The following is a 122,877-nucleotide window of genomic DNA, read 5'->3' on the forward strand; positions in this document are numbered from 1 at the left end:
TGTATTGTTGCTGCAGGTTGACGTAACCTTTGGACTTGAATGGCACAACACACAAAACTGCTGTTTGTTCAGCATAATAAGCACTGTTGTCCTCCAAATCACACTAAAATTACACTATTCATTTATTTCGCACTGCTTATTATAGCAAGGCTAACTTTAGGCAAGAATTGGTTGCCAGGTGTGTCGAAGTTGCAGTATAACATAACACTTTTTTTTGTGTGTGTAATACTTACATTAGACATTTGTATTAATATACTGTTAAATTGTTCACAAACTTGAGATAGTGAATTTATTTGCTAAATGTTCCTTTTTTTCCCTTCAAGGAGTTTAATATTTTAAGTAAAAAAAATTATCGGCAATGGCTTTTTTTATTTATTTAATTATGCTATCGCCGTAGTTGTCATTTTTATGTTGAATTACTATTATTTGGAAGTTAAAGGACTCTAAAAATCAGAAAACAAGACGTTTCACTTCACGCTTAAAGCTTCTGCTGAGTAAACATTGAATAAACTGAATAGTAAACACAACGCCGTGATGGCGGAAGTGGGAAGCAAGTTTACTTGTTCAACCTCGCCTTCAAAACAAAAGCACAATGTTTTTACTATGGAAAGTGAACAGGCTAATAATAGAGTATATAAGGCGTAAACTCCCACGGCAAGACTCGATTTAATTATCAGGCAGTTCCAGTGTTATTTACTTTGGTCGCCCACTTACTTTGAAATATGAAACTTGACTGATTATCTTTCTGTCTATCCCAGTGATTGTCAAACTGGTATGCCAAATAATCAATGACATTTTCAAATACACATGTTACTGTTTAAACGGTGTAATGTTACAGTGGCCAAAATTATTAAAAACTTGGAAAGCCAATTGTTTTCTTGGTGAAAAAAGTTTGAGAACCACTGGTCTGTTATCCCTTTTAGACCAGAAAGGGGTTGTGAATTTACGTATTACAGCAGTGTTTCTTAACCGTAGGGCCGCAAGCGTCCCCTAATCCAATCCAATCCACTTTATTTCTATAGCACATTTAAACAACAGAAATGTTTCCAAAGTGCTGCACAACAATATTCAAATGTTATCCTTAGCTCCACCATTGACTGAATAAAAACAAAACATAAATAAATGTAAAAAAAAATATGATTAAAAACGATTTTAAAGGGTAAAACCAATTAAAACAATAAATAGAAATCAAAATTTTAAAAACACAGAGGACCCTAAGGGGCCATCAAAAATATATTTCTCAGCTTTAGTCTGTATTGGCCTCAGCGGCACTCGGTTGTAATACACTTTTCCACCACTTGTGGCAGTAATGACGATCTCAATCAAACAGAAGAAGTGTGGAGCTAAAGTCATAGTTCAAGTGCAAAAAATAGGACTAAAGTGGTGAAGCTGTATTTTCCTTTGCACTTGAATTGTATTGACACCTTATTTAATATTTTTAAAAATGTTTTATTATTAATCTAGTTACAATTTATTTATTTTAGTAATTATATGTACATGTATTTTTTTTTCTATCAGTTTTTATGAATCCCTTCTTTTGCAGCATATTTGATTACTATTTATTTTTGTAATTAGCCTGACTTAAGCCTTGATAATATTTGTGGTTAACACATGCTTTCATTTAATTGGACAAGGTGTATCCTGTTAATATATAATTATTGAAGATTATTAAAATCAAGTGTAACATTACATATTTGAGTGTGCCCGGAGGTCAAAAATATAAAGAACCCCTGTATAAAAGGGTTTCATTTAGCCCCTTCATTATTTTATTTTGAAAGGCTCAACAAAGCCTTCAAGTAACGGGGTGGGCGATACTGCTATTTTTGGTATCGATCGGATACGACTTTTTGTGACTTTGCCTTTTAATTTGTTGATTGTGATTAAACAATATTAAGCAATGAACAATACCAAGACAATAATACAAATATTCCTTTAAATTACATACAATCCTAAGAAAAATTAAATATCCAATATATTTTTTCTTTGGTAAATAATATACAAATATAATACTTATACAGTGGTGTGCCGTCAGGGCCAGCAATCCCTTCTTTTGCAGCATATTTGATTACTATTTATTTTTGTAATCAGCCTGACCTAAGCCTTGATGATAATATTTTTGATTAACACATGATTTCATTTAATTGGACAAGCTGTATCCTGTTAAATATATAATTATTGAATATAATTATTATCAAGTGTAACATTACTAATTAGAAATATTAAGAAACCCCGTATAAAGGATTTCAATTAGCCCTTGAGTGTTTTATTTTGAAAGGTTCAACAAAGCCTTCAAGTAACGGGGTGGGCGATACTGCTATTTTTGGTATCGATCGGATACGACTTTTTGTGACTTTGCCTTTTAATTTGTTGATTGTGATTAAACAATATTAAGCAATGAACAATATCAAGACAATAATACAAATATTCCTTTAAATGACATACAATCCTAAGAAAAATTTAATATCCAATATATTTTTTATTTGGTAAATAATATACAAATATAACATTTATACAGTGGTGTGCCGTCAGGGCCAGCAATCCCTTCTTTTGCAGCATATTTGGTTACTATTTAATTTTGTAATCAGCCTGACCTAAGCCTTGATAATAATTGTGATTAACACATGATTTCATTTAATTGGACAAGGTGTATCCTGTTAAATATATAATTATTGAAGATAATTATTATCAAGTGTAACATTACTAATTAAAAAGATTAAGAACCCCCGTATAAAGGATTTCAATTAGCCCTTGAGTGTTTTATTTTGAAAGGTTCAACAAAGCCTTCAAGTAACGGGGTGGGCGATACTGCTAATTTTGGTATCGATCGGATACGACTTTTTGTGACTGCCTTTTAATTTGTTGATCGTGATTATACAATAATAAGCAATGAACAATATCAAGAAAATAATGCAAATATTCCTTTAAATTACATACAATCCTAAGAAAAATAAAACCTAATATGTTTTTTCTTTGGTAATTAATATACAAATATAACATTTATACAGTGGTGTGCCGTCAGGGCCAGCAATCCCTTCTTTTGCAGCATATTTGGTTACTATTTATTTTTGTAATCAGCTTGACTTAAGCCTTGATAATATTAGTGATTAACACATGATTTCACTTAATTGGACAAGGTGTATCTTGTTAATATATAATTATTGAAGATTATTAAAATAAAGTGTAACATTACTAATTCAGCGTTAATATTTGAGTGTGCCCCGAGGTAAAAATATTAAGAACCCCCCGTATAAAGGATTTCAATTAGCCCCTTGAGTATTTTATTTTGAAAGGTTCAACAAAGCCTTCCAAGTAACGGGGTGGGCGATACTGCTATTTTTGGTATCGATCGGATACGACTTTTTGTAAGGTTACCTTTAATTTGTTAACCATGATTACACAATATTAAACAATGAACAATATCGAGAAAATAATAAAAATATTCCTTTAAATTACATCCAATCCGAGGAAAAATGAAATATCCAATATATTGTTCAACAAAGCCTTCCAAGTAACGGGGTGGGCAATACTGCTATTTTTGGTATCGATCGGATACGACTTTTTGTGACTTTGCCTTTTACTTTGTTGATCGTGATTATACAATATCAAGAAAATAATACAAATATTCCTTTAAATTACATAAAATCCTAAGCAAAATAAAACCTCTAACATGTTTTTTCTTTGGTAAATAATATACAAATATAACATTTATATGAATAACAAAAATGTCGTCAGTATCGAACCCATACTGATTATCCACACTGCAGACATCTGGATCGACCCTCATGTCCGTGCCCAAGCCGTGTTTGTTCCGGGGGGAAAGAGAAGGGTTAACCGGGGGAAAAGGAACCCACCGGCACGCTTCTAAAGCCCACTTTTAACAAGCTGCCCGACACGCGTGTAACAAGCCGAAACCCTTCACTCGGTCCAGGGCTCGGGAGTGGAGCTTCTTCTCCCCCGCCGTCGCGTCTTCCTCGTCGGACATGCGAGGATGTCCTGGCCGCTAAGGAGCACCAGAGGTCAGCGAGACGGATCGATGCGGTTACCCGGGATAAAGTAGAGCAAAAACGGCCACACTCGCCTCGCCTACTCGGTCTCTCCAACCCCGAAGACTCAGGATGTGGAGAGCCAAAATCACTCGGATGGTTTTTGCTTTAAGTCTGGGATGCTTCGTCGTGGTCATCTTGTACTGTAACAGCAATATCAGAACAGGTGAGCAAAATATCTCAAATATTATCGAATGTGATTTATTTACTCGCTCCCACTTCCATTCACTTTACACCAGGGGTGTCCAAAGTGCGGCCCGGGGGCCATTTGCGGCCCGCAGCTAATTGTTTACCGGCCCGCCACACATTCTGCAAAAATTGCAAAATTGATAGTATTGCAAAAATAAAAAATAAAACATTTAAAAAATTGGAATGAGGTGAAATCTAACGAGAAAAAGTTGCAATGTTGACACAAAGCTGCCATGCAGGCTGTTTTTTTTTCTTTTGTTTTTCTTTATTTTTCTTTTTTTTTTGCTATCGCTCCAAAAAAAAAAAATACACAAAAAAATCTATGTTAAAATGAATTACTGACCTATTCAAGGCTCCGATTACTTCAAAAATGTCACTTTAAAATGTTTTATGTGTGAAAAAAATATTGCATATATTGTGTGGTTGCCATAAAAACTAAGATTTCTTTGACAAAAGAGCATAAAAACAAACAAAATAATAGTTCATACGTAAAATCGACAGATATACCTGAAGTTGATCTCGTAACTTAAGTGTTGAAAGTAAAAAAAACCTAATACATATGTATCACTTTATGAGTGGGGGACCTTTTGGATCCCAAACATATTTAGTGGGATTTTATTAATATTTTCACTGATTTCTCAAAAATATTAAAGAACTAAAATCAATGGTGTCCTGCATTATTGATCTTTTAGAGCTCTAATTACTAAATACTGCATATTTCCAGTTTTGCTATAAAAACAAAGTTGTCTTTAACAGAAAAGGCATAACACCTTTTTTAATTTTTTTTTTTAACTTTTTATCAACCTGAAGTTGATATAGAGATTTACTGTAAGCGTTAAATAAAAAATAATAATAATAATTTGACTTATTTTTAACGTTGTAATGACTGAGACCCTTTATGGTCCCCGAGAGCCATAAAGGTTAAACAAAAAAAATCCATATATTTTGTTATGGTTTGAAAATGAAAAATATCAAAATGGCCTCCGCATGCTTAAATTTTTCCGTGTGCGGCCCTCAGTGGAAAAAGTTTGGACACCCCTGCTTTACATGAAATGTAAACATATTTTTTAATACTAAATCATTTCCTAATCGTTAGTAAGAAAAAGCTACGCTATTAATGTCTTTTGTCACATAAAGTAGTACCTCGGTTTTTGTTGGGCATCCATTCAAACGATGACCGAATCGTACGAAAACCGAAGCAATTTTGACTATTAACACATTTTATACATTGCAAAAAAAAGAAGCTGAGAAAATATTAGGTAAAAATGGTAGATTTTCGTAAAAGAAATACCAAAAACTACGGAAATTATCCGTCCATACAGCTAGTTAATTACAATTAATAATGCATCCTAAATTAAGTTAGTTAAAGTACCACTGATAGTCAATTACCCTCTGCATTTGACCCATGCCCATGTTCCACCACCTGGGAGGTGAGGGGAGCAGTGAGCAGCAGCGGTGGCCGCGCTCGGGAATCATTTTGGGGATTTAACCGCCAATTCCAACCTTTTGATGCTGAGTGCCAAGCAGGAGGGTAATGGGTCCCATCTGTCAACTTAAAGGACTATACGTTGCACCTCACCTCCTGTTATTACTGTACCAAAGCACCAGTGGTGTGCCATCAGGGCCAGCAAGGCCTTCCCTGCTGGCCTTACATCACCAGAAAATCAGGATCATAATTGAAAATACAATTATTTTTTAATTTACTTTCCCTAAATCAGTGTTTTTCAACCACTGTGCCGCGTGAGATACAGTCTGGTGTGCCGTGGGAGATGATCTAATTTCACCTATTTGGGTTAAAAATATGTTTTGCAAACCAGTGATTATAGTCTGCAAATGATGTGTTGTTGTTGAGTGTCTGTGCTGTCTAGAGCTCGGCAAGTAACCATGTAATACTCTTCCATATCAGTAGGTGGCAGCTGGTAGCTAATTGTGTTGTTTATGTGGGAAACAGCGGGAGGCAGTGTGCAGGTAAAAAAAGTGTCTAATGCTTGAACCAAAAATAAACAATAGGTGAGTGCCCCTAAGAAAAGGCATTGAAGCTTAGGGAAGGCTATGCAGAACCAAACTAAAACTGAACTGGCTACAAAGTAAACAAAAACAGAATGCTGGACGACAGCAAAGACTTACTGTGGAGCAAAGACGGCGTCCACAAAGTACATGCGAACGTGACATGACCATCAACAAAGAAGGATAAAAACAACTGAAATATCCTTGATTGCTTAAACAAAGTAGATGCGGGAAACATCGCTCAAAGGAAGACATGAAACTGCTACAGAAAATACAAAAAAAAGAGAAAAAGCCACCAAAATAGGAGCGCAAGACAAGAACTAAAACACTACACACAGGAAAAGAGCTATAGTGATGCGTGCTTGGTTATGCTTTCAAGTCATATCCAACAATTGCGACAACAACTTTTTACTGTCAACTGAGTTGCGTTTTTTAATGATTTCTGCTGGTGGTGTGCCTCTGCATTTTTTCAACGCAAAAAATGTGCCTCGGCTCAAAAAAGGTTGAAAAACACTGCCCTAAATATCTAAGAGTATTCATATTCTCTTCATGTCCTATTATGCTCCTTCCAGTGATGTTGGTATTAGTTTTAGTTTGTATCCAATCAGAATTCAGCTGGCTTATGTTGCCATGCTGTACCAAATCTGCCAGACGCCTTCAGATGCAGCAATGCGGGAGTCATACAGTTGATAGACAGTTGGCATAGCCAATCAGATCCCGAGTTGTTGTCAGTAAAGCCTTCTAGATGGCCTAACGTTGAATTTTTACGCGTACTGTGAGTGGATACTCACCGGGATCGTTAGCGGATGAATTTGAGAACACATACAGTTGATAGACAGTTGCGACAGCCAATCAGATCGCAAGTTGTTGACAGTAGCTTGTTCTGTTACAACTAAAAGTTGTAAAGTCTTGTTGTTAAAGTGTGTCATGCTTGTCATTTAATTAACAATGTTACATGTGTATTTGTCGCCATCATGTGGTCAGGGCCGTTAAAGGCCTACTGAAACCCACTACTACCGACCACGCAGTCTGATAGTTTATATATCAATGATGAAATCTTAACATTGCAACACATGCCAATACGGCCGGGTTAACTTATAAAGTGCAATTTTAAATTTCCAGCTAAACTTCCGGTTGAAAACGTCTACGTATGATGACGTATGCGCGTGACGTCAATCGTTGAAACGCAAGTATGCGGACACATTGAATCCAATACAAAAAGCTCTGTTTTCATCTCAAAGTTCCACAGTATTCTGGACATCTGTGTTGGTGAATCTTTTGCAATTTGTTTAGTGAACAATGAAGACTGCAAAGAAGAAAGTTGTAGGTGGGATCGGTGTATTAGCGGCTGGCTGTAGCAACACAACCAGGAGGACTTTGACTCGAATAGCAGACGCGCTATCCGACGCTAGCCGCCGACCGCACTGATGATCGGGTGAAGTACTTTGTCGCGCCGTTGATCGCTGGAACGCAGGTGAGCACGGGTGTTGATGAGCAGATGAGGGCTGGCTGGCGTAGGTGGATAGCTAATGTTTTTAGCATAGCTCTGTGAGGTCCGGTTGCCAAGTTAGCTTCAATGGCGTCGTTAGCAACAGCATTGTTAAGCTTCGCCAAGCTGGAAAGCATTAACCGTGTATTTACATGTACATGGTTTAATAGTATTGTTGATTTTCTATCTATCCTTCCAGTCAGGGGTTTATTTCTTTTGTTTCTATATGCAGTTAAGCACGATGCTATCACGTTAGCTCTGTAGCTAAAGTGCTTCGCCGATGTATTGTCGTGGAGATAAAAGTCACTGTGAATGTCCATTTCGCGTTCTCGACTCTCATTTTCAAGAGGATATAGTATCCGAGGTGGTTTAAAATACAAATCCGTGATCCACAATAGAAAAAGGAGAGCGTGTGGAATCCAATGAGTCAGCTTGTACCTAAGTTACGGTCAGAGCGAAAAAAGATACGTCCTGCACTGCACTGTAGTCCTTCACTCTCACGTTCCTCATCCACGATCTTTCATCCTGGCTCAAATTAATGGGGTAATCGTCGCTTTCTTGGTCCGAATCGCTCTCGCTGCTGGTGTAAACAATGGGGAAATGTGAGGAGCCTTTCAACCTGTGACGTCACGCTACTTCCTGTACAGGCAAGGCTTTTTTATCAGCGACCAAAAGTTGCCAACTTTATCGTCGATGTTCTCTACTAAATCCTTTCAGCAAAAATATGGCAATATCGCGAAATGATCAAGTATGACACATAGAATGGATCTGCTGTCCCCGTTTAAATAAAAAAAATTCATTTCAGTAGGCCTTTAATATATCTTTGAGAAGTGTGTACTTTGAATCAAAAACTTTATTGACCGGAAGTTGCATAAGCCAAGCAGAGAAATTTACGGTATATGTTTTAATTGCTGATGTGTTTTAATTGATTTTTAAACGCGCCAGAAAATAACCCGTTTTGTACACTGTTAATGTGATTAAATGCTCAGTAGGGTGTATTTCTCCAGGAATGATCATGTGGTGACATCAATTATGGTATTTTGAGAGGTAATCCTTGAAGTTGGAGATCTCTATGCTTTCTGTAACTACACGCATTATGAACACAGCAGCTAAAATCATCGGCCTACCCACACCCAACATCTCAGATCTAAACCACAGGTCCATCATTCGACTGGCAAACACAATAGTCCAAGATATCACTCACCCGCTACACCAATATATCATCCCACTACCATCAGGGTTGCAGGTACAGAACCATCAAATTCCAGGTGGCCCGCCTAGGGAAAAGCCTTATCCCTGCAGCTATAGCCGCCCTAAACAGCAGGCCTGTAAATGTGTTGGTGCTGTCACTTTGATTGATTGATTGAGACTTGTATTAGTAGATTGCACAGTACAGTACATATTCTGTACAATTGACCACTAAATGGTAACACCCGAATAAGTTTTTTAACTTGTTTAAGTCCACGTTAATCAATTCATGGTACACTGTCATGTGTGTCTTTTTGCTATTTTTGTCCGTGATGTGTAATGTTTATTGTCTAAATGTACAATTAGTGAAAATTAATTTCCACACAAGGATCAATAAATCTAAATCTAATCAAATTATTATAGTCTTTGGTATGACTCGGCCGGGGTTTGAACTCACAATCTACAGATCTCAGGGCGGACACTCTAACCACAAGGCCACTGATTTGTATATTTAGAAATTAACATATTAACATTTTAACCTGCTCAGTGGCCTTGTGGTTAGAGCAGGGGTCACCAACGCGATGCCCGCGGGCACCAGGTAGCCCGTAAGGACCAGATGAGTAGCCCGCTGGCCTGTTCTGAAAATAGCACAAATAGCAGCACTTACCAGTGAGCTGCCTCTATTTTTAAAATTTTATTTATTTACTAGCAAGCTGGTCTCGCTTTGCTCGACATTTTTAATTCTGAGAGAGACAAAACTCAAATAGAATTTGAAAATCCAAGAAAATATTTTAAAGACTTGGTCTTCACTAACTGACAAACATATAACAGATTTGGTGTCCAGTTCAAAGTGTGACATGATTTATTTAAAAATTTGAGAGTTGACTTTTGTATTTTACATGAGTTATTATTTGTACAAACATGGTGCAAAGTAATTCATGATTTGTTAAAAAATGTTAGTGGCTAGCTAGTTAAAATGGGATATTGTGATTTCACAAGACTGTCTTAGAAGTGATCATTTGAAAATGTTCAATTTGAAAAATGTGCACTTAGAGAAAATATAAAAATAAAGTGTTGCATATTGATATTTATCTGTTTCTATATATATTTATTGTGAGAAATCATTAAGATGATCAGTGTTTCCACAAAGATAAATATCATTAATTATTAATAATAACATAGAGTTAAAGGTAAATTGAGCAAATTGGCTACTTCTGGCAATTTATTTAAGTGTGTATCAAACTGATAGCCCTTCGCATTAATCAGTACCCAAGAAGTAGCTCTTGGTTTCAAAAAGGTTGGTGACCCCTGGGTTAGAGTGTCCACCCCTGAGATCGGTAGGTCGTGAGTTCAAACCCCCCGGCCGAGTCATTCCAAAGACTATAAAAATGGCACCCATTACCTCCCTGCTTGGCACTCAGCATCAAGGGTTGGAATTGGGGGTTAAATCACCAAAAATGATTCCCGAGCGCGACCACCGCCGCTGCTCACTGCTCCCCTCACCTCCCAGGGGGTGAACAAGGAGATGGGTCAAATGCAGAGGTTACATTCACCACACCTAGTGTGTGTGTGACTATCAATGGTACTTTAACTTTGGCTTTAATTGCCAGCGCGCTAATTCCTCGCTGACGACTACAGTGCCAATCGATAGCTGGCAACTGCTGTGCTAATCGCGAGCTGACAACCAGCACGCCAATTGCTCGTTTGCACTGTTAATTGCCCGCTGGCAACCGGTGCGGGACCTCTGCGGACCCCCTGGGGGTTCACGACGCCCTGTTGAAGACCTCTGACCTCATGAAGTCTAACTTTTTTTCTGCATTGAGTGGTGAGAGAACATGTAGTTTAGTGGAGGAAACATGGGCCAAGATCAATGGATGAATACAATTAGCTCAGACTCTGAGAGCGTAGTGGTCCACACAGATGACTATTGAGTATTTAGGGTGGGATTCCTTGACTGGAAGTGTCCCCATGTTCCCAATGACTGACTGGCCACCATTCCATGAGTGTAGTCCACCATCAGATGGGATGGTCCTCCAGCCTGAATAGAGTAAGTCATATGCGATGGATCGACAAATTGATTGATTGATTGAAACTTTTATTAGTAGATTGCACAGTACAGTGCATATTCCGTACAATTGACCACTAAATGGTAACACCCGAATAAGTTTTTCAACTTGTTTAAGTCGGGGTCCACGTAAATCAATTCATGGTACAAATATATACTATCAGCATAATACAGTCATCACATAAATTAATCATCAGAGTATATACATTGAATTATTTACATTATGGCGATGCAAAGGCCATCTTTAAATGTTCTGACAGGCTGAGACGATGGATGACGTGACTGTGGAGTCTTTGACACCATGTTGACGCTGTCCAACAAGTGATTATTGTTACAATAAATTGATGTTTGGATTTGCTCATCTGAACTGTCGGTTTTGTGCAGTAAGATGGCTGAGATGTTTATTATACAATTTAGTGTGTGCCAATAGTCCAACTGCCAGTTTCTCTTTTGTGAAACTGCAAGAAGGACGTTTCTGAGGAGCTAGGAAATGGAAACAAAAATGATAGAATAGAATAGAAAGTACTTTATTGATTCCTGGGGTAAATTCAGCACCATAGTTCGCTCACAATAAACAATAAACACTTGGGTATTTTTTACATGTGAATTAATATACATACAGTCTATTATACAGCATTATTCACATGTGAATAATATAAATACAATCTATTATACAGCATTATTCACATGTGAATAATATAAATACAGTCTATTATACAGCATTATTCACATGTGAATAATATAAATACGGTCTATTATACAGCATTTTTCACATGTGAATAATATAAATACAGTCTATTATACAGCATTATTCACGTGTGAATAATATAAATACAGTCTATTATACAGCATTATTCACGTGTGAATAGTATAAATACAGTCTATTATACAGCATTATTCACATGTGAATAATATAAATACAGTCTATTATACAGCATTATTCAAGTGTGAATAATATAAATAGAGTCTATTATACAGCATTATTCACATGTGAATAATATAAATACAGTTTATTACACAGCATTATTCACATGTGAATTATATAAATACAGTCTATTATACAGCATTATTCACATATGAATAATATAAATACAGTCTATTATAAAGCATTGTTCACATGTGAAAATATAAATACAGTCTATTATACAGCATTTAACACTTGTGAATAATATAAATACAGTCTATTATACAGCATTATTCACATGTGAATGATATAAATACAGTCTATTATACAGCATTATTCACATGTGAATAATATAAATACAGTCTATTATAAAGCATTGTTCACATGTGAAAATATAAATACAGTCTATTATACAGCATTATTCACGTGTGAATAATATAAATACAGTCTATTATACAGCATTATTCGCATGTGAATGATATAAATACAGTCTATTATACAGCATTATTCACATGTCAATGATATAAATACAGTCTATTATATAGCATTATTCACATGTGAATAATATAAATACAGTCTATTATACAGCATTATTCACCTGTGAATAATATAAATACAGTCTATTATACAGCATTATTCACATGTGAATAATATAAATACAGTCTATTATACAGCATTATTCACATGTGAATAATATAAATACAGTCTATTATACAGCATTATTCACATGTGAATAATATAAATACGGTCTATTATACAGCATTTTTCACATGTGAATAATATAAATACAGTCTATTATACAGCGTTATTAACGTGTGAATAATATAAATACAGTCTATTATACAGCATTATTCACGTGTGAATAGTATAAATACAGTCTATTATACAGCATTATTCACATGTGAATAATATAAATACAGTCTATTATACAACATTATTCAAGTGTGAATAATATAAATACAGTCTATTATACAGCATTATTCACATGTGAATAATATAAATACAGTTTATTACACAGCATTATTCACATGTGAATTATATAAATACAGTCTATTATACAGCATTATTCACATGTGAATAATATAAATACAGTCTATTATAAAGCATTGTTCACATGTGAAAATATAAATACAGTCTATTATACAGCATTTTTCACGTGTGAATAATATAAATACAGTCTATTATACAGCATTATTCACATGTGAATGATATAAATACAGTCTACTATACAGCATTATTCACATGTGAATAATATAAATACAGTCTATTATACAGCATTATTCACCTGTGAATAATATAAATACAGTCTATTATACAGCATTATTCACATGTGAATAATATAAATACAGTCTATTATACAGCATTATTCACATGTGAATAATATAAATACAGTCTATTGTACAGCATTATTCACATGTGAATAATATAAATAGTCTATTATACAGCATTATTCACGTGTGAATAATATAAATACAGTCTATTATACAGAATTATTCACATGTGAATAATATAAATACAGTCTATTATACAGCATTATTCGCATGTGAATTATATAAATACAGTCTATTATACAGCATTATTCACATGTGAATTATATCAATCAATCAATCAATCAATGTTTATTTATATAGCCCTAAATCACAAGTGTCTCAAAGGGCTGTACAAGCCACAACGACATCCTCGGTACAGAGCCCACATACGGGCAAGGAAAACTCACCCCAGTGGGACGTCAATGTGAATGACTATGAGAAACCTTGGAGAGGACCGCATATGTGGGTAACGCTCCCTCTAGGGGAGACCGAAAGCAATGGATGTCGAGTGGGTCCGACATAATATTGTGAAAGTCCAACACATCAGCGAAAGTCCAGTCCATAGTGGGGCCAGCAGGAACCATCCCGAGTGGAGACGGGTCAGCAGCGTAGAGATGTCCCCATCTGATGGACAGGCTAGCGGTCCACCCCGGGTTGGGAGCAGAGTAGAAAAGAAAAGAAACGGCAGATCAACTGGTCTAAAAAGGGAGTCTATTTAAAGGCTAGAGCAGGGGTCGGCAACCCGCGGCTCCGGAGCCGCATGCGGCTCCTTGACCACTCTGATGCGGCTCAGCTACATGCATGCCGACCCCCTCGATTTTCCCAGGAGACTTATGGATGTCAGTGTCTCTCATAGATTACTCCCAGGGAAAAATAATCATATTAACACTCTAATTACTATATAAAGGGCGTGCCCTAATTGCACTGCAGTAATTGTCCTCTATTGCATTTACTTACAGTGTGTCAGTCCAGCCACATGTTGCATGTTGTTATTACTTGCTCACACAAGAGACAGCAAAGCATACTTACTCATCAGCCACACAGCTTACACTGACGGTAGCCGTATCAAACAACTTCAACATTGTTACGTTACAAATATGCGCCACACTGTGAACCCACACCAAAAAAGAATGAAAAACACATTTCTGGAGAACATCCCACTGTAACACAACATAAACACAACACAACCATTACCCAGAATCCCATGCAGTCCTAACTCTTCCGGTCTACATTATACACCCCGCTACCACCAAATCCCCCCACACATCAACCCCCCCCCCCTCTTCGTGGTTGGTTGAGCGGAAGAGTTAGGGCTGCATGGGATTCTGGGTATTGGTACCGTCAGTGTAAGATGTGTGGCAGCTGAGTTACTTGCGTGAGCAAGCTAAAGCTGCATTCCACTTGTGGCCGAGCAGGAACACTGCTTGGGCAGACTGTAGAGGGCGCCAAATGCAGGGCCATCACACTCTGATATACGGGAGTCTCCCGGGAAAAATGAGAGGGTTGGCAAGTGTGACGCAAGCGACATTCATCCAAAACTCGCGGGCTGCACTAACATCCAATTCCCACATTAAAGTACGTGCCGGTGCGTGTGTCTGAGACCCCTGGTTAACATAGCACAAAGCATGTAAGCTTTGTATGCGGTGTTTTTCATTTTAAAAACATTTTTGTGGCTCCCATTACTTTCTTTAATGTGTGAAACTTGCCAAAATGGCTCTTTGAGTGGTAAAGGTTGCCGACCCCTGGGCTAGAGTATACAAATGAGTTTTAAGATGAGACTTAAATGCTTCTACTGAGGCAGCATCTCTAACTTTTACCGGGAGGGCATTCCATAATATTGGAGCCCGAATAGAAAACGCTCTATAGCCCGCAGACTTTTTTTGGGCTCTGGGAATCACTAATAAGCCGGAGTTCTTTGAACGCAGATTTCTTGCCGGGACATATGGTACAATACAATCGGCAAGATAGGCAGGAGCTTGACCGTGTAGTATTTTATACGTAAGTAGTAAAACCTTAAAGTCGCATCTTAGGTGCACAGGAAGCCAGTGCAAGTGAGCCAGTATAGGCGTAATATGATCAAACTTTCTTGTTTTTGTCAAAAGTCTAGCAGCCGCATTTTGTACCATCTGTAATCTTTTAATGCTAGACATAGGGAGGCCCGAAAATAAAACGTTACAGTAATCGAGACGAGACGTAACGAACGCATGAATAATGATCTCAGCATCGCTTGTGGACAAAATGGGATGAATTTTAGCGATATTACGGAGATGAAAGAAGGCCGTTTTAGTAACACTCTTAATGTGCGACTCAAACGAGAGAGTTGGGACGAAGATAATACCCACATTCTTTACCGAGTCGCCTTGTTTAATTGTTTGGTTGTCAAATGTTATGGTGGTATTATTAAATAGATGTCGGTGTTGAGCAGGACCGATAATCAGCATTTCCGTTTTCTTAGCGTTGAGTTGCAAAAAGTTAGCGGACATCCATTGTTTAATTTCATTAAGACACGCCTCCAGCTGACTACAATCCGGCCTGTTGGTCAGCTTTAGGGGCATGTAGAGTTGGGTGTCATCCGCATAACAGTGAAAGCTAACACCGTATTTGCGTATGATGTCACCTAGCGGCAGCATGTAAATACTAAAGAGTGCAGGGCCAAGAACCGAACCCTGGGGAACTCCGCACGTTACCTTAACATAGTCCGAGGTCACATTGTTATGGGAGACACACTGCATCCTGTCAGTAAGATAAGAGTTAAACCAAGACAAGGCTAAGTCTGTCATCCCAATACGCGTTTTGATACGCTCTAATAAAATATTATGATCAACAGTATCGAAAGCGGCGCTAAGATCAAGAAGCAGCAACATAGATGAAGCATCAGAATCCATCGTTAGCAATAGATCATTAGTCATTTTTGCGAGGGCTGTCTCTGTAGAGTGATTTGCCCTGAAACCGGACTGAAAAGGTTCACAGAGATTGTTAGACGCTAAGTGTTCATTTAGCTGCTGTGCTACAATTTTTTCGAGGATTTTCGAGATAAACGGAAGGTGGGACACCGGCCGATAGTTTACCAGGAGATCAGGATCGAGGTTAGGTCTTTTGAGTAGAGGATGAATAACCGCTTTTTTGAATGCTAGGGGAACAGTGCCAGAGGAAAGTGATAAGTTTATAATATTTAACACTGATGGACCTAGTAATACAAAAAGCTCCTTGATAAGTTTCCCAGGAATTGGGTCAAGTAAACATGTTGTTTGTTTTGTCCCATTTACACATTTTGACAATTCGTCCAATGTTATTTCATCAAAGAGAGAGAAACTATTTTGGAGGGCGGTATCCGTCGTATATACAGTCGTATCTGTGTTAATATAACCCAGTTGTAGCTGGGATGCATTGTCTTTAATCTCTTTTCTAATGACTTCAATTTTCTTGTTAAAGAAATTCATAAAGTCATCTGCTGAGTGGGTGGAGCTACTGGGAGGAGTCCCTTGTTGGGTTAGCGATGCTACTGTACTAAACAGAAATTTAAGATCATTTTTGTTGAGGTGGATGAGATTTGAGTAATATTTAGCTTTAGCTGAGGTAAGCATGCGTTTATAAGTTATTAAACTATCACACCATGCTTGATGGAAAACTTCAAGTTTAGTCGCACGCCATTTGCGTTCCAGCTTTCTACATGATAATTTCTGGGCTTTAGTTTCTTCTGTAAACCATTGCCTTTTAGGGGCCCTTTTTAGCTTTAGCGGTGCTACAATATCAATGGTGTCGCACAGGGCGTCATTAAAGTTGTTAGTGAGGTTATCAATAGAGCCCACATAATTTGGGAATGGTGCCATTACCGAAGGCAGTAGGTCAGTAAGAGTCGTCGTTGTGGTAGCATTAATGTTGCGGCTGCTATAGTAGTTATTATTATTATTATTAGTTTGTTGACAATGAGTCAGAACTTCGAATTTTATAAGGTAATGATCGGACATTACTTTAGTGTACGGGAGTATCATAACTTTAGAGGTGGTGACACCCCTGACAAGCACTAGATCTATCGTATTACCGTTGCGATGCGTGGGTTCATTTATTATTTGTGTAAGACCACAGCTATCAATTATAGTCTGGAGCGCCACGCATGGAGGGTCCGGTGGGGTATTCATATGGATATTAAAGTCCCCCATTATGATTATATTGTCGGCGTGCGTCACTAGATCAGCAACAAACTCTGAGAATTCACTGATGAAGTCCGAATAGGGCCCAGGGGGGCGGTAGATAACAGCCAGGTGGAGAGGCAGCGGTGTGACAAACCTCAAAGTGAGCACCTCAAACGAGTTATATTTATTATTTAGGTTAGGTGTAAGATTATAGTTTTCATTGTATATTAGTGCGACACCCACTCCCCTTTTAAGAGGTCGGGCAACATGTGTATTGGTATAGCCAGGAGGAGATGCCTCATTTAGCGCAAAAAAATCGTCTGGTTTGAGCCAGGTCTCGGCGAGACCAACGACGTCAAGTTTGTTGTCTCTAATGACTTCATTAACTAATAACGTTTTGGAAGATAATGATCTTATGTTTAAAAAGCCCATATTATAGGTAGTGGGCTGTTTTGAGGATTGTTTGTTGAAATTATCCGAAGTAGCAATATTAATAATGTTGCGTTCATTATGCGTATTGCACTTTAAATAGTTTCGACCATATCTAGGAATTGATACGACGGGGGTATTCAGATTGTTTGCTTGATGTTGCATAGTTAGCTACCTCAGTACAATGTATGTCTGCCTCTGACACGGTCACAAAAGAAAAAACATTATGTGAGTTGTGTTTTATTCTAAGAGAATTGCTATGTGTGCAGGGATTATCCAGCCTGACGCCGGCTAGTTCTAGTTTAAATGGCTTCTTACCCGGAGACTCCACGCTTCTTTGGTTAGCTTTTCTCTTTGTTGTTAGCCCAGCTCGGCATCCCCGCTTCTGCTTCCGCTCGCACCGCTTATGTCGTCTCCATTGGCGGTCACCGCTAGCACTTGACTCCGCTGCTACAAAGGCCGCTCGATGTAGCCCACGAAGTATTCCCATGCTAGCGAGGAGGTCCACCGTACATGCATCTTTCAGTCTATAACGACCCGATCCATCCACATCCAGAATTGTCTGTCGGTCGTATGTGATCACAGAGTGTTCACGCTTTGAGCCAGCCATGAAATTGACAGAAATGACGGGTGTTTTTTGCCAAATCGCTCTACACTCCCAAGAGCGTTAGCATAGCCGCAGCATACCCATGCGCCGCCATCTTGCCAATAAATACAGTCTATTATACAGCATTATTCACGTGTGAATAGTATAAATACAGTCTATTATACAGCATTATTCACATGTGAATAATATAAATACAGTCTATTATACAGCATTATTCAAGTGTGAATAATATAAATACAGTCTATTATACAGCATTATTCACATGTGAATAATATAAATACAGTTTATTACACAGCATTATTTACATGTGAATTATATAAATACAGTCTATTATACAGCATTATTCACATGTGAATAATATGAATACAGTCTATTACAAAGCATTGTTCACATGTGAAAATATAAATACAGTCTATTATACAGCATTATTCACGTGTGAATAATATAAATACAGTCTATTATACAGCATTATTCGCATGTGAATGATATAAATACAGTCTATTATACAGCATTATTCACATGTGAATAATATAAATACAGTCTATTATACAGCATTATTCACCTGTGAATAATATAAATACAGTCTATTATACAGCATTATTCACCTGTGAATAATATAATACAGTCTATTATACAGCATTGTTCGCATGTGAATGATATACATACAGTCTATTATACAGCATTATTCACATGTGAATGATATAAATACAGTCTATTATACAGCATTATTCACATGTGAATAATATAAATACAGTCTATTATACAGCATTATTCACGTGTGAATAATATAAATACAGTCTATTATACAGCATTATTCACATGAAAAAAATAAGAGTTGTAGAAATTATTGGAAACTCAAGACAGCCATGACATTATGTCCTTCACAATGAGATTTCTTAAAAATGAAAGTACATGGCCCTGAAAAAAATCATCCTAGAGAATCTCAATTTCAATGATTTTATTAACTCGGCTGGTAACCCGTCTTTGTCAGTCCAGTGACCCAAAATAAATCACGTTTTCAATACAATTCAATTCATTTGGGATAGCACCTTGAGATGCAGCATATCGTTTTCAAGGGGGTCCCTACGGTCAAAGAATTAGTCAGAGGGGAGGGGCTTAGAAAGGCATGACGGTTAAAAATAATCTGATACTAATCGGTGGCCGATTGATCGGCACGTCCCTACGAAATAGTTACGATAATATCATTTTCCAACAGAAAAGCACACCAAGGGGTTTCTCATTAATTACCAAACTGGTTAGTGGATGATAAGTGCAAGAGAGGTTGCAGCTGGTGGGTCAAAGTGTTGGCACAAAGTCCAGGTCCTCTTGGCCACACACAATGCCCTCATTCAGACATACCTTGCAATATCATGCGCCAAAATAAGCGTATATCTCCCATGCTGGGTAGAGGGTAGATGGAGGTGAGTTAGTTCTGGAGATGTGCAACATGGGGTGAGGGTTATGTGTATGTAGATTTATCCTTGAGAGACCAGTCCATCTGCCAATGAAAAGCATTCCACGCTATCAGACTCACTTTTGTACATTTAAAGTACATTTTTTGTGTCTATTGGAAGCTCCTATAATAAACTTAAGATTTGTATCTTGTTCCAAAAGTCAATATCTCCCAAAGGTAAGAGGCTAAAGAAATGTTGCTGCTAAATGAGAAGTACAGGCAAGAATATTGTTATCAATAGCTACGTGCACATGGACACATTTATTCGGATTAAAAACCTAACCAAAATAACGATGCTTCGTATAAAAAAAACACTTCTTCCTATATTAGGGTTGAAATTGTTTTTACTGTGCATGTTTTTGACGTCCGCTATACTCTATAAATGTAATGGTCTCGGAATGAAGCGATTGTCTTGTTGCTCTCTCCCCTCATTCGACACGTACAGAAGTAACATTACTGTTAAGTTTGTTGCTTTAAAATGAGACTAGCAAAAACGAAAGCACTGTCTGGAGTGTCATGTGTCGATGTAACACTAAAAGAAGGGATTAAGTTGTGGTCTTAACGGGCTGTTTTATTTACGACCTTACAGCTACTCCAAGTGTTAAGTGCTAGCCTCAGACACATACGCAGAATGTCAAAACATGAAGACATGCGGCAACCCATACATTTCACAACATAAAAGGCACATAACAGCCACATTTCAAAAAGAGCGGTAAAACAAAAGTAGTGAACAGAAGGAAAATGTATAAATAAATAAAGTGTAACGTCTGAAAAGCAGAAATGCACAAAGCACTCTCCAAAAGCCGTAGATGTTATAACGCTGTTTATATGAAGGAAAAGCGGACGTGACGACAGGCTGTCCTCACTCAGGTCCGCACGGACCTGGAGGGGGCGTGCCTTAAGTCCGGCTGGAAATCGGGAAAAATTCGGGAGAATGGTTGTCCCAGGAGATTTTCGGGAGAGACACTGAAATTCGGGAGTCTCACGGAAAATTCGGGAGGTTTGGCAAGTATGCGTGTACGTCGACTTTCAAATCAAAACTCAGTGTGGCGCTTGGAATTTTTTTCAAAATGGGGTCCCGTTTTTTGTAACCGTTTTGAAAACAAATGATAAATGTATGCATTATCCTGCTATATCAATCAATCATCAATCAATCAAAGTTTATTTATATAGCCCTAAATCACAAGTGTCTCAAAGGGCTGCACAAGCCACAACGACATATATACATATACATATCTCACATTCTTTATTGTGTTTTGGAAAAAGGTTGTCATAAATGGTACTTTAATTCATAAAAATAAAATATACAAAAGAAAACACATTTTTATGCATATGTAAATGTATTCAGTTATAAACATTCATTCACATTTTTCTTTCCTTAATGAACCTAAACTTTACCGCTGCCGCCCCAAAATCAAAGTTCTCTGGCTGACGTGGACCGCTGACACATCTCATCTCTGCATATTTTACTAGAATACCCTTATGAGCATTACATATATCAAAATCAAGTACCTACTGTACTGTTTACTTGTTGAAATCCCTTTTTAGAGCAAATATCTACCCAAACGACCACTTTGCTACTGCCAAAAATGGATTTGAAGGGTATTTCAACAAGTAAACAGAACAGTAGGTACTTGATTTTGATATATGTAATGCTCACAAGGGTATTCTAGTAAAATATGCAGAGATAAGATGTGTCACCATCAAAATATTACTTGAAATCAATTTTTGGCAGCAGCAAAGTGGTCGTTTGGGTCAAATTTAGCTTTCTAAAGCAGTGGTCCCCAACCTTTTTGTAGCTGGGGACCGGTCAACGCTTGAAAATTTTTGTCATAAAGAAATACAATCATGTGTGCTTACGGACTGTATCCCTGCAGACTGTATTGATTTATATTGATATATAATGTATATATTGTGTTTTTTATGTTGATTTAATAAAAAATAAAAAAATAAAAAAAAATTTTTTTTTTAATTTCTTGGCTGCACAAGAAATAAAAAAAATAAAAAATAAATAAAAAAGTTTTTGTATTGTTTTGTTTGGGGACCACTGTTCTAAAGGGTATGTCAACAAGTAAACAGTACAGTAGGTACTTGATTTTGATATATGTAATGCTCATAAGGGTATTCTGGTAAAATATGCGTGTGTGAATATGCGATGTGTAAATATCAAAATATTACGTCGAATCACTTTTTGTCAGGCAATATTACATTTAATGAACATTTTACATAAATGAATACATCCAAGCACTTTATAAATATTTATTATGTGCACAAAGAAATAACAGTTACAATCTTCCAAACAAGAAAAAAAGGTTTTATTACATCAACATCGGACTAACATGTCAGACCACAGAACACTTTTCCACTTTGCATCAGTCCATCTTAGATGAGCTCGGGCCCAGCGAAGCCGGCGACGTTTCTGGGTGTTGTTGATAAATGGCTTTCGTTTTGCATAGTAGAGATTCAACTTGCCCTTACAGATGTAGCGAGGAATTGTAGTTACTGACAGTGGTTTTCTGAAGTGTTCCTGAGCCCATGTGGTGATATCCCTTACACACTGATGTCGCTTTTTGATGCTGTACCGCCTGAGGGATCGAAGGTCCGTAATATCATCACTTACGTGCAGTGATTTCTCCAGATTCTCTGAACCTTTTGATGAGATTACGGACCATAGATGGTGAAATTACTAAATTCCTTGAAATAGCTGGTTGAGAAATGTTGTTCTTAAACCGTTCGACAATTTGCTCACGCATTTGTTCACAAAGTGGTGACCCTCGCCCCATCCTTGTTTGTGAATGACTGAGCATTTCATGGAAGATGCTTTTATACCCCATCATGGCACCCACCTGTTCCCAATTAGCCTGTTCACCTGTGGGATGTTCCAAATAAGTGTTTGATGAGCATTCCTCAACTTTCTCAGTCTTTTTTGCCACTTGTGCCAGCTTTTTTGAAACATGTTGCAGGCATCAAATTCCAAATGAGCTAATATTTGCAAAAAATAACAGTTTTCCAGTTCGAACGTTAAGTATCTTGTCTTTGCAGTCTATTCTATTGAATTAAGGATTTGCAAATCATTGAATTCTGTTTTTACTTACGAATTACACAACGTGCCAACTTCACTGGTTTTGGGTTTTGTAAATCAACAACTAAAGAAATACTAAATTTAAACAAAACATGATCTGGGCAACGGATCATGACCCAAAGAACATTCCTGGAAAAGTCGATCTTAAAGCTGCCAAAGAATAGTCGTGTATTGATTTGATTAATTCTTGATTTGATTAAATGCATTAAGAACCGCAAAATCTGGGGTCCAAAAAAAGCCTTCGGCGGCTCTTTGGACACACCTGCTGTCTGTGCGGCGTTTTTAGAATGGTGTCCTTGTGTCTTCTTCCCCTCGTAAAAGCAAGAAGGCAAATATATAAGTCTGCAGTAACCTTGATAGGTACAGACGGTTGAAGGTTGCCAATTCCGGCCAAGTAATTGCAGCTCTTGAGGAAAAAGTCGTTTGGATTTGGGGTCAGCCGCGCGTGTGGTTGGACCTTGCCTGGAGGCCGTGGAAGTTTAGAAATATGAACAGCTCAGCACTTCAGCATAATTGGAACACCAGCAGTGCATTGAGCACATTTGCTTAAGGTCTTTTTTTTTGGTTGTGAGTCAGACATGGAATTGGCTGAAAATAGATGTTCATCAGTTTACAAATCCCGTTTCCATATGAGTTGGGAAATTGTGTTAGATGTAAATATAAACGGAATACAATGATTTGCAAATCATTTTCAACCCATATTCAGTTGAATATGCTACAAAGACAACATATTTGATGTTCAAACTGATAACAATTTTTTGCAAATAATCATTAACTTTAGAATTTGATGCCAGCAACACGTGACAAAGAAGTTGGGAAAGGTGGCAATAAATACTGATAAAGTTGAGGAATGCTCATCAAACACTTATTTGGAACATCCCACAGGTGAGCAGGCAAATTGGGAACAGGTGGGTGCCATGATTGGGTATAAAAGTAGATTCCATGAAATGCTCAGTCATTCACAAACAAGGATGGGGCGAGGGTCACCACTTTGTCAACAAATGCCTGAGCAAATTGTTAAGAAAAACCTTTCTCAACCAGCTATTGCAAGGAATTTAGGGATTTCACCATCTACGCTCCGTAATATCATCAAAGGGTTCAGAGAATCTGGAGAAATCACTGCACGTAAGCAGCTAAGCCCGTGACCTTCGATCCCTCAGGATGTACTGCATAAACAAGCGACATCCGTGTGTAAAGGATATCACCACATGGGCTCAGGAACACTTCAGAAACCCACTGTCAGTAACTACAGTTGGTCGCTACATCTGTAAGTGCAAGTTAAAACTCTCCTATGCAAGGCGAAAACCGTTTATCAACAACACCCAGAAACGCCGTCGGCTTCGCTGGGCCTGAGCTCATCTAAGAAGGACTGATACAAAGTGGAAAAGTGTTCTGTGGTCTGACGAGTCCACATTTCAAATTGTTTTCGGACACTGTGGACGTCGTGTCCTCCGGACCAAAGAGGAAAAGAACCATCCGGATTGTTATAGGCGCAAAGTTGAAAAGCCAGCATCTGTGATGGTATGGGGGTGGATTAGTGCCCAAGACATGGGTAACTTACACATCTGTGAAGGCGCCATTAAGGCTGAAAGGTACATACAGGTTTTGGAGCAACATATGTTGCCATCCAAGCAACGTTACCATGGACGCCCCTGCTTATTTCAGCAAGACAATGCCAAGCCACGTGTTACATCAACGTGGCTTCATAGTAAAAGAGTGCGGGTACTAGACTGGCCTGCCTGTAGTCCAGACCTGTCTCCCATTAAAAATGTGTGGCACATTATGAAGCCTAAAATACCACAACGGAGACCCCCGGACTGTTGAACAACTTAAGCTGTACATCAAGCAAGAATGGGAAAGAATTCCACCTGAAAAGCTTAAAAAATGTGTCTCCTCGGTCCCCAAACGTTTACTGAGTGTTGTTAAAAGGAAAGGCCATGTAACACAGTGGTGAACATTCCCTTTCCCAACTACTTTGGCACGTGTTGCAGCCATGAAATTCTAAGTTAATTATTATTTGCAAAAAAAAAATAAAGTTTATGAGTTTGAACATCAAATATCTTGTCTTTGTAGTGCATTCAACTGAATATGGGGTGAAAAGGATTTGCAAATCATTGTATTCCGTTTATATTTACATCTAACACAATTTCCCAACTCATATGGAAACGGGGTTTGTAGTACTAAAATGCGTTCAATCAATATGCTTGTAGGAAGAAAAAAAAAAGAACTCCATTCAAGCAACTTAAAGATGACATATTACAAATGCATATTGGACTGTGAGCCTAGATCTATACATTCTTCAAAGAGTCAATAAACGGACGGTACACCACCCACATGCCCTGCCTTTGCACTAACACCCTTTAAACACACATTAGTGGGCGAAAAGGATCAAGCTTGCCCTTGTACAGTGTGTCTCTCAGTTAAGCTCTTTGGCAGGAAAGGCCAAAGGAGGGGCTGGGGGGGCGGCCCTCTTTTTCGCAGTGGGACGTAAACACAGAGGTCCGTTTATGACCCGCACACACGTCGGCTTCTCTATATTTGTGCGTCGCCGAATTCTGAACAGGAATGAAGAGGAAAGGGCTTTGCCGGTTTGGGTCTAGCCGGGGTCAAAGCAATAGGAATATTCCTTCCTTCAAACGCTCTCTGGGTGGATCTCTGTGGCAAATATGCTGTGATGTTCAAGTTAAAGTACCAATGATTGTCACACACACACTAGGTGTGGCGAAATTATTCTCTGCATTTGACCCATCACCTTTGATCACCCCCTGGGAGGTGAGGGGAGCAGTGAGCAGCAGTGGTGGCCGCGCCCGGGAATCATTTTTGGTGATTTAACCCCCAATTCCAACCCTTGACGCTGAGTGCCAAGCAGGGAGGTAATGGGTCCCATTTTTATTGTCTTTGGTATGACTCGGCCGGGGTTTGAACTCACAACCTACTGATCTCAGGGCGGACACTCTAACCACTAGGCCACTGAGTAGGTCAAATGATATCATTTTATGTGATTTTTGTATGAGCCCCTCCTTTTGCAGTATATTTGATTGGTATTTATTTTTGTAATCAGCCTGACCTAAACCTTAAAAAATAATCCTCGTGATTAACACATGTTTTCATATCATTTGACAAGGTTTATCTTGTTAAATTGTAAGTAGGTTGGATATAAATACTGAATATGATTCAAACCAAGAGTAAGATTACTAATTCACTTAACCTTTTTGACCTAGGGGCCCAACTTTTCCACTAGAGGCCCACTAAAATAATAACACTGAATTAGTAATCTTACTCTTGGTTTGAATCATATTCAGTATTTATATCCAACCTACTTACAGTTTAACAAGATAAACCTTGTCAAATGATATGAAAACATGTGTTAATCACGAGGATTATTTTTTAAGGCTTAGGTCAGGCTGATTACGAAAATAAATACCAATCAAATATACTGCAAAAGGAGGGGCTCATAAAAAAATTACATAAATTATATATATACATATATATTAGAGATGTCCGATAATGGCTTTTTTGACGATATTCCGATATTGTCCAACTCTTAATTACTGATTCCGATATCAACCGATACCGATATATACAGCCGTGGAATTAACACATTATTATGCCTAATTTTGTTGTGATGCCCCGCTGGATGCATTAAACCAGTGGTCCCCAACCTTTTTGTAGCTGGGGACCGGTCAACGCTTGAAAATTTGTCCCACGGACCGGGGGGAGGGGAGGGGTGGATTTTTTTTTTTCTTTTCATAAAGAAATACAATCATGTGTGCTTACGGACTGTATCCCTGCAGACTGTATTGATCTATATTGATATATAATGTATATATTGTGTTTTTTATGTTGATTTAAAGGCCTACTGAAATGATTTTTTTTTATTTAAACGGGAATAGCAGTTTCATTCTATGTGTCATACTTGATCATTTCGCGATATTGCCATATTTTTGCTGAAAGGATTTAGTAGAGAAAATCGACGATAAAGTTCGCAACTTTTGCTCGCTGATAAAAAAAAGCCTTGCCTGTACCGGAAGTAGCGTGACGTCACAGGAGCTAGGATTCCTCACAATTCCCCATTGTTTACAATGGAGCGAGAGAGATTCGGACCGAGAAAGTGACGATTACCCCATTAATTTGAGCGAGGATGAAAGATTCGTAGATGAGGAACGTTACAGTGAAGGATTTGAGAGGCAGTGATGGACGTATCTTTTTTCGCTCTGACCGTAACTTAGGTACAAGCTGGCTCATTGGATTCCACACTCTCTCCTTTTTCTATTGTGGATCACGGATTTGTATTTTAAACCACCTCGGATACTATATCCTCTTGAAAATGAGAGTCGAGAACGCGAAATGGACATTCAGTGCCTTTTATCTCCACGACAATACATCGGCGAAATGCTTTAGCTACGAGCTAACGTGATAGCATCGTGCTTTAACTGCATATAGAAACAAAAAAAATAAACCCCTGACTGGAAGGATAGATAGAAAATCAACAATACTATTAAACCGTGGACATGTAAATACGGTTAATGCTTTCCAGGCTGGCGAAGCTTAACAATGCTGTGCTAACGACGCCATTGAAGCTAACTTAGCAACCGGACCGCACAGAGCTATGCTAAAAACATTAGCTCTCCACCTACGCCAGCCAGCCCTCATTTGTTCATCAACACCCGTGCTCACCTGCGTTCCAGCGTTCGGCAGAAGGACGAAGGACTTCATCCGATGCGTTTGGCGGCCCGGAGACGTAGGAAGTCAAGGTGAGGTATGCGGCTAGCGCGGCTAGCGCGGCTAGCGCGGCTAGCGCTCCAACAAAGTCCTCCTGGTTGTGTTGCTGTAGTCCGCTGCTAATACACCGATCCCACCTACAACTGTCTTCTTTGCAGCCTTCATTGTTCATTAAACAAATTGCAAAAGATGTCCAGAATACTGTGGAATTATGAAATGACAACAGAGCTTTTTGTATAGGATTCTACGGGGTACCATAACTTCCGTTTTACTGACTTCGTCACGCGCATACGTCATCATACCGCGACGTTTCAGCCGGATATTTCGCGGGAAATTTTAAATGTCACTTTATAAGTTAACCCGGCCGTATTGGCATGTGTTGCAATGTTAAGATTTCATCATTGATATATAAACTATCAGACTGCATGGTCGGTAGTGGTGGGTTTCAGTAGGCCTTTAATTAAAAAAAAAACAAAAAAAAAACTTTATTTTTTATTTTTTTTAAATTTCTTGCGCGTCCCGGTACCAATCGGTCCGCGGACCGGTACAGGGCCGCGGCCCGGGGGTTGGAGACCACTGCATTAAACAATGTAACAAGGTTTTCCAAAATAAATCAACTCAAGTTATGAAAAAAAATGCCAACATGGCACTGCCATATTTATTATTGAAGTCACAAAGTGCATTTTATTTTTTTTTAACATGCCTCAAAACAGCAGCTTGGAATTTGGGACATGCTCTCCCTGAGAGAGCATGAGGAGGTTGAGGTGGGCGGGGTTGGGGGAGGTGGGGTAGGGGGTAGCGGGGCGTGTATATTGTAGCGTCCCGGAAGAGTTAGTGCTGCAAGGGGTTCTGGGTATTTGTTCTGTTGTGTTTATGTTGTGTTACGGTGCGGATGTTCTTCCGAAATGTGTTTGTCATTCTTGTTTGGTGTGGGTTCACAGTGTGGCACATAATTGTAACAGTGTTGAAGTTGTTTATACGGCCACCCTTAGTGTGACCTGTATGGCTGTTGACCAAGTATGCGTTGCATTCACTTGTGTGTGTGAAAAGCCGTAGATATCATGTGACTGGGCCGGCACGCAAAGGCAGTGCCTTTAATGTTTATTGCCGCTCTGTACTTCTCCCTACGTCCGTGTACCGCTCCGTACAGCGGCATGTTAAAAAGTCATAAATTAAACTTTTTGAAAAACCGATACCGATAATTTCCGATATTACATTTTAAAGCATTTATCGGCCGATAATATCGGCAGTCCGATATTATCGGACATCTCTAGTATTTATGTCTAACCTACTTACAGTTTAACAAGATAAACCTTGTCAAATGATATGAAAACATGTGTTAATCACGGGGGTTATTTTTTTAAGGCTTAGGTCAGGCTGATTACAAAAATAAATACCAATCAAATATACTGCAAAAGGAGGGGCTCATAAAAAAATTACATAAAATTATATATATATACATATATATATACATATATATATGTATACATATTAGGGCTGCAACTAACGATTAATTTGATAATCGATTAATCTGTCGATTATTACTTCGATTAATCGATTAATAATCGGATAAAAGAGACAAACTAAATTTCTATCCTATCCAGTATTTTATTGAAAAAAAAACAGCATACTGGCACCATACTTATTTTGATTATTGTTTCTCAGCTGTTTGTAAATGTTGCAGTTTATAAATAAAGGTTTATTTAAAAAAAACAAAAAACAAAAAATTTAAAAAAAAAAAACAACCTCTGCGCATGCGCATAGCATAGATCCCACGAATCGATGACTAAAGTAATCGGCAACTATTTTAATAATCGATTTTAATTGATTTAATCGATTAGTTGTTGCAGCCCTAATACATATACAGTACAGGCCAAAAGTTTGGACACACCTTCTCATTTCAATGTGTTTTCTTTATTTTCATGACTATTTACATTGTAGATTGTCACTGAAGGCATCAAAACTATGAATGAACACATGTGGAGTTATGTACTTAACAAAAAAAGGTGAAAAATGTGAATGATAAATGACACAATATGTTACTGCATACGTCGGCAGACTAATTAGGAGCCTTTGTTTGTTTACTTACTACTAAAAGCCAAGTTGTCTTGTATGTTCACTATTTTATTTAAGGACAAAATTGTTCTTTGATTGCAATAAGAAACACATGTTTAATGTACCGTAATATTTTATTGTTAAAATAAATCCCTTTATTTAGAAAAGTACCGAAAAGTATCAGAATACATTTTGGTACAGGTACCAAAATATTGGTATCGGGACAACCCTACTCTTGTTATCTCCTCGGAGTTTACACACAGCGTCTTCTTCTCTGGTATGATTTATAGCGCCAAATAATTTACTCCTTCGTTTTGAGTGGCGTGGACATGAATATTTCTTTTTACAATCCAGTCGGGAGCTTGTTGGCTTTACCACGACCGTGTCAAGCTGCTTGGCACCATTAACCGGCCCAATCTCAACACAGTGTGAAAAAACCCAGTATCAGCACCTCATAAACTGACATGTTCCAGTCCAGTTGTCACAATCCTGCTGCGTTCTTAAGTACGCCGTGTTGAATACAAACAATAAACCTTACGGTCTGTTGTAAGAATGACTTTATCCCATTGAAACAAATAAGTATATTTATAAAATGGTATTTTCCAAGTGTTCTGCAGTACAACCGCATGAATGGATGGTGAAACAAGGTATAATAAGACAAAGCATGCAGTTGAAACAGATGTTTAAGACTTGGAAATAGACCCATTGCCCTGCAGCTTGTGGCACCTGGACTGAATCCTGTCCTGCAGGAAGTGCTTCATCTCTTTTTATTGAGGAAGAGTATGAATAATTTCATGAGGCAACTTCTTTTTTTTTTTTTTTTGCAGGATTATCCGTCTGAAACGGATTTGAATAAGTAGGCTGTCATCAAGAATCTCCTTTTTAGATGTGGAAATAATTGGTCACAAAATTGCTCCGAGCTGCCAGGAGATTTTTGTGTAATCTGGGCCATCTGTGTGATAATGCCTTTGCATTTTGATCAGGCAAGAAGGGAAATGGCGGTAGCTCCCTTCGTTTTAAAACTTTGCATTTGTGCATCTTCATTCAGGTGGCGTGTCTTTCTGTCAAGTCTTCTTCAAATATTAATATTCAACATTGCACAGCTGGAAATTGTTTTGTATTTAGCTGGAAGCTATCTTTGCAGATGTTGTGTGTCCTTGCCCAGGAGCAGGTGTTGTTTATAATTGCTTCTGCACTTACAATGCATCTTAAGGAATCTGTTTTTTTACTTTAAATCAGTGTTGTTTTCCCACAATACAAAATGTAATATCACAATTTCAGGCATGTACATGCACAACACGCCATACCGCCGATATCAGGTCTTTATGCTCTAATATAGATCCTCAAATCAAAATATTGATACTTCAGTTCAGGATGTCCAAACTTTTTCCACCAAGGGCCATATACTGAAAAGTCAAAGTATGCCGGGGCCAAATTGATATTTTTTTTATTTAAAAAAATGCAAAAATGTTGTGTCAGGTACGTATTATAGGTGACTAAGTATATTTTCATTAATTATTCATTAGTACATTTCAGCTTTTTCCCAATAGATACCAATATTTTTGGTCTTTTTTTCTTACATTTGACAAATTCTGCCTGTATGAAAATAATGTTCAGTTACACATTTAACAGTGTTTATTATGGTTGTTTTAATTTTTCAAATGAATTCATAAGTTAATATTATAAATTTTTTTGATTAACTAACTAAACTTTTTTTTATATATTAAGTATGTTTTATTTTTATTTTGAGAATATCTAATATTTTAAATCAGGGGTCTCTAAACTTTTTCCACCATGGGCCGCATAGTGAAAAGTCAAACTATGCGGGGGCCACATTGATATTTTTTTATTTAAGAAAATGCTAAAAACAGTTAATGCGTCAGCTTTGTAGAATAGGTGACTAAGTATATTATTATTAATTATTAGTTTAAACGTTTTTCTTTTTTTTCATACATTTTTGGATTTTTTTTTCTCATGTAAGAATAGAATAAAAACAATAATAATTACATTTTTTGTCAAATTCTACCTGTATAAAAATGTTTAATTAATAATTTATTTATTTTTTGTTTATATTTAAATATAACTCAACTTTTCTTATATTTCAAATATGTTTTATTTTTATTTTTATTTTCTAACATTTTAAATCAGGGGTCTCTAAACCTTTTCCACCATGGGCCACATACTGAAAAGTAAAGTATTGGCGGTTTATTTTGATATTTAAATTATTTTTTTAATTGCTAAAAACATACACATACAACACATACAAAAGAGGCCTAGGTCGTATATGAAAAATTCAAAATTGCACTGTTCACAATGACAAAATCAGATATAGGTCGCATACGGGCAGAAAAATCGGAATTGTCCTGCAGTGTGAAAGAGGCCTTAGTCTCATATTAATAATATAATTATTAATGCATTTATTTATTACTTTTTCTATATTTATTATTTTGTAGTGTTAATATAATGTTATTATTTGATCACTGTTATTTCCACCTTCTGTAAGGCATGTCTGTGATTTTTTAGATTTTTTTGTTGTGAAATTAATCAATGCATGATAATCGTGATTATCGTAAAACCGGGATTATTACTCAGACTATAATCATACAGCCAAAATCTATTGTTGTTGTTTCCCATGGACTGAGAGGCTGGTAGACATCCACCGAGATGGCAAAAAAGTCGTAGTTGTGAGGATTGCGATTGAATCCTCATCTAAACGAAATTATGTGGGCGTCATCGGTCGGCATCCCAGCGAGAGTGGAAATTGTACGTTGTTTGTTTTATTATGTTTTATTATGGTTAGTTTGTATGTTTAGCACCTAGCAATGCTACTGATACTATAGTGTTTCAATAAAGCTACATCTGTTTAGCACACGGCTTCTAAAACTTATTGCTCATCCTCTTTGTGTTCGGGCTCAAACATATAGGATTCTGGATCACAATTTTCCCCAAAGTAATCGTTGTTGGCTCTCACCAAGTCTGCTTGATTCGCACTGTTGTTGATGGGGAAGGGATCTGTGGTTGTTAACGCCACGTCACGGATTACGTGACTGGCTTCCTCATTAACTCTCGGTCTGTCTCGGTAATTGCCGTAAGGTTGATACTATTTTGATCGTATCTATTTACTCGCAAACCTTGTAAGTCTTTTGGTGTCATAAATCAGATATATATGATAATAGCTTCAATATAGAGGCGACTTGTTTTTCCCCTCTACTGCTACTTTTAAGCGCATACATTTTGCACAGTTATGGCAAAACTGCATAATTGTGATCAGAATTCTGGTGTCTGTGAATGTGTTGCTGGTGTGAAGGCTAAAACGTGTGTGTGAGTTTGTGGAATTGAGCCCTGCTGTTAGCGCATTAATGAGGGTAATAAAGTTGAAAAAGTCAGATGAGCGTTCAGTGACTTCAATCATCGGCAGTCACTCGAACGAGTATGACGATCCTCCTGGTAGGGGTGTATCCCTTTATGGAGGATGCCTGTGCGTGACCTTGTTTAACGTGGGGAGACTGGTGCACAGACAGTCACCACACGATCCTTGACAGAGTCGGGTCAGGGTCCAGTGGCATGGAGTCCAAGACGACTGGGGACCCTTTTCTGCTGCAGCCTTCTTCCGCCATCGCGGCCGTTGTGGTAGTTCTTAAATCTACCGTCTTCCGCCTGCTCCGCCGTTGAGGTCTTCACCGTATCCCTGGCTAGGGGGCAATCAGGTACTAGGCCTTTGCCAAGGGCCACCTGGGGTAACCATATCTAAAGGGGTTAACCTCCTAGTGCCCCAAGACCCCATAGAGGAGCCTCCACTGCCGGATGCACTTTAACGTCATGCCCAGGACAAAGTGACTTCAAAGGGGGAGCACAGGGTGTGTTGTTCCACTGCGGCCCAACTAGACAGTCATTGGATCAATGGTCAACTTTGTCTCTTCCCTCGCATGCTGAGCGTCTCTGGTAGTGTATGGCCTGGACGCTGAGTTTCAGCTTGACGATTGAATGATCTGTCTGAGGCTCAATCGCTTTTTGATTGACAGCAAAATGAGCGAATCTGTGATCTTGAAATATAAACCACTGCCAGAGCATTTTCAAGTTTCATTCAGTTGTCCTAAGTTAATATGGAGAATATTACAATCTTCTCAGTGAAATTTCCTTTTTAAAATCTACCATCTTGATATCTTTTTATCTGTTATTGGGGGATGGCGTAGCCCGGTTGCCAGCAGGGTTCCTGGTTCGATCCCCGGCTTCATCCATCCTAGTCACGTCCGTCGTGTCCTTGGGCAAGACACTTCACCGTTGATCCTGACGGGTCGTGGTTAGGGCAGCTCCCGTCAGTGTGTGAATGTGTGTGTGAATGTGGAAATAGTGTCAGAGCGCTTTGAGTACCTTTTAAAGGTAGAAAAGTGCGATACAAGGATAACCCATTTACTGTACTCGTGTTTGTTGAGTTGCTGAAAATAAGCTTCCCCTCCTTGAAAGACCAGCTGTCCTAAACTGGTCGGGATGCTGCATGACTTATAAGACATTACCTGCACAATAGGCCCTTTTGAACCAAAAGTTCCAGGAACTTTAAGTTACTTGAACGATAGGTGGAAATCTTTTGATTAGGATTACAATTCAGGGGCTACGATTCATTTATAAATCAATTGTTTATACATTTATTATATTGTTTATTGTTGATATATCATATATTATTATATATTCTAAATTTATTACTTGTAATTGTTTATTTACTTTTAATCATTAATATTATTAATAATATAAGTAGTATGCCTACAAGGCTCCTCCTTATGGCCCCAGTTCCGTTTTTTGGATTAGTGCACACAGCATAGATATATATATATACAGTATATATATATGAAAGACAAGATACATGAGAAATGTAGTAACCTGCTAAGTGAAAAAAATAAATAAAAGACCCTACTTGTTATTGTTTTTGTGCCTTCCAAAAGACACTCTGGCCCTAGTTGCCATAAACTTGCAGCTCAAAGTATATCTATGGCTGGCTGGCTGACGTGTTGTTGTACTGCATGGATATTATTGTCTCCTGACTATGTTTTGTTTTAGTTAAAGACTCCCTTAATTCTGTTTCAGCACCCCTGGGTTTGTGTGTTATTATTTGTATTATTATTTTCACCTGCCTCTGATTAGGGTTCGGGACGCTCACCTGCTCCAGGGCACTAATCAGAGAGCTATTTATTCCTGCTTTTCGCCACACTCTGTCTGTCTTGTTTGCTCAATGCAACAAGTTACATGTGTTTACCTTTGGATTCTTGGGCTAAGCTTTGCCTTTTGTTTGCTTGTTTGCCATGCTAAGCTTTTCCTTTAGCTGACCATAGCTTCTCGTGCTATCGGCACGCTTCCTATGTTTTCGTATTCCTGCCTGACTGATTTATGGTAAATAAATCATTGTCTTACCTGCACCCTGCCTCCGGAGTTCCGTCTGCATCCTGGAGACTTGTGAGGTTTGCATTTCCACCGCATTACCCACGTCAGGGGAATTCGTTTCTGGTAAAACTTTGTATACCCGGGTAGTTTTTGGTGGGACTGCAGGGGGGAATTTCTATGACCAGGGTAAATTGGATTTCCTATAAAAGTACCTGAAGTAGAAAAGGGCCTCATGTCACCTTTAGGCACTTATTACAGGTGCCTAAGGATGCATTACTTTATCACTGAAATGAGGCACCATTTTCTACTTAGTTTTTCCGTCTGGGTACTGCCTTTTACGTCAACACTGGCACTATTATGGAACAGAGTTTCGGTACCCATCCTTGACTTTAAATAAGGCCCGATAAAATCAGTTTTTTTTCTCCAAAATTCAGTTTTTTACATTTTAATCTCTTTAGATTCCTTTTTTTTTTAAACTTCTACACTTATTGTGCTACAAATATGACCTAATAACGTTTTCGTTAAAGGCCTACTGAAATGAGATTTTCTTATTTAAACGGGGATAGCAGATCCATTCTATGTGTCATACTTGATCATTTCGCGATATTGCCATATTTTTGCTGAAAGGATATAGTAGAGAACATCGACGATAAAGTTCGCAGCTTTTGGTCGCTGATAAAAAAGCCTTGCCTGTACCGGAAGTAGCGTGACGTCACAGGTTGTGGAGCGCCTCACATCTGCACATTGTTTACAATCATGGCCACAAGCAGCGACAGCGATTCAGACCGAGAAAGCGACAATTTCCCCATTAATTTGAGCAAGGATGAAAGATTCGTGGATGAGGAAAGTGAGAGTGAAGGATTAGAGGGCAGTGGAAGCGATTCAGATAGGGAAGATGCTGTTAGAGGCGGGTGGGACCAGATATTCAGCTGGGATTGACTAAAACAGTAAATAAACACAAGACATATACAGTATATACTCTATAAGCCACAACACAACCAGGCTTATATTTAATATGCCACAAATTAATCCCACATAACAAACACCTCCCCCCTCCCGTCCATATAACCCGCCAATACAAATCAAACACTCGCACAACACACTCAATCCCACAGCCCAAAGTACCGTTCACCTCCCCAAAGTTCATACAGCACATATATTTCCCCAAAGTTACGTATGTGACATGCACATAGCGGCACGCACGTATGGGCAAGCGATTAAATGTTTGGAAGCCGCAGCTGCGTACTCACGGTAGTGCGTATCCAACTCCAAGTCCTCCTGGTAAGAGTCTCTGTTGTCCCATCTCCACAAGCATGCGTATCCAACTCAAAGTCCTCCTGGTAAGAGTCTATGTTGTCCCAGTTCTCCAAAGGCCAATGGTAAAGCTGGACTGTCATCGTTCGGGAATGTAAACAATGAAACAACGGCTACGACGTAGCCGCTACGTGTTTGTGTTGCTGCAGCCGGCCGCTAATACACCGCTTCCCACCTACAGCTTTCTTCTTTGCTATCTCCAGTGTTCATTAAACAAATTGCAAAAGATTCACCAACACAGATGTCCAGAATACTGTGGAATTTTGCGATGAAAACAGACGACTTAATAGCTGGCCACAATGGTGTCCCAAAATGTCCGCTACAATCCGTGACGTCACGTGCAAACGTCATCATACCGAGAAGTTTTCAGCAGGATATTTCACGGGAAATTTAAAATTGCACTTTGCTAATTTAACCCGGCCGTATTGGCATGTGTTGCAATGTTAAGATTTCATCATTGATATATAAACTATCAGACTGCGTGGTCGGTAGTAGTGGGTTTCAGTAGGCCTTTAAATTAATGCAACAATCGTTGTGCAATACATCATTGGCCAATTTTTACCTGTATTGTAGCACATCATACATTTAGCGTGAGTACTTTACTGTACCGCATTTTTCAGACTATAAGGCGCACTTAAAATCCTTTCATTTTCTCAAAAATCGACAGTGCGCCTCATAACCCGGTGCGGCATGATTTTTATGTTTAAGTTTCAAGTTTATTCACAATACCATATTATGATTACAACAGTAGTGAATATCCATTTAAGGATGGTGGTAAGTGAAAGGGTCCCCCAGATAGAAGAAGCTAGAAGAAGCTTTTGGCAGGGGGTCCATAGGTCGGTATATGCATGGAATGCTGAAACATTGTGGCAAGCACAAAAACGCGATATGATAAACACAAAATAGGAGCACAAAAGCAAGCATACACATACATACATACATTCATTCACGCACAACCCAACAGTAGTCTACCCCGAAGCCACATGTGACAATGCTAATCCTCTAAATGAGCACTAGCCATTCACATGAGGCATTAGAGATAGGTGGTTAATAGGTATAATTTCAGTTTCTTTTTGAAGTTGGAGAATGAATTCAGCATCCTGAGGCTCTCATCAAGCCGGTTCCAGATCTTTGGTCCCCTGCATACAACACTTCGAGCAGTACAAGCCAGTAGACGATGTTTACCTGATATCAGGTCAAAGTTACGAGTGTTGTGGGCATGCTGGGGACGATAGATAGGAACCAAGCTACAGAGCCTGAGATTCAGCCTGTGGATGACTTGATAGGTTAGACAAGCATTGTCATAAATATTGAACTCTGTCAGTCTTAAGAGTAGGGATGACGTTTGATAAGAAATTATCGAGTTCGAGCCCATTATCGAATCCTCTTATCGAATCCTCTTATCGAATCCTCTTATCGAATCCTCTTATCGAATCCTCTTATCGAACCGATTCCTTATCGATTCTCTTATCGAATCCAGATAGGTTGTTGTATATGGAAAAAACACAATATTTGGTTTAACAAAAGCTCACTTTTATTTTATAAGAAAAAAATAAAATAAAATAAATAAATAAATATTCACTGTTACCCCCCTAAAAAAAAATATTGACTGTTGTTACCCAAAGTATATTAAGTGGGATTTTTCAGAAAAACAAATATATACAGTAACACAAAAACAACCTGTCTCTGTGATCACTATAGGTGAATAGCCATGCCTTGAGGCGTTTTTTCCGGTCCATTATTTTTGCTGCTTGTGAGCTACGTCATTTCCTGTGATGTTCCACAGGGCATTTCTTGTGGGACGGGATTCGTTCCCAGGGATTCGAATAAAGAACCAACTCTTTTCCTTTACTATAGTGGCCTCAATAACGGGAACCGGTTCTCAAAAAAGGGATTCGAGTGCATGGAATCGGTTCTTTTCTTATCGAATGGTTCTTTTCTTATCGAACACCTGGGAGAACCGGTTTCGAACATCATCCCTACTTAAGAGATGATAATTATGGAATAGATGTCGAATGGGGGCATTAAACTTGGACCATGACAGGGCCCGTATGATTTTCTTTTGCATGGATTCTAATTTGTGAAGGTAGCTAGGGAAGGTGTTACACCAGATGACATTACAGTAGTTTAGATGTGGTTCAAAGAGAGTTTTGTATAGAGTAAGTAGAGCATAAAGAGGAAGATGACGAAAGTGAAAGAACAGGCCAACATATTTGGATAATTTGTTGATGATGATTCTGGTTGTGCTTACCAACCTCAAAGCTTTTTTATTTGGTACATGGCGAAATGACAAGTGTGACCAGTGGATGGCAGTCACACATAAGAGATACGTGTAAACTGCAAGATGACGCCAGTAAACGACACCAACACTTTAAATGTTCCATTGAGAATATAGAACGTTACACACGGCGCTCAAAAATCTGTCAAAATGTTTTTAGTACGACTTCGGTAAGCTATGAAACCGCACCGTTTGATGGAGTTTCGGCGCAATAAACATACGAGTGGTGTGTGTATAAGGACCGCAAAATGAATAGAATTGAATAGAATATGTCTTTATTGTCATTGAACATTGTACAACAAAGTTGCAAGCAAACTAATTTAGTGTAAATTCATAATAACACATAAAAAGCGTAAGAACATGGTACTCAGATAAATAGATAAAAATACATAAAATACATAAAAATACCAGGCACACAGCTCACATGCACAGTCATTCTTTTTTATGCCTTGTGTTCAGCGACACTATTGCTCTCGGGTAAAAAGTGTTCTTAAATCTGTTTGTCTGGCATTTTATTATGCTGCATCTCCTGCCCGAGGGCAGCAGTTCAAAAAGTTTATGTCCGGGGTGAGATGGGTCCCTAATGATGTTTTGGGCCTTTTTGAGGCATCCGGCACTGTACAGTTCATCTAGGGAGGGAGAGATGGCATCTATTAGCAGACATTATCTGGCATTTGTTTGATAATATTATGCAGAACCAACTTTTCTTGCTTCTCCTTGTGGTATCTGCTGATGTGTATTTGGGATCTGCGTAAGTACTGAAAATTGAGCGCATCCGCCATTGTAGTCTGTGGTGACACCGTAGTCGATAAGTTTCTTCTTTTTCTCTAGACTAGACTTATATTCCGCTGTTGCCATTTGTAATATAAAATAGCGTAAGTTCTTACTTATATCTGTCAGTAGACTAGCTATCAAAGCGCTGAAAACTGTAGTGAGTTTACATTATTCACCCACGGAACTTTAGTTATTAGAGAGTTCCGGTCGGATGTTTTTTCACGGAACACGTTGATGTTGCATTATTGAGCCACGGATGAGGGGATGCTGCTCCGTTATTGATTGAAGTAAAGTCTGAATGTCATTAAAACAGTTAGCTTCATCATTTGACACTTCTTCCACACCCATCCTTGCATGCTACACTGCTACAACAAAGCAGCAGTCGACCTCCAGGGCCCCAACTCCCCCCCTCTGTTGCGAGTTGTCGTGATTCAATGTAACATGTTTATGTGTGCATGGCATGGAGGTTTTTTCCCACTCCAGACTAGGCCCCCTTAGGAGCCCAGTCTAGATTGTATTTTTTTACTCATCTTCTTCCCCAGCTTTTTACCTTTTTCCCACCTTTTACGGAGCGCCTCGTGGCGACCCATCAGCGTTCCTGTTCTGTAACCCTGTACACTGGTTGTATGTCTAATCTTGAACGGGTTTGTGCTGAAAACATAGTTTTGCTGTACTTGTTGCAATGACAATAAAGACCTATAAAGACCTATAAAGATAAAGACCTATATAAAGATGACGGGGAGAAGATGCTGTCGAAGGTGTGCCACGTAAATAAGACCGCCCACAAACGGCGCATCCTGAAGAGACGCTCAGAAAGCTACTTGAAGATGATCTGTAAAACTTAATCTATGCACATTTTGACCAAAGAACCACCATTACATGTTATGTAGACCACAATGAAGTGTTTTAAATTCAGAAAAAAATCACAATGTAACCCCTTTAATGCGCCTTATAATCCGGTGCGCCTTTTGTATGGAAATAGACCTGAATAGACCCCGCTCATCGGCCGTGCGCCTTTTAATCCGGTGCGCCCTATGGTCCGAAAAATACGGTAAGTGTTCCAGGGACGAATGAGTTGTACTGGGAAAAATGTTCCTTCTCATGATGACAGCATCTCAGTCACATTTATGCCAATTTCTGTGATGGATTCCGTTTTTATTGACCAATTTCGTGATTAAAGAGTAAACCGAACAGACTCCAAAACCTCAGTTGCTTGTTAAATATTTTGTCCTAAAAACCAGCGTCCTGTAATGCTCCTATAATCCGTCCTTCCATTGCAAGACTCTGGTTCTCAGAGTGTCTGCCAACATATTTTCAGACATCATTACAACAACCCGACATTAAAACACAAGTACATTGAAACAGCACATCTGCATTTTTACTATCCAATTGTTTCAAATATTTTGACATATAGTGTAGATTATATCCCATGGATTTGATTGGACGGTAAGTGTCTTGTCAGCCTGAAATCATCTCAGTTGACTTTCTGTGTAACATTTTTGGGTTGCCTCCATAGGCTGTCAGTGTTCCAGAAAAAACATGTCACGCACTTATTATACATATTTTCCCTCACGTGGACCTCAACTGATGCTTTAACTAAACACATTTTCCATCTTTACTCTTGGATCAGAACTCCTTCCGTAAGGTTTTAAATGACTGGTACTTATGTGTCTTCAGCTTCGGAGCAAACCGGGGAAGGAGGCATGAGGCAGAAGCCCAGGAGGAGTCCTCTGCAGACACTTTATGATGGTGACCAGGTCAGTGTCATTCCATGTAGTCCGATTGAAGCCTTGCAGTATTACAGTATAAAGGTATTCCAAAAACAGATACAAATAAGATATAAAATAATTATACATGTATTGAGCCTCGGTGCATTAATAACCACGTTGTGCTACCTTGACAGACCTGGACTTTGAACTTTTGGCTGTCATCTCACTCAACCAAATAGATACTGTTCACCTTGTCTGCTTAGCATACGTAGCTCAGGCCGATTACATCAAATCCGTGAGGACTGATGGCGGGCTGTAACGATAAAGCTAATAACGATAACCGTGGCATAGGGGTGTAACGGTACACAAAAATTTCGGCTCGGTACACACCTCGGTTTAGAGGTCACGGTTCGGTTCATTTTCGGTACAGTAAGAAAACAACAAAATATACATTTTTTGGTTATTTATTTACCAAATTTGTAAACAATGGCATAACATACATATACACACAGGGTCCATTGCCATGGTTAATGTGGTCGGGGGTGGGGCGGGGGTGTGGTTGGGGGCGTGGTTAAGAGGGGAATATATTTAAGATAGAATTCACCAACTCAAGTATTTCATATATATATATATATATATATATATATGTATATATATATATATATATATATATATATATATATATATATATATATATATATATATATATATATATATATATGTATATGTTATATGTATGAAATACTTGACTTTCAGTGAATTCTAGCTATATATATATATATATATATTTATTTTATTATACATATAAATAAAATAAATACTTGAATTTCGGTGTTCTGGATGCTATCCAGTAGATGGCAGTATTGTCCTGTTTAAGAGTGTCACAACATTGCTGTTTATGGCAGAAGAACTGCTTTACGGTAGACTAAACGTGACTGCTGTTGTTGTGTGTTGTTACCGCGCTGGGAGGACGTTAATGAAACTGCCTAACAATAAACCCACATAAGCAACCAAGAACTCGCCCTCGATCATTCTACAGTTATAACGTCATTGGGCAGGCAAGCTGTTTATATTGTGGGAAAGCGGACGTGAGAACAGGCTGTCCCCACTCAGGTCCGCATTGAGCTGGAGGGGGCGTGGCCTCCAGCTCCGGCTGAATACCGGGAGTTTGTCGGGAGAAAATTTCTGCCGGGAGGTTATCGGGAGAGGCGCTGAATACCGGGAGTCTCCCGCTAAAAACGGGAGGGTTGGCAAGTATGTGCTATAAAAACATTTGTTATTGCTTTAGCCCTGCCTGACTCGCCGAGGAGAGGCTGCTTGAATGCGGTGGTGACGCTTCAAATGGGTTAGCATGTTTGACGTGTTGTCAGAAGCAGCTGCTGAACAATGTCGGCAAACCCTGCGTCCTCCATTGTTGTATCGCGCAGCCGAAGTGTTCCCAAACGGGAGATCTTAACGAGGCAGGAGGGTCTTCCAGCTCTGGCTTTTACATGTTGTCCTAGCCCGTTAGTTGCTAGCATGCCGTGTGTTGTGCCTCGGTGTGCATTGTTTACACAACGTGCGGTACGCTACTTAATATGTCCGTGTGGAAACTCGTTCGGTACACCTCCGAACCGAACTGAAACCCACCTACCGAAACGGTTCAATACAAATACAAATGTAATGAATCTAGCGTTGTTAGCATTATCTAATATGCAAACTTGTTTACCAGTGTCTGTTAGTATTATTAACTTACAACGACATTCTTTTTGTATTGTTTCAGTTTCACAAATTCCTCTTTAAATTCACCAAAACGTCATTGGGGAGTTATTGAGTCTGTTTAGCTGATTGAAGAACTTAATTCCGCAGTTAGCGGGTCCATGACAATGGTTTCTGTTTTGTTTGATCATTCATTTTACTGCCGTGTTACAGACACCGTTTGGAAACAATTTGGTATGTAAATAAACATTTACAGAATCTTTCTGTGTAAATAACTTATTTCGCGATGTACATATCTGCGGGTGCGGCTAATATATGGAAAATTGTTTTTTCTTCTAAAAATTTGGTGGGTGCGGCTTATATTGTGTCACATGCTCTATAGTAGGGAAAATAAGGTATTAAAAAAAATAAAAAACTTGGTCAAAAGATTTCAGTGTGTGTATCAGTACTTTTTGAGCACATTGAATAACACCGTGATAATATAGATAACTGTCATTTTGGTCACAATAACTGTTATAAAATGTTCATATACAAAACCCAAAACCAGTGAAGTTGGCACGTTGTGTAAATGGTAAATAAAAACAGAATGCAATGATTAGCAAATCCTTTTCAACTTATATTCAATAGAATAGACTGCAAAGACAAGATACTTAACGTTCGAACTGGTAAACTTTGTTATTTTTTGCAAATATTAGCTCATTTGGAATTTGATGCCCGCAACATGTTTCAAAAAAGCTTGCAAAAGTGGCAAAAAAGACTAAGAAAGTTGAGGAATGCTCATCAAACACTTATTTGGAACATCCCACAGGTGAACAGGCTAATTGGGAACGGGTGGGTGCCATGATTGGGTATAAAAGCAGCTTCCATGAAATGCTCAGTCATTCACAAACAAGGATGGGGCGAGGGTCAACACTTTGTGAACAAATTTGTGAGAAAATTGTCGAACAGTTTAAGAACAACATTTCTCAACCAGCTATTGCAAGGAATTTAGGGATTTCACCATCTATGGTCCGTAATATCATCAAAAGGTTCAGAGAATCTGGAGAAATCACTGCACGTAAGCAGCAATGCCCATGACCTTCGATACCTCACACGGTACTGCATCAAAAAGCGACATCAGTGTGTAAGAGATATCACCACATGTGCTCAGGAACACTTCAGAAAATCACTGTCAGTAACTACAGTTCGTCGCTACATTTATAAGTGCAAGTTAAAACTCTACTATGCAAAGCGAAAGCCATTTATCAACAACACCCAGAAACGCCGCCGGCTTCGCTGGGCCCGAGCTCACCTAAGATGGACTGTTGCAAAGTGGAAAAGTGTTCTGTGGTGTGAAGAGTCCACATTTCAAATTGTTTTTGGAAACTGTGGACTTCGTGTCCTCCGGACCAAATAAGGAAAAGAACCATCCGGATTGTTATAGGCGCAAAGTTGAAAAGCCAGCATCTGTGATGGTATGGGGGTGTATTAGTGCCCAAAGCATGGGTAACTTGCACATCTGTGAAAGCATTATTAATTCTGAAAGGTACATACAGGTTTTGGAGCAACATATGTTGCCATCCAAGCAATGTTATCATGGATGCAAAAAGAGTGCGGGTACTAGACTGGCCTGCCTGTAGTCCAGACCTGTCTCCCATTGAAAATGTGTGGCGCATTATGAAGCCTAAAATACCACAACGGAGACCCCCGGACTGTTGAACAACTTAAGCTGTACATCAAGCAAGAATGGGAAAGAATTCCACCTGAAAAGCTCCAAAAAATGTGTCTCCTCAGTTCCCAAACGTTTACTGAGTGTTGTTAAAAGGAAAGGCCAATGAACACAGTGGTGAACATGCCCCTGTGCCAACTTTTTTGCAATGTGTTGCTGCCATTAAATTCTAAGTTAATGATTTTTTGCAGAAATAAAAAAAAAAGTTTCTCAGTTCGAACATTAAATGTCTTGTCTTTGCAGTCTATTCAATTGAATATAAGTTGAAAAGGATTCGCAAATCATTGTATTCTGTTTTTATTTACGAATTAGACAACGGGCCAACTTCACTGGTTTGGGGTTTTGTACATTGTCTCTAAATGTGCAATGTGTGGTCTTTCTTCAGGGCTCTGTAAATCTTTGTCCTGCTGTTTACTCCAAGGTGTTTGTTTCAGAACATGCAGATCTTTGGGGGGATTTGGCTTCTTCCTCTTATTGGAACCGTTTCCCACGCAGAACATTGAGTGCGCAGAGGTTCCAGTTACTCGATGTCCCAATGGGTGCAATAAATTAACGTTACTGGTGCTGACTTTGGCAGCTTGAATGCGGAATAAGTCATGATCAATATAATGTAAAGAGCCATATCGTGTTTAAAGTGTCCAAACCCAGCCTTTTTCTTCAAGTCTCAAAAGAGTTGCCTAGCCAGTATGACAGTATGACCTTCATTCGATTCAAAATTAGGTGTGGCTCCTTATTTCTGGTCGGTAACCATTGTCATGTGGTATGGCAGCTGTTGTTTGTGCCGCTTTCCCTTGTGCAACCTTGTACTGGGATGTTTTGAAAATGATTAAAACAAAAAAACATTTCCAAATGTCAAACGAACGCACTTTAACATCAGGATCTGCATAACCTATAACGCCAGCCGAGGCACGCTAACTTGTTCTGCATGAGTTGTGTAAAGGTGTGCTGCAAAAAGTCAGTGTTCAAAAACAAGAAAAAAAATATACAAAAATTAGGGGTATTTTTTTTAAACTAAGCAAAATTATCTGCCAATAGAACAAGAAAATTTGGCTTGTCAGGACTTTCCAAAACAAGTAAAATTAGCTAACTTCAATGAACCCAAAAATACCATAAAGGCCTACTGAAATGAAATGTTTTTATTTAAACGGGGATAGCAGATCCATTGTATGTGTCATACTTGATCATTTCGCGATATTGCCATATTTTTGCTGAAAGGATTTAGTATAGAACAACGACGATAAAGTTCGCAACTTTTGGTCACTGATAAAAAAAAGCCTTGCCTATACCGGAAGTATAGCGTGACGTCACAGGAGGAAGGATTCCTCACAATTTCCCCTTGTTTACAATGGAGCGAGAGAGATTCGGACCGAGAAAGCGACGATTACCCTATTAATTTGAGCGAGGATGAAAGATTTGTGGATGAGGAACGTTAGAGGCAGTGCAGGGTGTATCTTTTTTCGCTCTGACCGTAACTTAGGTACAAGGTCTCATTGGATTCCACACACTCTTCTTTTTCTATTGTGGATCACGGATTTGTATTTTAAACCACCTCGGATACTATATCCTCTTGAAAATGAGAGTCGAGAACGCGAAATGGACATTCACAGCGACTTTTATCTCCACGACAATACATCAGCGAAGCTCTTTAGCTACTGAGCTAACGTGATAGCATCTGGCTCCAATGCAGATAGAAACAAAATAAATAAATCCCTGACTGGAAGGATAGACAGAAGATCAACAATACTATTAAACTATGTACATGTAACTACACGATTAATAATTCTCAGCCTGGCAAAGCTTAACAATGCTGTTGCTAACGACGCTGAAGCTAACTTAGCAACTTAGCAACCGGACCTCACAGAGCTATGATAAAAACATTAGCGCTCCACCTACGCCAGCCAGCCCTCATCTGCTCATCAACACCCGTGCTCACCTGCGTTCCAGCGATCGACGGCGCGACGAAGGACTTCACCCGATCACAGATGCGTTGGCGGCTAGCATCGGCTAGCGCGTCTGCTATCCAAGTAAGTACTCCTTGTTGTGTTGCTACAGCCAGCCGCTAATACACCGATCCCACCTACAACTTTCTTCTTTGCAGTCTCCATTGTTCATTAAAGAAATTGCAAAAGATTCACCAACGCAGATGTCCAGAATACCGTGGAATTGTTCCATGAAAACAGAGCAGTTTGTATGGTGACACATTGGGTACGAATACTTCCGTTGCCGTCGTGACGTCACGCACATACGAATCATCCAAAGACGTTTCCAACCAGAAGTTTAGCGGGAAATTTTAAATTGCACTTTATAAGTTAACCCGGCCGTATTGGCATGTGTTGCAATGTTAAGATTTCATCATTGATATATAAACTATCAGACTGCGTAGTGGGTTTCAGTAGGCCTTTAAAATAAGTATATTTTCTCACTAATAACAAGTGCACTTTTCTTGGTAGAAAAAAAAAAAAGACCTTTTTGTTCAATATGTTGAAAAATATTCTTAAATGAAGTAAATGCTAGTGCCATTATCTTGACATAATGATATGCGCTCCGCATTACATTTCTTGAAACCAGCAAACTTATACTAAAAACTAGTTTATTGTTCTTAATGGAAAGGCAACAAGGCAAGCGCTTGCTACTCTCGGAGTCTACTAGCCACTCAGGCAAATCATATGGTCTAAAAATGCATTTTTCCATCGATAACATGACATCATCGCGCCAAGTGCGTGCTCTTTCAGTCAATTAGTGCGCATATATACAGCCCGGCCCCCGGCCAAAATCTTTTTAATTGTAATTTTGAGGAATTTATCTGAATGTGCATGAACTATTTCTGTTCAAAATTGTTTGAAATGTTAAATGTTTAAATATTAACTGTCAGTTTACTGTACTGTGCCAACTGTACTACAGTAAGAGTACGTATTTTGTATTGTTTCATTGAAAATAAAACAGCAAAGTCCATTTGGTCCATCTGTTTTAATTATGAGACACAATTGTGTCAAAATCATGATTTTTTTTTTTCATGCTTGAAATAAGAAATTATTACTTTAAAAAAGTAGTTTTATACTTGTGAGTGTCGATGACACAGCTTTGCAACAGTTGATATTCTAGTTTCAAGCATGTTTTACTCAATATAGGTCTTAAAATCTCAGCAACAAGCTGTGATATCTTACTGAGATCATTTAGGACCAAAACCCTTAAAAACAAGTAAAACACTCTAACATAAAATCTGCTTAGTGAGAAGAATTATCTTATCAGACATAAAATAAGGAAATATCACCCTTATTTGAGATATTTAATCTTACTTAGATTTCAGTTTTTGCAGTGTGTGTGCAGGTGCTGCATATGTAGAAATATCTGTGGTGTTAACTATGTTCCAAAAGGTCTTAAGAAGACTGAATTGCGCAAAAACTGAGGGCGCTTTTCCCATAAGAATGAATGTAAATCCAAAAAATCCATTCTAAAAGGTGTACAGTAACTAATTAAATACCGCGGTAGTAATGAATTAAAATAAGTACTGTACTGCCTCTAAGATATACTGTCAAAAAAATGTTTTACGGACAAGACAGTGCGCCGTCTTCACGTCATGATATTGCAGGTGAAACGAGCAGAGGCGCATGTTAGTCAACGCACAAAACACTTACAAGCAGACACAATGTTGGGACAGAAGAGGGAAAATGGTTGTATTTTGGCTTAAAAACTAACGATAAAGTTGGAGCTGTAAACACTAAAGACTTTAAAAGCAGCTAACGTCCGTCCACACAGTGTTTTAGCTACTTCTAAATCACTAATCCTCATCTCCATGGCGACAAATAAAGTAAGTTTCTTACAAGTATGATCCCTGCAGGACGAGGAATAGCTCAACATGTTTCACTACACACCGTAGGAGGATACGATAGCAGTGTTTCCCATAAATTGCCAAGATACCTGTGGCGGTGGGGGCGTGGCTATGGGCGTGGTCACCATGACATCATCGAGTAATTTGCATAATTTACTACAATGATATGATTTTCTCTAAAAAGGCTCAAAAAATGTATACTTACTAATTAATAATAACAGTTTTGTTTTAAACGTCCATCCATTCATCCATTTTACAATATAATTACAACACTTTATGTACATATTTATATACAGATTTGAACAATAAGTTATTCACTGAAATATATTTATTAATTGTGGTTCTTACAAAAAATATATCTTATAAAATATAAAAGCTAAAATGTCTCTTAAAGCTCTGCCCCTTTATTTAGTGCATACTAAATAATTTAACTTTAGCCTACTACTACAACCATATTATTTACCAGCAACATAAAGTGAAACAGAGGCAGAGGTGTCCTGCCACAGTCAGTAACAAATAAACAGAAAACAGTAGTGGTCAAATACAAATAAGGCAACAAGAGAAGTATCCTGCACTTCTCTTTTGTAAAGTAAATCTGAACAGCCTATATGGGCATCTACATCAACTATATGATTTGCCTGAAAAGCTGAACAGGAAAAAAAAAAAAAAAAAAAAAAAATTAAAAAAATCTATTTGTGGCGGACGTAATTCTTTCGTGGCGGGCCGCCCCAAATAAATGAATGTGTGGGAAACACTGGATAGCTCACCTCTAACAGCGCTCCTGAATGTAAACAAATGGGTGGATCGATACAGATATCGATTGTAACGAGTATAAGAGCCGTATATAGTCGATACTACAATGATTACATCAATATTTTTTACTATCACAACATTTTTTGTCTTTATTTTGTTTATAAATTCAGGAAATACGTCCCTGGACACTTGAGGACTTTGAATATGACCAATGTATGATCCTGTAACTACTTGGTATTGGATCAATACCTACATTTGTGGCATCATCCAAAACTAATGTAAAGTATCAAACAACAAATGAATAAGTGATTATTACATTTTAGCAGAAGTGTAGATAGAACATGTTAAAACAGAAAGCAAGCAGATATTAACAGTAAATGAACAAGTAGATTAATAATTGGTTTTGTACCGCTTGTCCCTCATAATTTTGAGAAAATAACATAATGATAAATGACACAATATGTTACTGCATATGTCAGCAGACAAATTTGGAGACTTCGTTTGCTTACTTACTACTAAAGAGAAGTTGTTTAGGATGCTCGAGGGTTGTACCGATACCAATATTTTAGTACTGTCACGGCGGGGGGTCGCAACTTACTGCGGGGTCGTTCCTCCCAGATTGCAGACGGACAACTCCGGACGAAAGCGTGAAGGTAGGAATATGATTTATTGTCATAAATCCTACACATTACAAAAAGACAGGAACCAAACAAAAGGAAAGCATGCCGTTCGCGCGAGAAGCTAAAGAACCGAAACTTAGCACAGGAATAATTAGCCAGAAAACAGGAATACCAACGTGACTGTTGCATGCAGCAAACAATGAAGCCAGACCGAGTGTGGCGAGAAAGATGAATAAATAGCTCTCTGATTAGTGGTCGACTGCAGGTGAGCGTGCCGACCATTAACCAGAGACAGGTGAACCCAATTAATCCCCATAGAACAGTGGTTCTTAACCTGGGTTCGATCGAACCCTTGGGGTTCGGCGGAGGTCAAAACCCACCCGACATATCGCGTAAATACAAACTTCTCCCTATCGGCATGTTAGGGATACGGCAACACCTGACTGATTTGCAGGTGTGTAATTTATTGTGAGTTTATGCACTGTTGGTTTTGTTGTTTAAACAAGGTGATGTTCATGCACGGTTCATTTTATGCACCAGTGAAAAAAACATGGTAACACTTTAGTAGGGAGAACATATTCACCATTAATTAGTTTCTTATTAACATGCAAATTAGTAACATATTGGCTCTTAACCAGTCATTATTAAGTACTTATTAATGCCTTATTCGGCATGGCCTTATTATAACCCTAACCCTCTAACCCTAACCCTAACCAAATAACTCTAAATTAAGTCTTTATTACTAAGAATATGTTCTCCAAGTGTCCAAATAACTCAAAATTAAGTCTTTGTTACTTAGAATATGTTCCCCATACTAAAGTGTTACCAAAAACATATAACTTTGTCTTGAATTTGAAAAAAAAAAAAAAAAAAAATTTTTCACTAAAGAAGGGTTCGGTGAATGCGCATATGAAACTGGTGGAGTTCGGTACCTCCAACAAGGTTAAGAACCACTGCCATAGAAACCAAAACAAACCCAGAGGTGCACAAAACAGGAACTGAGGGAGTCCAAAACTAACAGAACATAACTAAACAAAACATGATCCGGCCACGGATCATGACAAGTACTGGTACCAAAATGTATTTCGATACTTTGCAAAATAAAGGGGACCACAAAAAAAAACTAGTATTGGCTTTTATTTTAACAGAAAATCTAATGATACATTGAATATATGTTATTGCAATCAAGGAAGAATTTTGTCATAAAATAAGAGTGAACAATCGAGACAACTACTCCTTTTAGTAGTAATTTGTCTGCTGACGTGTGCAGTAACATATTGTGACTTTTTTCAACGTTTTCTAGTTGGAATGTTAAAGGCCTACTGAAACCCACTACTACCGACCACGCAGTCTGATAGTTTATATATCAATGATGAAATCTTAACATTGCAACACATGCCAATACGGCCGGGTTAACTTATAAAGTGCAATTTTAAATTTCCCGCCACACTTCCGGTTGAAAACGTCTAGATATGATGACGTATGCGCGTGACATAAACGGTTGATAGAAGTATTGGTACCCCATTGAATACAATACAAAAAAGCTCTGTTTTCATTTCAAAATTCCACAGTATTCTAGACATCTGTGTTGGTGAATCTTTGCAATTTGTTTAATGAACAATGAAGACTGCAAAGAAGAAAGTTGTAGGTGGGATCGGTGTATTAGCGGCGGACTACAGCAACACAGCCAGGAGGACAGAGATGGATAGCAGACGCGCTAGCCGCCGAACTCACCTTAACTTCCTCCGTCTCGCAGACCGCATCTGTGATCGGATGAAGTCCTTCGTCGCACCGTCGATCGCTGGAACGCAGGTGAGCACGGGTGTTGATGAGCAGATGAGGGCTGGCTGGCGTAGGTGGATAGCTAATGTTTTTAGCATAGCTCTGTGAGGTCCCGTTGCTAAGTTGGCTTCAATGGCGTCGTTAGCAACAGCATTGTTAACCTTCGCCAGGCTGGAAAGCATTAACCGTGTAGTTACATGTCCACGGTTTAATAGTATTGTTGATCTTCTGTCTATCCTTCCAGTCAGGGATTTATTTATTTTGTTTCTATCTGCAGTTAAGCACGATGCTATCACGTTAGCTCCGTAGCTAAAGTGTTTCGTCGATGTATTGTCGTGGAGATAAAAGTCACTGTGAATGTCCATTTCGCGTTCTCGACTCTCATTTTCAAGAGGATATAGTATCCGAGGTGGTTTAAAATACAAATCCGTGATCCACAATAGAAAAAGGAGAGAGTGTGGATCCCAATGAGCCAGCTTGTACCTAAGTTACGGTCAGAGCGAAAACATATATGTGTTGCACTGCATTCTAGTCCTTCACTCTAACGTTCCTCATCCACGAATCTTTCATCCTGGCTCAAATTAATCGTCGCTTTCTCGGTCCAAATCGCTCTAGCTGCATTGAAAACAATAGGAAAATGTGAGGAGCCTTTCAACTGACTACGTCACGCTACTTCCGGTAGGGGCAAGGCTTTTTTTTATCAGATACCAAAAGTTGCGATCTTTATCGTAGTTGTTCTCTACTAAATCCTTTCAGCAAAAATATGGCAATATCGCGAAATGATCAAGTATGACACATAGAATGGATCTGCTATCCCTGTTTAAATTAAACAATTTCATTTCAGTAGGCCTTTAAGTATCTTGTCTTTGCAGTCCATTCAATTGAATATAGGCTGAACAGGATTTGCAAATCATTGAATTCTGGTTTTATTTACAATTTACGCAACATGCCAACTTCACTGGTTTTGTACATTTTAGTACAAGGACAACCCTAATCCATTCAAGACCCCTAAAAACAAATACAGAGAATAATTATAGTTTTACTTGCCAAAAAACAATACAAAAATACGTTGAATGTCATTTGCAACATTCTTTGGCCTTATGGTGGCTTATATTTTGCAACACCATATTTTTCTTATTAATATTTTTCACCTCACTGATTTATCTACCTGGCTGGTATACAAATCCCCCACAAGTCTCCCTGACGTCGTTCTCTTTGTCGGAATTTTCATGCCAATCCAATGCTTCTATAATTTTGTTGTGAAGGATGGAAAAAAAGATGCCAGACCGCTTTGTTGAATTACTTCAGTTGCAATTTGCAATGTGTTTATCTTGGCCCTGCTAAGACTATGAATAGCTCAGGAGATCTGCTTGCTTTTTTTTACTTGGACAAAATTAAGACTGGCTAGCGTCAGTTTAACTAAAAACTATTGCTGACACTCTGTTTTCATTTGAAAGCTTAAAGATGGAGTCCAAATCTTTGACTGAGTCATTTGTGTTCATGGTCTACGAGTTTGGAGGGTTGTCTGGATACTGTTTCACTCTCGACGCAATACCGATATTGGAGCTTTGAGTATCGGCTGGTACTGATACTGGTACTGGTACTCAGTGCTGAGCTCTGTAGAACTTGCACCTGGCTCGCTGACAACAAGCTATCCATACACTTGGGTAAAACGGAATCCATCCTGTTTGGGTCCCACATCAACCTTAACAAAGTCAATGACTTCACTATAAAAGTGGGTGACATTGTTATCACCAGGAAAGATGAGGTCACCTACCTAGGTTCCATTCTAGAGGCTAACCTTTCCTGTGATAAAATGGCAACCAAGGTAATCAAAAAGGTTAACCAACGAACGAGATTTCTCTACAGAATCTCCTCTCTGGTCAACAAAAGCACCATGAGGATTCTGGCGAGAACTCTCATTCAACCCTTTTTCGATTACGCATGCACCTCCTGGTACCCCAGCACCTCCAAAACCCTCAAATCTAAACTCCAAACATCCCAGAACAAGCTAGTCAGGTTACTTCTAGACCTTCACCCCAGATCCCACCTCACTCCAACCCACTTCTCCAAAGTGGGCTGGCTCAAGGTGGAGGACAGAGTTAAACAACTTGCACTGAGCCTAGTCTATAAAATCCGCTACACCTCCCTGATACCAAAGTACATGTCAAACTACTTCCTTAACGTAAATGACCGCCATAACCACAACACCAGGGGGAGCTCCACTAACCACGTTAAACCCAGATTCCGAACTAACAAAGGTCTTAACTCATTCTCTTTCTATGCCACATCAATGTGGAATGCGCTCCCAACAGGTATAAAAGAAAGGGCATCTCTATCCTCCTTCAAAACCGCAATAAAAGTTCACCTCCAGGCAGCTACAACCCTAAACTAACACCCTCCCCGGATTGCTAATAATCAAATGTAAACAATCAAATGCAGATACTTTTTCTTATGCCTTCTGATCTCTCTCTCTCTCTCTCTCTCTCTCTCTCTCTCTCTCTCTCTCTCTCTCTCTCTCTCTCTCTCTCTCTATGTCCACTACTTGCTGTCCATATCCTACCCCCCCCCACCCCCCCTCCACACCCCTGATTGTAAATAATGTAAATAATTCAATGTGATTATCTTGTGTGATGACTGTATTATGATGATAGTATATATCTGATAGTATATATCTGTATCATGAATCAATTTAAGTGGACCCCGACTTAAACAAGTTGAAAAACTTATTCGGGTGTTACCATATAGTGGTCAATTGTACGGAATATGTACTTCACTGTGCAACCTACTAATAAAAGTCTCAATCAATCAATGATATTGATAGAATATCGGCATGTCATCAGCATCATACCTCCAAGCAGGGAGGTAATGGGTCCCATTTTTATAGTCTTTTGTATGACTCGGCCGGGGTTTGAACTCACAACCTACCGATCTCAGGGCGGACACTCTAACCACTAAGCCACTGAGTAGCATGTTATCTTTTGTAAACGACTTGACTAAAATACAAGAAAAGACCAACCTTGTGTGCTCATTGGAGAACATTTAAATGTAAATATGTTGCACAACTGCTTGTATTAGACATTTTGGATGCACGCCGATGTCATGGGCTGTGTTACATCCGATATCAATATCAAACTAGGGACAACCCAACCACTTTTTAATTTTTATTTCTCTCTTTTTTTGGGGGCCGGCATAGCTCGATTGGTAGAGTGGCCGTGCCAGCAACTTGAGGGTTGATTCCGCCATCTTAGTCACTGCTGTTTAGAGATGTCCGATATTATCGGCCGATAAATGCTTTAAAATGTGATATTGGAAATTATCGGTATCTGTTTCAAAAAGTAAAATGTATGACTTTTTACAACGCCGCTGTGTACGCAGACGTAGGGAGAAGTACAGAGCGCCAATAAACCTTAAAGGCACTGCCTTTGCGTGATGGCCCAATCACATAATACCTACGGCTTTTCACACACACAAGTAAATGCAAGGCATACTTGGTCAACAGCCATACAGGTCACACTGAGGGTGGCCGTACAAACAACTTTAACGCTGTTACAAATATGCGCCACACTGTGAACCCACACCAAACAAGAATGACAAACACATTTTGGGAGAACATCTGCACCGTAACACAACATAAACACAACAGAACAAATACCCAGAACCCCTTGCAGCACTTGCATATAAATATAATTCACCTTACTTTACAGCAGTTGGCATTAAATTCATCTTTTAAATTGTATTTATTAAATGTGTTATCGGATCAATGTGAAAGACATTTTGTTTAATAAAATTGATATTTTTTTATGGCTCAGTGGGATGGAACATCGTAAAAACTTGATTTAAGACCCAACCTTACTGGGGAGTATAGACGAACTGAGGACAATCTGTAAGTAATAAATGCATATAGAGCTTGGCATTAAAAAGGAACATGGCTGCAATCCAGCGATGACTTATTTACATGGCAATTCCCCCCGCCTGAAATATTTCAACCCTCCTCTCTCCTTGTCTTTATTTTTTTTCCCTCTACATAAGTCACTTTTGTTGCGTTTGATCCCGAGTTCACAGCTGGCTCGCCACAGAATTATAACTTGTGCTCCGAATATAAATTACGTCCCATAGGGCAGGTCCATCATTAGGGCGAGCGTCGCCGCTCTGAAGAAAGTCCCGGAAAGCTGTTTGTAGTTAGAGACACGTTGGTGTACTGCACGTGCTCAGTAACCATCCCAGCCCCAACAAATGTCATTAACTTTAATAGTCCTGCTTTTTTGTGCCATCTCAGCATGAAACCATGTACAATGTAGCAACACTTGCACAATATAATGGAAGCGCTGAATCAGCAACTGCTCTGTTAGATTAGAGTATGAAATATATAAATAAAAAATATGCTTAAAAAAACTGCTGCGGGTTAAAAAAAAAAGGAGATTTCTTATCGGCCATCTACAAAACCCAAAACCAGTGAAGTTGGCACGTTGTGTAATTTGTAAATAAAAACAGAATACAATGATTTGCAAATCCTTTTCAACTTATATTCAATTGAATAGACTGCAAAGACAAGATATTTAATGTTTGAACTGAGAAACTTTGTTTTTTTTGTTGCAAATAATCATTAACTTAGAATTTAATGACAGCAACACATTGCAAAAAAGTTGGCACAGGGGCATTTTTACCACTGTGTTACATGGCCTTTCCTTTTAACAACACTCAGTAAACGTTTGGGAACTGAGGAGACCAATTTTTGAAGCTTTTTATGTGGAATTCTTTCCCATTCTTGCTTGATGTACAGCTTAAGTTGTTCAACAGTCTGGTGGTCTCTGTTGTGTTGTTTTTTTTTCAAAATTCACATTATGTTTATAAACTTAGAAAATATGTCCCTGGACACATGAGGACTTAAATTATGACCAATGTATGACCCTGTAACTACTTGGTATCGGATCGATACCTAAATGTGTGGTATCATCCAAAACTAATGTAAAGTATCAAACAACAGAAGAATAAGTGATTATTACATTTTAACAGAGGTGTACCGTATTTTTCGGAGTATAAGTCGCTCCGGCCGAAAATGCATAATAAAGAAGGAAAAAAACGTATAAGTCGCACTGGAGTATAAGTCGCATTTTTTGGGGAAATTTATTTGATAAAACCCAACACCAAGAATAGTTCAAGTTCAAGTTTATTATTTGAAAGGCAATTTAAAATAAATAAAGAATAGTGAACAACAGGCTGAATAAGTGTACGTTATATGAGGCATAAATAACCAACTGAGAACGTGCCTGGTATGTTAACGTAACATATTATGGTAAGAGTCATTCAAATAACTATAACATATAGCACATGCTATACGTTTACCAAACAATCTGTCACTCCTAATCGCTAAATCCCGTGAAATCTTATACGTCTAGTCTCTTACGTGAATGAGCTAAATAATATTATTTGATATTTTACGGTAATGTGTTAATAATTTCACACATAAGTCGCTCCTGAGTATAAAAAACTGCGACTTATAGTCCGAAAAATACGGTAAATAGAACATGTTAAAACAGAAAATAATCAGATATTAACAGTAAATGAACAAGTAGATTAATCAGTGTTTCCCACACATTCATTTATTTGTGGCGGCCTGCCACGAAAGAATTAAGGACACCACAAAAAAAAAAAATAATAATAATTTTAATTTTTTTAATTTTAAATTTTTTTAATTTTTTAAAATGTTTTATTTTTTTGTGTCCTGTCAAGCTTGTCAGGCAAATCATATAGTTGATGTAGATGCCCATATCGGCTGTTCAGATTTACTTTACAAAAGAGAAGTGTAGGATCAAGATTTTTGGAGCTCTTTGTTCAGTGGATCAGATGTTTGATGAAGCTCTGTGTCTATCTACCACCACTACTGTTTTCTGTTTATTTGTTACTGACTGTGGCAGGACACCTCTGCCTCTGTTTCACTTTATGTTGCTGGTAAATAATATGGTTGTAGTAGTAGGCCAAAGTTAAATTATTTAGTATGCACTAATTAAAGGGGCATAGCTTTAAGAGACATTTTAGCTTTTATATTTTTATAAGATATATTTTTTGTAAGAACCACAATTAATAAATATATTTCAGTGAATACCTTATTGTTCAAATCTGTATATAAATATGTACATAAAGTGTTGTAATTATATTGTAAAATGGATGGATGGATGGATGGATGGACGTTTAAAACAAAACTGTTATTATTAATTAGTAAGTATACATTTTTTGAGCCTTTTTAGAGAAAATCATATCATTGTAGTAAATGTCCCAACCCACACAACCATCTGATTGGTTACATACAGAGCGGTAACAGCCAATCAGCAGTGCGTATTCAGAGCGCATGTAGTCAGTGCTTAGCGTTTAGCAGGTAAGCATCAGGTAGCGGACTCTCCCCAAATGATAATAAACACCTCCCAGTCAACTACTAGTAACATCACTATGAGCCCGTTGACCTTCTAGAAATATAAACTGCAGTTCAGCTCGCTCGCAGTCCTGGCTTGAGGTGAAGGCTAATTCGCTTTTAGCGTAACGTTAGCTCATTTTGCGGTGTGTGTGTGCGTGTATGTGTGTGTGTGCGTGTGTTACGGACAGCAAAGCCCCGTCTGTCTGTTATTTCACTTTACCTTTTTCTGTGTTGATTGAGCTGTGTTGAAGCAGCAAAAAAGGACATTATGTTAAATGAAGAGTTTCTGTCTCTGATAGTTGATATACAAACCCCGTTTCCATATGAGTTGGGAAATTGTGTTAGTAAACGGAATACAATGATTTGCAAATCATTTTCAACCCATATTCAGTTGAATATGCTACAAAGACAACATATTTGATGTTCAAACTGATAAACTTTTTTTTTTTTTTGAAAATAATCATTAACTTTAGAATTTGATGCCAGCAACACGTGACAAAGAAGTTGGGAAAGGTGGCAATAAATACTGAGAAAGTTGAGGAATGTTCATCAAACACTTATTTGGAACATCCCACAGGTGAGCAGGCACATTGGGAACAGGTGGGTGTCATGATTGGGTATAAAAGTAGATTCCATGAAATGCTCAGTCATTCACAAACAAGGATGGGGCGAGGGTCACCACTTTGGCAACAAATGCGTGAGCAAATTGTTGAACAGTTTAAGAAAAACCTTTCTCAACCAGCTATTGCAAGGAATTTAGGGATTTCACCATCTACGGTCCGTAATATCATCAAAGGGTTCAGAGAATCTGGAGAAATCACTGCACGTAAGCAGCTAAGCCCGTGACCTTCGATCCCTCAGGCTGTACTGCATCAACAAGCGACATCAGTGTGTAAAGGATATCACCACATGGACTCAGGAACACTTCAGAAACCCACTGTCAGTAACTACAGTTGGTCGCTACATCTGTAAGTGCAAGTTAAAACTCTCCTATGCAAGGCGAAAACCGTTTATCAACAACACTCAGAAATGCCGTCGACTTCGCTGGGCCTGAGCTCATCTAAGATGGACTGATACAAAGTGGAAAAGTGTTCTGTGGTCTGACGAGTCCACATTTCAAATTGTTTTTGGAAACTGTGGACGTCGTGTCCTCCGGACCAAAGAGGAAAATAACCATCCGGATTGTTATAGGCGCAAAGTTGAAAAGCCAGCATCTGTGATGGTATGGGGGTGTATTAGTGCCCAAGACATGGGTAACTTACACATCTGTGAAGGTGCCATTAATGTTGAAAGGTACATACAGGTTTTGGAGCAACATATGTTGCCATCCAAGCAACGTTACCATGGACGCCCCTGCTTATTTCAGCAAGACAATGCCAAGCCACGTGTTACATCAACGTGGCTTCATAATAAAAGAGTGCGGGTACTAGACTGGCCTGCCTGTAGTCCAGACCTGTCTCCCATTGAAAATGTGTGGCGCATTATGAAGCCTAAAATACCACAACGGAGACCCCCGGACTGTTGAACAACTTAAGCTGTACATCAAGCAAGAATGGGAAAGAATTCCACCTGAGAAGCTTCAAAAATGTGTCTCCTCAGTCCCCAAATGTTTACTGAGTGTTGTTAAAAGGAAAGGCCATGTAACACAGTGGTGAACATGCCCTTTCCCAACTACTTTGGCACATGTTGCAGCCATGAAATTCTAACTTAATTATTATTTGCAAAAAAAAAAAAAAGTTTGAGTTTAAACATCAAATATCTTGTCTTTGTAGAGCATTCAATTGAATATGGGTTGAAAAGGATTTGCAAATCATTGTATTCCGTTTATATTTACATCTAACACAATTTCCCAACTCATATGGAAACGGGGTTTGTAATAATGTAACTGCATCATTAAGCCTACATGAACTCCATGGTGTTCAGGGATGAATAGTCTCTCCTATTGCTATTGTACTATTTTTTTTCAGCTACACTTACATTAATCATTAGTAATGGAGCAGCCTAGTTTTGAATGGCAGGGTCCCTGCTATCACAGGTTGATAAAAATATAACATTTACATAATAAATCAACTACAGGCTTCCCAAATGCTGTAATAAATTAAGCATGATGAGTTGACTTGAAACTGTTTAATGTTGCACTTTTTATATGTAGAAGAAAAGTTTTGTCATTTTATTTGATCTGAGCAACAACTTGAGGCAGTTTAATGTTGATTAACGTGGGCAGAATTATTATAGTGTTCCCAATGTTAAAAGGATCAAGCCATTGTTTACAAATTTGGTAGATAAATAACCAAAAAATGTATATTTTGTTGTTTTCCTACTGTACCGAAAATGAACTGAACTGTAACCTCTAAACCGAGGTACGTACCGAACCGAAATTTTTGTGTACCGTTACACCCCTACCATCCATCCATCCATTTTCTACCGCTTGTCCCTTTTTGGTTCGCGGGGGTTGCTGGAGCCTATCTCAGCTGCATTCGGCCGGAAGGCGGGGTTTCACCCTGGACAACTCGCCACCTCGTCACAGATAGACAGACAACATTCACACTCACATTCACACACTAGGGACCATTTAGTGTTGCCAATCAACCTATCCCCAGGTGCATGTCTTTGGCGGTGGGAGGAAGCCCGAGTACCCGGAGGGAACCCACGCAGTCACGGGGAAAACATGCCAACTCCACACAGAAAGATCCCTCCAGTATTAAATTGAGGATGGACACGTACGCTTTCCAAATCCTCCATTCCAGTAAAAAAAAAAAACACATTTCTTTTTACCGCCAAGTTTCTCATATTATGTGGGATTTCATATCGTGTGCTTGAGAAAAGTACGGACTTCCCACCCGGTGCTTACATGCGTTGTGCGCGTTGAGCACACACACGTGAAGCTGCGATATCCTTGATGTTCCCGTATCAGCCAGCATAAGACAGAGAGAGACACACACAGTGTCAGACCCAGGCTCTGACCGCTGCCTGAGAGCCAAAGTGAGCAAATGCAAGAAGTAAATAAGAGGTTTGTGCCACGCGGAGGCCAGGATGAACTCCATGAACTTCAATGTGATGCACTTTTATTGCACTGGAAGTTTACCATTTTGAACCGTTTTTTTTCCCCCTCCTTCCTTGCAGGCTGAGTCAGCAGTCCAGGCCATCCATCAGGGCAGGCGGGAGCTGCTGGAAGAGGCCTGTCGCTCCTACACCAGAAAACGTCGAGTCCTGATCCAGGAGGACCTGAAGCACGTCCTCGTGGACGACAAGCACGGCCTGCTGTACTGCTACGTGCCCAAGGTGGCGTGCACCAACTGGAAGCGGGTACTCATGGTCCTGACGGGCGCCGGCGGATCTCACCGGGACCCGTTGGCGATACCGGCGAACGAGGCGCACGTCTCGGGGAACCTCCGCACCCTGTCCGAGTACTCCGCCTCCCAGATCAACCAGCGGCTGCGCTCCTACTTGAAGTTTGTGTTCGTGCGCGAGCCCTTCGAGCGGCTGGTGTCGGCGTACCGCAACAAGTTCACGCGGAGCTACAACACCGCCTTCCATAAACGCTACGGCACCAAGATAGTGCGGCGACACCGGGCCCACCCGCAGCCGGAAGCTCTGGCGAAAGGCGACGACGTCTCCTTCGCCGAGTTCGTGTACTACCTGGTGGACGAGGCCACCCAGAAGGAGGAGCCCTTCAACGAGCACTGGGAGCGAGTGCACTCGCTGTGCCACCCCTGCTTCATCCACTACGACGTGGTGGGCAAGTACGAGACGCTGGAGCAGGACTCGGACTACGTGCTGCGGCTGGCCGGGGTGGAGGACGAGGTCCGCTTCCCGGCCTCGTCCAAAAGCACCAGGACTACGGGAGACATGGCGGCGCAGTTCTTCCACAACATCAGCCCTTTCTACCAGAAGAAGCTGTTCAACCTCTTCCGCATGGACTTCCTGTTATTTAACTACTCTGTGCCGGCATACCTCAAGTTTTGAGACTTGAAGTTGTTCTTCCACGGGATAAGACTACAAACGTCACGGTATGTATGATCAGGGTTGGCCCTAAGCTTTTTAGTAGGGATGTCCGATAGTATCGGACTGCCAATATTATCGGCCGATAAATGCTTTAAAATGTAATATCGGAAATTATCGGTATCGATTTCAAAATTATCGGTATCGGTTTCTAAAAGTAAAATGTATGACTTTTTAAAACGCCGCTGTGTACACGGACGAAGGGAGAAGTACAGAGCGCATACTTGCCAACCCTCCCGGTTTTACCGGGAGACTCCCGGTATTCAGCGCCTCTCCTGATAACCTCCCGGCAGAAATTTTCTCCCGACAAACTCACGGTATTCAGCCGGAGCTGGAGGCCACGCCCCCTCCAGCTCAATGCGGACCTGAGTGGGGACAGCCTGTTCTCACGTCCGCTTTCCCACAATATAAACAGCTTGCCTGCCCAATGACGTCATAACATCTACGGCTTTTAGAGAGTAGAGTGCACAACTGCGCACACAACAAGGAGACGAAGCAGAAGAACGAGGAAGTTACAGACATGGCGACGCCGTCGACGAGCAAGATGAAGAAATACGCTTGCAGGTTCCAAAACGAATGGAAACAAGAATTTCAGTTCATCCAGGACAGTTCGAAGGGGAAGGTGTATGTTGCCTGTACATTTTGTAGAACAGACTTCTCCAATGAACACGGTGGCCGAAATGATATACTCAGTCATGAACGGAGAAGTTAAACAGGACAATACTGCCATCTACTGGATAGCCTCCGGAACACTGAAATTCAAGTATTTATTTTATTTATATGTATAATAAAATAGATATATATATAGCTAGAATTCACTGAAAGTCAAGTATTTCATACATATATATATATGAAATACTTGAGTTGGTGAATTCTAGCTGTAAATATACTCCCCTATTAACCACGCCCTTAACCACGCCCCCAACCACCGCCACCCCCCCCCCCCCCCTCCCCCCACCTCCCGGTATCAGAGGTCTCAAGGTTGGCAAGTATGACAGAGCGCCAATAAACCTTAAAGCAGGGGTGTCCAAAGTGCGGCCCGCAGGTCATTTTTTAACGGCCCCACGGCACATGCTAAAAATACGATTAAAAAAAAATTAAAAACATAAAAAGTGGTATAAAAGAGCAAACAGGTGAAATGTAACAAGAAAATGTTGCAATGTTGACTCTAATAAAACAAAGCTGCCATGCATGCTGTTTCTTTCTTTAAAAAATAATAATGATTCAAAATCAATGTCAAAGGCTCCAATTATGTCACATTAAATATTCCACTTTGAGATATTCTTTGGGAAAAATGTTGCACATTTTGTGTTTGCCATATAAAAAAACTAAGCTGTTTTTTTTTTAAAAGAAGGGCCTAAAACGAACAAACAAAAAACATAAACAACAATAAACTTATAATTGACGGATAGATCTGAAGAAGATCTCGAGATTATTGTGTTAAAAGTAAACAGTAGAAAAAATGTATAATGTATTTTTTAACACTTGAATGAGTAGGACCCTTTTGGATCCCCAATCATTTTAATGTGATTTTTTTTTTAAGTGTCATTGCTCAAAAAATAATAATGAATTAAAATCAATGTTGTTAGAAATTGTCCTTTTTAAGGCTCCAATTATTATATAATCTCAAATATTCCACTTAAAAATTTTATGGGGTGAAAATATTGCATATTTTATGTTTTTTCCATAAAAAACTGGGTTTTCTTTGACAAAAAGAGCATACAACTTAAATCTTTAAAACATTTATATTGACAGATAGACCTAATGTTGATTTAAAGATTTAAACCTTGAATAATAATACAAATAATACTACTGAATAATGACACATTTTTAATATTTTTTTTGACCAAAACCCTTTGGGGTTCCCGGGATCAAGCCTGAGTGGAGGCCTAAAGTTATATTTTTTATACATATATTGTATTGGTTTTTTAAATAAAAAATATAAAAATGGCCCCCGCTTGCTTTGATTTTTCAGTGTGCGGCCCTCAGTGGAAAAAGTTTGGACACCCCTGCCTTAAAGGCACTGCCTTCGCGTGCCGGCCCAATCACATAATATCTACGCTTTTAACATACACACAAGTGAATGCAATGCATACTTGGTCAACAGCCATACAGGTCACACCGAGGGTGACCGTGTAAACAACTTTAACATTGTTACAAATATGCGCCACACTATGAACCCACACCAAACAAGAATGACAAACACATTTCGGGAGAACATCCACACCGTGACACAACATAAACACAACAGAACAAATACCCAGAACCCCTTGCAGCAGTAACTCTTCCGGGACGCTACAATATACACCCCCTGCTACCCCCTTCGACGGCGTCTTCTCCCCGTCATCTTTGTTGTAGCGGTGTAGCGTGCGAGGACGGGAGTGGAAGAAGTGTCAAAAGATGGCGCTAACTGTTTTAATGACATTCAGACTTTACTTCAATCAATAACAGAGCAGCATCTCCTCATCCGGAAACAAAAACACCGGAAATGTGTCTAATAACTAATGTTCCTTGGGTGAATAATGTAAACTCACTACACCGGTATGTTTTAACGCTTTAATGGGGAGTTTACTAACAGATATAAGTAAGAACTTTACAATACTTTATATTAGAAATGGCAACAGCGGGGTATGAATGTCCCATAACAAGAAAATAGAGAAAAAGAAGAAGCTTATGGACACGGAATTTATCAGGACTTATGCAGATCCCAAATACAGATCAGCAGGTACCAGAAGGTAAGAAAAGTTGCTTTTGCGTAATATTGCGAAACAAAACGCCAGATAATGTCTTACCTTATACACACACCATACTAATACTCGTATGTTGAAGCACATCAAACGGTGCAGCCTACACGTATCTCTTATGTGTGACTGCCATCTACTGGTCACACTTAGCATTACACCATGTACCAAATAAAATAGCTTAGAGGTGGGTAAGCTCAACCAAACCTATTACGTAAATTAGGTGCACCGGGTTATAAGGCGCACTGTCGAGTTTTGAGGGGGAAAAAAGGATTTTAAGTGTGCCTTATAGTCTGGAAAATATGGTAATAGTGAAGGGAAATGAAGCCCCTAAAACAATTGCGCTAGGGGCCATATATCCCTGTGCTTTGAAGTTTGTGGCTTGTAAACGTGACTACGTAACGTGGGTGTTATTTCATATACAGAGGGATTTCTGAGCCTTAAAAGCCGTACTTAGAAAGTCATAAACAGTTTTTTTATGCTCTACCTATAAAAATATTCAATTTATAATTAATAATTCCTACACTCCCTACCACAGAACCAATTAACAGTGATAAACGAGTGTTTACTGCATATTACTCTTGTAGATGGACGGCTGAGTGTGAGCATTAAAGACACAACCAACAAAAATGCAGTTCAAGTATGTAAATAATTTAATATTAATGTTTTACAAGTGATGTAAATATTTGTATTATAAATAATCAGGTTTAAACAAAAAGACTCCTAGGATAGGATAGGACTTTATTGTCATTGCACAAGTACAACGAAACTATGTTTTCAGCACAAACCCGTTCAAGATTAGACAAACAAACAGTGTACAGGGTTACAGAACAGGAACGCTGATGGGTCGCCAAAGGCGCCCCGTAAAAGATAAGAAAAGGGTAAAACGCTGGGGAAGAAGATGAGTAAAAAAATACAATCTAAACTGGGCTCCTAAGGGGGCCTAGTCTGGAGTGGGAAAAACCTCCATGCAATGCACACATAAACACGTTACATTTAATCACGACAACTCGCAACAGAGGGGCGGGGAGTTGGAACCCTGGAGGTCAACTGCTGCTATGAAGCGCTGCCAGCCGACCATCACCCTGAAGGGAAACAAGCAACTACAGTTCAGTTCAATAGTCATGTGTTTATACTGCAGACAATGTCCAAAGTTTATATGAAAGGGTAAAAAAAAAAGCTTTAATTGATCCAAAAGGGGGGAAAAAAGTGTTTTCCTCTGTGAGATCCATTCAAAACTGCTATTTATTTAAAAAGTAAACATAACACAATAAGTTGGCAAACACTGTGGGAAAAAAGCAATTTTTTAGACATGATATATTTAGGGAGAATGTTCGGCTACAATATAAACTTAAATAGTACGGTTGTTTTAGAAATAGGTCCGTAAATGTGTCACAATGACGCTGTGCAAAGCGATGTTAAATTAGCAAATATCTCAATGGGCTTTTGAATGGAGGTGGCTACAATGCTGCGAACTAAAACTATTAAAAGGACATGTTGACTCACTGCTGAGTAGACGTTTCGCCAAAAAAAAAAATGTTAAATTGCATGGGTAACAAGCAAACAAGCACATTGAGTGTTGCTGCCATGGGCCGGCCCTGCGTACGATTACTTTGTTCTCACCATCATTGAACACAAGGTGAAAGTCGGCCATTTGTGTTTTCTTACTGTAAACTGTGTACCAGTGTGTCTTTGTCTTTTCATATTTGAAATGTAGTTGTAGGAATTTGCACGACAAATGTGATCCGGGGAGAAGTTACAATGAAAGTATTCAAATTGGACAGAGAATGTTTCATGTGTGCCTTTTTCACTGTCAGCCTTATTTGGACCCCAAGAGGGGAAAAAAACCTGTGCCTGTTTTTTTTTCTTTTTTTCTTTGTAATTGTACAACAAAATTGTTTTATTATGGTTATTGTCTTAATTTATTGTGTTTTTCGGGACTGAGGGCAACACGTGTTTTTGGTCACAATTTTCAAATAAATGTGATCCAGCAACACCCATTTGTTTTTTTGGATTGAACCTGGGTTTTGATTTACTTCTACTTGTGTAATCCAGTCATGACCTAATGCCATTTAGAGGCAAGTTTGTCATCACAAACCTAAGAAAGTGCATATCAGACAAAGCGTCATACAGCGAGAAGCAGGATTTAAAACAAAATGTCAAATCCGATCTTTCTAGTGGCCGCTCACATCATAGACATCTTATAAGTAGACGCAGCATTGGCTGTGTCACGCCAAATTTCTTCCCCCTCCAAAAACTTCCCCCCCATTTACTTCCGTGGTCATGTTTCCTCTTATGTCATTGACAGCGATCGGGGAAGAAATTTGGCGTGACAGCTGCGGTGACGCGAGAAATTGGGCCGCCATCTTGAAGTGGTGATGAGGAGCTGTCACGACAAATTTCTTTCCCCTACAAAAACCTCCCCCCGCCCCCATGCCTTCTGATCTCTCTCTCTCTCTCTCTCTCTCTCTCTCTCTCTCTCTCTCTCTCTCTCTCTCTCTCTCTGTGTCCACTACTTGATGTCCATATCGCCCCCCCCACCCCCCTCCACACCCCTGATTGTAAATAATGTAAATAATTCAATGTGATTATCTTGTGTGATGACTGTATTATAATGATAGTATATATCAAGGGTCACCAACGCGGTGCCCGCGGGCACCAGGTAGCCCGTAAGGACCAGATGAGTAGCCCGCTGGCCTGTTCTAAAAATAGCTCAAATAGCAGCACTTACCAGTGAGCTGCCTCTATTTTTTACATTTTATTTATTTACTAGCAAGCTGGTCTCACTTTGCCCGACATTTTTAATTCTAAGAGAGACAAAACTCAAATAGAATTTGAAAATCCAAGAAAATATTTTAAAAACTTGGTCTTCACTTGTTTAAATAAATTCATTAATTTTTTTACTTTCTGAAAGACAATTATAGAGAAAAAATACAACCTTAAAAATGATTTTAGGATTTTTAAACACATATACCTTTTTACCTTTTAAATTCCTTCCTCTTCTTTCCTGACAATTTAAATCAATGTTCACGTAAATGTATTTTTTTTATTGTGAAGAATAATAAATACATTTTAATTTAATTCTTCATTTTAGCTTGTTTTTTCGACGAAGAATATTTGTGAAATATTTCTTCAAACTTATTATGATTAAAATTCAAAAAAATTATTCTGGCAAATCTAGAAAATCTGTAGAATCAAACTTAAATTTTATTTCAAAGTCTTTTGAATTTCTTTTCAAATTTTTGTTCTGGAAAATCTAGAAGAAATAATGATTTGTCTCTGTTAGAAATATAGCTTGGTCCAATTTGTTATATATTCTAACAAAGTGCAGATTGGATTTGAACCTATTTAAAACATGTCATCCAAATTCTAAAATTAATCTTAATCAGGAAAAATTACCAATGATGTGTCATAAATTATTTTTTCAAAAAGATTCAAATTAGCTAGTTTTTCTCTTCTTTTTTTCCGTTGAATTTTGAATTTTAAAGAGTCGAAATTGAAGATAAACTATGTTTCAAAATTTAATTGTCATTTTTTTCCGTGTTTTCTCCTCTTTTAAACCGTTCAATTAAGTGTAAATATCATTAATTATTAATAATAACATAGAGTTAAAGGTAAATTGAGCAAATTGGCTTTTTCTGGCAATTTATTGAAGTGTTTTTAAACTGGTAGCCCTTCGCATTAATCACTACCCAAGAAGTAGCTCTTGCTTCCAAAAAGGTTGGTGACCCCTGGTATATATGATAGTATATATCTGTATCATGAATCAATTTAAGTGGACCCCGACTTAAACAAGTTGAAAAACTTATTCGGGTGTTACCATTTAGTGGTCAATTGTACGGAATATGTACTTCACTGTGCAACCTACTAATAAAAGTCTCAATCAATCAATCAATTTACTTCCGGGGCTGCGTCCAATAAAATCACAAAGTTGCCGGGGGTCCTTAACCGGCACGCGACTGTCCTGTTTCGCGCCTGTACAAAAAAAAAACAACACACAGAGCCGGCGAGCAGCCTAAACTGACAGTTGACAGGTAGAAAACAAAAGATGGTTTTCAGCGTTTTCCTGCTCAAATGAGCGGACTGTTGAAAATAGGAATCGGGGCGGATTACTTTTCACAAGTAAGATTTAACATTAACGTACTATGGGTGAGGGCGGACCTACGTCACTTCCGCCTACCAATCCCCTAGCAACCGGGAATTGGTTGAAAACAAAGCAGCTCACAGCGAACACAGCATTGACAGAAAAAGCATTTAACGAGCGTTGTGGCTTGGAAGTCGGCGTTAAATCCTTCATTTACGCATTTTTACTTATTCGCATATCGTGTGAAAAAACGAAAATGTATTATTTGCGTCAGACTCGTCTCAGTGAACTTTAAAGCTTCTCAGGCTTAGCTTAGCTTGCTAGTTAGCTTAGCCTGCGCGCTACTAAGAAAGACGCGGAAGTTATGAACAACAAGATCAAGTGTTAGTGTATAAAATATTGAGAGATTTGAGGGCTACATGTATTGAATGGCAACATGAAAATTATAGGGTTTATTGGTTTTTAAAAACCCAACTTGTTAAGTGCAAATTTAAATGAAACCGGTTTTCAAAAATAGCTAGCTAGGCTATAGACTATATAGTATATTACTTACTTAACTTAATCCTCTTCTTCCCGGATGGGAAATAAGGCTTCGACGACTCGACGCCATTCATCTCGCTGCTGTGCTCGTCTCTGTGCCTCGCCCCATGTAAGCTTCATCTCTTTCAGCTCCCCTTCAACTGTTCTTCGCCAGGTGTTCTTTGGCCGCCCTGGCTTACGTTTTCCCGGTGGTGTCCATCTTAACGCTGCCTTTGGTATCCTCTCGTTGTCCGGTTTTCGAAAATAGCTAGCTAGGCTATAGACTATATAGTAACTTACCAGGGGTCACCAACGCGGTGCCTGCGGGCACCAGGTCGCCCGTAAGGACCAGATGAGTCGCCCGCGGGCCTGTTTTAAAAAAAAAAAAAAAAAAAAAAAAAAAAAAAAAAAAAAAAAAAAAAATTTAAATTAAATCTACATAGAAAAAACACAAGATACACTTTCAATCAGTGCATCAACCCAAACAACCTCCCCCATGCACACTCATCCACACCCACTCACACAAAAGGGGTTATTTCTTTCTGCTACCAATATTCTGGTTCCCACAACATAGACAACACATCTGCAAGGGACACAGTCCCTGAAGCACACATGATTGTATAGGCTGCTGGTCCACTAACATTTGCATTAATTACTATTTTTTATGTAATTATTTTTATATTGTTTTACTTTCTTTTTTATCCAAGAAAATGTTTTTTTATTTATTTATCTTATTTTATTTTATTTTTAAAAAAAAGGGCCTTATCTTCAACAGACCAGGTTGTCAATGAAATTAGATTTGTTTAAAGGTTTTTTTAAACCAGGCCCAGTCCAGATAATGTCCAAGTCGGACTCAGCAACACACACCTCATTCATGTACACAGAAAAAAATTAGGGAACACAACAGATTGCATATAATTTATAAACAAAATTACATTTTCAAAATAAGCATTTATGTACAGTCCAGATTATGTCCAGGTCACTCAAATTAGGGAACACAACAACAAATATCATATAATCTATAAACATAATTATACTTTCAAAATAAGCCTTTGAGGACTTCTCATCTTTTTTTAAATGTTTTTTGGCATCATTATCGTTTTCAACCATGTAACTTTCTAAAGTTAGAAAATACTGAATAAATGTTTTAAAGAAAGTAATACTAAGTGAATATCTGTTTTTGGCCTTAAAAATAAACATTTTACCGAGTACTATAATTAAATTGACTAAATCATGATTGTCAATGAACTCTCCTAAAATAACAGAAACCACATTAAGCTTCATAAACAAACCAATCCTTAAACACATTTTTTCAACTTCCACCCAAAACAAAGACACAATATGACAATACCAAAACAAATGCAGGGTGGATTCAGGCTCCTGACAACAAAATCGGCAATCATCTGACTCTGTCATATTCCATAATTTTAACATTTTCCTTGTGGGTAAGAAGTTATAAATAATTTTAATTTGAAAATAACGATTTTGCACATCGATAGTGGTTTTATAGATTAGTTTGAATATGGCATCCCATGGCAACGGGCAGTCAAAAAAGTCCTCCCATTTTCCATTTGTGTTGTATGAGGCAGCCTTCAAAGATTTCTTTATTAAATAAAAATTATATATTTTTCTATTTATTGTAGTTCCTTTTTGCCAACTAGAATTTCTTATTAGAGGTTTACAAACTAATAATTTAGTAGTTCTATAATTAATTATTTGTTTCCATCTTTTCCCAATTACTCCAGTTAGTTGATAAAATGAAAAGCTTGAGCAAGCATCACCATACATAGTTCTAAATTCATCATACTTCATAATTTTACCATTCTCATTGATAATATCATTGACAAAAATGATTCCTCTTTCAAACATATTTTTCCAAAAGAAAGGCTTTCCATCTATTACAATATTAGAGTTCATCCATATTAACTGCTGCAAAATATTGTCTCTTTTTTCTGGCACATAACATTGAAAACACCACTATGAGTGGATTGTTTCTTTTATGAACCCCGCCATGTTTCCCAGCAGACTCTCTGGGAGGGGATCACTTGTAAAAAAGGATACAATTTATTTTGATACAGTACATGTTTTTTGTCCAACAGGACATTTGTGTACCACTCAATGTTTAAATACATCTTTGGAACAATTGATGCTTTTAAAGACAGACACATAGCTTCAAGGTTGAGAAGTTTCAGGCCCCCATATTCATACTCTTTGTACAAAACCTTTCTTTTAATCTTTTCGGGTTTGCCGTTCCAGACAAAATCGAAGACCCTCCGCTCATAAATCTTTAAAAAGTTTTGTGATGGAGCTGGTAATGACAAAAACAAATAAATAAATTGAGGAATAATTAACGAGTTGGCAATAGAAATTTTACCATACAAGGTTAGGGATTTCCCTTGCCATAATTGCATAATTTTGTCCAGCTTTCTTAGTCGATTATCATAATTTACTGAGCCTAGATCTTCCAGATTTTCTGGGACAACAACACCAAGTATGTTAACTGGTCCATCTGTCCACAAAACAGGCACTTTGCATTCCATTCGAAAGGACGTTCCCTTTAGATTTACGATCCTTAACATTTTACATTTATCATAATTAAGCTTAAGGCCAGATTGCTGTGAAAATATGTCCAAAAGATTAAGAAGGTTCCGCAAACAATGAGGAAAAATCTTATCTTTGTGAATCAGCCTTTTCTGACATGAACTTCATCAAGAACAAACACAGAACACGCCTCACTGATGCACATCTGCAAGGCTCACTCAGAGTTGCAGTGTCAAGTTACACACCAGAGTACAACACACTAGTTAACAGCATGCAATGCCAGGCTTCCCACTAACTGACAAAGAAACAGATAACAGATTTAGTGTCCAGTTCAAAGTGTGACATGATTTAAAAATTTGAGAGTTTACTTTTGTATTTTACATGAGTTATTATTTGTACAAACATGGTGCAAAGTAATTCATGATTTGTTAAAAAATATTAGTGGCTAGCTAGTTAAAATGGGATATTGTGATTTCACAAGACTGTCTTAGAAGTGATCATTTGAAAATGTTCAATTTGAAAAATGTGCACTTAGAGAAAATATAAAAATAAAGTGTTGCATATTGATATTTATCTGTTTCTATATATATTCATTGTGAGAAATCATTAAGATGATCAGTGTTTCCACAAAGATAAATATCATTAATTATTAATAATAACAGAGTTAAAGGTAAATTGAGCAAATTGGCTATTTCTGGCAATTTATTTAAGTGTGTATCTAACTGGTAGCCCTTCGCATTAATCAGTACCCAAGAAGTAGCCCTTGGTTTCAAAAAGGTTGGTGACCCCTGATGTAGTATATACCGCATGTTATTTTTGTACAACAACAACTTCAGCTGTCGAACGTTATAAGGTACAAATTCAACAAGTACAACATTAGCACGGACGTATAGCCAAGTTGTGGTTAAGGTGGATTTTTGTTCCTTATATTTACCAGAAACGAAGTGATCCGAACACACGACCCGGAACTTTGGGGGACTCCAGTGAGAACCGTCCTCGTTTTCCCGGTGTAAAGCTGCGAGCCATTTGTCTCGTCTCTGTGGGCTTTTATCACGCTTTGGCAGAACAAAATACAACCTTTGTTTTCCCTGTTTCCAGTTGTGGTTAGCACAACCAAAAACAACACAGTTTTTCGGCATTTTGGAGGCAGAATGACGGGTTTAACCAGCGTAGGTCGACAGGTTAAAGAGTAATGGCAAAGGTTTGTTTTCAACGCCAGTCTGGTTGCTATGGCTCGAAGAACCCGTATGTAGCTCAGTTGCCCGGATGTCGGCCCTCACCCATTGGTTGTATTTTGTGAACAGAATATTACCACCGAGTTGAGAAGGAGCAAAGATCTTCAATAGTACTGAAATCGTAGCCGCTAGCAAACAAGAGTATGACCATAATAGAATTGCTTGTCAATGAAATTAATTACATTTAAAAAATGTCATACTTGAATAACAAAGTTTTCCAGTTCGAACGTTAAATATCTTGTCTTTGCAGTCTATTCAATTGAATATAAGTTGAAAAGGATTCGCAAATCATTGTATTCTGTTTTTATTTACCATTTACACAACGTGCCAACTTCACTGGTTTTGGGGGTTTGTACATTTGATAACTTACTTCTCTCTTCAGTTTGGGAACAAAGCAAGCTTCTATTCATTGGAATAATATCAGTGCAAAGCCCAGGATGCTTTTATTCTTGTGGTGTTTTGCATTTGATGTGATATTTGTCCCTTACAGAGGACACAAATGCAAACAGATCTGACAATAGCTGCAAAAACGTCAACATTGGCAATAAGTATTAAACTAACTCAATCTATTGACTCATATTCTGATGGCAAATATCCCTAATCCCTTTAAAAGAAACTAGGGCTGCAACAACTAATCGGTTAAATCGATTAAAATCGATTATAAAAATAGTTGGCGATTAATTTAGTCATCGATTCGTTGGATGTATGCTATGCGCATATTTTTTATTTTTTTTATTTTTTTAATAAACCTTTATTGATAAACTGCAACATGTACAAACAGCTGAGAAACAATAATCAAAATAAGTATGGTGCCAGTATGCTGTTTTTTTTCAATAAAATACTGGAAAGGATAGAAATGTAGTTTGTCTCTTTTATCCGATTATTAATCGAAGTAATAATCGACAGATTAATCGATTATCAAATTAATCGGTAGTTGCAGCCCTAAAAGAAACCAGCGTCCTCTGCAGTGGACATTTGTGTTCGGCCTTAAACATTTTAGGGGGGAAATAGTCTTGTTGTGCGAAACAAAAATGTCCACTAGAGTGGACGGTTGTTCTCTGGCAGAAATGGGGACCGATATTGTAAATATAATACTTCATGTCAAATCATGCAATTTATCCCATGAATACAGCACATAATATATATATTTTTTCATGATATCAATCTACTCTTTGAATTACACCCGCCTTCCAAAAGTCTTGATATCACAATTTATTCACACCCACTCTCACATTCAAATGTTACTTGGGGATTAGCAACATTTTGCAGACTAATCTATGAAGAAAATGTACACTGATTAAATTACCTGCTCAGAATACAGCGCTTAATACTTTTTATAGTCATATTTTGTAGTACATTCAGTGCATTTGGAAAGTATTCACTTTTTCCACATTTTGTTATTCCAAAAAGGAATTTAAAAAAAAAATGTTGTCCTCAAAATTCTACAGAAAATACCCTATAATGACAATGTGATATTTAAAAAAAAAATTAAAAAAATAAAAAAAATTCAGGGCTGCAACTAACGATTAATTTGATAATCGATTAATCTGTCGATTATTACTTCGATTAATAATCGGATAAAAGAGACAAACTACATTTCTATCCTTTCCGGTATTTTATTGGAAAAAAACAGCATACTGACACCATACTTATTTTGATTATTGTTTCTCAGCTGTTTGTACATGTTGCAGTTTATAAATAAAGGTTTATAAAAATAAAAAAATAAAAAAAAAAATTGCCGCTGCGCATAGCATAGATCCAACGAATCGATGACTAAATTAATCGCCAACTATTTTTATAATAAATTTAATCGATTAGTTGTTGCAGCCCTAATATATTTACACATTTATTAAAAATTAAATATATAATATAAGTATTCACAGCTTTTGCTCAATATGTTGATGCACTTTTGGCAGCAATTACAGGTTCTAGTGCCTTTTTTAGTTTTAATAAATGTGCAAAAATAAAAACAACTTTTCGTATTGTCATTATAGGGTATTGTGTGTAGAAGTTTGAGGACAAATTAATGAATTTATTCCATTTTGGAATAAGGCCGTGACATGACAGAAAGTGAAGCGCTGTGAATACTTTCCAGATGCACTGAATCCTGCAAAGAACTGGCATCATGACACTAAAAACCGGTAAGTAGAACCTCTCAAGTCTTGCATGGGCCTTCGAGTCCCGGTCTGTCCAATTCCAAGGCTCTCACAAGCTGATCTTCCAAATCAGTCTGAAGCTCAGGGCCAAGAAACCTGTTCCCAGCAGGTCCCCCAGAGCTGTCAGGTAAGGGATGGAGAAGTTGTCCGGGTCCAAGCCCCTTTGCCACAGCCACCTCACCAGCACGTTGGCCGCATGCAGCAGAATCACCACCTGCCCGGTGACAACACTTGGAAGTAAGGTATCGACGTGACCCCAGGGTGCAGAGGCGTGCAGGTAAGAAGGTCCCTATATTAGGTACCAGGAGGATAAGGTCCCACAGGGCATGCATGAAGTTACAATAAATTCTGGACTATAAATCGCTATAGTTTTCCTACACTTTGAACCCTGCGGCTCATAAAACGTTGCGACTAATCTATGGATTTTTCTTCGCTGATGGCCATAAAAAAAAAAAACAAGCAAACACACAGGTAATCTGTTTATTGTTTGTGAAATGGCGCCATCTTTTGTCTTATTTAGTGCTTTCAACTGGGAGTATAGTGCCGTTCAGTCTTCCCGCCGTCCATAGCGTTTCTACTCATATGGATTCTTCATTCATCACTCCAAGCAACGTTTGCAAATTTTACAATATAACTAAAACTATTTATAATTACTAAACGGTCTAATTTGTGATGTCTGTAGGAGTGTTTTCATGCATTTTTGCACGTGTTATCATCATTAGCTAATATGCTAACACGTTTTGGAGTGTCTGTGTTAGTGTTATTAACTTACAATGACAGTCTTTTTGTATTGTTTCAGTTTCACAATTTTCTCAGTAAATTCACCAAAACGTCACTATTGAGTCTGTTTCGCTGATTGGAGAGCTAGCTTCCGCAGCTAGTGGGTCCATGATGATGACTTCTGTTTTGTTTGATCAGCCGTTTTACTGCCGTGTTACAGACACAGTTTGGAAACAATTAGGTATGTAAATAAGGATTTACAAAAATGTTTTGTGTAAATATTCATTTTGCAACATATATATCTGCGACTTATGCAACGGTGCAGCTAATATATGGAAACTGAAAGGGTGCTGCTTATATACCAGTGCGCTCTATAGTCCGGAAAATACGGTACCTTCCTGTATTTTGTAATATTTCCTGACCAGCACCTTTATTTTTCGTTCTACTTCCTGTCTGCCTTTGTTTCCCAGACACTTTACTTCTGGTTTCTTGGCTTTGTAATTAGGAGACTCACCTGCTGGCAATCACTAACCGTAGGACGCTGCTGGATCATTTACTTTGTACCTCATCGTGTTGCTTTGTGTTTTGTCATTAAACAAAAACATCTTTAGCCTGCACTGCCGTCTCTGCAACCTGGGGTTCCAGACCTGCACAACTGTCATAATCACTGAACTTATCCACTCTGAAAAGAAAAATCTAGGCAGACCTATAATTAAGCAACGGTTTTAGACATGTTTTTTGTTTAATTTAAAACCATAATCACTAATATGAAATGTACGGTAAACATTTCCTTTTTATTCAATTTGATTTTGAGGTATGAAAGTATTTTTTAAATCAGCAAAAATAATGATATTTCCTTAAATTGCACAATGAATTATGCTTTATTTTTTTCGTGTGATCTGACCTGAATTAGAGCGGCGGACAGGTAGCAGGCGATGAAGGTGGCCGTCATGGCCGTGTGTCCGGCCTGTAGAAGGTGGATCATGTATAGGAAGAGCAGGTGACCGGGGACTACAAGGATGACGAGGACTCTGGCGGATTTGGAATTCACATCTAAATAAAAAACAATTAAAAAATGCTTAAATTACTGTGAAAAATGCTACTATACATAATATACAGTCAAGTGATTTCTACGGAAATGCTATGTTTTGGTGGTGGTGGGTAGGTTGCTTTAGATCAGGGGTGTCCAAACTTTTTCCCCTGGGGGCCGCATTGTGCTAAGAAAAAGCTTGTAAAGTAAAATATAAATAAATATTTAGAAAAATATATATACATATAATATTAATATAATTGAATATTAAAAGTATGTGAAAGTTGGACTTCACTGTTTACTTCCATGACAATCTACTTAAAGTTTTGTAGTCAATCACAAATATAAAGCAGCTAAAATGCACCAAACATGGGTAAGTGTGGGGACAGTGTTTTGTATTTTTTCCCATCATGCTTTGTGATGGATTTAAATGGGTGTAATTCTGATGTTTTTTATGGTGCATGGACGTTTTCTTTTGTTTATTATCCACAGACTGTTATGTGTGACCATGTCTGTTGACATTTTGTGTTCGAATATTTTTTATTTTTTTTGTACCATGACTAGCGAAGGTTGTTTGCATTGGGTCATATAAGTAAAACACTGCGCTTTTTTTTTTTTTTTTACAAGGCAAAGAATGATAAGTTGTTATAGTCCTGAAATACTCTAACCTGACTGTAATTCGCTGAGCTCCACACAAAGATCTGGGAGTTCTCAGTAGAAGATGTATTTCAGAAGGCGGGGCCTTGTAAAAAAAATTATTGTATGTGATTGGATAAACCACTTGTCCGTTATCTTGAATGACGTGCTACTTCAACCACTCACATCCAAATCAAAAAATGAAAATTTAGCTAAAAACATAAAAAAGCAAAACTAAACTACCTTTTCACATATGAACCGATCCGGTAGTCAATGGTACCAATACTTTTGCAGGTGTTTTTTTATGTGTTCACAGTCCACTTGTTGTATCTTGATTTCTTACACTTGTGAGTGTAATTTGCAAGTGTCAGGCTGGTCACTGACAGTTTGGTTATGTTTTAGTTTCCCCTCTGTTTGTGTTTTATTTCCTGTCAGCGCTCTTATTTTGGTTCAGTTTCCTGCTTGTCTCCCTGAGCGCTGTTTTCCCTCACCTGTCCCTGATTGCCAATCAGGCTCCTATTTATACCTGCCTCTCCCTCCAGTCAGTGCTGGAGTTTAACTACCTGTATGCTGTGGACTGTTTGCTGTCTCCAGTTTTCTTGTTTCCTGTTTGCTGGTTCCTGTTCGCTGTTTTGGTTCGGATTCGTGTTTTTCCTGCATTTTTGGACATTAAAAATCATGTCTTCCTGTATCAAGCCTGCCATCTCTGCATCTTGGTGTTCGTCACCACCAATACTTGACAGAATACTCCAGCCAACTACGAACCCCGCAGAGATTTCAATGGCAGAGAGATTTAACAATATTTTAACATTGATGGCCAATTCGAAGAAATGTTTTGCCTCTTTTTGTGATCCCTCCCACCCATCCCTGTCCTGTGTTGGCTTCCCGGGACATGTCTTGGATCCGTCCCTTGAGGGAGGGGGGGGGGGCTATGAGTAGCTGTGCAGCTGGGGAGGCACAGCTGCTTCTTGCTCCAGGGAGGTCTTCTATGACGCCGCTACCAGGCCTCCCTTCTTGGATGACCACATAATCCCCTCTGGGATTATTAAAGTATTTCTGATTCTGATTCTGATCAGCGACTTTGCTTCCAGCAAGCCTTCCTGCTCCAGTGAGGAAGTCCAAGACGCCACAAGCAACCCCAGTGGGCCTGCAGAAGCTACCAGCAACCCCGGTGGCCATGCAGATGCCGACGGTGCAGCCGCCTGCTGTACCAGCTCTGGAGACTCCGACGGTGCAGCCGCCATCCTCGTCTCCAGTGGGCCATCCGACGGTAAAGTCGTCTTCCTCGTCTCTGGCTCCGCCCACGCCGACAACATCGTCTTCCTCGTCTCTGGCTCCGCCCACGCTGACGACATCAGCCTCCTCGTCTCTGGCTCCGCCCACGGGGACATCAGCTTCCTCTTCTCATCCCTGGCGGGCCGTGCCGCGGCGTCGCCAGCTTCCTCGTCACCGGCGGGCCGTCCCACTGCTTCGCCACCGTCTCCAGCATCGTCACCTCCAGCTGGCCTGATGCACGGGCGGCCATCTGGCGCCGGCATGCGGCCCTCTCGTCGGCCACGAATGTGGCCGTTCCATGAGCGACCGCCTCGCCGATTCCGGCGGCGTTCAGCTCGCCGTCGCCACCTGACTCTTCCTCGCTGGTTACGGGGACACTTGGCCGGCAGCCCACTGCCTCGTCCTCCCTCCACCCTCCCGTGACTTTGGACTTTTTGTTTTTTTCTAGAACGTCTGGTATCCGTTATCGGAAGGGGGGCTACTGTCACTGACAGTTTGGTTATGTTTTAGTTTCCCCTCTGTTTGTGTTTTATTTCCTGTCAGCGCTCTTATTTTGGTTCAGTTTCCTGCTTGTCTCCCTGAGCGCTGTTTTCCCTCACCTGTTCCTGATTGGCAGTCTGGCACACCTGGTGGCAATTACCAATCAGGTTCCTATTTATACCTGCCTCTCCCTCCAGTCAGTGCTGGAGTATTACGACCTGTATGCTGTGGACTGTTTGCTGTCTCCAGTTTTCTTGTTTGCTGGTTCCTGTTCGCTGTTTCCAGTTCTCCTGGTTTCCTGTCTCCTGGTTCCTGGTTTGTGTTTTTCCTGCATTTTTTTGGACATTAAAAATCATGTCTTCCTGTATCAAGCCTGCCATGTCTGCATCTTGGGGTTCGTCACCACCAATACTTGACAGCAAGTATTATACAGTAGACTTTGCATGCAGTTGCAATTCCAAGGCATAAGATGGCAGTCGTGTATAGGCTACGGTGTGTTGGCCAATCAGGAAGTAGTCTTTGCTGTTATGCGGAATGTGCTAGTCCAGTCTTATGCGGAGCCCTACAAAGTGTCATACTGTAAATGTTTGATTGTGCATCTTAGTTGTTGTTTTGATTGCCAAATCTGGAGGTGTTGAAATCGCCATGTAAAAACACTAATGCTAATCATTAGCCTGTCTATGGCATTTCCAATGTAAACTAGCATCGAGTTAGCGCTTTTTTAAAAGGTGCGTTTTCATTTTTGAGGGCTTTGTATGTTCGATTTGTTGGCATGGAAAACTAACTTCTACTGCTGCGTTGCTGAGTACGCTCTGAACACTGTGCTTGGTCTGGACCCGGGTGTGACGCCATGTGCAACAAAGGTACCAAAATGTGATACGGCTTACATACTGTACCGACGGAATTAAGTCGATACCTGTAAAAATACCTAATTTGGCACCTATTCCTGTTGAGAAATACAAATGTTGTTTTTGTCGTTTGAGGTCTGAATACTTGCCAAGTTCCCGCCTGCTGCTGTGTTACAAAGTTGCATACCGCCACCCGCTGCATGGAAAGGTAACAACAAGCTAAAATCACGCCAAATGTGTCTGTGGCGGACCATTGTAGGAATGAGAACCACTACAGGTGAGTACAAAATGCTCGAGGTCAATCAAATCTGACAGCTTAGTCTTCACATTTATATCTACAATTTGTATCATTTTCTGGTGGCTCTGACCTGAGGAGCAGAAGGTACCACCAGGTCCTGGACACTTCATGGTCATTTTGAACGGCAGAGCTCCAGGAACACTCCAACAGTGCAGGTAGGTAGACATCCTGCTGGCTTGGATGGCGACCAGATTGCCTCCCACACCTGCTTTGACAAGCGTTGTCAGTGTTGTATATGCAACAGTAAACACAGACAAGAGTGTAAAAGTACATGGAACACGTTTTACCATCAAGGTTAATGTTCTGCAATATTCATGTACTCTGAATAACCCTAGAACGGGGGTCGGCAACCGCGCGGCGCCATAGTGGCTCCCTGGAGATTTTTCAAAAACGTATTTAAATGGAAAAAGATGAGTGGAAAAATATATTTTTTGTTTTAATATGGCTTCTGTAGGAGGACAAACATGACACACACCTTCCTAATTGTTAGAAATCCCACTGTTTATATTATACATGCGTCACCGATAAGCGCAGTTTTGTCCTACTAATTTTGTCGGTCCTTGAACTCACCTTAGTTTGTTTACATGTTCAACTTTCTTCTACGCTGCCACAGAAAGACGTTTTATGCTACTCCTTTGTCTCATTTTGTCCACCAAACGTTTTATGCTGTGTGTGAATGCACAAAGGTGAGCTTTGTTGATGTTATTAACTTGTGTGGAGTGCTAATCACATTTGGTCACTGCATGACTGCAAGCTAACTGATGCTAACATGCTATTTAGGCTAGCTGTATGAACATATTGCATCATTATGCCTCACCTGAGGACACCAGGGCACCACTTCAGGTGGGATGGAAAAATCCATACAACACGTCACAGACGACTGTCATGACGAGGTTTTCGCTTACTGCGGGGTCGTTCTCCCAGGAAGGCAAACGGACGACTCCGTACAGGACTTGCAGGTAGGAACGTAATTTAATTTGAAGAAACAATCAACGAGGTACAAAACAGAAAACAACCCGAAGGCAAGCCTGCCTATCGCACGCGGAAGCTAAGGCAAAAACTTAGGACATGAAACTATAGACATGAACCTCATGAAACAAACACAAAACTGTGGCATGAAACAACTAACATTAACTATGGCATAGAACAAACACGAAACTGTGGCATGAAACAACTAGCATTAACTATGGCATGGAACAAACACGAAACTGTGGCATGAAACAACTAACATTAACTATGGCATAGAACAAACACGAAACTGTGGCATGACACAACTAACATTAACTATGGCATAGAACAAACACGAAACTGTGGCGTGAAACAACTAACATTAACTATGGCATGGAACAAACACGAAACTGTGGCATGACACAACTAACATGAACTATGGCATAGAACAAACACGAAACTGTGGCGTGAAACAACTAACATTAACTATGGCATAGAACAAACACGAAACTGTGGCATGACACAACTAACATTAACTATGGCATAGAACAAACACGAAACTGTGGCATGAAACAACTAACATTAACTATGGCATAGAACAAACACGAAACTGTGGCATGAAACAACTAACATTAACTATGGCATAGAACAAACACGAAACTGGGGCATGAAACAACTAACATTAACTATGGCATGGAACAAACACGAAACTGTGGCATGACACAACTAACATTAACTATGGCATAGAACAAACACGAAACTGTGGCGTGAAACAACTAACATTAACTATGGCATAGAACAAACACGAAACTGTGGCGTGAAACAACTAACATTAACTATGGCATAGAACAAACACGAAACTGGGGCATGAAACAACTAACATTAACTATGGCATAGAACAAACACGAAACTGTGGCATGAAACAACTAACATTAACTATGGCATAGAACAAACACGAAACTGTGGCATGACACAACTAACATTAACTATGGCATAGAACAAACACGAAACTGGGGCATGAAACAACTAACATTAACTATGGCATAGAACAAACACGAAACTGTGGCATGACACAACTAACATTAACTATGGCATAGAACAAACACGAAACTGTGGCGTGAAACAACTAACATTAACTATGGCATAGAACAAACACGAAACTGTGGCATGACACAACTAACATTAACTATGGCATAGAACAAACACGAAACTGTGGCATGAAACCAATAATGACGCCAGGACGACTGACTGGCAAAGGCAGGATTAAATAGTCCTCTGATTAGAAGCAGGTGCGCGTCCCGAACACCAGAGGCAGGTAAAAATCCTAAGTAGCCATGGTAACTAAAACAAACTCAGGTGTCAAACAGGAACTAAAAGAGTCCAAAACTAACAGAACATAACAAACACATGATCCGGACCACGGATCATGACAACGACGTCACGCTAACATCACGTGACACCTCTGATGAAGGCTGCAGAAGCAAAGTAGCCGAAACTTGTCGTCGGGTACAAAACTTTACCTTACTAGCCTGTATAAATCAATCATTTATAAATAAACATCAGTAGGCTAAATGAACCTCTTCAACATATCATTATGCCTCGTTTGTAGGTATATTTGAGCTCATTTAATTTTCTTTTCTTATGTCTTTTGTGTATTTAATTTACATTTGCATGTCTCAAGTCACGACACATTATCTGTATGCAATATTGGCTGCATTTCAGATAGTAGTTTGTGTGCCATGTTGTTCCAGACCACAGCAAACATTACCCAGCTTGGAAAGATCGTAAAATATCCATTAGAAGAAGATAGCCTGCCGTTTCCTTTTAACTTGGACACACACATCTATACCTTTTTGGTAATTCTAAACCAGTCATTTCCAGGAGTTATCTCACCCTCCGTTTTACTAAAGTTTTCCAAAGTTGTAAAAATGTGTAGAATAAATTAATCAGCATTTCTGCCAACAAAGATTTGCGTCGGCCTGCAACAGACACATGGTCATTTTGATATGGGGCGGTATAGCTCGGTTGGTAGAGTGGGCGTGCCAGCAACTTGAGGGTTCCAGGTTCGATCCCCGCTTTCGCCATCCTAGTCACTGCCGCTGTGTCCTTGGGCAAGACACTTTACCCACCTGCTCCCAGTGCCACCCACACTGGTTTAAATGTAACTTAGATATTGGGTTTCACTATGTAAAAGCGCTTTGAGTCACTAGAGAAAAGCGCTATATAAATATAATTCACTTCACTTCACTTGATAGTAGGCTAATATAGACACTAACATCATGTGTTGCCTTCATTATAACACTTGTATAAGGCTTTTACTTTTTTGCGACTCCAGACATATTTTTTTTTTGTATTTGTGGTCCAATATGGCTCTTATAACATTTTGGGTTGCCGACCCCTGTACTAGGTCAACCCAAAATGTTGAAAGAGCCATATTGGACCACAAATACAAAAAAAAATATGTCTGGAATCGCAAAAAAGTAAAAGCCTTATACAAGTGTTATAATGAAGGCAACACATGATGTTAGTGTTTATATTAGCTATATTAGCCTACTATCAAAATGACTTTAAAAGTCTTATATAAGTATTATAATGAAGACAACACATGATGTAAGTGTCTATTAGATATTTTAACCTACATACAGCTAGCCTAAATTGCATGTTAGCATTGATTATCTTGCAGTGACCAAATATGCCTGATTAGCACTCCAACAAGTCAACAAAGCTCACCTTTGTGCATTCACGCACAGCATAAAACGTTTGGTGGACAAAATGAGACAAAGGAGTGGCAATAAAACACGTCTTTCTGTGGCAGCTTCGGAGAAAGTTGTACATTTAAACAAACTTTTGAGTAACAGTCCACACAACGGTGAGTTCAAGGGCCGCTAAAAAATTAGTAGGACAAAATGGCGCTCGCCAAATACTCTCATCAGTGGAGCATAAACACAAACATATTAAACAGTGGGCTTTCTAACTATTAGGAAGGTTTGTGTCGTGTTTTTACTCCTACAGAAACCATATTACAACAAAAATCTTACTTTTCACCCCATTTTTGTTCCATTTCCATACATTTAAAAAAAAAAACTACATGGAGCCACCAATGCGGAGCTAAAGAGCCGCATGTGGCTCTAGAGCCGCGGGTTGCTGACCCCCGACCTAGAACTACATGGGCATGGTCGCAGAGTTTTCCAGCATGGGTGTGAATCGGACCAAAACGTGAGGATTCGTTCAACGCTACAGGAAGTGAAAGTGCTGCACTGGAATGCAAATGCACTTCCTGTATCGGGAGACCCAATTCATGCAGAAATAGTTTGTGGTGAGAGTTGCAGCTGCATGGAAGAGACGCTGCACAAATAAAAGACTGAATGCAGTCGGATCAGGCGAGAACGCTGACAGAATTACAGTGCAGCCAAAAAGTACTCACAGCGCTTTACTTTTTCCACATTTTATTTTACAGCCTCATTAGAAAATGAAATAAAACATGTTGCCCTCAAAGTTCTACACAATACCCCATAATGTCAATGTAAAAACGTTTTTATTTTTTCAAATGTATTAAAAATAAAAAGTCACATACACATACACACACACACACACACATATATATATATATATATATATATATATATATATATATATATATATATATATATATATATATATATATATATATATATATATATATATATATATATATATATATATATATATATATATATGTATATATGTATATATGTATATGTATATATGTATATATGTATGTATATATGTATATATGTATATATGTATATATATATGTATATGTATATGTATATGTATATGTATATATATATGTATATATATATATATATATATATATATATGTATATATATATGTATATGTATATGTATATGTATATATATATGTATATATATATATATATATATATATATATATATATATATATATATATATATATATATATATATATATATATATATATATATATATATATATATATATATATATATATATGTATGTATATGTATGATTTAAACAAAACAAAAAAAAGATCATATGACAGCTTTACTTATAACACAATGCCCGGTCAATGTTTTGTTTGGATAGCTTAGCATATATTGACCTACTCTGAAATTATTTTAGCGTATTTAAAGCACAAAATGTATCAAAGTGGCATCCTTCCAATTTTTCAGCCTTCCAACCTGCTTGTGACATTAAGAAAAACAGAAAAAGAATGTGACAGAAGAAAGTTACATTTGTATTTATCGACATGTTTGTTGTTTTTTGCTCATATTTTTGTCAAAAAACAATAAAATCCCAGAGCAATACAAAATATTCCAAATTTTTTATGCATGTTGGCATTAAATTTGATGCATTTTTTGGACTAAACCTAATCGGGAAATAAATTGTCCATGTATGCAAATAGAAAGTGCTGTTACTCACAACTTTATTTGGCCCCGTATACATAGATACGAAAACTGGCAAACATTCGGGGAGAAAATGAGTGAAAAACCGACTCCCATAAAAAAATAGGGCAGTGGTTCTCAAACTGTGGTAGGCAGGCTCCATCTAGTGCACCGGTGTCAAACTCAAGGCTTTTAATTTTATTTTTAAGCCTGGAAATAATATGTATCAATAAAGTACTGTAACTTTTCTTACTAAATGTATTCTTTCTTTCTATTTTGGGAGAGAGAAAAAATATGTACTCCATGTAATCGCAAATTATGTTAACTTAAAGGCCTACTGAAAGCCACTACTACTGACCACGCAGTCTGATAGTTTATATATCAATGATGAAATCTTAACATTGCAACACATGCCAATACGGCCGGGTTAACTTATAAAGTGCAATTTTAAATTTCCCGCTAAACTTCCGGTTGAAAACGTCTATGTATGATGACGTATGCGCGTGACGTCAATCGTTGAAACGGAAGTATTCGAACACCATTGTATCCAATACAAAAAGCTCTGTTTTCATCGAAAAATTCCACAGTTTTCTGGACATCTGTGTTGGTGAATCTTTTGCAATTTGTTTAATGAACAATGAAGACTGCAAAGAAGAAAGTCGTAGGTGGGATCGGTGTATTAGCGGCTGGCTGCAGCAACACAACCAGGAGGACTTTGACTTGGATAGCAGACGCGCTATCCGATGCTATCCGCCGACCGCACGGATGATCGGGTGAAGTCCTTCGTCCTTCCGTCGATCGCTGGAACGCAGGTGAGCACGGGTGTTGATGCGCAGATGAGGGCTGGCTGGCGTAGGTGGAGCGCTAATGTTTTTAGCATAGCTCTGTGAGGTCCCGTTGCTAAGTTAGCTTCAATGGGGTCGTTAGCAACAGCATTGTTAACCTTCGCCAGGCTGGAAAGCATTAACCGTGTAGTTACATGTCCATGGTTTAATAGTATTGTTGATTTTATGTCTATCCTTCCAGTCAGGGGTTTATTTATTTTGTTTCTATCTGCATTTGAGCCCGATGCTATCACATTAGCTCCGTAGCTAAAGTGCTTCGCCGATGTATTGTCATGGAGATAAAAGTCACTGTGAATGTCCATTTCGCGTTCTCGACTCTCATTTTCAAGAGGATATAGTATCCGAGGTGGTTTAAAATACAAATCCGTGATCCACAATAGAAAAAGGAGAAAGTGTGGATCCCAATGAACCCTTGTACCTAAGTTACGGTCAGAGCGAAAAAAGATACGTCCTGCACTGCACTCTAGTCCTTCACTCTCACGTTCCTCATCCACGAATCTTTCATCCTGGCTCAAATTAATGGGGTAATCGTCGCTTTCTCGGTCCGAATCGCTCTCGCTGCTGGTGTAAACAATGGGGAAATGTGAGAAACCTTTCAACCTGCGACGTATCGCTACTTCCGTTACAGGCAAGGCTTTTTTTTATCAGCGACCAAAAGTTGCGAACTTTATCGTCGATGTTCCCTACTAAATCCTTTCAGCAAAAATATGTCAATATCGCGAAATGATCAAGTATGACACATAGAATGGATCTGCTATCCCCGTTTGAATAAAAAAATTTTATTTCAGTAGGCCTTTAAATATTGTCTAATTATGCAAAAATATATTATCAAACATTCAAACCCTTTTTTTTACATAGAAATAAATACTAATAATAATTATTTCAAAGCAAGTTATCCATCAAATTGTGCAATGTAAATGTAGCAATAGATTTTATGGTTAAATTGTGAAATTTACTGTGGTTTTTAAAGCATTTTTCTCTAAATGGAAAAAAAAACTGTACTTTTTTTTTTCTGTAATAAACTGTGGTGCTGTTTTGGCATTTACAGTAATTCACTGAAAAATCTACACTTGTTGATTTGCGGCAACCAACCAACAAACTGGCAACTCATTTGCCAACATTTTACTGTAAAATTGCATTTTTTTTAATTTACAGTAAAAAAAAAAAAAAAAAGTACATTTTACAGTAAAATTCTGGCAAGTTAGCTGCCTCTTTTTCTTCTTTTTTTTTTGTTTTTTACCATAAAAACAGCAGTACTGTTGTTCCATTTACAGTAATATACACTAAATTTTGAGGTGAAATTATTGCAACTTACCATATTTTTTTTTACATTTTAGTTGGAAAAAATCTACTAATAAAATGCATTAAAAAAACGGTGTAATAGTATTCACTGTTAGAAGCGGCCTTCTGGGGCCAAACATAACTGCGATGTGGCCCTCAGTGAAAACGACTTGGACACCTCTGATATAGTGGTACGTCAAATAATCACTCGATTAAAGCACTTACTTGTCTACATTCAAACACAGTGTTACTGTTCAAACTGTAGGTAATGTTACAGTGTCCAAAATATTAAATATACTTACCTTGTTTTTTAATGAATACTTAGGCTTACTACGCTACTGTATTTTGTGGTCGGTCATTATGGTGGTACTTGGTGAGAAAAGTTTGAACTAGTGCGTACAAAAACCAACGTGTTATTGTACGTGTGGTATCGTTTTTTTGAGATGTTTTGGTTAATTAAGGTTTTTGAGACCTCGTATCTCACTCACCATTGATGACGGGTGTAAAAACTGCCATCCCCTCAAAGTTTGGATCGCTCACTGTCCTATCCAGGATCAGACCACCAATACTGGGGGAAACGGCAGCACGGGAGTCACATGAATGCCGGGTCTTGTCGCGGGCAGAGAGAAGGAAACATACCAGCTCACCTGCTGATGGACATGGCCAAGATCACCGGCTGCCAGCCTGACCTCAAGACCTCTGTGACGGGCGGAGACTGGCGGGCGACGAGCACGCAGACCGGCACCAGAAGCAGGAAGAAGCCACACACTGCAGGAGGTAGGTACCACATGTCTGGACAGAATACATAGGTCATATATTTCTATATCATTAAACAGTCCTTTGGAAGAAACCTCGCAGGTGGACATTGCTGCCCTCTTGTGGCTACAACCACATTATTCAACTCATGTGGGATTTCTTTTTAACTGAAAACTAAGATTGTTCCTATCAGGGTTCTATGCTGCCGATTCCAATAGCACAGAGGTGTCAAAGTCGTTTTCACTGAGGGCCACATCGCAGTTATGTTTGGCCCCAGAGGGCCGCTTCTAACAGTGAATACTATTACACCATTTTTTAATGCATTTTACTAGTAGATGTTTTTTAAACTACAATGTAAAAAAGAATATGGTAAATTGCAATAATTTCACCCTAAAATTTAGTGTATATTACTGTAAATCGGGGGTCGGCAACCCGCGGCTCTAGAGCCGCATGCGGCTCTTTAGCGCCGCCCTAGTGGCTCTCTGGAGATTTTTCAAAAATGTATGAAGAATGGAAAAAGATGAGGGGAAAAAAAATCAATTTTTTTGTTTTAGTATGGTTTCTGTAGGAGGACAAACATGACACAAACCTCCGTAATTGTTATAAATCACACTGTTTATATTAAATATGCTTCACTGATTCAAGTATTTGGCGAGCGCCGTTTTGTCGTACTTATTTTGGCGGTCCTTGAACTCACCGTATAGTCTGTTTACATGCATAACTTTCTCCGACTTTCTAGGACGTGTTTTATGCCACTTCTTTTTCTGTCTCATTTTGTCCACCACACTTTTAACGTTGTACTTGAGTGCACAAAGGTGAGTTTTGTTGATGTTGTTGACTTGTGTGAAGTGCTAATCAGACATATTTGGTCACTGCATGACTGCAAGCTAATCGATGCTAACATGCTATTTAGGCTAGCTATATGTACATATTGCATCATTATGCCTCATTTGTAGCTATATTTGAGCTAATTTAGTTTCCTTTAAGTCCTCTTAATTAAATGTATATCTCATGACACATGTAATATGGCTTTTAATTTTTTGCGGCTCCAGACAGATTTGTTTTTGTTTTTTTGGTCCAATATGGCTCTTTCAACATTTTGGGTTGCCGACCCCTGCTGTAAATGAAAAAACAGTGCTCAGTTGCCAGAATTTTACTGTAAAATTTACATTCGTTTTTTCACTGTAAATAAAAACTGCAATTTTACAGTAACATTTTGGCACCTGAGCTGCCAGTTTGTTTGTTTTTTACCACAAATCAACAACTATAGATTTTTTTCGGTGTATTACTGTAAATGCCAAAACGACACCACAGTTTATTACAGTAAAAAAAAAAAGTTTGTTTTTTTTTCATTTAGAGAAAAATGCTGTAAAAGCCACAGTAAATTTCACAATTTTACCAATACAATCTATTGCTACTTTTACATTGCACAATTTGATGGAATTACTTTGAAATCATTATTATTAGTATTTATTTCTATTTAAAAAATGGGTTGAATGTTTGATAATACAAAATGTTTTTGCATTTTATTTGAATTAATTTTTTTTAACTAAAATGTAAACAAAATATGGTAAGTTGCAATAATTTCACCTTAAAATGTAGTGTATATTACTGTGAATGGAAAAACAGTACTGCTGTTTTTATGGTAAAAAAAAAAAAAAAAAAAAGGCAGCTCAGTTGCCAACATTTTACTGTAAAATTTACATTTGTTTTTTCACTTTAAATAAAAACTGCAATTTTACAGTACAATTTTGGCACCTAAGCTGCCAGATTGTTTGTTGTTTTTTTTTACCACAAATCAAGAACTGTAGATTTTTTCGGTGTATTACTGTAAATGCCAAAACGACACCAGTTTATTAGAGTAAAAACAAATAACAGTTTTTTTTTTCATTTACAGAAAAATGCTGTAAAAACCACATTAAATTTCACAATTTTACCATTAAAATCTATTGCTACTTTTACATCGCACAGTTTGATGGATAACTTTGAAATCATTATTAGTATTTATTTCTATTTAAAAACTGGGTTGAATGTTTGATAATACAAAATGTTTTTGCATTTTATTAGTAGATTTTTTTAAAACTAAAATTTAAAAAATATATGGTAAATTGCAAAAATTTCACCTTAAAATGTAGTGTATATTACTGTAAATGGAAAAACAGTACTGCTGTTTTTATGGTTAAAAAAAAAAAGGCAGCTCAGTTGCCAACATTTTACTGTAAAATGTACATTTGTTTTTTCACTGTAAATAAAAACTGCAATTTTACAGTACAGTTTTGGCACCTGAGCTGCCAGTTTTTTTTTAGTTTTTTTTTTACCACAAATCAAGAACAGTAGATTTTTTCGGTGTATTACTGTAAATGCCGAAACAACACCACAGTTTATTACAGTCCAAAAAAAATTACAGTTTTTTTTTTCATTTAGAGAAAAATGCTGTGAAAAAGACAGTAAATTTCACAATTTTACCATAAACTCTATTGCTACTTTTACATTGCACAATTTGATGGATAACTTTGAAATCATTATTATTAGTATTTATTTCTATTTAAAAAATGGGTTGAATATTTGATAATACAAAATGTTTTTGCATTATGAAATTTTTTTAAAAACTAAAATGTAAAAATATATATGGTAAGTTGCAATAATTTCACCTTAAAATGTAGTGCATATTACTGTAAATGAAAAAACAGTGCTCAGTTGCCAGAATTTTACTGTAAAATTTACATTTGTTTTTTCAATGTAAATAAAAACTGCAATTTTTACAGTACAATTTTGGCACCTGAGCTGCCATTTTTTTTTGTTTTTTTACCACAAATCAACAACTGTAGATTTTTTCGGTGTATTACTGTAAATGCCAAAACGACACCACAGTGTTACAGTAAAAAAAAATTACATTTTTTTTTTTTCGTTTAGAGAAAAATGCTGTAAAAACCACAGTAACTTTCAAAATGTTACCATAAACTCTATTGCTACTTTTACATTGCACAATTTGATGGTTAACTTTGAAATCATCATTAGTATTTATTCTATTTAAAAACTGGGTTGAATATTTGATAATACAAAATGTTTTTGCATTATTACATTTTTTTTAAAACTAAAATGTAAAAAAAAATATGGTAAGTTGCAATAATTTCACCTTTAACATTTAGTGTATATTACTGTAAATGGAAAAAAAAGTGCTCAGTTGCCAGAATTTTACTGTAAAATGTTCATTTGTTTTTTCACTGTAAATAAAAACTGCAATTTTTACAGTACAATTTTGGCACCAGAGCTGCCAGTTTTTTTTTTTGTTTTTTTTACCACAAATCAACAACTGTAGATTTTTTCAGTGTATTACTGTAAATGCCAAAACGACACCACAGTGTTACAGTAAAAAAAAAAAAAAAAAAAGTTGTTTTTTTTTCATTTAGAGAAAAATGCTGTGAAAACCACAGTAAATTTCACAATTTTACCAATAAAATCTATTGCTACTTTTACATTGCACAATTTGATGGATAACTTTTAAATCATTATTAGTATTTATCAGCGATGAATCACGCTTTTCCATCTTGGAATCTGATGGACGAGTCTGGGTTTGAAGAACGGTACATTATGGACTGCATTGGGCCGAGTGTGAAATTTGGTGGAGGAGGAATTATGGTGTGGGGTTGTTTTTCAGGAGTTGGGCTTGGCCCCTTAGTTCCAGTGAAAGGAACTTTGAATGCTCCAGAATACCAAAACGTTTTGGACAATTCCATGCTCCCAACCTTGTGGGAACAGTTTGGAGCGGGCCCCTTCCTCTTCCAACATGACTGTGCACCAGTGCACAAAGCAAGGCTTTTGGAAGAATGGTTGAAAATTCCTATAAACACATTCCACAATCCGGATGGTTCTTTTCCTCTTTGGTCCGGAGGACACGACGTCCACAGTTTCCAAAAACAATTTGAAATGTGGACTCGTCAGACCACAGAACACTTTTCCACTTTGTATCAGTCCTTCTTAGATGAGCTCAGGCCCAGCGAAGCCGACGCCGTTTCTGGGTGTTGATAAACGGTTTTCGCCTTGCATAGGAGAGTTTTAACTTGCACTTACAGATGTAGCGGCCAACTGTAGTTACTGACAGTGGGTTTCTGAAGTGTTCCTGAGCCCATGTGGTGATATCCTTTACACACGGATGTCGCTTGTTGATGCAGTACAGCCTGAGGGATCGAAGGTCACGGGCTTAGCTGCTTACGTGCAGTGATTTCTCCAGATTCTCTGAACCCTTTGATGATATTACGGACCCTAAATTCCTTGCAATAGCTGGTTGAGAAAGGTTTTTCTTAAACTGTTCAACAATTTGCTCACGCATTTGTTGCCAAAGTGGTGACCCTCGCCCCATCCTTGTTTGTGAATGACTGAGCATTTCATGGAATCTACTTTTATACCCAATCATGGCACCCACCTGTTCCCAATTTGCCTGTTCACCTGTGGGATGTTCCAAATAAGTGTTTGATGAGCATTCCTCAACTTTATCAGTATTTATTGCCACCTTTCCCAACTTCTTTGTCACGTGTTGCTGGCATCAAATTCTAAAGTTAATGATTATTTGCAACAAAAAAAAAAGTTTATGAGTTTGAACATCAAATATGTTGTCTTTGTAGCATATTCAACTGAATATGGGTTAAAAATGATTTGCAAATCATTGTATTCCGTTTATATTTACATCTAACACAATTTCCCAACTCAAATGGAAACAGGGTTTGTAGTTTATTTATATAGATATACATATGTATATTTATGTATGTGTATATATATATATAATATATATATATATATATATATATATATATATATATATATATATATATATATATATATATATATATATATATATATATATATATATATATATATAATGTGTGTATGTGTATGTATATATGTATGTATGTCAGATTCCTTATTTAACTTGTGACGTCTCCCCACCCCTGATCTAGACCCTCACCTCTGTAGCACAGGAAGAAGCTGCTGATCCCTGCCAGCAAAGACAAAGTGATGAGGTCACCCAGGCTCGCAGCGATGGGCGTGGCTACGTTATCTGGGTTGATGCCCACTCTCCTGGAGCACACGATCACCGCCACCATCACCAGACCTGGCCAAGGACAAGATGAAGATGATGACCAGGTACGTCCTTACCACCGGCGGTTATTGTGTTGGTCTGACCGAGAGTTAGCGCGGCCACGAAGGCGGTGGTGACGCTGCTGACACACAAGATGGCGGCGTGAAGAACGTCGACTTTCCCTCTGCTCACAACTCCGAGACTCACTGCCGCCACGGCTGCCAGGAAGCCAACAACTGTAGCCTGGACCTTCACAGACGTACATCAGAGTACATTTCATCATTTTTAATGGGACACCTATAGCAGGGGTGTCCAAAGTGCGGCCCGGGGGCCATTTGCGGCCCGCAGCTAATTGTTTACCGGCCCGCCACACATTCTGGAAATACTATTGTAAAAATAAAAAAGAACATTAAAAAAAGTGGAATGAGGTGAAATCTAACGAGAAAAAGTTGCAATGTTGACACAAAAGCTGCCATGCGGGCTGTTTTTTTTTTCTTTTGTCTTTCTTTATTTTTCTTTTTTTGCCATTGCTCAAAAAAAAAAAAAAAAGACAAAAAATCCATATATATATATATAGAATTATTTTCAGGGCTCCAATTACTTCAAATATTTCACTTTAAAATGTTTTATGTGGTAAATATTGCATATATTGTGTAGTAGCCATATAAAAACATCAAAGTTTTCTTTGACAAAAGCGCATAGAACAAAAAAAATAATAGTTCCAGCATAAAATGGACAGATATATCTGAAGTTGATCTCGTAACTTAAGTGTTGAAAGTAAAAGAAAAACCTAATAAAAATGTATCACTTTATGAGTGGGGCACCTTTTGGATCCCAAATATATTTAGTGATTTTTTATTTATCTTTTCACTGTGATTACTCAAAGATATGAAAGAATTAAAATCAATGGTGTTCCTGCATTATTGATCTTTTAGGGCTCTAATTACTAAATACTGCATATTTCAGTTTTACTATAAAAAAAACTAAGTTGTTTTTGACAGAAAAGCCATAAAACATTTTTTTTAATTTGTATTACTTTATATCAACTTGAAGTTGATATAGAGATTTACTGTAAGCGTTAAATAATTAAAAAAAACAAACAATAATCTGACTTATTTTTAACAGTTTAATGACTGAGACCCTTTATGGTCCCCGGGACCCCTAAAGGTAAAATAAATAAAAAAATCCATATATTTTGTTATGGTTTGAAAATGAAAATTATAAAAATGGCCCCCACATGCTTAAATTTTTCCGTGTGCGGCCCTCAGTGGAAAAAGTTTGGACACCCCTGACCTATAGGAACAGGAAGCCTAAACCTATCATAAAAGCACGCCCACAAACATGCAGGCCAAATGGGCGAGGGACGATGGAGCTAAAATACGGCCCAAAGTTTTTGACTTGAAAAAAACCCCTGAAAAATCTAGTTTTGATCAAATAAGTGTGTTTTGAGATAAGAGCATGTCTCTTGCCTAATTGCTGCCTTTGACCCGTCCTTGTTTTGCTGAGTGCCAAGCAGGGAGGTAATGGGTCCCATTTTTATAGTTTAAAAATGGGACCCATTACCTCCCTGCTTGGCACTCAGCATCAAGGGTTGGAATTGGGGCTTAAATCACCAAAAATGATTCCCGGGCGCGGCCACCGTTGCTGCTCACTGCTCCCCTCACCTCCCAGGGGGTGGTTAAGGGTGATGGGTCAAATGCAGAGAATAATTTCGCCACACCTCGTGTGTGTGTGTGACAATCATTGGTACTTTAACTTGAACTTTTTAACAGTGACTCACTCAAGGTCCGCTCATACTATCCGGTCTTGAATGGAAAGATGAACTTTATTGTCATTGCGCTTAAAAAGCACAACAGTATGACATTTTCAGTACAAACCCGTCCAAGAACAGACACAAAGTTACAGGATAGATAGAACGGGAACACTGATCGGGTCGCCACATCAGCGGCGCCATGTAAACTCCTGAGTGAGCTTAGTTTGACACCAGGAAAAAACCTTAAGGACAATAACATTATATGACATGTTTGTATACATTACTGCTTTGCACACTCTTGGCATTCTCTCGGTGAGCTTCAAGCACACCTGTGAAGTGAAAACCATTTCAGGTGACTGCCTCTTGAAGCTCATGGAGAGAATGCCAAGCGTGTGCAAAGCAGTAATCAGAGCAAAGGGTGGCTACTTTGAAGAAACGAGAATATAAAACATGTTTTCAGTTATTTCACCTTTTTTTTGTTAAGTACATAACTCCACATGTGTTCATTCATAGTTTTGATGCCTTCAGTGACAATCTACAATGTAAATAGTCATGAAAATTAGGGATGTCCGATAATGGCTTTTTGCCGATATTCCGATATTGTCCAACTCTTTAATTACCGATACCGATATCAACCGATACTGATATATACAGTCGTGGAATTAACACATTATTATGCCTAATTTGGACAACCAGGTATGTTTGAAGATAAGATCCTTTTTTTTTAAATTAATAAAATAAAATAAGATAAATAAATTAAAAACATTTTCTTGAATAAAAAAGAAAGTAAAACAATATAAAAACAGTTACATAGAAACTAGTAATTAATGAAAATGAGTAAAATTAACTGTTAAAGGTTAGTACTATTAGTGGACCAGCAGCACGCACAATCATGTGTGCTTACAGACTGTATCCCTTGCAGACTGTATTGATATATATTGATATATAATGTAGGAACCAGAATATTAATAACAGAAAGAAACAACCCTTTTGTGTGAATGAGTGTAAATGGGGGAGGGAGGTTTTTTGGTTTGGTGCACTAATTGTAAGTGTATCTTGTGTTTTTTATGTTGATTTAATTAAAAAAACAAAAAAAAACGATACCGATAATAAAAAAAACGTTACCGATAATTTTTGATATTACATTTTAAAGCATTTATCGACATCTCTAATGAAAATAAAGAAAACCCATTTAATGAGAAGGACACAGGTACCGGTACCAATATGTATTTCGATACTTTTCTAAATAAAGGGGAACACAAAAATGGCTTTATTTTAATAAAACATCTTACGGTACAATTTTGTTCTTAAATAAAATATTGAACATATGAAACAACTTGTCTTTTAGTAGTAAGTAAACAAACAAATTTGTCTGCGGACGTATGCAGTAACATATTGTGTCATTTCCCTTTCTATTATTTTGTCAAAATTATGAGGGACAAGCGGTAGAAATTATTATTTTTTAGTATACTTGTTCATTTACTGTTAATGTCTGGTTATTTTCTGTTTTAACATGTTCCATCTACACTTGTGTTAAAATGTAATAAACACATATTCTTCTGTTGTTTGGATACTTAACATTAGTTTTGGATGATACCATACATTTATGTATTTATGTAGGGACGGCGTGGCGAAGTTGGTAGAGTGGCTGTGCCAGCAAGCGGAGGGTTGCTGGTTACTGGGGTTCAATCCTCACCTTCTACCTTCCTAGTCACGTCCGTTGTGTCCTTGGGCAAGACACTTCACCCTTTGCCTCTGATGGCTGCTGGTTAGCGCCTTGCATGGCAGCTCCCTCCATCAGTGTGTGAATGTGTGTGTGAATGGGTGAATGTGGAAATACTGTCAAAGCGCTTTGAGTACCTTGAAGGTAGAAAAGCGCTATACAAGTATAACCCATTATGTACTTATTTGACACCATGGAGGCGAGGATTAGTGATTTAGAAGTAAGTAAAACACTGACGACTGCGGATGGACGTTAGCCGCTAGCTAGCTAGCCATGTATAAAGCACCTCTTCCTGAGGGTGTTTCAGTGTTATAACTTCACATTTATCGTTAGTTTTTTAGCCAAAATGCGTCCATTCTCCCTTTTCTGTCTACACACCGGGTCTGCCTGTAAGTACTCTGTGATTGTGCGTTGCCGAACATGCTCCTCTGTTCACAGCAATGCCAGTTTAAAAAAAAAAGAAAAGGAAACCGGTACTTTTTAGATAATAGTACCATTTATGATTCATTAGCATCGCGGTACTTTACTAGTACCGGTATACCGCACAACCGTACTTCAAAGTGTGCAGTTTTTTACTAAAATAAGGGTTTTTTTCGGGTCTAGAATCAATTATTCATGTTTCTATTGATTCTTATGGGGAACTCTGCTTCACTATACAAACTTTTCGGTTTACCGCCATGTTGAAGACCAGTGTTTCCCACACATTCATTTATTTGTGGCGGCCCGCCACAAAAGAATTACGTCTGCCACAAATTAAAAAAATAAAAAATAAATGTAATATATATATATATTTTTGTCCTGTCCAGCTTCTCAGGCAAATCATATAGTTGATGTAGATGCCCATATAGGCTGTTCAGATTTACTTTACAAAAGAGAAGTGTAGGATACTTCTCTTGTTGCCTTATTTGTATTTGACCACTACTGTTTTCTGTTTATTTGTTACTGACTGTGGCAGGACACCTCTACCTCTGTTTCACTTTATGTTGCTGGTAAATAATATGGTTGTAGTAGTAGGCTAAAGTTAAATTATTTAGTATGCACTAATTAAAGGGGCAGAGCTTTAAGAGACATTTTAGCTTTTATATTTTATAGGATATATTTTTTGTAAGAACCACAATTAATAAACATATTTCAGTGAATAATTTATTGTTCAAATCTGTATATAAATATGTACATAAAGTGTTGTAATTATATTGTAAAATGGATGGATGGATGGATGGATGGACGTTTAAAACAAAACTGTTATTATTAATTAGTAAGTATACATTTTTTGAGCCTTTTTAGAGAAAATCATATCATTGTAGTAAATTATGCAAATTACTCGATGATGTCATGGTGACCACGCCCATAGCCACGCCCATAGCCACGCCCCCACCGCCACAGGTATCTTGGCAGTTTATGGGAAACACTGTGAAGACCTAATTAAGTGTGTTATTCGAAGTTCCAAAGTAGCTCCATGCATGTTATCTGGTGTCCGCCAAAATATAACGATAATAACGGCATATTGTGTGTGTGTGTGTGTGTGTGTGTGTGTGTGTGTGTGTGTGTGTGTGTGTGTGTGTGTGTGTGTGTGTGTGTGTGTGTGTGTGTGTGTGTGTGTGTGTGTCACCTGAATGAGAGCCAGATTACAGCTAACTGTCTTCCACAGCTGCTGAGGCTCCTCCAGCTGCCCGGTGTTGGCCTGTGGGTTGGAGGAGCAGAGTTGTTCTGCACATAAGCAAACAGGTCGGTAATCTACAGTCGTGGTCAAAAGTTGTAAAGAACATAATGTCATGGCTGTCTTGAGTTTCCAATCATTTCTACAACTCTTATTTGTTTGTGATAGAGTGATTGGAGCACATACTTGTTGGTCACAAAAAACATTCTTGAAGTTCGGTTCTTTTATGAATTTATTATGGGTCTACTAAAAATGTGAGCAAATCTGCTGGGTCAAAAGTATACTTACAGCAATGTTAATATTTGCTTACATGTCCCTTGGCAAGTTTCACTGCAATAAGGCGCTTTTGGTAGCCATCCACAAGCTTCTGGTTGAATTTTTGACCACTCCTCTTGACAAAATTGGTGCAGTTCAGCTAAATTTGTTGGTTTTCTGACATGGACTTGTTTCTTCAGCATTGTCCACACGTTTGAGTCAGGACTTTGAGAAGGCCATTCTAAAACCTTTATTCTAGCCTGACTTAGCCATTCCTTTACCACTTTTGACGTGTGTTTGGGGTCATTGTCCTGTTGGAACACCCAACTACGCCCAAGACCCAACCTCCGGCCTGATGATTTTAGGTTGTCCTGAAGAATTTGGAGGTAATCCTCCTTTTTCATTGTCCCATTTACTCTCTGTAAAGCACCAGTTCCATTGGCAGCAAAATAGGCCCAGAACATAATAATACCACCACCATGTTTGACGGTAGGATGGTGTTCCTGGTATCAAAGGCCTCACCTTTTCTCCTCCAAACATATTGCTGGGTATTGCGGCCAAACAGCTCAATTTTTTTTTTCATTTGACACCACATGGACAAAGATAAGACCTTCTGGAGGAAAGTTCTGTGGTCAGATGAAACAAAAATTGAGCTGTTAGGCCACAATACCCAGCAATAGGAACACCATTCCTACCGTCAAGCACGGTGGTGGTAGTATTATGCTCTGGGCCCGTTTTGCTGCCAATGGAACTGGTGCTTTACAGAGAGTAAATGGGACAATGAAAAAGGCAAGGCAAGGCAACTTTATTTGTAAAGCGATTTTCATACACAAGGCGGACTCAAAGTGCTTCACAGACAACAAAGTGAAATGAAAGAAAAAAAAGCAAAATTAAAATGCAGACAATAAAAATAAAAACAGTGCGGACGTTAAAAGTTAAAAGATTAAAAGATTTAGCTGAAAGCTAAGGTGAACATAAAAGTCTTCAGTCTAGTTTTAAAAGTAGTCAGAGTTTAGGAAAGTCTGACATCTTCAGGAAGTTTATTCCAGCTATTTGTTGCATAGTGACTGAATGATGCGCTCCCTTGATTTGAGTTTACTCTGGGAACCGCTAACAGATTGGTCTCAGAAGATCTTAGTGATCTAGAGGGCTTATATAGTGGGAGCATATCAGGGATATACTTCGGCCCTAGACCATGTAGTGATTTATATGTGAGCAGGAGGATTTTCAAATCAATTCTCTGATGTACAGGGAGCCAATGTAAGGATTTAAGAATTGGTGTAATGTGCTCACATTTTTTGGTCTTTGTTAGAACTCTAGCAGCAGCGTTCTGAACAAGCTGTAGCTGCCTGACAGTTTTTTTGGGAAGACCTGCAAGGAGACCATTACAATAGTCTAGCCTACTGGTAATAAAAGCATGTACAAGTTTTTCTAAGTCTTGAGCTGACATGAGCCCTCTAAGTCTTGTTACATTTTTGAGGTGATAGTAGGCCGATTTTGTTACTGATTTGATGTGACTGTCGAAATGTAAATCAGAATCTAAAATAACCCCAAGATTTCTGGCTTTATTTGAGGTTTTCAGGGACAGTGATTGAAGGTGTTGGACGACTTTAAACCTTTCTTTTTTTAGCACCAAAAACAATTATCTCAGTTTTATCTTCATTTAGTTGTAGGAAAAAGGAGGATTACCTCCAAATTCTTCAGGACAACCTAAAATCATCAGGCCGGAGGTTGGGTCTTGGGTGCAGTTGGGTGTTCCAACAGGACAATGACCCGCAAACACACGTGAAAAGTGGTAAAGGAATGGCTAAATAGAATAGAATAGATCTTTATTGTCATTGTACATTGTACAACGAAATTGCAAGCAAACTAATTTAGTGCAAATCAGGCCTTTCCCAAAGTCCTGACTTAAACGTGTGGACAATGCTGAAGAAACAAGTCCATGTCAGAAAACCAACACATTTAGCTGAACTGCACCAATTTTGTCAACAGGAGTGGTCAAGAATTCAACCAGAAGCTTGTGGATGGCTACCAAAAGCGCCTTATTGCAGTGAAACTTGCCAAGGGACATGTAAGCAAATATTAACATTGCTGTATGTATACTTTTGACCCAGCAGATTTGCTCACATTTTCAGTAGACCCATAATAAATTCATAAAACAACCAAACTTCATGAATGTTTTTTGTGACCAACAAGTATGTGCTCCAATCACTCTATCACAAAAAAATAAGAGTTGTAGAAAGTATTGGAAACTCAAGACAGCCATGACATTATGTTCTTTACAAGTGTATGTCAACTTTTGACCACAACTGTATATTATCTATAATGTTATTCATTTATAAAATAAAATAAAGTACAACTAAACAATAAATATAAAACATACATTCACCCTAATAGCATAAACTTAACCCGCTATGTTGTTTCCACAGTTTTAGACGATACCTCACCGTCAATATGACTACACTTTGTCTATTATGCAAAGTCCCATTTAAAGTTGTTCTGGAAAAATCAATCAGTAGGTGCATTCTGGTGAGTGCGGCACATTGATTTTTTGTTGACGTACAACACAGGCCTAAGGTTTGGACACACCTTCTCATTCACAACACAACTGATGGTCCCAACCCCGTTGATAAAGCAAGAAAGTCCACTGATCAACCCTGATAAGGCACACCTGTGAAGTAAAAACCATTTCAGGTGACGACAGAGAGAATGCTAAACAGTAATCAGAGCAAAGGGTGGCTATTTTGAAGAAACTAGAATATAAAACATGTTTTCAGTTATTTCACCTTTTTTCTGTTAAGTACATAACTCCACATCATAGTTTTGATGCCTTCAATGACAATCTACAATATAAATAGCCATGAAAAAAAAAAACACATTGAATGAGAAGGTGTCTCCAAATTTTTGGCCCGCACTGTAAGTTTCCACTCACTGCTGTTGACAGTCTGGATGCCAGCGTCATCTCCAGATTCCCCTTCAGCCCCACTAGAGCTGGAACCAAGATAAACACCTCGGAGATCTCTTGAAACACAGCCCAGTGCTGAAAACAAAGCACAGTGTCTCCTTTTAAAGATCAATAGATGCCACCTTTTTTTGTACACATTTGGGAAGTAAAGCAATTTTTTGTATTTATTAATAAGTCATTTCACTCTCAAAATTTGACCCTGGTCTGAAAAGACGAACGTTGTGAAGAAATGTCCACAAGGGGACAATAAAACATGACTACTTCTAGATCAGTGGTTCTTAACCTGGGTTCGATCGAACCCTAGGGGTTCGGTGAGTCGGGCTCAGGGGTTCAGCGGAGGTCAAAACACACCCGACTCATCGTGTGAATAAAAACTTCTCCCGATCGGCGTATTACGGATACGGCAACAGCTGACTGGTCAGGTGTGTAATTTGTTGTGAGTTTATGCACTGTGTTGGTTTTGTTCTTTGAACAAGGTGATGTTCATGCACGGTTCATTTTATGCACCAGTAAAAAAAACATGGTAACACTTTAGTATGGGGAACATATTCAACATTAATTAGTTGCTTATTAACATGCAAATTAGTAACATATTGGCTCTTAACTAGTCATTATGAAGTACTTATTAATGCCTTATTCGGCATGGCCTTAATATAACCCTAACCCTAACCAAATAACTCTAAATTAAGTCTTTGTTACTTAGAATATGTTCCCCATACTAAAGTATTACCAAAAACATATAACTTTGTCTTGAATTTGAAAAAAAGCATTTTATTTTTCACTAAAGAAGGGTTTGGTGAATGCGCATATGAAACTGGTGGGGTTCGGTACCTCCAACAAGGTTAAGAACCACTGTTCTAGCTTGATGCTAATTCACATTGGATTTGTCATAGACATGTTATTGATTAGCATTAGTGATTTCAACGCCTCCAAATTTGGTCAAACTACAACTAAGATGCATGTTACAAAATTTGATTGATTGATTGACACTTTTATTAGTAGATTGCACAGTACAGTACATATTCTGTACAATTGACCACTAAATGGTAACACCAGAATAAGTTTTTCAACTTGTTTAATCACGTTAATCAATTCATGGTAACAAACAGCTGATGTGTAATAAGCACAATACGTACTATACAGACACTTTGTAAGCTGCAACATTAGACTAGACTGGCACAAGACTACTTACTACACACTGTAGTCTATACACCACTACCATCCATCAACATCTTTGAGTTGTAACTGTCAGTCTACTTGTAAGAAAACTCACAAATGTAAGAAAACAGGAAATAACTGTACAACCATCATCATAATCAACTCCTTTTTAAATTAAATAAAAAATAGATTGTATTATGAAACTATTAACTTTCAGTAACACACACAAAAGTACCAAAAATCTTATTATTAGGTATTAGTACCGTAAAGGTAAAAGGTACTAGGAGTTGTGAATCTTTGGGCACCATTCGATTCGATTCTTGGGGGGTAACAATTCGATTCAGAATCGATTCTTGATTCAAATTCAATACTTTTTTAATAACATTGGGTACCAGTTGTATGATTAACTACATTCCTCCATAAAATACATAAACCGCTCTGATACATTTCTATATTACTTAAACGAAAACTTGTTTTGTTTAATAAAATTATACCCAAACGTTTCATAAAGTCAAATACAAAAGAGTCGACAAGAGAAGTATCCCATACTTCCATTTCCAATAGATACAGTATATACCGTATTTTTCGGACCATAAGTCGCAGTTTTTTTCATAGTTTGGCCGGGGGTGCGACTTATACTCAGGAGCGACTTATGTGGGAAATTATTAACACATTACCGTAAAATATCAAATAATATTATTTAGCTCATTCACGTAAGAGACTAGACGTATAAGATTTCATGGGATTTAGCGATCAGGAGTGACAGATTGTTTGGTAAACGTATAGCATGTTCTATATGTTATAGTTATTTGAATGACTCTTACCATAATATGTTATGTTAACATACCAGGCACGTTCTCAGTTGGTTATTTATGCCTCATATAACGTACACTTATTCAGCCTGTTGTTCACTATTCTTTATTTATTTTAAATTGCCTTTCAAATGTCTATTCTTGGTGTTGGGTTTTATCAAATAAATTTCCCCAAACAATGCGACTTATATATGTTTTTTCCTTTTTTATTATACATTTTCGGCCGGTGCGATTTATACTCTAGAGCGACTTTTAATAAATTAGGAATCTTTACAAATAAGAATTATGATTCATTTTTAAAAAAAATCTCTTGTAAAAAAAAAAAAAATTAAAAAAAAAGTTTTTGGACATCCCCAAAAGGTACCATTCCCTACCCACATAGCAAAACAAATTGATTCAATGTTGGATTTAGGTCAGATTATTTATTTGTGGTTGAGGTTGAAAAATCAACGTTGATTCAAGGTTTAATTATAGGTACCGTTTTAACGATTGAAGGACTGTTTAAATAATGTTGTATATTTGATGATTTTTAATAGAGCTGTCAGGCAGGCCGATATTATCGGCCGATAAATGCTTTAAAATGTAATATCGGAAATTATCGGTATCGTTTTTTTTATTATCGGTATCGTTTTTTTAAAACATTTTTATTTTTATTAAATCAACAGAAAAAACACAAGATACACTTACAATTAGTGCACCAACCCAAAAAACCTCCCTCCCCCATTTACACTCATTCACACTCATTCACACAAAAGGGTTGTTTCTTTCTGTTATTAATATTGTGGTTCCTACATTATATATCAATATATATCAATACAGTCTGCAAGGGATACAGTCCGTAAGCACACATGATTGTGCGTGCTGCTGGTCCACTAATAGTACTAACCTTTAACAGTTAATTTTACTCATTTTCATTAATTACTAGTTTCTATGTAACTGTTTTTATATTGTTTTACTTTCTTTTTTATTCAAGAATTTTTATTTATTTATCTTATTTTATTTTATTTTTTAAAAAGGACCTTATCTTAACCATACCTGGTTGTCCAAATTAGGCATTATAATGTGTTAATTCCACGACTGTATATATCGGTATCGGTTGATATCGGTATCTGTAATTAAGAGTTGGACAATATCGGAATATTGGATATCGGCAAAAAAGCCATTATTGGACATCCCTAATTTTTAAATGTTGACATAACCTCCATTAAATTGACTTAGTTTCAATGATGCTGATGTGGGAAGGTAGGAACATATCGAGCAGGCAGCTCCCGAGACCAACAAGATCTCACGGCACTTAAGTTTCAAAACCCGCCATAAAGCTTGAGTAAGAAGAAGGCTTGACTTCAAACTGTGGCGGGCATTCTGTGTGAAACAAAACCCTGTCTGCCACTGAGCACCGGCTCCCACACCCGTCCCTGATTGGCAACCAGGGACACACCTGTTCCTGGTTACCAATCAGGCCCTGTCTATCTGACACTCCAAGCAACGTTTGTAAGTTTTACAATATAACTAAAACTATTCATACTTACTAAACCGTCCCATGCGTGATGTCTGTAGGAGTGTTTTTTCATGCATATTTCTACGTGCTATCGTAATGTAATGAAGCTAGCGTCGTTAGCATAAGCTAATATGCTCACACGTCTGTGAGTGTCTATGTTAATATTAGTAGCTTACAATGGCATTCGTTTTGTATTTTTTCAGTTTCGCAAATTCCTCAGTAAATTCACCAAAACGTCACCGTGGAGTTATTGAGTCTGTTTAGCTGATCGGAGAGCTAGCTTCCGCTGCTAGTGGGTCCATGACGATGACTTCTGTTTTGTTTGATCAGCCGTTTTACTACAGTGCCAGAGAATTATTTGTACTTATTACTCACTCTTACTGTAGATATTTTAGATGCCTACATTTTACTTTTACGTCATTACTCTAAAGCAGGGGTTGTTAATCTTTTTTTATTTATTTATTTATTTTTTAACCTCAGCGCCCATTTTTTCCCACTACAGGGGGGGCCCAGAGCACACTAGCATTAAATTAGTCATATTATTTATGTCAATCGTATTCAATAATCATACCTCACCTACTTACAGTTGAACAGGATAACAACCATGTTGAATGACAAAGATTATTATTTATCTAACATATAACATTTAGGCTTAGGTCAGGCTGATTAGAAAGATAAATACTAATTGCATCAGAAGGGACTCTTAAATAACTGACGAAAAATACATTCACATACAGTTGTTTAAACTAAATTGATAATAAACATGTTTCTTAACCAAACTGCCAATAAAAGTAAAGTGCAAATGAAAACACAGCTTTACGGAGCCCCTAAAGGGACATGGGGGACATTTTTTTTTTAATTAAATTTTTTTATTTAAAATGTTTTTTTAGACATGTACCTCGTGCACACGAGAAAATATCTGTTTTTATAATGTTATAAAAAAAAAAATAAAACATTGTTTTTTTAAATTGTTTTTTTATTTTGTTTTTGTCTAAAAAATGTCTAAAAAAAAATTAAATTACATTTTTTTATAGACTTTATTTTGTTTAGATACATGTCTAAAAAAACAAAAAAAAAGTATATACATGTTTTTTTTTTCTGTTTTTTTTTTTTTAGACATGTATCTCATGCACGAGATAAATGTCTAAAAAAAATAAAAAATTATAATTTTTTATTTTTATTTTTTTATAAAAAGTTTCTTGTACGCACGAGATGCATGTCTAAAAAAAAAAAAAAAATTAGAAAAAAAAAAAATCCCCCATGTCCCTTTAGGGGCTCCGTACAGCTTCACCACTTTAGTCATAATTTTGGCGCTTAAAAAACTTCTCTATAACTTTATCTCCAGACTTTTATTTTTCATTTCTGCCACAAGTGGTGGAAAAGTGTATTACAACTGAGTACCGCCCATACGGACCACAGCTGAGAAACATATATATTTTGGCCCCGGCCCTATGGTTAAGAAACACTGCTCTAAAGTAACAGTACTGTTACTTAAGTACAATTTCGTACTCCTTCATCCACTTCAGATTCCACAGCGGAGACTCCATTCTCAACATACTTGCACGATATCCATGACTATGCCGGCCGCCACCATGCCCAGACCGGACACCAGGTACGGCACCAGCACCTGGGCGGCGATGATCCAAGAACTCTCGGGGAGGAAGCCGTGAGCTGAGCGGGTCAGTTTGCAGGTGAAGCCCCTCAACTTTTTCCCCTGGAAACACAGCTCCAGCGCCAGATGGGTCAGCGCCATGACGGGTCCGTGTTAACGCATTCTTCTTCGCCGGTGCCGAGGTCAGTCCGTCAGAGATCCCATCTTCACATGCGGGATCGACTTCCTTTTCCTTCTTGAACGTCAACAAAAGCTTTGCGTCGAGCTGCCACTTTTGTAGATGACGGAGTAGCAGGACACACACCCACACCCACACCCACACACAGACATTCTTGTATTTCTTACCTTCTTGAGACCTCGGAAAAATGCCTACCTCTTTAGGACCACCCTTTCTAGATATATAAAGATTTGTATCTACAACATTAATAATATATACATACTATGCAAATATAAAAAAGGTAAGCTTTTAGTTCGTGAATTTTATGTTTGTAATTATTTTTTAATCTTCATTATTTACTTCAACTTATTACAGTATGTCTCTATATACATCCATCCATCCATTTTCTACCGCTTGTCCCTTTTGGGGTTGCGGTATTTTTAAAAATGTTTTTTTAATTTTGACCAAGGGGCGCATATCAGTTTCTTACACACACTTACATATGTTGGCCAGAGGGGGAGCACTTCAAATTTTTACACACACTTGTTATTTCATATGTTGACCAGAGAAAAAATGAAAAAATGTATAGATTTCACCCGGGGGTGCAAATGAGACATTCTCTATCAGGTGCAATGGTTTTCTGATTTATGTCCTAACTTGTTCACCAGTCCTCATATGGACGGTACATTTCTTTGTTGGTGTCTCAAGAAGGGTAGAAATACAAGAACACACACACACACACACACACACACACACACACACCCACACACACACACAAATGACTGTATTTGTTACCTCCTTGAGACCTCCGAAAAATGCCTACCTCTTTATGACCACCTTTTCTCGATATAAAGATTTGTATTTACAACATTAATAATATATACATACTATGCAAATATAAAAAAGGGAAGCTTTTAGTTTTGTCTTTTTGTTTGTAATTGGTTTTTAATCTTCTTTATTTACTTCAAGTTATTACAGCATGTCTCTATATACATATTTATTTATTTATTTTAGTTAATTTTATCCAAAGGGGGCGCATTTCACTTTCTTACATACACTTGTTATTACATCTGTTGGCCAGAGGGGGAGCACTTCAAATTTTTACACACACTTGTTATTTCATATGTTGACCAAAAGAGAACACTTTTAAAACCGACACACAGTCAATTGGAAAAAATTGATAGATTTCACCACCGGGGGTGCAAATGAGACATTCTCTATCAGGTGCAGTGGTTTTCCGTATTGGGACCATGATTTATGTCCTAACTTGTTCACCGGTCCTCATATGGATGGTACTTTTCCTTGTTGATGTCTCAAGAAGGGTAGAAATACAAGAACAAACACACACACACAAATTATTGTATTTGTTACCTTCTTGAGACCGAAAAATGCCTACCTCTTTAGGACCACCTTTTCTAGATACAAATATTTGTATTCACAACATTAATAATATATACATACTATGCAACTATTAAAAAGGGAAGCTTTTAGTTATTTTTTTTGTTTGTAATTGTTTTTTAATGTTCCTTATTTACTTCAAGTTATTACAGCATATCTCTATATACATATATATTTGTTTTTAAATTAATTTTGGCCAAAGGGGGCGCATTTCAGTTTCTTACACGCACTTATTACATATGTTGGCCAGAGGGGGAGCACTTCAAATTTTTGCACACACTTGTTATTTCATATGTTGACCAGAGGAGGAGCACTTTTAAAACCGACACAGTTAATTTGAAAAATTTGATAGATGTCACCACCAGGGGTGCAAATGAGACATTCTCTATTAGATGCAATGGTTTTCCGTATTGAGACCATGATTTATGTCCTAACTTGTTCACCGGTCCTCATATGGACGGTACTTTTCCTTGTTGATGTCTCAAGAAGGGTAGAAATACAAGAACACACACACAAATTATTGTATTTACCTTCTTGAGACCGAAAAATGCCTACCTCTTTAGGACCACCTTTTCTAGATATATAATGATTTGTATTTACAACATTAATAATAAATACATACTATGCAAATATAAAAAAGGAAATATTTTAGGTTTTGTTTGTTTTTTTGTTTGTAATTGGTTTTTAATGTTCTTTATTTACTTCAAGTTATTACAGCTATTTATTCAATTTTTTCATTTTCTGAAAAAAAAAATATAATAAAAAAAATGGAATAAATAGCTGTAATAACTTGAAGTAAATAAAGAACATTAAAAACAAATTACAAACAAAAAAATAATTACAACAACAATATAACAAAAAATATTTATTATTTTTTAAAATAAATTTTGGCCAAAGGGGGCGCATTTCACTTTCTTACACACACTTGTTATTTCATATGTTGACCAGAGGGGGAGCATTTTTTAAACCGACACACAGTCAATTTGAAAATTGTTATAGATTTCACCACCGGGGGTGCATATGAGACATTCTCTATCAGGTGCAATGGTTTTCCGTATTGGGACCATAATTGATGTCCTAACTTGTTCACCGGTCCTCATATGGAAGGTACTTTTCCTTGTTGATGTCTCAAGAAGGGTAGAAATACAAGAACACACACACACACACACACACACATACAGATTAACAGTTGACAGCGGGTCTGTAAGGCCTCTTCTAACACTCTGCAACTGACAGACACTTTCCAACACACACACACACACTCACACACACACACACACACACACCCCTCATGCCTCACTTTTGAGGAGCCGGGCGGCCGACCCAGAGCGCCGGAAGCCAGGTCTCTCACGGGGCCTAAAAAGGGTCCACGTCCTGTGGGACAAGGACATCCAGAAGGCCAGGAGCTTCTTCTCAGCTCTCCTGTGCTCCTTCTTCTCCTCCTGGTTCATCGGGAGCACCTTCCTCATTTTCATCAGGCTGCAAAATTAACGTTAAGGATGGGGTTTTTTTTTGGAGGGGAGTGAGCTTGGCCGTGACGGGTCCTGCGTCTGTCTGTAGGTGTGTTCAGGTGGATGCTGCCGTTTGGTCCTCCTGCCACACACACACACACACACACACACACACACACACACCCCGCCTTATCTTTTGCATAGCCCCTCCTCCCGCTGCTCTTCCATGTCCTTTGTGGGTGACAGCAGGTGCCTGAAAGTGTTCGCTCTGTTTGCTTCATTTGAATAAAAATGCGTATAACATACTTAAATAAACCATGGCTTTCAACTATAAATGTCAACATGTTAAACGCTCGGTGACACAGAGGACACTCTGCTTCTTCCTACTCCTTTTCGGTGTGTCTACGTAGGAGAACAGTATACCTGCACTGTTATCAGGACTGTGACTAAGATGAAATTTGACTTTGGGACTCAGGACAATGACTCAGAATGTTTTTTTTTGTTCTCTGCAGCTCCCTCTTCTGGCTGCAACTTGAAATATGAAGAGAGATAGAAAATGTACATTTTTGCTACAGATTCCTCATAATAATAGGACTGGAATTGCATTTTCTTAAAATCTTATCTATTTGTAAAAGGTTATGAGAAAAACAATGTTAACGTTAAAAATTGTATTAAATAAAAAGCTATGATAGAAAGTTAAGGTTTTATATGTGCTGGAGGGTAAGAACTGATGGTTGGGAACTAAAATAGCTATATTATTATTATAAAACGGATGTCAAACTCGTTGTCAGTGAGGGCCACATGACATTCTTCTTAATCAGGACAAAAAACAAAGTTGTTTTTTGAACTGGAAAAATTCCCGTTTTTTTTTAGAAATTCCAGGAATTCCGTAATACCATTTCTCAATTCAACGTGTTACCACTTCAACATTTCTCGACCGATTTGAACAATTCCAACACCAACCATTTCAACTCATTCAGACCATTCAAGTTTGTTTTTTTTTACCATTTTCAAACAAATTCCTGCATTTCCCCAAATTCCCAAAAAAAAAACCAGACCGCTGTTTTACTTAAACACATGAGTCAGCATTATTACTGTAAAGCAGTGTTTTTTAGTTCAAATCTATTAGTGCGATTTAGTTTTTTAGGTAAATCCAATCATTTCTTTTACTGTTACCTTTTTGAAAAAAGCTAACCCATACATACTTACATAGAATTTGTATTATTTTAATGACAAAATGCAGAAGTAGATTGGACTCGCCACGTATGAAAAAGTACATCTGCTGCCGGTTTTTCTGTTTGCACGAGGTCAGGGTCACCTGCAAGGCCACACACGCCTCCAAACAGCTGAACGTCACAAATCAAACGTAGGAGGCACAGCGAGCATGGACCGACAGACAGATGTTGACAGCTTGTAGTCACTTGATGGATTAGATCGTTATTACATTTTATTTCCTACTTGGCTTCAGACGGTAAGCTGTACCCGACTTGCTGCCCAGGGCTCGGTGATACTTTCAGTCCCATATAAACAAACCCTTCACACCTTCATGCAGTTCATAGCCTTCAGGTGCTGCAGCCCTAACAACCCGTATCTAAAATGTAGACACTCAGCATACTGCACGCACTCGTTCAAATACTTTTTTTTTTTTAATTCAAATTGGAGGTATCGGGTGTCACTGACCTGCACTCGGTCCAGCAGCATGCCGGCCGTCACCATGCCGACCCCAGCCAGCACATATGTAGGCATCACCTGAAGGCAGATGATTCTGGAGGATTCTCTGAACTTCCCCTCAAGCAGCATCATGACTTGAGATTATTGCTGCAGTGTTGCGATGGCCGGCGTGCCAACTTTATGAGCCGCAAACTGAAAGTCCAAAGATCAGCGCTGTCCCCCTGCATTGACTCTTCTATGACTAGTAGCTCTTTAGGCAAGGCAAGGCAAGGCAACTTTATTTGTATAGCACTTTTCATACACAAGGCAGACTCAAAGTGCTTCACAGACAACAAAGTGAAATGAAAGAAAATAAAAGGAAAATTAAAATGCAGACAATAAAAATAAAAACAGTGCGGACGTTAAAAGATTAAAAGATTTAGCTGAAAGCTAAGGTGAACATGAAAGTTTTCAGTCTAGTTTTAAAAGTAGTCAGAGTTGGGGAAAGTCTTTAGTGTTGTTATCTCCACTAAGTAGGGAATACTTCATATGGCCCCATTTGTCGCGCTTTACCTGACACATGAAACGTGCACCACGCACTTCTCAGCAGGCACAAGACATTAAAACGACGTTGAGAACTTGTTGAATTAGGTCCTGACATACAGCAACTCAAACATAACGTTGGAACAACATGCTTTTTGGTGACGTTTATTCAGTGTCAGGTTGTGACGTTGATTTGATCATTGAATTTTGATCATTTCCCAACCAATATTCTACAACACAAATACAACGTTGAAACAACATACTTTTTGACGTTTATTCAATGTTAGGTCGTGACGTTGATTTGACCATTGAATTTTCGTCCTTTCCCAACCAATTAGCTACAACACAAATACAACGTTAAAACAACACGCTTTTTGACGACATTTATTCAGTGTCAGGTCGTGATGTTGATTTGACCATTGAATTTTGGTCTTTTCCCAACCAATATTCTACAACACAAATACAACGTTGAAACAACATGTTGTTTGACAACATTTATTCAATGTCAGATTGTGATGTTGATTTGACCATTGAATTTTGGTCATTTTCCAACCAAAATTCTACAACACAAATACAACGTTGAAACAACATGCTTTTTGACGTTTATTTAATGTCAGGTTGTAACGTTGATTTGACCATTGAATTTTGGTCATTTCCCAACCAATATTCTACAACACAAATACAACGTTGAAACAACATGCTTTTTGACAGCTATTCAATGTCAGGTTGTGACGTTGATTTGATAATTGAATTTTGATAATTTCCCCACCAATATTCTACAACACAAATACAACGTTGAAACATGTTGTTTGACAACATTTATTTGATGTCAGGTTGTGACGTTGATATAACCATTGAATTTTGGCCATTTCCCAACCAATATTCTACAACGTTGAAACAACATGCTTTGTGACGTTTATTCAATGTCAGGTTGTCACGTTGATTTGACCATTGAATTTGGATCATTACCCAACCAATATTCGACAACACAAATACAACGTTGAAACAACATGCTTTTTGACGGTTATTCAATGTCAGGTTGTGACGTTGATTTGACCATTGAATTTGGATCATTACCCAACCAATATTCGACAACACAAATACAACGTTGAAACAACATGCTTTTTGACGGTTATTCAATGTCAGGTTGTGACGTTGATTTGACCATTGAATTTTCGTCCTTTCCCAACCAATATTGTACAACACAAATACAACGTTGAAACAACATGCTTTTTGATGTTTATTCAATGACAGGTTGTGACGTTGATTTGACCATTGAATTTGGATCATTACCCAACCAATATTCGACAACACAAATACAACGTTGAAACAACATGCTTTTTGATGTTTATTCAATGGCAGGTTGTGACGTTGATTTGACCATTGAATTTGGATCATTACCCAACCAATATTCGACAACACAAATACAACGTTGAAACAACATGCTTTTTGGTGATGTTTAATCAGTGTCAGGTTGTGACGTTGATTTGACCGTTGAATTTTGGTCATTTCCCAACCAATATTCTACAACACAAATACAACGTTGAAACGACATGTTTTTTGACGTTTATTCAATGTCAGGTTGTGACGTTGATTTGCCCATTGAATTCTGGTAATTTCCCAACCAATATTATACAACATTGAAACAACATGCTTTTTGACGACGTTTATTCAATGTCAGGTTGTGACGTTGATTTGATCATTGAATTTTGGTCATTTCCTAACCAATATTCTACAACACAAATACAATGTTGAAGCAAAATGCTGTTTGACAACATTTATTCAATGTCAGGTTGTGACGTTGATTTTACCATTGAATTTTGATCATTTCCCAACCAATATTCTACAACACAAGTACAACGTTGAAACAACATGCTTTTTGACGTTTATTCAATGTCAGGTTGTGACGTTGATTTGACCATTGAATTTTCATCCTGTCCCAACCAATATTCTACAACACAAATACAATGTTGAAACAACATGCTGGTACCGGTCCGTGGATCGATTGGTACCGGGCCGCACAAGAAATTAAAAAAATAAAATAAAAATAAAAAAATAATTATTTTTTATTTTTTTATTAAATCAACATAAAAACACAAGATACACTTACAATTAGTGCACCAACCCAAAAAACCTCCCTCCCCCATTTACACTCATTCACACTCATTCGCACAAAAGTGTTGTTTTCTTTCTGTTATTAATATTTCTGGTTCCTACATTATACATCAATATAGATCAATACAGTCTGCAGGGATACAGTCCGTAAACACACATGATTGTATTTTCTTTATGACAAAAAAATAAATAAATACCATACCCCCCCGGTCCGTGGGACAAATTTTGATTTGACGTTGATTTGATAATTGAATTTTGATCATTTCCCCACCAATATTCTACAACACAAATACAACGTTGAAACATGTTGTTTGACAACATTTATTCAATGTCAGGTTGTGACGTTGATATAACCATTGAATTTTGGCCATTTCCCAATCAATATTCTACAACGTTGAAACAACATGCTTTTTGACGTTTATTCAATGTCAGGTTGTGACGTTGATTTGACCATTGAAATTTGGTCATTTCCCAACCAACAACGTGGATCCAACGTTAGACATCAACATTGTCTGAATTTACAAATACAACTATTTTTCAACGTTGTTTAAAAGTCAGTTTAAAAAAACAAAAACACATGTATAATCAACATTGTATCAATGTCTTGTGCCTGCTGGGTTTAGTGTTAAGTCTTAAAATATGTTTTGTAGTAATTCCAGCTTTGACTACAGCGTCAGTTATTGTGCAGAGTGGCATTTTCCATCATTTTCAGCAGACTGCATTTAATAAATCCCTTCCCTATTGTACAGTACCTGTTCTGAACAGCATTTCCATCCTGAGTATTCTTTATAACAGAATGATAACCTTTGACTTAGTGAAATAAACGGCATGAAATCACTGCAGTATTATTAGAGAAGGACATGACAGGACTGCCCACCACTATCTGCTATAAATATTCCCTCTACACCTCCCGTCCCCAGTTCAGTTCTCATGTTATATGTCAAAGGCTGGGCCCAAAGGAGCTTAAAGCGATATAGTACTGTTGTAGTCTGAGGACCTGATCATCAGCTGCAGTGGTTTCTGCTGGAGATGTTGTGTTTTTGGTCTTCTTCAGGGATTGGAGCAAAAAAACGTCAAGGACAAAACATCTGACTGAAAAGGTTCGCTTTGTTTGTGCGGCATTTTGTTTGGACATGGCGTGGAGACACAGCAACACAGCTGCAATGAGCGGGAGCCAGCTTCAACCCATCAGCGGGCCCAGCACCACAACCATGTCAAAAACCACCGCCGTTAGACTTCGATACGTCTACGATCCCAAACCTCAACTTCCCAAGGCCCCGGTCCCGATCCGCCCTCCGAGCCCGAGACCCCCCTCCGCAATTCCGGACTCCAAGCTCAGCTCGCACAGCCATCCTCCGACTAAAACAATCATGAGGAGACGAACTCAGTCTCTCTCCGGGCCCGCAGAGAGGAGGAGTCTACCCAGGAGCCCGCAGGTGCGCTTCGTGGACGCGCTGGGCCTGGACTTAGAGGAAGTGAAGGTGTTCAAAGTCAAAGAGCGACCGCTGATACCCCAGCACGTTATGTTCAGACTCCTGATGAGCTCCGAGATGGCCTTCGGGACGTCCCTGGAGCTGTCCCTGCCTCACTTTAAACCCTGTTTCCCCGAGAACCAGGGGACAGAACCGGACTTCCTGGAGCGTGTGCACACGCAGTTTGTGTGTCTGGACCGGGTCACGTGCACGGATCTGGGAATAACCGGCACCGTTCAAGTGCTGAATTTAGACTATGAGAAAAAGGTGGAGGTGCACTACTCTTTTACCAACTGGAGAACGAGCGCGGACACGACCGCATCCTGGGTGTCGACCGGGTCCCAGGGGGACCACGGCGGTCCAGGCACGGACGTCTTCCGGTTTCGTCTGCACGTGCCGCCTTTCATTCTGCAGCCGGGAGGACTGCTGGAGTTTGCCGTCCGCTACCGTGTGAAAGGCTCCGATCACTGGGACAACAACCGTGGGTGCAATTACAAACTGTCGTGCCACTGCTACAAGGTGACCGTTCCAAGGGAATGTGAGGACAGTATGCTGCATTTCACCTGAGTCGCCACACGGGGGCGATGCAACATTTGCACACAGACATAGCTGCAGCTTTTTGACATGCTTCTTCCACTAATGCCAACAATGCTGTGAGACTGTTGACTCACATGTGAGTTGCTTTTTTTATTGACTTTTTAACTCCAAATGTGCACAAAAGAGGATTTTGTGGCTAAAGTGCACTGATTGAAGACTTTATAAAAGCACATTTGAAATGTAGAAGTAAGCAATTTACAATCCCTGTTTCCATATGAGTTGGGAAATTGTGTTAGATGTAAATATAAACGGAATACAATGATTTGCAAATCCTTTTCACCCCATATTCAGTTGAATGCACTACAAAGACAAGATATTTGATGTTCAAACTCATAAACTTTATTTATTTTTTTGCAAATAATAATTAACTTAGAATTTCATGGCTGCAACACGTGCCAAAGTAGTTGGGAAAGGGCATGTTCACCACTGTGTTACATGGCCTTTCCTTTTAACAACACTCAGTAAATGTTTTGGGAACTGAGGAGACACATTTTTGAAGCTTCTCAGGTGGAATTATTTCCCATTCTTGCTTGATGTACAGCTTAAGTTGTTCAACAGTCCGGGGGTCTCCGTTGTGGTATTTTAGGCTTCATAATGCGCCACACATTTTCAATGGGAGACAGGTCTGGACTACAGGCAGGCCAGTCTAGTACCCGCGCTCTTTTACTATGAAGCCACGTTGATGTAACACGTGGCTTGGCATTGTCTTGCTGAAATAAGCAGGGGCGTCCATGGTAACGTTGCTTGGATAGCAACATATGTTGCTCCAAAACCTGTATGTACCTTTCAACATTAATGGTGCCTTCACAGATGTGTAAGTTACCCATTCCTTGGGCACTAATACACCCCCATACCATCACAGATGCTGGCTTTTCAACTTTGCACCTATAACAATCCGGATGGTTCTTTTCCTCTTTGGTCCGGAGGACACGACGTCCACAGTTTCCAAAAACAATCTGAAATGTGGACTCGTCAGACCACAGAACACTTTTCCACTTTGCATCAGTCCATCTTAGATGAGCTCAGGCCCAGCGAAGCCGACGGCGTTTCTGGGTGTTGTTGATAAACGGTTTTCACCTTGCATAGAAGAGTTTTAACTTGCACTTACAGATGTAGCGACCAACTGTAGTTACTGACAGTGGTTTTCTGAAGTGTTCCTGAGCCCATGTGGTGATATCCTTTACACACTGATGTCGCTTGTTGATGCAGTACAGCCTGAGGGATCGAAGGTCACAGGCTTAGCTGCTTACGTGCAGTGATTTCTCCAGATTCTCTGAACCCTTTGATGATATTACAGAGCGTAGATGGTGAAATCCCTAAATTCCTTGCAATAGCTGGTTGAGAAAGGTTTTTCTTAAACTGTTTAACAATTTGCTCACGCATTTGTTCACAAAGTGGTGACCCTCGCCCCATCCTTGTTTGTGAATGACTGAGCATTTCATGGAATCTCCATTTATACCCAATCATGGCACCCACCTGTTCCCAATTTGCCTGTTCACCTGTGGGATGTTCCAAATAAGTGTTTGATGAGCATTCCTCAACTTTATCAGTATTTATTGCCACCTTTCCCAACTTCTTTGTCACGTGTTGCTGCCATCAAATTCTAAAGTTAATGATTATTTGCAAAAAAAATTTTTTTTATCAGTTTGAACATCAAATATGTTGTCTTTGTAGCATATTCAACTGAATATGGGTTGAAAATGATTAGCAAATCATTGTATTCCGTTTATATTTACATCTAACACAATTTCCCAACTCATATGGAAACGGGGTTTGTACATGAAAATGTACTACCTTGTTTCACATGTTATACAGTAAGTAGGGGTGTCCCGATACAATACATACCGATATTGGAGCTTTGACTATTGGTCGATACCAACATTGATCTAATAAGATATCAGCCGTAATTATACATACTTTTATTATTTTGTAGTAGTGGAATGTTAGAAAAGGTTTTATCTAGGGGAAATTAGTCAAATGGAAAGACAACAACCTATTTATTATCAACTGTCTGGAATGAACTTATGCTGTCTTTAAGTTGAAGTGGAGTGGCAATTGTTTTTTCTTCTCACACCTAATTAGATTAAGCTCATGACACAGCAAGTTCAATGATGCGGACACGTTTGTTACTGGATACTTTCTAATACGCATTTGACAGGGAGACTTTGTATCTGTGAGTAATATGCAGCTATAATAACTTGCTACGTGTTTATATTGACAAATGTTGTGTTCTAGAATGCAATATTGTTCAATTAAGGACACTTATTACGTATGTCTAGCTTGTGCGCTTAGCTGTGGTGTAGCCGCGAGCTCCCAGTAGCCTACAGCCTGCCATTTTTACCTTTTTTGTGAATGACTTGAGTAAAATACAAGAAAATATCAAAGGTGTGTGCTAATTGGAGGACATTTAAATGCTAACTGGCTGTTCAGTTGTGCACAAGTAAACACGCTGCAGGACTGCTTGTGTTCGATTTCTTTGCTGGTATCGGACCGATCGGGACGCCCCAAGTTATGGAAGTCAAGGTTGCTTTTTATTTTTCAAACGCTCTCGTGCTTTGCTCAAAAAGTGAAGTTGCACAACATTTACATGCAATGTTTGTAAATCTTAAAAATGCACATTTGCCAATAAAACTAAAGCACCTAAGTCCGTATTTTCCGGACTATAAGCCACATTTTTTCCCCCTACGCTGTGAATCCTGCTGTTTATAAAACCGTGCGGCTAGTTTATGGATTATTCTTTGCTAACGGCCATAATGTTTTGGATTCAATAAACAGTTTTCATGTCACACCGACAGAGACACTGAAATGGTGTGTTACAGTTTGTGCTATAGCGCCATCTTTTGGGCCAGTTTGCTCACTGCAGGTGCTGCAGGTTCAAAAAGTTACTTCCTTCCGGGAGTATATCCCGTTTAGTCTACTATTTGTCTATTATGTTTCTGTTTGAAAGGATTCTTTGTTCCTCACTCCAAGTAAGTACGTTTTACAATACAACTAAAACAATTCATACCTACTAAACCGCACCATGTGTGATGTCTGTAAGAGTGTTGTCATGCATATTTGCATTTGCTATTTTAATCAAACCAGGGTGGTTAGTGTTAGCGATTATGCTAACACGTGCTGACAAGTGTCAGTGTTAGTATTTATTAACTTACAATGACATTCTTTTTGTATTGTTTCAGTTTCGTAAACTCACCAAAACGCTGATTGGAGAGCTAGCTTCCCTAGCTAGTGGGTCCATGACGATGACTTCTGTTTTGTTTGATCAGCCCTTTTACTGCTGTGTGACAGGCAGTGTTTGTAAACAATTAAGGTATGTAAACAAACATTTACTACTGGGATATATCTGCGGCTTATAGTCTGCCAGTAAATATATTTATTTCATTTAAAATTTGGTGGGTGCGGCTCAAATACAGGTGCGGAAATTACGGTAAATACCGTTAAAATTCTGAATGATACAGAGGACACGCCTGCTAGCATTAGCCGTATTGAGCTAACTAGCCCAGTTTGTAGCAGTCCTAAACGGCCTACAGGCTACGGTTACGGCTAGGACTCATACCGGATTTAGCTCAGCCACCAGACCGTGATGTAAACAGGCGAAAATTCTGGGTCTATGGCACGATCACGTTTTATAGAATATCGAACTTTGAGTGTATTAACTTGTATGAAAAATAACCGACAATTTGTCACATATAATGTCCGTCATAGTTTCAGAAGTTTAAAAATGTGTCATAACTTCCTGAGAATGAACATCCTCTGCAGTGGACTTTTGTTCTAGTTTTTGTCAGACTTACATTTTGTTTGAAAACAAAAACACACATAACTGTCCACCGCTGAACTTTGTTCACATTTTTGTGTGTTTTTTGGTCTTACTTGAGTTAACTTTTCACATTAACCTTGATTACGTGGATAAGATAACCCTGATGACATCACCTTTGCACAGATAAGCGACATGTGTACAAAATAAGTGGCATTCCTCTGCTCCGCTTCTGATTATCAAACCCTCCTCTTCTGTTTTGCAGCTCTACAAAATTATTTGCTGAATTTGCACTTTGATGTGCTGACCCCGAATCGTTTATTTACTCCCTCTGTTTCTTTGGAGGTCCGCCATGTGACAAATAGGTGATATTTATTGACTGCAGGCAACAAAAAGTGTGTTCTCAACTAGAGATGTCCGATAATATAGGGCTGCCGATATTATCAGAAGATAAAAGCTTTAAAATGTAATATCGGAAATTATCGGTATCGGTTTCAAAGTTATCGGTATCGCTTTCAAAAAGTAAAATGTACAACTTTTTAAAACGCCGCTGTGTACACGGACGTAGGGAGAAGTACAGAGTTCCAACAAACCTTAAAGGCACTGCCTTTGCGTACCGGCCCAGTCACATAATATCTACGGCTTTTCACACACACAAGTGACTGCAAGGCATACTTGGTCAACAGCCATACAGGTCACACTGAGGTTGGCCGTATAAACAACTTTCACACTGTTACAAATATGCGCCACACTGTGAACCCACACCAAACAAGAATGACAAACACATTTCGGGAGAACATCCGCACCGTAACACAACATAAACACAACAGAACAAATACCCAGAACCCCTTGCAGCACTAACTCTTCCGGGACGCTACAATATACCGTATTTCCTTGAATTGGCGCCGGGAATATGGTATTCGCATGCCTAGAATTACAGCCGGGTCAAACTCGTTTCGCAAAATAATTAGCGCATGCTTGGCACTTCCGCCGGGTCAAATATGAGTCTCTAAATGACTCCCGCCTCCTGGTGGTAGAGGGCGCTAGTGATCCTTCTTGCGACTGCTGGTACTGCAGAATACCTGTGCTGCAGAAGAAGACAACACCAGCAAGAGTGCTCAACCATTGTTTTACCATGGAGGATTACATATCTAAAATAAAACAGTTTTCTAAACTGGACTTTCAATCGAAGCAGGAGGTAATACTTAAAAGGAAGACCTCCATCGAGACAAAGAGACTTTTAAAACTGAAGGAAGACTTCTATATCAAGGCTTTTCTTCAAATGGAGCTGGCATGGACTCATTCATACCTAAATGTAAGACCATAATAACGTTTTTGTTTTATTAAATGTGCTTTTCATGATAAGGTAAGCGCCGGAGTGAGAAGAGGTTTTAAAATAATTAGCGCATGCATGGCCATCTCGCAGGCTTCTGGTAAGCGCCGGAGTGACAGGAGGTTTTAAATTAATTAGCGCCCCTGCGTCTATTCAAGGAAATACGGTACACCCCCGCAACCCCCTATCCCCCCCCGCCTCAACCTCCTCATGCTCTCTCAGGGAGAGCATGTCCCAAATTCCAAGCTGCTGTTTTGAGGCATGTTAAAAAAAAAAAAAAGCACTTTGTGACTTCAATAATAAATATGGCAGTGCCATGTTGGCATTTTTTTCCATAACTTGAGTTGATTTATTTTGGAAAACCTTGTTACATTGTTTAATGCATCCAGCGGGGCATCACAACAAAATTAGGCATAATAATGTGTTAATTCCACGACTGTATATATCTGTATCGGTTGATATCGGAATCGGTAATTAAGAGTTGGACAAAATCGGATAACGGCAAAAAATCCATTATCGGACATCTCTATTCTCAACCATTGTTCGGGCCGCCAGCGCCCCCTAGCGGGCCACGGAAAAATATCTGTGGTCGTATGGGCCGCGGCGGTACTCAGTTGTAATGCACTTTTCCACCACTTGTGGCAGTAATGACAATATCAAACAGAAAAAGTCTGGAACTAAAGCCATAATGAAGTTTTTTAAGCACAAGAATTATGACCAATGTGATGAAGCTATATTTTCATTTGCACTTTAATCTTATTGACCGTTTAACTAAGAAAAATATTCATTATTAATTAAGTTTATTTGTTTTAGCACAGCATAATTGTATGTACATTTATTTGTTGGCACTTATTTTTGTGTCCCTTCTTATGCAGAATATTTGGTATAACACATTAGACAAGTTAAATTATTATATTCAATCAAAATCAAGAGTATAAAATTGCTACTTCAGGGCCCCGGGAGCCTCTGTTGTGGAACAGTGAAGACCCCCTGGTCAAGATGAGGCGTGAGTTGTTCCTGTTTACTTTACACAGCAAAGGCTTGACCCCGTCATTTATTCTGGACCTTGTTTGGTGTCCGAGGTGCGATCACGCGATGTTGTGTGAGACGCTGGCTGGCTGCCTGACCTTTCACCAGAAAGTTTCCACCGTCACGACAGCCAAGGAAGTGTC

The 122,877-nt window shown here is 38.4% G+C and overlaps 3 protein-coding genes across 7 annotated transcripts; 2 read left to right on the plus strand and 1 right to left on the minus strand.

Moving 5' to 3' along the window:
• The first annotated feature begins 3,793 nt into the window (after window positions 1-3,793).
• Window positions 3,794-66,751, plus strand: si:ch211-236h17.3 (carbohydrate sulfotransferase 11). Its single transcript, XM_062045429.1, has 3 exons — window positions 3,794-4,209; window positions 41,093-41,172; window positions 61,050-66,751. Exons 1-3 carry the CDS (start codon window positions 4,116-4,118, stop codon window positions 61,890-61,892), a joined length of 1,017 nt encoding a protein of 338 aa, XP_061901413.1. The 5' UTR covers window positions 3,794-4,115; the 3' UTR covers window positions 61,893-66,751.
• Window positions 65,370-112,103, minus strand: LOC133648883 (solute carrier family 41 member 1-like). Of its 5 annotated transcripts, XR_009825946.1 has the most exons (12): window positions 107,182-109,139; window positions 102,123-102,230; window positions 98,888-98,959; window positions 93,907-94,051; window positions 93,689-93,835; window positions 88,617-88,761; window positions 88,458-88,537; window positions 80,562-80,696; window positions 76,829-76,977; window positions 75,201-75,418; window positions 69,307-69,641; window positions 65,370-65,754 (listed from the first exon to the last, which is right to left on the minus strand). XR_009825946.1 is itself a non-coding variant. In XM_062045402.1 (11 exons), exons 2-11 carry the CDS (start codon window positions 107,374-107,376, stop codon window positions 75,254-75,256), a joined length of 1,341 nt encoding a protein of 446 aa, XP_061901386.1. In that variant the 5' UTR covers window positions 107,377-108,763; window positions 109,321-109,518; the 3' UTR covers window positions 74,555-75,253. The 5 variants fall into 5 exon arrangements, 3 of the variants coding, with proteins under 3 accessions (XP_061901386.1, XP_061901402.1, XP_061901377.1); XR_009825947.1 differs by lacking the exon at window positions 69,307-69,641 and having other exon boundaries at window positions 65,375-65,754; XM_062045402.1 differs by lacking the exons at window positions 65,370-65,754; window positions 69,307-69,641 and adding an exon at window positions 109,321-109,518 and having other exon boundaries at window positions 74,555-75,418; window positions 107,182-108,763.
• Window positions 112,104-115,540: 3,437 nt separating this feature from the next.
• Window positions 115,541-116,899, plus strand: ppp1r3db (protein phosphatase 1, regulatory subunit 3Db). Its single transcript, XM_062045466.1, has one exon. The coding sequence runs from the start codon at window positions 115,683-115,685 to the stop codon at window positions 116,586-116,588; it is 906 nt and encodes a 301-aa protein (XP_061901450.1). The 5' UTR covers window positions 115,541-115,682; the 3' UTR covers window positions 116,589-116,899.
• The last annotated feature ends 5,978 nt before the right edge of the window (window positions 116,900-122,877 follow it).

Source organism: Entelurus aequoreus, linkage group LG01 (genome assembly GCF_033978785.1).
Source record: "Entelurus aequoreus isolate RoL-2023_Sb linkage group LG01, RoL_Eaeq_v1.1, whole genome shotgun sequence".
Classification (NCBI taxonomy): domain Eukaryota; kingdom Metazoa; phylum Chordata; class Actinopteri; order Syngnathiformes; family Syngnathidae; genus Entelurus; species Entelurus aequoreus.

Excerpts from the sequence above, each read along its gene's own strand:
- ppp1r3db (XM_062045466.1), top strand. The coding sequence starts at position 115,683 with ATGGCGTGGAGACACAGCAACACAGCTGCAATGAGCGGGAGCCAGCTT.
- si:ch211-236h17.3 (XM_062045429.1), top strand. The coding sequence starts at position 4,116 with ATGTGGAGAGCCAAAATCACTCGGATGGTTTTTGCTTTAAGTCTGGGA. Across the intron at positions 4,210-41,092 it reads TAACAGCAATATCAGAACAG|CTTCGGAGCAAACCGGGGAA; the intron begins GTGAGCAAAATA and ends ATGTGTCTTCAG. Across the intron at positions 41,173-61,049 it reads CACTTTATGATGGTGACCAG|GCTGAGTCAGCAGTCCAGGC; the intron begins GTCAGTGTCATT and ends CCTTCCTTGCAG.
- LOC133648883 (XM_062045402.1), bottom strand. The coding sequence starts at position 107,376 with ATGGCGCTGACCCATCTGGCGCTGGAGCTGTGTTTCCAGGGGAAAAAG. Across the intron at positions 88,762-93,688 it reads CTTCTTCCTGTGCTACAGAG|ACATGTGGTACCTACCTCCT; the intron begins GTGAGGGTCTAG and ends TATTCTGTCCAG. Across the intron at positions 88,538-88,616 it reads TTGGCCATGTCCATCAGCAG|TATTGGTGGTCTGATCCTGG; the intron begins GTGAGCTGGTAT and ends CGTTTCCCCCAG.